At 40.0% G+C, this 144,179-nt stretch overlaps 1 long non-coding RNA gene across 2 annotated transcripts; it reads right to left on the minus strand.

The window, feature by feature from the left end:
* Positions 1-5,682: 5,682 nt before the first annotated feature.
* On the minus strand, positions 5,683-119,809 carry LOC119900579. 2 transcript variants are annotated; one of them, XR_005444079.1, is made up of 4 exons: positions 119,573-119,809; positions 74,554-74,655; positions 74,338-74,422; positions 5,683-5,997 (listed from the first exon to the last, which is right to left on the minus strand). It is a non-coding gene; the product is annotated as an uncharacterized LOC119900579 (long non-coding RNA). The 2 variants fall into 2 exon arrangements; XR_005444078.1 differs by lacking the exon at positions 5,683-5,997 and having other exon boundaries at positions 73,697-74,422.
* Positions 119,810-144,179: the final 24,370 nt, after the last annotated feature.

Genomic DNA, 144,179 nt, shown 5'->3' on the forward strand with positions numbered 1-144,179 from the left:
TATTTGAACTAATTTTTCCCACCATTTCAGGCAAAAGGGTGCTTTTTGTTTAATGTGCAGCTATTGATGCAATGTACTAGAACACTGGGATGTGCATTTTGGATGAAAACCACTGAAAACCTGGCGTACAGTGCAGTTGCTCAAGAAGGACTTTATCATACAGATCGTAGATCAAACTGACAAGACGTCTGAAGCAGCTGAGTGTTTTATGGGGTAAAAACAAATAATTTCAGCTGGGTTTTTCAGTGCTGAACCATACCAGATTCATTTGAACAATCTCAAGGTCTGACTTAGACCCCACTAACTCTCTCACAACTGTTGCCTTCTATCCCCCCAGCTCTGTTTATTGTCAATATGTTTGGTAATGTGATATACAGCACCACAGCAATAGCTGACAAGCTATCAGCAATGCCATAAATTTAAAAGAAAATCAACTAGTTGGACACAGGTTTGATTCTAGTGAAACTTCCTCCTGCTGATACTGAAAGACACATGATTTATTAATGGCTGTTCGGGTGGCATTCAATCATGTCTGAGAAAAAAATCAATAAGACCAAAAGTCTTAAGTGGGAATAAGAATGTGGATATGCTTGGCTGCTGTACAAGGCCAAGGCCAAAAGGCAACTTTGCATTAGACAAGTGGAAACACACAATAAAGTGCTAGTAAATAGCCAGAAATATGATGGAAAACACCACTCCAAAGGGTCTGATTAAGTGGAAGAAAAAAACATATTACAATAAAATAACTCCCAGATTTGCCCGTCCAATTCAACTAATGGGGGGAATGCATATTTTTGGGAAACAAAAAGGATTTACAAGAGCTGTGGGCTAGCGCAATTAATCTCCATATGTACAGTTGATATATTGAGACAAGATCTCACTGGAAAAAATAAAGGGACATGAAACACAAATTCAGACAATCTGTCCTCATTTCCTGAGCAACAGTAGAGAAGAGCTTTGGGTGTTCCATGGCCACATCTTCTTCAATTTAAGAAACCCCAGATCAGTTATTTTCCATGGGCCTGACTTCAACAAACCCTGTAGTATTTTGTACAACAACAGCTTTCACAGTAAATTAGTAGGCCTATAGAATGAGTAATTCTTGCATGTGAGAAAATATGCCAGAAGATTGATCTTCTGACATATATATAGAAAATAGCCAATTTTATACTAAAACAATACAGTGAAAAGGAAGCGCAGTGGTTGTGAAAGAACTCATACATAAAATAATACAAAAAACACTTCCTCCAACTTTGGCCACACAGGTTCAATTACTAAATCATAACTCAAGGTTTCGTTATGAAGAAAGTATTAATTTAATGCTATATGCCTTTTTTAGGCTTAGCCATTTAATGAGTTGTATAACCAATACTACATTTACCAAAATGTCATGCAAAACCCAGGTCCAGCATGTCCAATTTATACTATTGTCACATAATCATTTCTGTTAAAAGATTGTATTTAAGACTTAATTTATGTTGTATTTATATCTTTATTTAATGCTACGGCCTCAAGACTCATATAACTAAGCTACTGGTCATGAACCATCTTCATTCTGTTTGTCTCTGTCTTTGTTTAATATATTTTATTGTGTGTGTTTGTTATGTAATTGCTCTAGCAACTATTATATTTGTTTCTATTTTTATATCCCCGATTGTCGCAAATTCGCATCACACCGCTTCCAATCAGACTGCAGCCGAGATAGTGTATGTATTTCCCCAATGCCTGTTTGTGCATATTCGATCCGTACCAAGGAACCTTTTGCAAGCACTGGTTTATCGTTGATGCCTGTTGTCGCTAATTTACATCATAAATTCAGGTATGATGTAGGTATATCTTTTCTATGTTCTATAGACACATTAATAGACACAAGACTTAATTTAGCATCAGCTTGAAAGCAAATGAAAACAAAAATAATATATTTATATAGGGTGGCTGTGGCTCAGGAGGTAGAATGGGTTGTCTGTTAATTGGGAGATTGGCGGTTCAATCCCTAGCTTCTCCAGGCTGCATGTCTAAGTGTCTTTGGGCAAGATACTGAACCCTGATCTGGTGGCTGTTCCACCTTTGTATGAATCTTGGTTTTTGTTTGAGCACTTAGGCTCAGTGTGTGAATGGTGAATGCGATGCAGTGTAAAAGCGCTTTGAGTGGTTGCAAAGACTAGAAAGGCGCTATACAAATACAGTGCATTTATATTAATTTTCATATATAATTGTAAATAAATTCAAGCATCATGGGGATATAATAACTAGAGGACCATTGCTCCTAACATCTCTAAACACAAACAGCATACTAGCACAGCCTGCTGAACATTAAGCTGGGGGTCTGTAACACATACTGTACTTTAAACAACAGCAGAGCTCACAGACTGTTAGTTTCTGCTTTGGCGCTCCAGACACTAAACCAAGTAACAAGCTCTGCCCACTGATGGTGAGGAGATACCAGGAAGAGAATTAACCAGACGTGTGGAGAGCAAAGCTGATGACCTTTCTGCAGGAAGTTTCCTTCTCTATCAATCAATGACAGACCATGTGATGCTAATGTCACTGGTGTTACAGTGTCCTTCAAATTGGTGGGACACCTGCATTCTGTCTCGGATCATTTCCTGTGGCTAAACTTGTACACAGCAACAATTTTCCTGCAAGCCACATGGCCTCAAAGCTAAGCATGAGCCAAGTAACAGTAACTAGATATTGATATATGCCAACATTATTTGAGGAAAGACTACACCACGGTTGTAATTCACCTCCTGTTGAAATAAATCAGCCACGAAAGGCAACTCTTGCAGCACCGTCTACTCCTACTCGTATTCTTGCTAATGAGAGGGAAATGTTGATTTCTTGTGGGATCCAAAATTACTTCACTTTCCTCCCAAATTGACCAAAGAACAACAGTAACATTTACTGGGGATATTTTCTCAGTCAAACCACGACTGCAAGACCACAAACAAAACTAAGCACCGCAGACAAGCAATGCTCTGTCTCTCGCATCCTCAAAATCACACACTTGCAGTGCATATGTGTGCATGGTTGTCTGTGTGTACATTCGTGTGTGGGTGTGTGTCAACCTAGTATGTATACAGCCAGACAATAATTGGTCCCCAGAGCCATTATGAGTGGCTCACCCATATGAGGTAAGAGTCGGGACTGACCAACACTAGCAAACACTAAGTGCCCCTATTATTGATGATCTACTTGCAGAAAAAAAATCACTGGATTATTTTCAGCCCTTGACAACTTTTCCAACAGTTACAAAATGAAACACCCTACACCATAATATATGTAATTTTGCCTCCCTTCATGTCCGATGTAAAAATGCTGCACTGATGTCTTTCTCCAAATAAAAAATTATCAATATGTGCACAATATTTTGATAGAACTCAATTTGTTTGGTACAGTATGTATATTTATAACACTGCATATGTGCTTATATATGTATAATACATAGTATATTTTCAATGTCAGCCCATAACACACACAATTTATTTCTGGTGCATGCATTCAGCATATAAGGATGTCAATCGTCTCCACTCTTGTTCCATTAATCCTTCACATGAGTTTGGCTGATTACTTTGTCGATGCAGGCCTTGAAAGTAAGATACAACTTCCCTGGGTGAGCTACAGCACATGTGATTTACACTATCGATCCAACGTCCTGATTAGAATTTTTAATTAATGAAGGAGGCTAATTGCCTAGAGAGAGGAATCCGCCCGACCCTGAACGAGCCTGATGATTTGCGTTGCGGCACTGAGCCTAAGTTAATTGCTAGGCTGATTTGACTCGCCTTGCCAGAGATAATATGCTATGCCACGTTTGAAAAATTGACCTCACTCTCTTCCTATTTTAAGATCATATAAGCCTATGGCAAGAAGGGAGTGAAGAAAAAGGGCCCCCAGTGGTGTGAAGGAACATGCGAATTAGTGCCATAAACAAAGTGTAAAACATACACCAGATTTTAAGTATGTGTGCCAAACATAAGTGTTTTTCTTATTTAGGTAATGGAAGTAAGATTCAGAGGGTTGGGAAATGGACGGGGAGGGCTTGCTTTGCGACAGGCTCTGATACCTTGACAATAATCCCTGCTTTTCCCAGAGCAGGGATAAGGGCCACTAGGGGTATTTCCACAGCCTAAAGGCCTTCCATTAACTATTAATCTCCTCCTGGAGAGCAGTGGGGGAACCGTGGAGTCACAGCTGCCATCATACTGCTTAATTTTCTTTATTTCCCCCCTTGCCCCCTTTATTCTACTGTTTCCATTGGCAAACAATCCACGTCTATGACTTGGGCTAATTAATTTTAAATAAAATACATTGGTTATGCATAATTTATGCTTAAAGCCCAGAGCTACCGGTGTTAGACAAATACACAAACTCCATACTGAATTACCAGCCACTTGAGCCGAGAGGAAGAGTGCAGGTCCTTGGCAAGCTATCAAAGTCAACCCCTGCATTTTTTAGGTTACGGTTATCCAAACTAAACAAACACCACTGAATTTCAGTTGAAGAATAAGCATTAAAAGTGCCTGATGTTATCATAATGGGCTAGTTTGGATTAGATAGAAAAGTACATAATTCCTGTACTATATATCTGGTCTATATCAAAGGTTATCCATTGCCCTAGTACTCCGAGTAGAGGAGGTGGCTTAAACAAGTTGTACGGGCCTGCCCTCTTACATCTGTAGAACCAGCTGTACCTGGACAAGATATCCACAAAGTCAGTATCTTAAAGCATCCCCACCAGCCAGTTTTACCTACCGTTTTTGGTTAACGTTCTTTCTCAAACAGAGAATGGGGGTGTGGTTAATAGTCATACGTAATCAATTACTAAGACAACCGAAAATTGACTGGCTGGAGTGTTCACTACTGATATGCTGTGTTAACATCACTACACTGTAAAGTTTAGTACACTTTACTGTCTGGCAGGAGTATCTTTTACTTACCCATGATAGAAACTAATGTGCGTGTGTCAGCTGTTATCAATCACACAGTCGATGGCCCTGTCACGCACTGCACACGATAACTCCCACTACGTTTTATGGTGGTCTATTACTCTGTTGAACTGTGCTATTTTGTCTACAGTTACAATACAACCGTATACTTCTTCTGCATGTAAAGTTGAGTTGTTACGAACTTTACTAAGAGGATAAATAGTAAACTGGAGAGATTAAAACGGAATCTGAGTTATTTCTGTTTATGTAGGCTATAAGAAACACAACATTGTATGTACACACTGACATTACATAATGATATTTTCATCAGCTATAGCTGTAGATATTGCGTCCCTATATTACCAAGCATACCATACAGTTTACAGGCAGGTTGCTGGGCCGAAGGTAGGCACATTATGAAGTTCTTACCTTTAGGTGTGTCCTCAAGAATGGGGTATTTACACATTTTATACAGCCTCATTAGGTTGACAATAAAATTTATCACATTTTATGCAGTTGCAATCATATTGAACAGATGCATAGTGCATTAATGATTAAACATGTTTTTATATAAAACTATTAATGTATTCTAATATTTATAAATTGCAATTAACAAAAACACAAACACAAGATTGGAACATTTTTAAAATGTGTGGATGTACCAAATGGGTATGATCAAAATAAAACAACATTTTAAACTAGAAGACTCAAGAGCAAATCAAACCTGTACAATTCTCAAGATTTTATTAATAAAAACTATTTTACATAACATTTACTGGCTCCACATGAAAATACACACAGATAAATATCTTACAAATAGACAAATGTGATTGAGTATATCTTTGGCCAAGGATAATATTAATTGTTGGACTGATCTGGCTTTGCCTTCATTAATAAAGATCTTAACCTGAAAACCGCGAACCAAACCTTCTGTGCTGGTTTCACATTTATGTCCTGTGTTAAACCATTAACCGACAAAGGCTGACTGCCTCATCCATCCATGAGGATCTTTTGGCCGATCTGCTAAGCGGGGCAGGTGCAGTTGACTCCATGAGGGTTGATGCATATGCTGTGGAAAGGAAAAACATGTTTATAAAATATAACACACCATCACAGCAACCTCTCAGTTTCCATCGTGGTTGAAATGCAGAACTACCGAGAGAAACCTGTGGAAAAGGCAGATCATGCAGTTCACAAGTTGTATATGTGTAAAAAAACCCAGAAGAAAAGACAATTCTTCCTGAATTGTGAGCCAACGCTGCCACCTTGTAACTAAAAAGTGGCATTAGCTTTTGTTTGCGCAAGAATATCCATCGTCAGCCGCTTATCCTGCATACAGGGTTGCGGAGGGCTGGAGCCAATCCCAGCTTACATTGGGCGAAAGGCGGGGTACACCCTGGACAGGTCGCCAGTCCATTGCAGGCTCACACATAGACAGACAACCACTCACATTCTCACCTAAGGACAATTTTAGAGACACCAATTAACCTAGCCTGCATGTCTTTGGATGGTGGGAGGAAGCCAGAGCACCCGGAGAGGCTAGTACTGTGTTTTGTAATTTGTAAAATGTCTTGTTCATGTGTTTTTACTCTTAATCTCCAAAATGGCTGTTTCAAAACAGAATCTTTACTCTACAGAATTAGCTGTGATTTACTTCAGTACAAATGTTGGTGTGATGCATTTCCATTTATAAAATTATTCTAATTCTTTGCACAATCTGGGAAATTTACCTCCACAATATTTTATTTCTGGAGGCACTGAAATCAAATTAAACCAGGCACAAACCAGCACCACAGAAGACTTGACCACTAATCAAGGTATATATAAGGTATGTCCTAACTGGTTCCAGCGTGTTGTGTTCATGGATGTTCTGAACGTGGTTCACCATCACATCTCAGTTAGAGTGGAAGAAGCTGCAGTTGAGTACAGAAGTTTAATAATGGCTGGCCTCCACAGATTCAGGTCCTTCCTTTCTGTAAATAAGAAAATGTAATTATAACAAAAGCCAAACTAAACGTAACAACCATCAGCCCGGCCATAAGATCGACCTTTACGAAGCTTAAAATGTTCTGTCTCTGCTGATGTTCAGTCTGAGATGTGTTAAATAATATGTATGTATGATGTGTCTTCTTACGCTCAGGACCTCCAGATTAATGAGCTGGTAGTTGACAAAAAAAAAGCAGAGAAGTCACGCACTTGTGGTGCCAATGCTCATTATTGAAAATTTACCAAACGTTTGATACAGTATATAAGTTTTCATCATCAGAGTAGCTATGACCTATGATTGTGCAGCTGCTCTTGTCACTTCTTTGCCTCTTATCTTACCCATCTACAAAACTCATTTACAAATATAACATTATACACCGAAACACACATGAAGACAGGAAGAACATGCAAACTCCACACAGAGAAGCCCATGGCTGGATTCAAACCTGCCTCACAAATTGAAATGAATTAATTACTAGGATGTAATACTCACACACAGACAATACCTCATGTTAATTAATCAACATTTTTTATTCGTCAACTAATGTTAGTTCGTGAAAGTGCGATGAGTTTTCTGTCATCTGTCCTCCCAACACCGCACGCACAGATGCCATAATGAAAGTGAACAGCACACTAAACCAAGAGGAGGAAACTAAAAAATAAAAGGAAGACCCTCTGTTAGCTAACTTTCTGCAATAACCATGCTAGCTAACTACACCTGGCTAACAACTTAGTTAATTTGGCTAACTAAACTAGAAAGACAAACCAACCATCAGACACACAGACACAGAGAGAGACACCTACTGTAGGTAAATTACATGATAAATTGGTTAGCTAGCTCAAAACGATGTTTATCGGTTTGACATTCTGACTTAACGAGGCGTGACGGCATGACAGCGCAACCTTGGAGAATGACATATGAGTTACGGAATTTCTATAGTCATACGTCACCACCCCGTTTTAACAACTAAGCAAGCTTGCCTTTCAGTGAAATTCTGAATGGGTGAGTAGAGGCTACTGGCTTTTAACTGGAGAATGTCGGCTGTTTTCTACGACTGTTCCTCTCTTTTCCACTATTGTTGCAAAGCAATAAATCAAAATCAACAGTCAGAGAGCCACACAAGTCTCACCAATGTCTGCCTGAGATCGTATGTTGGCATTAAATATATTGGAAATAGCAGCCAGTGTGCAGCAGTGTGTTTATGCTAAATACTGGGTCCTAAGTTGTTGTTTTAAGTTTTCATCAGTCAGGAGGTTTGTACACAGAGCCGAAGTTGTACTCCTCCTCTCCAAAACAAGCAGAACAGCTGATTACAGCAGGTAATAAAGCTTGTTAAACATCCCGTTCCTCCAACACTCAGGCGACACAGATGTGAGTCCTGCAGCTCTTGTCACTGTAAATGTTTTAATAACCTTCCAAACTGTCGCGATTTTATTTTTGTGTTGCTTTCTCTGTGCTGGAGTTATTTTAAGAACTTTATGGCTTTGTCCAGTTTGTTTGGCTACTATTAAATGTGTAACAAACTTTATCGTGTGTCTCTTCATTATACTCCCCACAAAAAAGCTGCTTTAATGGTCAAGCAAGCCTATAGTTTTTCATTATATTCCAGTCAAATCTGATGTTCATTTATAAATGTTGCTCATGGATAGTGGTTACAAATAATGATGCCTGTGCATCGCTTTGTATGGCTACAGCCTACGTCAGCTGGTTAATCTGCCTAATCTTCGCAGGTCTTTAGACCACAGTGGAAACGCACACAACAGTGGGCTGAACGAACCTTTTAGTTCCTTGAAAAGAGATCTGGGGACTTGAAAGTCCCTGGTACCGTTGGTCGAAAAGTGGCTATTGATGCCAAACAGACTGACCTCAATCAGCCTAGAGCAGGGGTATTCAATTAGAATTGAAAGAGGTCCAGCTAGAGAAAATTTCCAGAAGCAAAGGTCCGGAACATCAAAACGACTAACTTGCGTTATCATTCATTACCATAACGAATAGTTGTATCAACATGTGTTTTTAGTCAACAACGGACTGTCAAATCAAATAATATTTCAAGAATAGTATCCCTCCAGTTTGATGTGAAATAATAAATAATAACTACTCTAATAATAAATTCTAAATTTAAGCAAACCAAAATAAAGTGCCTAATTTTTAGAAAATATGAAATAAAAAATTTAGCTTGAAGTGATGAAGTGTAGTCTTAACCAATTTTATAATAAATACTCAACACATGAACAGCTGTCATGCCTCCTCTTCTCTTTCATTCCCTCTTATAAACGTCTTTCCTACTTTCTCTTGTTCACTGAGAAACATGAGCTCTAGGTTGTCCTGCCAGCTAGGATTGGAGATCTATGAGATATTCTGGTGTTGAACTGTCCGTGGGAGGAATGTAGGCTACATGTAAAAATCTGTGCATTCTTGATTAAAAGCCTTGTGAAATCTCTTTTCCCTTTCGTCTCCTCAATTCGTGTGTGCTTCCAAAACGTCTCTTGTGAATCTCGCGGACTCAACTCGCAACCATTGGAATGCACAGATTTGATTTGCTGAGCAGCGTCACATGAGACAATTGGAGCACATGCAATTGGTCTGTTAGTTTCCTGGGACACTAAACCAGTACAGTAAATGCTAAAAAAAAGCTGCGTGGGGTAAAATAGAAAGGCTCCGTCACGAGGTAGTAATTCTCAATAGTAAATCGGCTGGGTCCGAATCCGGACCGCGGTCCGCCTATTAGTGACCTCTGGCCTAGAGGATAGGACCAAAAGCAACAATTTCCGGAAGAGAAGTAACCTACCAGGAATAATATTTCATCGCCTCAGGGACAAAGGTTGGGTTTGGTAAAAGCATACGCTGCTGCTGCTGCTGCTGCTGTCGTCTCCATAAATGAGCAAGCAGCTAGGGCAAAATGACACAGCACACAAATCATTTTCTTGTTTTGCTGAACTAAGTGACAGGGATCTGTCATCACAGACATCTGATCAATTTCTGACCATCCAAATCTGGCATAAATCTGGCTTATGATATCCAGAGGCAGATACAAGTCATCTGGTGGAGGTCAACCTTAGTACATGATATTGGCGCAGGTGTTTTGTATCAGAATCAGAATCCGCTTTATTGCCAGGTATGTGTACACATACGAGGAATTCGACTCGGATTCTACATTGCTCACGATGTGCTTACTTGTACAAAAATACCATAACACAATAATAAAATAATAATAAAATCAGACACAAACTACAGTATAGACAACACTAACATACACACTATGAACAAAACAATATAGACATATTGACAAATAGTGCAGTGATCAGAGTGCAAAGGATGCAAGAGTAAACTATTCTCATTATGTATGTGAAGGTGGATATGATATACAGGTACACATACATGTACACATGTACACAGTGTGATGGAACATGCTGGAAAAAATGAATAAGACCTATGACCTTATGACCTGAGGTAGGTGTATTGGTATACAGTATATACAATATGACATAGTATGAACACTGGCAACTATCAGGCAACATCAGCAACTGGCAACATCAGCGTTTGTGAGACTGTCTTAAGCCCAGATCCAAATGGATCCATGTTTTCAACTGTATGGAGGAGCAATACAGTCCACTAATTTTGTCTACTAACTTTTTTCCACTGATATACACTCGCCGGCCATTTTATTAGGTACACCTTGCTAGTACCGGATTGGACCCCTTTTGCCTTTACTTTGAACAAGATGCTGGAAATATTTCTCAGAGACTGAATTGTAGCCTCAGTTTCCTGTTCTTAGTCGACAGGTGTGGTCTTCTGCTGCCGTAGCCCATCTGCTTCAAGGTTTGACATGTTATGCGTTCAGAGATGGTATTCTGCATACCTTGGTTCTAACGAGTGGTTATTTGAGTTACTGTTGCCTTTCTGTCATCTCGAACCAGTCTGCCCATTCTCCTCTGACATCAACAAGGCGTGTTTGTCCACACAACTGCAGCTCACTGGATATTTTCTCTTTTCCGGACCATTTCTGTAAACCTTTGAGATGGTTCTGCGTTAAAATCCCAGTAGATCAGCAGTTTCTGAAATACTCAGAGCAGCCCCTATGGCACCAACAACCATGCTACGCTCAAAGTCACTTAAATCCCCTTTCTTGCCCATTCTGATGCTTGGTTTGAACTTCAGCAAGTTGTCTTGACCACGTCTACATGCCTAAATGCACTGGGCTGCTGCCATGTGATTGGCTGATTAGCTATTTGTGTTAAAGGAGACCTATTATACTGCATTTCCAGCCCTTTATTGTATTTAAGCCCCCCCCCCCAAAGCCCACTGTCTTCTGATGTGGCCATTGTCTGTGTTTATCAGGTCGCCACAGGGATAGGGCTGCATGTTCATTTGTGAATGACATCATACCGAGCCGTTAGTAGAAAAACAGTTTAAAACAGAGCGTTTAGAACAGGGGGATATCTGAGGTTTTGGCTCAGAGGGATTTCTTTTAAATACTTTGACCTCATTATATGAAGCTTTGGCCATGTTTAACATGAACATCTGACATTGTAACATTATAGAAATGCTCCTTCAAACTTCTGTTTTTTTCTTTTTTCGGCTTTATTGCTACGTGTTACCTCTGACATAAATACATTCATTGGAAGATGAAGATGGGGTTTTTGGATTAAAGAGCAGCAGACCACAATCCACCTGGCCCAAACAACCGAACCAGGCGCCATGGCGGTGTGGTGATAGCTCAGAGGAGAGGAAATAGAGCCTTTAGAGGAGCTATTGCTGGCCCAGCTTGGACTTAATTCTTAATTCTTCTAAAGATCCGGTCTGGAGAAAATGGCACTCATGTCGACCAAGTAATGGAATTCAGAGACTGTTGTGCCCATATCGTTACACAGACCTGCCCCATCAACAACCCAGATCAAGCACTCGGCAGGCGGTCCATGTTCCAAGCTGTCAGCGCAAGACTCCGGTCGGATAAGGGGAAGTGGACTCTCGGATGAGGCGAAGTGGACTGTCAGTCAGACTGTTTATTGTGAAGATGAAATTTTCATATTATCATCTGGTTGCTGCTGTTTACATTCATCCAAGATGCAAATTCAAAAAATGCACTGTGGAATGTTCGGGGTGTAACGTGTATGTATGTATGTATACAAATATAATGTTTATATTGTTTTATATGTTACCATATTTTAACATAGTCCTTCACTTAATTATATGTTGTGTGTGTAGCACGAAGGAACTACAAATTTCATTTCGTTATGCAGCCTTGTGCTGTATAATGACAACCTTATAATATGAAAAAGCATACTAGGCCCCCTTTAACAAGCAATTAAACAGGTGTACCTACTAAAGTGGCCACGTAGGAATTGTTTTGTTCCTATGTAGCAAAGTTTTGAAGGACATGCATAAGTGCATTCATTGCAGCAGTTTTATGTGGCTACATTCTGCTTGCAGGTGTCTTTACACCCCACCAGGTAACCATTTGTGAAAAATGTCAGGAGACCATCCTGAGTGGTGAAGTACAGCGCTTTTACTCTTTGCTGCCATTGTGTCTATACATGCTGAGATTATGTTATGTGTCTGGGCCCTGTTATACAGACAGAAATAAGGCCTTGGGATACACAGAAGTAGAAATATAAAACATTTTGACCATGAAGAAAATATAAAACTTTTTTTACTCAAATTAAAAGTCGTCCAAGTGCAGCTGAAAAATGTTTACCAGACAACGAGAAAACTAAGTGCAGTTTGGCTTTAGAATATGCTCTGTAAAGGCCACAGACTTATAAAGCTGTCACTGGTCGTTGTCAGTGCTTTTGTTGGTTTAAGCCTCTGGCGGCCAGTGGTTTTCCTCAGTTGTACCTGTTGACCTTCTTGAGAAAGCAGCTAAGGACTTTGCTGGGGCTTGTACCCTGGCTTAGTAAAAAAAACCTAACATAAGAAACTTCCGCCTCTTTCCCAGCCTTCTCTAGCTATTGGCATCCGAGGTTGAAGCACTCTACACAGGACCGGGATTTATAGACTACTGGAGCAAGGAGACGGGGAAAGCACTCATTTCAGCAAGGAATAAAAGTTTGTAAAAATTGTACGGTAACCAAGAAAAACACAAGACAACTTTTACAGAGCCACAGACCAGACTGCAGAAATAGCTGTACACATCTCCCAAGAAATATCTACAGTTCTGCCATGAGCTACTTCGGTTTAGCAAGTTGTTGTTGCAATTTCATTTTCACTTTGACGTTGTGCCTTTTCTAGCAGCATTTTCATCTTGCAGGCAGGACCATAGTGACCTAACTGATGTCCTGCTGTGGACAGGTTTTTATGGTGGCCCACCCATGCAAGGAAGCAAACATATCATGAGATTCTACATTGTTTTGATTTGAGTGACAAAAAAGAATGACAATCTTCCAGTTAACTGTGGACCGAGGAAAAAGCAAGACAGAAAGGAGCAGAGAGGGAGAAAAATGGAGGAGGATGAAAAAGAAAGGAACATTCCCAAGCTGGCCTGGTTAATTGCATGGGATTGGAAACAGATGCACAGCCGCAGTGACGTTATCTGAGTAGACCTTGAAAGTCCTTCTGGTTTGAGGGGAAGGGGGTTCGGAAGACTTTGGGAGGATGGCGATAGATAGGAGGGATGACAAAGACAGAAAATAGGGAAGACTGAATGGTGCTGTGGCATGAGATTAGGCAAAGGAGCAAAATAACAGATAATGATGGGTAGGACTGGTATTTGCGGCTTTGATGGAAAAAAATAGACAACTATTACAAAGTGCTGACATCAAGAAAACTGTGTCAAAGTGGCATTGCACAGAAGACAATGCGTTGATTTATGCGCATTTTTGATTTGTGCACATTTTCCCCCATTTCTGAGGTGATCCATCCAGATATGAACACTCAACCTGTCTGAACAAATTACGCCTTTCCTGCCACACTGTTCATCATTAGTTAATTGAAATATCTCCCTAATAAAGTCATGGCAAATTAAGTCATAACTGTGTTTCAAAGTCAGTTTTATTGTAGACATGCCCACTTTTGGGTCAATTACCAATGGAGATAGTAAAAAAAATGTTTATTAGGGGAGTTATTACAGAATGCAATACAATACAATAAGTTTGTTGCTTTCAGTTCAAACCAGTTTGAAAAATCCTGACCCATTTCACAACGTAATCAGTAATCAACGTAACATTAGCGGTTGTTATTTAAAATTAGTTTAATGAATGTCCTGCAGAGAGTTCCCTAAATGTATTGAGGTTGCTTAAGAAACACTGATAGCTTATACTTACATATGCTATTAAAGGTAGATATTTATTTTATAACAATAAAACAATCCAGAATGAGGCAACCAGAAAGTCGTTTAAGTTGAAAAATCTAAAAATGTATTCACAAGACATACTACACTACTATTACTATATCAGAGCTCTCTCTTACCCTTCCTCCCTCCTAAATAGACGCACACACACACACAAATATGTACACACACCAACAGTCACATCATACACACAAACACAACTCCCAAGTTACCTTTGAGTCTGACCTTTATCCTTTAAAAGGTTTTTGGTTCAGTTTCTGAGGGAAGCCACCTCCTGTGCTTGGGTTGTGTGATTTGTGATTAGTGGGTGGATCTTAGAGGGATGGGGCCCCAGGGTCCTCACTCTTATAATTACACTCCATCCCTGGGGAGGGACCCTAGAGTGACAGCAATGTAGCTCCCATTTTTACCAGGTCAGATTCAACGATTGAGCACATCCTGTGCTCTGCCAATGGCCCTTTCCTTTTAAAGAGCGATTCCCTGGGACCTTGGGATGCAGGGACTAGCTCCACATTACCAGCAGGCACCTGTTCTCCAACCTACTTTAAGGCTGTGAGGCCATCCCTATCAGGCTGCCATTCCCGCTTTTAAATAACCATCAAATGTGCGAGAATCTGGAGGCATTTTTTATGTTTTTTCCCTCCAATCCGTTGAGAATAAGACACTACCAATCCTTTCCTCATCGTTTGAAAATGCAGGCGATATGTTTTATGTTTTACAAGCCAAATGTTTGCTGTTGCTGATATGCCCAAACCTGAAACATTCTGTGAAAGCAGATTCTGAAAGAAAGAGAAAATGAGGAAGAAGAAAATGTAGAGCATAATAAATCTTAGCCAGAAATGTTAAACAGATGTGTTAAGAATCTTTTAGCACTTGAGGGTTTGGTAATCCATAGAAAAACACATCATTTTACTGTGGAGGATGTCTAAACACAGATTACAACTATAATATATAATATTATTAAATTTGATAGTAACATTATACTAAAGCAAGCAATAAAACAATAAAATGATCCTTCAGATCAGCATTACATATTTTGGATTAATGATTCCAGCCATTAAGTTACACTTATCTTTTTCAAGATCTTCGCCCAGTTTCTCTATATTTTCAATCCTTTAAAGCAGACACACATACATGCAATTTCATTAAGAGCATTGCTATTAAAAGAGGGGTTTACTGTAGCTCCCACAGTACAGAAAAACCACACATTACGTAAGCCTCCCTTGGCTTCTATTTACATTGGAAGGATCTATTTTAATTTCAGTTTGTTATATTACACAGCATGTCAGCTGGGCTTTCACTGAAAAATCATTACATTTGGCCCATCTAAGGGGGTGCGCGGTAATTGCTCCAAAACTGCTCTCAAGTGGAGGTCCTTGGGAGAGGGGCTCTCTTTGTAGGCTGTGTGTTTTTCATGTCACTTTAATTAATCATGCATACATCCTGTTCTCAATCCTTTCCACGTAACAACACAGGGAAAGATATATATGAGTCTGATTGGAAGGATTAAAAAAGTAGTTTAGCGAGGTAGGCTAATCAAGTCCGGAGTTTAAAAAATGTTTTTCAGAAAATGTGCTTTAGATTTAACTGGTCAAATAAATAATATAATCATAATAAATCAAATCTGAGAAGTTGTCAATATAACTAGGTAAAAATCTAATTCCCTGCAATAGGGTTCCTTTAACTTCTTAACCTTCAGTGTTCTCAATGTTTCTCTAAGATTTACTCTTAAGCAGTTTGCAGTTTTTTTTAAAAGTTTGATAAAACTTTTTCCCCCACATTGTATGAGAGTGTAACAGACAGTACATTCTTATGAGTTAAATATTCATGGAAAGTTGTATGACTTTACCATTACATCAGATGGGAAATTATAGATGTTTTATGCATAATTTAATTTCCTGTGATTCAGCACGAAATGTTTCTTTTATGTTTGGAAATTTAATGATGTGAACTAGATGTTAAAATGAAGTTCTGTGAGACTTGGCAATACTACTCAACAAGCCTTTGTAATAATGGCCCGAAACTGTTTTATTAGTACTTCAACTGTGCAATGACAATACACTAAATCTGAATCTCAGCGTGACAAATATGGCCATCAGGAGGTGTATTTTTAGACACACAAAGGAAAAATGTTTCATATATTCCACATTTGCTTGTGTAATATTATCGTAGCAACTGATAATATTTGTCATTGGATAAATCACTAGATTTCCTCAATGTCTGTTAAAAACCACCAACAGAATATTCAAAGGAAATCCTTTGAAAGACTAAAGCTGATGATACACAGTGCAACTTTTAGAGCAATCGTGCAGGGCAACGTTGCCGTCAATGGTGAGTAAAGATTACTACCGTAATCCCCTTCCCCCACCACTCCGCAACCCGCCCCGCACCGCCGCTATGCATTCAAAACGTAGTCAGACTTGCCACTAGCAAGATTGCCCAGCAACATTGCTCAAAAATTTGCCCCATGCATCATCAGCTTAAGACTTCTGTCCAACACTGACAACCACTGAGTACACAAGTTTGAATTGCTGGCACAAGTATCTCACAAGAAAGCTTGTGTGATCAAAAGAACATAAATTTAATTTTAAGTCTCTTTAGTTGCATGTTTGAAACAAGGGCAAGATCAAGGTGTCCTTAACCACTGCACCCACTGCTTCATTTCTCAGAATTAAAATACCATCCTTCTTGCCTTTTTTTCCCTTAACAAGATCAAATGTGAGCATAAAATGTATCACTCCTACAGATTTTATTTCATTTTACAAACAGACTGTGGTACAACTGATACACATTTTTTTCTTTAAACATCAAACACAAGCTTAAAGGCTTCGCTACATTCTGCCAGTTCCAGAAGAGCCTTTACAAAGTTTGACAGTGTCTGCAGGCTAGAAGACAATTGTGGGGCTTCTTTGACATCATTTATCTCCTGAATGCCCAAGTATGTTGACAACATAGACTTGACCTCAGGAGCTGGTGTCAAGCTGATTGCTGCTATTAATTTATGTCCAGGAGGAAACCTCTTTGTCACTGATAGCAGGAGCCACCAGTCTACTGTTGATACTCAAAGACAGGGGCTGCCGATTTAGTCAAAGCAGAACAGCAGCTCTGGACAACACTTCTTTTATGGTTTGTCCATGCTAAAGACTGTTAAATGATGGGGTAATAAATTCAACAAATAGAAATACTGATTTTCTCTCCAGTGTAAGTTACTGTCACAGACAACTACAGAAATTTTTAGGCAGTATTTTTCATGGTGTTTTAATATTGGTGCAGGCTGTTTTGCCAACTTTTATTAAACATGAAAATCTTTGCTGGGACGTCAACAGAACAGAAGGGTCCACAGATTCATTTTATGCAGTTAGTATGCTGAGATGTAAGATGCTTTAAATATTCAAAGGCAGATGCTTGCATTTTAGCCCTTAAGAGCAGATTGGATCACAAATCTCCCTACCTCTCCCTTGGCAGATGTTTAGAACGCTTGATGCTTCATGGCTCCACTGTGCAATTGACTACAGTACATAACCTTATTTTATCCCCACTATTCACAGGCCATTTGAAAGGTAACAAAGTAAAGCAGAAATTGTGTTGTGGTGCAAGTCATTGCACACGTAATTTGAAGATACACATTTTTACAGCTTAGAAAACACATTGCGTAAAGTACTAACTACCCATGATACTTCACATTATTATTATTATTATTATACATTTTATCCTGCAGCATGGAAAATATTTATCTTTCATCACTTCTAATTTTGGGTGCATTTGTATCTAATTATTTTACTGTGTTTTTGTCTTAAAAACAAATCTTCAATTCAATTTCCACCAATTGTACCAACTGCACTGTATAAAAAATGCTATACATGTTTGATTGGTTGACTGCTAGCGCTGAAAGAAATTGTGCTGGATTAAGTTTAATTTCAAACTCTATTTTCCCAATTGAACCGTGTGTGCTGTTTTGCTGATTTAGATACATCCAGTTGGAAGAAGGACCCAGCTTGACTCCAGTCTGCTACGAATAAGCACTTTCAGTAGAGCAGTTGGGGTATGTGTGACTTGCCCAACAGCACTCTGATCAACAATATTCTCAGAGTGTGAGGAGTCATTTGTGTTTCTCACCCAGATGTTCTCTGTTGACATTAGAAGAACCGGCAATCCTTTTGTCACAGGCCAAGTTCTCTAACCTTTGGACTACCGTGCCTGATGTCTCCTCCAGTGCAGGATTTACCTCCTGTGTCCAATAAGCAAACAGCACACTATGCCCAAAATAGTATTTTTCTCACCAGAGGATTCAAATCTCATTATTAAACTCTTACATTTATCCTTCACTAAGCTTCTATATACCTTGGTCTTTTATATGAGTTCCCATTGGGTACTGGCAACATCTGTTTCCTCTCTTTACCGCAGTGTCCCACCAGACACTCACTGAAGTAGAATGCCCACCACCTAGAACACATCTCAAACACACTTCTCTAAACAGTACACGCAGTGAGCCGTTAATCTTGGTGCCCATATACTTCTATCACAAACTTAAGTTCAGTTTGTAGCAACTGTAGTATGAGAGCCTGGAAGAAATCCAGCACCTCTGCCCCATCTATACTGTCTCTTATACACCAAATTAAGGACTACCGCTGTATATCGACAGCGAAAGGGAAAGAGAACCTGGGAGTGAAGGAGAGCAAAAACACACTGTAGTAGGTCAGAGGTCCTCTAGTAGTGATGAATGAGCAAATAAATATGTGTCCGGGATCTGGGCCTCATAGAGCAGCATTCCGTTCCACATTCCACTATTGGAGATCATACTCGCGACAGGGTTACTAGGAACATTGCACAAGACTTTGGCAAAGGTTTACCCTGAACTTGGAGCAGTTCCATAAAATGTAGGTGGAGAAAATACATGACATGCTCTGCTGTAATTCCATGCTGTCTGTTTCATACTGACTAAAAAGCAGTCACCTTGTTGCTCTGCACTGTGAGTGAGTTCACTCCTGTGCTATACAAACCAGAACTAGCTCTGAGACTCTTTATACTCATCTCATGTGTCTCACAGGATTCAGGTTTGACATCTTGAACGCAGTCTGAGTTTCAGTGTACACTTACAGTAGCTACTGGTTATTTGTGGCCTGTTTCAGCATGGACACAGTTGTACAGCAGCTCATCTGTCATGATATGTTTCTGCTCTGTACAACCTCTGAAATTCCACCTGTTGTCAGATCAAACCTGGGGTCAGGAAAGCTTTGGGTAATGGCGCCCTCTGTTGAAAAGACTCACTTTTCTATATACATGTATTGATAAAATTATTATTGGGTATTAAGCGCTTTCCATTCTATAGAGATAAAGTTTTGTCTATAAAAGCTAAATTCATTCTTTTGCAATATACAAAAGACACGAGAAGCCAAAATAGCCAGTGTGCTTATAAATGTTGTTAAACCTTGCTGTTGATTTGCACTAGGAGACCATCATTAAACAAAAGGCCCAGGTTGAAGCTGTCATGATGACAAACACCCACTGAGGCGGCATTAAGCATATTAGTGAATCCCTAAGCTTCAGGGAGGACATTCAGTAGTTAGCCTTGACCTCTGACCTGGAGTCATGCAGAAAGGTAACTTCTCACCTATATATCAATATGGTGCTGTAATTAACAGTAAGCCACAAGAGTCTATTTCCATATGATGTTGTATCACTTATGTCATTGGTTCAAATGTAGCATCTTTGCCAAGACAGAGAGCTGGCAACTCCTGCCAATTACCAGCATGGAGTCTCCGTACCATTAAACATGCCTGGATGGACTAAGCTCTTACTTGTGTGCCAGATACCACATACTGACTTTAAGACCTTAAACGGCTTCATCACCATCCAGCGTAAAAGATGGGGAGGGGGTATAAGAGCAAGCTCCTCAAGTGGCCCCAGCCAGATTGTTTGCTAATCTGTTGATGTTAAATTATTTAATGATTTATCACAAGCAAAAGGAAGATTTCCTCCTGCCTGGTCAGTGTCCACTCAATCCTAACCTGGCACTTGGTTGTTTAGTAAAAGCCTGCCAGAGTCCCCATGAGTGCTAATGAAGGTGAGGAAGTGCCTAAGGAGGACTGGGCATAAGAACCTGCCAAAAGATTATCAGTTCATCTTAAGCACTTTGCAGATTCATAGAGAGGTGAGAAAAGTGGGTAGCACCAATTCATATGAGAGAAATGTAGAATGTACAGCCTGTGTATACAGGCTGTGGTCTGGATACCTCTGAGTGAAAACTCAGACAAAGTCTTGTATAAGAATATCTATTCAATAGAGAGCATAATTTTTCAAGAATTTTGATGGAATATAGCCATCCTTTTCCTTTGTATTTTGGGCCAAAATTGCAAAAAAAATGGCATTGTCTACACCACATGTCAAGTTGCCTTGTTCTTGAAGCTACTAAAAAAGTGATCTCTAAATTTGAAAAAATTACAAACTAAGGTTCAAATAAACAAGAGAAAGCTCTGAGCAGTTAACTTACTGGAAGAGAAAGCGAGAAATTGAGGATATCCATAACATAGGTCCCTATGACAGAACAAATCTTAAAAGTTTTATGTCTTTTTACATATTCCGCCAAGGTTACCTACCTGCCCCCTAAGGAAAAATGTATATTTAAATTTACTTTAAAAGTGCAGCACATAATGATTTAATGTCTGATGAAAAGTTTGTTTAGTTCTATAAAATGCTACCTAAGACTTAATATCCATTCTCAAAAATCATTGCCGTCACCATTGAAACTGTTTTAGTATCAGGACAGTATTCTTAGCCAAGAGCTTTTGTTACCTACTGTTACCCTAATTTCTTTTCTTAATTTTGTGCATTTATAATGTTAGCTGTATGCATTTTAATACTTTATTTTGCATTAAACTTCAAGCTTTTTTAAAAACACAAATTCTGACATTCAAGGTCAGCATGATGACTTGATGACAACACATCCCTCAAATGTCTATTCTTAAGTGTTAATGTGCATGGTACTCTCATGGTACATTAGTGACTTGTAAGTTACTCAAACATTGTTAATGATAAATCAGAATCAATTTAACACCAGCAAAGCTGTCATTATAGATGTCACATTTTTCACTGATTGAATTTTACAGCACTTTGCAAACTTCTGCAATGTCAAATTCAGCTCAAATTGAACTTGAAGATGCTGTCTAAGATTAGTGATAGATATCATTATTTAAACATGGTGCAAAACAAAAGTGCAAAGTCAAACATTTTCACATCAGCAGATTGCTATGATAACGTCAGAGAGGCAGAAAGAAAGTTTTTCTATGTTGGGAGAGCGGAGCATCCTGAACGGGAAGGAAAGCAAACTGGAAGGACATGAAAGAATTTGCAAATCCTTTGACTTTTGAATAAATGAGATATATCAAATGTATAGTCCTGTTTTATTTAAGACAGTGCCAGCGCTATGTTAAATAGTTCCTCTTCTATCCAGTAAAGCCCTGGCCAGAAATATGATTTGCTCAAAACCGCTTTTTCTCTACCCATTCTCTTCAAAAAATATAATCCTGAATACTTAAATATGCTATCAATTTGTTGCGGGTTAGTTCCAGTGTGTGTTTCTGGCAAAGGTTTTGGTGGGTGGCAGACAGACAAGTTAGAGAAAAAAAGGGGAGGAAACAGAGTATTTTGGTCTTGGACAGTAGAGCAGTAGTTAGGAAGCAGCTACAAGAAGCCGACTCTCCCTCAAGTAATGAACTGGGCCTTTTTTTTTTCTTTTGCTGCAGAGCTTTTGTTGCCAATTTGGTGGTGCCCGTGGGAGGCAGTTTTTTCCCCTCTTCTATTTTTCTTCTCTCCATCTCAAAGTAAAATCACCTGGGATGTAATTAATTAATTAGAATCAGTGCGCCAAGCTGGGGGGTGGGAGTGCTGGGCACATGTGTTTTCGTGGTGCGCTGTGGTCGATGTGTTCCGGGTGATTGGGATTAATAACAGGGGGCCAATTTGAACTGGGAATCAGTGCTTAATAGACATTTGGGGGATGTATGGGGGAAGTGGTAGAGGAAGGAGGGGGGTTAAGAGGTGCTCAGACCCCCCAGCCGCTGAAACAAAGAGATCTTTGTAAGGGGGGCACATTACAGTATGCACTTTACTTTAGGACATTAGATCCCAATCGTGGCTGCAGTAATCATACAACTTAATCTATGGCAGTAGGTTTTGTTCGCATGAGTAAATACACTATTACTAGTGCTTGGATGGTCAACTGTATGGGGAGTCCACTATTTCCATTGTAAAAATATGAGATGTTTCCATGTATTTGACTGTAAAAAGCCATCTGACTACTGAACACTCCACTGTGTGTTAACTCACCCTGCAAAACCAAAGTGAGAAGAGGTGGAGACTGCTCTGGGCTAAAGCACGTTATCAAAATGCTAATACACTTTATCATAGCTCTGCTGCAACATGACCTACACGTTTAGATTGTCAAATCTTTTCTTAGGAGGAGGTTCCCTTCAGGAAGTAAGGGGACACACACCAAACATCTGGTTTAAGACCACTCAATCAATTGCTCTGAAATCCTGAAATTGCTACTCTTGGCTATACAATCAGGACTGTGGTCAGTGGGTTGATGGTACAACGATACAATAAGCTCTTGCTAAGATTGGGCTTTGACAAGGTCACTGGTGTGACTACAAAGAGAGAGAAACAAATGGTGTTTTCACACTTTGGCCAGAGTTTTTTCCATATCTAAGGGCATTTATCCATAGAGCTTGGTACAAGTTTATCAAAGCTGCTACCAAACTCCAGCATGGTCCAGAAACGAGCTTTGAACAAATATTTTTTAGTATAGGCCCAGCTTTATAAAAGCACAGTTTGACAAGAGAGGCACACTTTTGCAAACACTAAGAACATAGTAGAAAATGCACTGCAGTTGAAAGCCTGGTTTGGTAAGAACATTTTTTGCAAAGAAATGCAAATACATCTAAGGTTCTCTCTGTTTACAAAAACAACACGTTTCACAGATGTTGTAGATGATGATCAATGCATCCAGAGTTCCTCTGGGTACATTGATCAACAGAAATGATTCTCCTGTGCACAAACCAACCCATGGTAATGAATATTTCTCCCTAACGACAGAAGTAATGAACCTGGATCTTGAGTCATGTATTTGGGCCAGAGGGAAGAATGAAATTCCCTTTGTAATATTAAGGGTCATGAAAGCACAGCATACTTAAAGTGCTCTGTTCATTAAAATCTACATGTGCAAAATGTCAAAATTAATGTATAACTTTTTATCTGTCTTAATATGTGAAAATGGCTGTGCTGAATTTGCCACGGGTCAAGGGAGGAAATGGTGCATTTATTCTATGCCAGAAAAAGAAAACAATCCACTGGCAAAAAAGGAAAAGAATAACACAGTAACAGAAATGAAAGGGTTCACCACTTTATGATGGCATAGCCCAAATCAGTCACTCAGGCACAGTGACAACCTATATATAAACTTAATGGAAATGAAAACACTAAACCAAAGGAGACTTACTTGTAACTTCCTTCCACCTGGCATTCCATAATGAAGGCTCAGCCGGCACAGCCATCGTCCTGACCCAGAGCCACTTATACTATATACAATATAGAAGCTTTAATCTTTGCTGTGGTAAAACATAGTTAAAATGAATACAGGGAATCTACACTACAGTGACTCTGGATATCCTGATTCAGACAAAATGTAAGCATTACATTTCCATAAATTCAGCAAACACAAGATTCAGGCTCTTAGTGCTGATTAAATCATTCAAAGCAAGCTGTTCGAGTTTTTCACTGTAATACAAATTTAGTAGGACTGAACAACATAAATGGATAGCTCTAAGTAGACTAAAACCATAACCATGACATCATCAACTCAGAGATAATTTCACCCTGCAATGCCGTTGAAAAAAACATGTACATTTCAGTTTGTAAAAACTAGAAATCGGCCAGCCTTCATCATCCTTCAATTGTGTAGAAACTGATGTTTTTTTAATCCCTGTGTTCACTTCAGAAGTGGTCAACTGATGTAGAGAATGTGCTACCTATAGAAGAAGAAATCAAGCTTGTTGAAAGTTTCTCTACCTCTTTCAGAGAAGACTATTTATACCAGTGCATGTATGCTGGTTAGAAGCCACATGTCTTTACAGAGTCGTAACCTGTAACAGTCGTTGTAACATGAACATGTAAAACAGAAAAGTGTTTTACTGCTTCACCCTCCTGCTCACATTCAGCTCCCACACATCGACCTTGCTGCCTTAGTAGGAAAGTAAATTTGAAGGGCTCTTCATCTTTACTCTGTGTTGGTATATGCATATACAAGAGTCCCGCATGATTCACTGTGGATGGCACAGTGCTGCTGACATTACCAAGATTTTAATGTGGTGTGCGTGAGATTGCTTTAAGGTTGTAAAAGAGATCAAAGCCCAGAAGAGGATATGAACCTGGGCTGCTGTGCATTGTTACCGGTCGAGTGAGGGAAGCATAGAGACCAGGATAATAGATCCCATACAGATGCCCTGTGATGGATGCACCATTAAAAGTCCACATAACCTCCAACAGCTTTTCATACTATTAGCAATTCAGAGCAATTTCCTATTTGTGTTCCTTGACATAATCATTTCATCAGAGTGAAAATACTGTTTACTGTCTTGCTCAAGGACATTGTTGTTGCACCCTAACACAGTAACAAAAAGTTATGAAATGTGTGCAAACTCTAAAACATGGATTACATCTTCTTGGATAACACAAAAATTAATTAGGATCTCTTCCATTGCCACAAAATGGCTTATAAGACAATGGTAAGGTGACGCATGATTTCCATTTAAACTTTGACTTCAGCTGAAGTTGTTTAGTTAGGGTGAGAAAAATAAGTCATCATAGGTTATGGTTTGGTAATGATATTGCTATAGTCAATTGATTGCTTTGACCATGATGGCCTTTCTTTCAACATCAAACTCTAGCTTGTTTGTGTATTGCATGAAGTAATTTCTCCTTCATGGGTGATGACATTTCTTTGAATTTTCTGTATTTGTTTTGCACATGTGCTATTGGTACTTTAAGAAAACTTGTCCTTTGTGAAATCCAATGGCACTAAGCTAACACCCAGTAAGGTGGGGCACATGTCATGCACATCATACAATTACACACTACTGTAAAATCCATGGTCTAATTACTTGATTATAACATAAATATAATCATTGCTATAAATACACATTCAGTACAGCATCTCTGCAGTGGAAGTGCTATTGCTTTCTTGCAACAGAATCTCAAGCTGCACCACTTGACAGACACAACCGTGAAGAGAGGCAGATTAACCTTCCCAGACCCATTTCAACACACTATCAGTTTGTCTCTTCTTCTGCTCACTTTCCTTGTCGGTCTCATTCTTCCTTGTTTTGATTTCCACTGTTTAATTTCCTTCTCTCATTTTGGTTTTCATTTCCACTCCTGCTCTCATCCCAACGCGTCCTCTCATCGACTCCTTTGGTCTCACGCTGTCATACCTCACCACAAATGAGAAGTCTGGATGTGCACACAACCATCGAATCAGGAACCCACACGGGAACCCCTTCACACTGTACCACAACACAGTCCTAATTAGCCTAGAAACTATCAGCTTCAGTTGAGACTGCACAACTCGCCTATCCAATCCCCTGTCCAACACTGTTTGTCTGGATGAGTATAGGTTAATTACATCTAGTTCACCCATTGCTCTCTTAGCTCCCCTTGTTTTGTTTTTTCAAAAAAGTTTGTTTTTGTCTGCTTTCTCACAGTATATTGGTGTTCTTCTGCTGTAATATGTCTCTCCAGTGCATTTACATTCTGCTAGGCAGAAACCCTTCCCCATATAGGATATATATGAATGTCTCATATACTTCATAGTCTAACTGAAATTAAAAGTCATTCAGTTGGTGTTTGTTTTGACTTGTGCACCTGGTAGGTCCAAATAGTAATTACTAAAAAGAAGACATTTAAGATTAATTTATTTTGCTGCTCCCTACAGTTGCACTTTTTGAGGCATTTCATTTTTGGTTTTGACCGACAATGATGTATTTTACTCTGTGTCATGATTCAAAGAACTCGGTAACACACGGAGTGCTGTGGTAAGATGATGACATGTTGCTGTAAGATCTGACAGTCTGGTCACGACCCATGAAAGAGAGAAAGCCAATGCTTATATAATGTGTATATATATGTGTATACATATATATATATATGTGTGTGTGTATATATGTGTATATATATATACATATACATATACACATATACATATATACATACATACATACATACATACATATATATACACATACATATATCTTCAGACATGGAGTTCCAAAGCTGAGGCTCAATGACTGCAAAAAGTCCAGTCACCTTTAGTCTTGAGCTTGAAAGCCCTGTCTGAAGATCTGAACCTGTGCACTGGCTTGTAGAGAATCAGCAATTCAGCAACATAACAGGGAATTAAACCTTGAACTGCTTAAAACGTGATCAATGAAATCTTAAAATCAACTTTAAAACAGAGTGATCTGAACCTTGAATATAATGAATAGAGCCTTGAGGAACACACAGAAAAGGAAGCATCACTAACAACTACTGAAAAAGTTCTGTTTGACATGTTTGAGTTAAACCAGTCAAAGGCAGGATCCCTGAGGAACAACTCATTTCCAAGAAGGTATTTAAAGAGAAGGTTAAGTAAAATTAGCAGAAGACAATCACCTGCATCATCTTTTAGTTACCAAAATAATTACAGAATTTGTGCACTATAAATAAGTACATTTATTCATTTAGCTGATGCTTTTATCCAAAGCGACTTACAATTGCTATACATGTCAGAGGTCGCACGCCTCTGGAGCAACTAGGGGTTAATAAGTGTCTTGCTCAGGGACACATTGGTGGATGTGTCACAGTGGGGAATTTAACTCGGATCTCTCACACCAAAGGCATGTGTCTTATCCATTGCGCCATCACCACGCCCAAATTAGTAAAATTAGTGTCCCTTTAAGTGACTGGAACTGACGGAACAAGATTAAAACAGTTTATAATAAGCATAAAATCCTTAAAAGTAAAAGAGGAAGCAATTGGAGACAGCAAGTGTCGAAATAGCCTAACAAAAAAACATGCCTAATGGGAATTAGTGCTAACATCAGCAAGCTAGGCTAACTAGCTTCCACCTTCTAAATGGGATACAAACTTAAAAGCATAGTGTGTCACGGTTCATGTCTGTATGCTGCTCCCTGATTGTCTGAGTATAATTGACCAGTCATCCTGCCACCTGTGTATCATCATCTTCACCAGTGTATTTAGTATTTCTGTTCCTCTCTGTCTGTGTTCAGTTCATACCACTACTCAGTTTGTGTTTGAGTATTCATCCCCGTTTCTTGTGTTCCTGGGTGTCTTGAGGATTTTCTACCAGTGAACTGCATCTGCTCTGCCTGGTGTCTGCGGCATGGGTCCAAATCTCCTGTTTCCCTGTGTCAGCACTAAAGCAAATGTAACAACAATGGGTTGTTCAAAATAGTGAATGTTGTAAAGGGACAGATTGTCTTCAAATGTAGGCTTGTTGAAAAAGGAGGAAAATACATCTTGTATCAAAGGTTATAGGCTATATAGTGATTTAGCCTAGACTATAATGATGGACGTCGGGTCCCACTGTACAAAAATGAAGCCAAAATATCCTGGATACGTGCAGTGTTTCCTCTATATGCATTCAGCAGCGGCGCACCGCCACTACTAAAATTTCCCACGATCATTAAACTATGCACTACAAATGTTTTCACTCGCACACTCAATGCTTGGCTCGCTTCCTCTTCTCGTTCTATGCAGAACATACGTGACAGATGGTGTTATAAGAGCAGCGTAACTCTGAATCGGCAGGTGCGTAGCGAGTGTTTGATTGTCCGAGCGGCAGAAAGTGATGGTGAACGCGAGCGGAGGAAAATATTCTGGCAGTAAATGTACGGTGTCTGTTACAGTGTGTCAGCTTCTCAAGACCAAGAAAAGTCTGTTGTTTCCCACCTGCTGGAAAGGTGAAGCCGGTCAGCGCTAAGTTAGCCACCAACTCCCCTCCCTTTCAGATTACGCAGCTGAGCAGCTTCTACAGCAGCTACATAGCTGCTATGTAACTTAACATTAGCTCAATTTATAGAAAGTAACTGGAAGCTGTATTTTATTACTGCCTACTTGTCCAATGTTGAGACCATCAGGTACAAACTTGACTAAACTGATGTAGCCTGTAGCTCTGTCCTGTACAGACTGATTAAATTATTTTTCAGTCTGAAAAAGTGGTTTTGGAAAAAAAACGAAAGAGGTGACTGGAGGAGCTGAGGTTAGTAAAGCTAATTAGTGATGCAAACTATTTTTTTTAAGCTGATGAGGAGATGTTTCTTTTTGGATTTTAATGTGCAAATAAAATGCAGCTCAGAAGGGAGGAGGTTTCTCATGTTGCCTATTTTTTATATTAATGTCTATAGATAAATGTCAGAAGCTGTAAAATGAAGACACAAACGGCAAACATGAACAGTCGTATCTATAATGATTCTGAGGTCATATTAACAGGGTTTTCCTGCCGTTAAGGCTTAGGGGTGATGCCCAAAACATGCTGTGCTATCATTGTAAAATCACTGTGGAGCAACAGAACCAACCAAATTACTTTCACCAGATCTAAAGGTTGTAGTTCCTCCAGTAGATTGATCTTTGGGTATTGTTTATTTATTATCTGCTCAAGCTTTTCCAACTATTTGTTCAGAGATATGGTGAAAATAATGGCCCAATATGATGTGAAATTACATATTTTTCATTGTAAAACAAAATTTTCTAGGGGGAACACCCCCCTCACATTATACTGGGAAAACACTGCAGTTTTAAGCTATTCTAAGGTGCATCGCATGCTCAAGGACACAAGAGCAATGTTGCTGAGACATGTGTTGGGGTTTTATATTCAGACAAAAATTTGCTTCACCTCTGCCGCTACAACTCCAACCTAGGGGAAACACTGAAGTTTACCTTTTTTGTGAAGTGTGACTATTTTGTTTTTTTTTTTTGGGGGGGGGGGGGGGCTGTTTGTCCTCCCCCCGCTGCTGAAAAAAATCCTAGAGGAAACAGTGACGTGCGCTGCCATGTTGCGCTGGTGACGTCCTTTGGGGCCCAGTAGTGATCAGGGTTGGAGCCACAGCTAACGTGAACTGCAGTTGACTGCAGGGGCGGGGAACAAATACGGTGCAGTCAAGTTGGACACATTCTACCTGAATGAGCGTACTGTGAGCTGAGATCAATGACTGATCTCGTGGCATTTTTCTTTGCAAATGCCGCAAGATCAGGCAATAGTGTGGTTCCAACTTTGTGCAGCCAGGGAAAAGCATCTGCTGCTGCCAGACTGTGCGCCTGCAGCTGCCTTGCTCCCATGAGGTTTCAATGTCATGTGACATGGTGACGTTCTGCAGTGCTGGCGAAAGCTGGACACAATTTCTAACCAGCATGCCTTATTTTAAGTTCAACATGCATCATGTTAAGTCAGCACTGAGCAGCGCAGGAGAAAGCCAAACGCACCTATTGGCGGTTACATGCGCTAGTTGGTAGCGCACGATAGCAATGCCAACTCTCAGGTGTCAACTGCTCCCATGCCAACGCTAACCAGAAGCTTGAAGCCGAGATGCTGTCCAAAAATAAGTCCATAAACGTTTTTTTATATCCTTACCCAAAAAGAGGTCCACTTTAAACTCTTCTTACTTTGTATTGTCAAGCCTGTACAGTATTGTTTGCAAAAGAGGGAACGGAGACTATGAAGTCCAGCATCCAGAAGTCCTTCCTTCCAGAAGGTGTCTATTTGTGTATTTCTTTGTAGCACTTTCTTTTCTAATCATTTTTGACATGACAGGTGTCAATACACTGCAGCAGCACATCTGTCGAGGAGGAATATGACATTTAAGAGAAATACAGTATCTTTTTTCTCTCAAAGCCAAACCCTTTTGATAATGCTTTAAACTATTGCTCTGGTCTGTGCTTGTTGGATTTCGACACTATCTAGCAAAGTCAATATATAGCCTTATGAAAAATGTATGCATACAAAACAAATTCCATCACTACGGCGGATGTGAAACAGTCAGAGGAACACAAAGAGAGAAGAGGAAAATGTGACGGCACTGTGTAACAATGGTTAGCAAACACTGAATGGATGATAAAATGTTCATTCCCAATTCAAGCTAATATGGCAGTGTGTCTGTTAATTATCTATGTATGCAGTCAGGCCACATGGGAGAACCGCTATTGAGTTGAAAGCTTTTTAAATGAGGCATTTAGAATATGCCATAAAGAAGCTATTAACTGATTTGTTCAATATAATACAGTTTTACATCGTCCCCAGGAAACCTTACGGACTTACAACGTGGAAGGTAGAGCATATTAATAGCCTCAAAGGTTGGCCTCTCCCTAGTCAGAATGGAAGTGGCTTTGAAGGATAGAGTTTCTTGCCAACCTTTTCAAAACTTATTTCAAATGTCATCTGCAATTAAGGTAATCTTTAGTGCACACATTGGAGAACTATTTGACAAGTGGTTTCGTCAAGGATGTGAGAGATTGCAGCTTTGACAAAATGCGGGCACATGAACGGACACTAAAAAACATCTTTAACATTAAACACTAATACTACAATTATATGCCATATTAATGCAAACCTGCCAGAGAGAACAGAAACTAACATACTTACAGATGCCTTACTGTGTGCACAGAGTATGCATGGTAAAATATATTTTAACAACAAAACAACATGCAATGAATACACACACAAGCACTCATGCCTACAACTAGCTCTTTGTCTGTATTGGCTCTATAGTGATTCAATTGAAACTCTTCTTTTGGATCTGACAAGATTAAGTGAGAAAGACTGTAAGTGCTTCATGGAGGGGCATAGCCCAGTGAGAGAGAGGAATGTGTGTGGAAAACACAGAAAGTGCCTTTTGTTTCATTGAATCCCACTTTTAGATGAAACTTCTGCCACAACACATGTGGTGAGAATTATGTAAGGTCAGCAAACTCAAGGTCACTTTTCATTCACCAGTCTGTGGCTTTCAATGTGTTTGATTCAGACGGACCAGTGGAATTGTGAAATTCAATATTTCACAATGTTACAAGAGAAATTTACCAGAAATTGGTATTAAAATGAAATATGGGGAGTTATGGGTCCCCCACCAACACAGATAAACAAGGCACCGTTTTATTTTTTGAGTAGCCAGTCCCTCCATTAAGAAGTTATGAGTGTATGGAATTAAGGAGGCGGAGGGGGGGAGTGGGCTAACACTCTGGCAGTGTTGGCTATGAGAAAGGCCATGTATACATGTTTATGTAAAAATCTTTTGTTCGCGGGGAGCCTGCACATCACCTGCTGTGTGATGTGTGTGTGTGTGTGTGTGTGTGTGTGTGTGTGTGTGTGTGTGTGTATTTTAAAGCATATTAGTTATAGAAATCATTAAACTGTGAAAGGCTGGATCTACGGTTTTATGGAACAACAGGCCTTCAGCTGTCAACACTGTTGCCTGATCACTGACACAGCTGCTTAAACGTAGTGAACACTAAACAAACGACACACTGATGTCTCCTATGCTTTGTGTAGACAAAATATGTTTGTGTGTGCATGTGTTTTGCTATGTATATGAGTCAAATTAATAGTCTGAGTATTTATGTGCATACTTGTGTATGTGAGAAGTCCCGATATTTCGTTTTGGGTGGTAGTGGGAGCAGTGCTGGTGGTAGGGTTGACGAGGGTTAAACCTAGCTTGTTTGAAACAGGATTAACCCCCCGGCTCTCATGTGGACTCTGTGTGTGAGGGCGGCTCACATTTTACCCTTCCCATCACGTTCGCTCCACAGACCAGCTGAGGGCTGCCGGCGGACAACTGAAACCTGAGAGGGTCTCCTTGCTCCTCTAAATGTGCTTGGCCAGAACTGGTCTTTCCTTTTATTTGCTGTAACATCCATGCAAACATGAGCTGATTTGAGTTTTTAATGCGCCAAGCTTTTCAGCTGCTTGTCCATCGGAGAAGTGGGAATTTCAATAGAGGTGCGTTTAAGTCTGCAGAATCGTGTGCTGGAACCGGAAGGCTGCTGTCCTGCCTGGATTCAACCTGAGGCCTTAGTCGGTCTGTGAATGGTATCAAGCTAACAAGAAGCTTCACCAGGTTCTCAGACTTCTCCACGAGGACGTTTTGCTGCCAAGCAAGCTGATGGACGAGGCTTGTGTGCGTCTGCAAGGTTTGTTAGGGCAACATTATGGTATAGTTCTTATGGGTCACAGTGTGCATGTGGAATATTTCCATTCATTGCTGCAGTGTGTCTAGTCTAGCAGGTGTTGTTTGAGACGGCCAGGGAGTAATCCAGGCTATGACAGCCTCTGAATTATAGAGACTGGCAGCCGACTGTGCTGAGGGAAATAGGATACGGTGCTCTGGAATACAAAGATAGAGTATAGTAGCACATTGACTTGAGCACAGATTAGTCCATTAGGTTTCTAATAGTTCCTAAAATACCAGATCGGGTAAAGTGGGTGGAAGCATTTAAGTTCACAATTTATTTGCAAAGTTGGGGATAAAAAATTGCTGAAATAGTATTTTAAGTCCAAATAATTAATGGAATGGGTTATCACCAAGATAGTGTGAGGCATTAGTAGGATTTACCATATCAAGACATTTTAAATAGCATTAGTTTCAAAAATGTCAAATTCTATTGCCATTACCTTTTAGATATTTTGTAATTTTGTGTTTTTCAAACAATCTCATTTTCCAGCTATAGTATAGTTCAGTGGATTGAAATCTACAGTAAGCTATGATTTGCAATGCTGCAAGGTTGCAAAATAGCGGGCAGAAAGCCTGTACTGCATCCAGAAAATGCAGTTTTTCTTTGCATGACAGATAAACATGCTAATCTGTGTTTGTTCCCTTGTCTTTTCTCATTTCCTCTTGGGTTTGCCTGATACTATAATTTTCCATGTGGTGTTGACACAGAGAAATCCTGCTTTGCCCACATCCAAACAATAGAATATTATTTTCTGAAAAGGATTGTTAACAACTTTTCATGCTTTCTTCTGTTTTTGTTTATGTCTTTGTTCCCCCCCCCCATTCTGATCATAATTGTTGGTCGTTGTACTTTGTTTCCTCCCCCTCCCTCCCTCTCTCTCCCTCTCAATCTCTCTCCCTCTCCCTCTCCTGCCCTGCTTCTGCTTGATGTGGCTGGAAAAGGGAGTCAGGGAGTAGGTGTGTTCAGATGGAGTAGAAAACACATATATAAAGCAAGAGAAAGAGAAATAAATGAGGGCAAAGTGACCCCAAAAGGAAGTAGCGTTTTACTGTGTTTACATCTGTTCACAGGCCCTTGCATGTTTATGTGCCTACCTGCACTGTGTTTATCTGTCTAGAACAAAAAATGAAGAGAGAAATGTCCTCAAAAGCTTACAAATGTTTGACAGTGCTAATGTGAGAGAGATGCCAATGAGATGTTGACTTTGGATTTTTGACACTGCTGAAATAAACGTTCTCTTGAAGCCACCTGTCAAGTGAGCCTCGAAAAGGAACACAGCAAACGGACAGGCTTTATGGAGTGGTTCCACAGATTTGCATGCAAGGCATAACTGCCAAGGGCCACTGCTATACTCCAGTGTACAAGCTTCTAGCTTTCTGGGATAAAACTGAATCGACATTGAGTTTTATACAGCCATTTTGTGAGCTGATTTAGACATTGCCTTGTTGCGCGTTCTCTGTAGGAACTGTTTCCTGACGCACCGGTCAGGCCAGCATATTAAACATACAGCATCAAAGCTTTTACAATTAGTAATATCGATATGATAGAAAACACGGTTTTAAGATTCTCGTAAAATATCGATCCTACATTTTCTTCGCACATTCCATATTCGTCTAATAGAAGTGCCTGGTCATGACGCTGACCATGTATTTAACCAAAGCCAGTCAGCAAAGCAACATTCCCTCCATGGGCTGTAAAATCACTCAGCCCCTGAATCATCTCCATCATGTTGTTCTAGCTGGACTTGTCATCATATTGTAGCAACTCTGATTGATTTTCTTGTGGAAAAGCTGCCAGACAGCTCGGCAGCATTCTACAGAAGCTTACTGGTATAATGTGCATAATTCACCGTGCTCATTGTAAGCCATCCACTGCACTTTAGGAATGATTAGCCATGAAAATGTGGCACATACATTCTCCAGACTGTTGGATGTTCTGCATCCCACTGATTTTCATGTCGGTTTCCATCAATTTTCCAGGGCCCTTCTTAGGGCTTCAATACAGTTTGGGGGTCTTCCACTCAAGGGGAGACAAATCAACGCAGCTTTAATGTGAAAGATGCTCTATGTGAGAAGAGTAAAACGAGCCTGGAAACACTGTTGACATGATCCTGGGAATACATAATGTCATGGTACTGTAACGCAGTCAAGACATGCAGCGAGAATGAAAGAATGTGATGAAGCCTGGTGCGAGAAACACTGACCTGGAGCAGTCAGCGGTAAAATAATCAAAAGGTATAAGTATTGCATTTGTTACAATACATGTACTTGAATTGTTTACATGAAATACAGCAAGATAAATATCTTTTATCACATATCTTAAATATCACATCTGCTCCAAAAATGCTATCATACAGCTCTCATAAACACTAACTTAATATCATTACTGCCAATAGGAACACTGTAGCTGAGTGGAGAAGGAGCCAAAGGGATGAAGTACAAGGATTTGTACTATATTATCTGTTAACTCATGCCACATTATTGGCAGTGTTACACAGCAAGCATGCCAACACTGAGCTGTACTGCCAGTGAGCCTTTATTAGCTTCACTGAATTGACTTGAATCAATATTACAACCTCCAAAGGCCAAAAAATGGGCTGGGCTGATATTAAACAGACAATAGACAGTATCTCACCCAACAGTTCAAGGTAGCACTCACAGACCAAATCCCCTTTCTCAAGCATGCTCCATGTTTTATTGAAACCAGAGGGAGCTGCTTAGTGTGGTCAGTCACAGGTGTGGGGATATGACAGCATGGTGCTTGGCCGTGACAACTGTCAAAAGGTGAAATGAAGGCTCAGGCAGCATGGCAGCATGTCGAGTCAGGCAGGAAATGTACATTTTTTCCCTCTCCTTTTTCAGATGAAGGATGGGCAGGAGTGCAGCTCACTGGTGATGGCTACAGGGGAAGCCCCTAGTCAACCCCACATCTCCAGCCAGTCACACTTAGTCGACCGTGGCTCACTCACCCAATCCCTCAAGTTCCCAGAGGAGCCATTTGACAGCTCCTCCACCAGCCATTGCTTCTATTGCACGTCAGCAACAGGTGCCACAGGCTTTCTTCGAGTGTGCTTGTTATTCATCACCCTTGGAACTTCAGCCTGGTGTGTTTCTCTATCCTCTTGAAGAAACATGACTGTTTTGAAGGAGCTGGAAAGAGGAGATTGGTTGCTGACAAGGTTGTGTTAAAGTCTTCGGGATGCCACAGAGTACATAAACTGTCACGTGATGACCTGAGACAACAAATAAGCTACATGTTCATATGGACATAAGGACAGACATTTTACAAGAAACGGTCCTTTTAGTAGAAGTTTTATTTAACCTGGTTCAGGGCTGAACATAAAAACAACCAACATCGCTTTGTGGCAATTCAATAAACCATAAATGCCTGCTTTGATGTCGGAGTGGTCCCCTTGTTATCATTCCTGCATATGGATGAGTGTCCTGTCTGATCTGGCTGATCCTCCATGAGTAACACCACACATAAAGTTGAAAAAGCCACAGTTACTACCACCACATGTTTCTTGACAACCCTTACCCCCCTTCTGAAGATCTTTTCTGTCTCAGATAACCCCTCAAATATGTGATGGATCTGGACCGACTAAGTGCAAGTGGCTATATACAGTCACTTCTCCATTATAGAAAGTCTGACTTGAATTTCAGATAAAGAAGAGTTTCTGATTTTCAAAAATACATTTTAAAACATAAGCCATTTAATGTCCACATATGGTATGACATAATCAATTAATGATTCTTTATTATAGCTTTTTATATATATAAATTATGCCTTTAATTAATAAATTATGCTAATGTTGGTATCTTCTCAACCTGATGCAGGGCTATCAATTCAAAATATTGTATGGTGGAATTAAAAGAAAAGAACCACCCATTTCAGACTTTCAGTGCTAATAAAGTTGCTTGACAGATTAAAGTTAAACACATGAATGCCAGGGATTTTGTACCGTAAGAAAAACTGGATTCAACACCAATACAGGTAAATTCTATTAAACTCCAAGTCCACACTCTGCTCAGACCTGCCTCTGAAAGAGGGAACCGTCTACGCTGCTACATCATTATTGGAGAAATAGTACAACAGTAAGGGTTGGCAAGTCAGATTTGGATAAAATGGGTAAATCAGAAAAATAAATATATAACTAAAAAATTTAATAATAAATCCTGAAAATATACTCATTGATAATATTTAGCATTGTTATTGTATCTTAGGGTGGAAAGGGCACTGCAAGTGAATATAGATTATACAGTAGAGAAGCTTACTCTCACCAACTGGAAGTCAAATGATGAATACGACAAATGCAGACATGCCAGTCTCGCTTGCTTGGAAACTTGACGTGGTTTTTAAAAAACCCAACAGCTCCTTGATTGAGCAACCAGTCATGTAGCTAACAACATGTGCTGTGCAGTTACTGTGGGAAGGTGCCTTGGTGGCTGCAGACTCTGGCTATTGTTGATATGTGTGTGTGTGTGTGTGTGTGTGTGTGTGTGTGTGTGTGTGTGTGTGTGTGTGTGTGTGTGTGTGTGTGTGTGTGTACACCAGCACTCCGGTGTATAGCTAAACTGTGGCCATGGCCCACACACGCTGCCGACTTTGTAAACGCCTGTGTCAGGATCAAAAGCCTGGCTATTCGCAGACATACTTGATTAGTGAAGGGCAGCTCACAATAGCAGCCACATCGATGACTACCGGACAGATGGACTTCTTTTTCTGTTTGAATGCTGTAAATACTGTGGGGGTTCAATGTGTTTTACTTGGCCGTGTGTCAGCAGTCATAGAAAACGAGCTAAGGGACTGGTTTAGGCCATGAGCAGGGTTTTCTTTTTCAAGACACTGATTTCTTTTATCAGCAGTATCAGTATTATGTCAAGTCTTTGATTATTAGCGTTTTCATTATCAAGTATCTTTCCAATGTGGCAATTTTCTTTTAATCTTGTCTTTTTTAATCACTTCTTCTCCACCCCTGCACTCAGAGTGACTGGACACACTTTCTTTTAATATTGTACGTCCTTGGTTTTGTTTCTTAATGCTTCATTTGAAAACCAATTAGCTTCTCTCTTGGATTCAATTACCAAAGTGAAAGGCTAGTGCTATCTTGCCTCTGCAATAATAACACAATAATTGTATTCACACACAAACCCACCCCCAGCCTATGGTGCACTGCTCTTTCAACCGATGTCTGATCCCCTCTTTTGGCCTGGACTGCATGCTATGTGAGTTGATTCAAAGTTGGAGTGATCATATCGCTCATTGATAAACACAACTGTTGGCTTGGCTCGTCTTTCAAAATCAATGAGGTCGGGAACTTTGTAATGGATTTCTCCTTGAGGACACGGTGAGCGCCTTGAAAATGTGTTCCATATTTCCACAGCCGTTGGCACAGTTTGACATGGGTGTCTGGGTGTGTGCCTGTGTGGGCTGGAGAATGTGTGTAAAAATTAGTGTACATGTGCAATAGAAAAAGGGTCTGACTTTGTGGTTGTGTGATTATGTGTGTGTGCGTGCACGCGTCAGCAGTCAGTCATAATCTGGAAAGCATCACTGCTCACCACCACCGTTGACGACGTGTGTGTACAACACCGACAAATGGTCTCAGACAGCAGAGAGTATGCTTGCACTGAGGTTGAAACCGAAGAAAAATAATATGTTCAGACATGTAACTGTGTGTGCCTTGATTGCTTCAACACTCTAACTCCAATACATCTTCAACTTCACCAACATTTGCTGCAGTATTCGTTTTCTAGGAAAGGTGAGAGCTTATTTTTTAAGCAGTAAAAGTATTAATGACAGTTATAATTATTAAAACACATTAAAACATTTGATTGCTTCTCTCTCTGTACAATTTAAGAAATAGAAAATCCCATTTTTGTGAAATGGCCCAGAGGCAATCGAAAAAATTTGTGTAATCCTTTGTGAGCGTCTGCATATGTGTGTTAAAACATCCTTTTTTTTTTTTTAAATAACCCACATGTATTCCTTGTAGGTGATGAAAATGCACAATATTTCATTTGTTTACTTACAAGGCAGCGGACCATGGACCACCAGCTTAGCTCTTTAAAGTGCTCACACCATCGTTAACTGCCGCTGTTGTGGGTGTTGTGATTACATTTAATTGGCCAGCCCTTAGAAACACACACACATCACACCAGCCACTCACATGGATTTCATAAGGTAAGTCTAGTAGGAGCCTTGTAGCTTTCTGACCTCAAAACAGTATTCACTTCCTGTATGGGTTGAAGTCGTCTTGACCAGTGTAAATCACCCTTCCCCACGCTTCGATTACACACTCTGCTTCTGTCACCAGTCCCCCCAAACAATTTAAAAGCTAATTACTTCCGACATAAACCTGCAGTTACCGTATTGATATGTGGTTTGGGGAGTTAAATTATGCACAAGCAGCACTTAAAGCTGCACTTGAACCTGAGATGAGGAGGTTTAACGGGTGGGAGTGGGGAAGGGGAAATACCTGAAATGCTTTTCAATGTGTGCAAGAACACAGAGCATTAGCCCACATCTGCTTCAGCATAATTATTATGTTATCTGTGATCCGTAAGAATTAGGTCAACACTGCGGTGGAAATTTAGGAGCGCTGGTTATATGAATATGCAGATTTTCATGTCACATTTGCATAACTGAACAACATTCAGAAAAGTTCACACTAGCAACATCTGTTTACCATTGTGCAAAACACACCTTGAGTTTATTTGGAATTTGAAATGTCAACTTTAACATTAGAAAATTGGTTTCTACATTCAGTATTTAGAGATACTGATTACATTTTAGATTCAAAATGAATGAGAATTGCAAATGTATTCCTCTGTGAATAATGCATTTATTGCCTTAAGTATTATCCCTGCAGACTACTATGATGTTGACAAGGACTGAAAATACAGAAGCCACAGGGGTGGGATTACAACTACGAACGAATGGAACCTCTTTCTACTGTGCCCAGTTCTTAACCTGGAAATAATAGTCCACCTCAGTCCTAGCAGCACAAACGTTACATGCCACATCAGCCAGAGTGATGATTAAGTTATGTAAACAGTTTGGAGTGGGTCAGTGATTCCACTTTGCTGTGCTGCAAGTGTTCATCTCAACGATGTGCTGAAATATACACTGTATGTATTCCCAGGGGACAGCGAAAATCAACAAGGAAAATCATCATCGTTGAAAGATACAAAAGCAAGCATCCATCTTTATTAAAGTCCCTGGTTTATGTAAGAGGACCTCAATCCTCCATGGACTGTAAACTGGTCCTGAAAATAAACAGCTGTTGGAAAGGACTAAAAAGAAAGTCTGAAATTAATCACTAGAACTTCCATATCTCTCTCACACACAGTGCATGCATTAAAATGCTCACAATAATCCATAGTCACACAAACACATACTGTATGTTGAGAGAATCAACAGGTCAGAGGCTAAATATTATGATGTGTACTTCACTGAATGAAGCGCTGAATATCATTTCTGTGTTTTGCTTTATGGTGATGAAAGTCACGGTGTGCCCACCAATTTATTTGGAACTATACCACGAGGCGTACACCTGGTGCACTTAAACTCAGAAAGTGACCATAACGCAAACACAACCACACGTGTGCAGGCACTCTTTAAGTGTTTGATCCTTTGATAAAGAGAGTGAAAGAGATCCTGAAGCCCGCCGTCATTAAATCTGTGCTGGTTTATTTGTGTAAGACACTGGGACTCAGGAGGAGAGCTGAGGCGTATAGGGGTGGTCCACAGTCTATTTGATCACTGTTTGCTAGCGGTTGAGCTCTGGAATTCACTTTCTACACAGGTATGGAAATGTTGTAGAAAGTGAGTCTTTGGGCCAGTGAGGAAACTTACTTTGTGAGGAAAGTCTTAAGTTTGCACTGTGTTTGTGTGCCGAAAAGGTGTGTTGGAATCTATCGATGCCATGCAATGAGAGAAATCAGAGTCTCTAAACTATATAAACTACAGAGGCAACTAGTTTCTGCATTTGGGGCACTGGGGGAGTCGGGGGAAGTAATAAAGCAGAAGGGCTTGTCAGGGGTACACTGGGTATCGTCTCTAGGGGTTACTATGGGGGAACATTTAGAAGCAGCTGTTTTTTTGCTCCACTAAATGGAGACGTTGTCCTGTGCCGCTCTGCGCTATGGATGCTTATCCCCCCTACCCCTCCCCCAGCCCTTACCAGTACTTCCCCAAATCCGCTTAGCTTTCCCTCCCTATGCACGGCACAGAGGAGGGGTAGCGGCGAGGGGGGGGGGCATCTAAACTGAAGCCATCATCAGCCACTCTCCCTCACCCCCACATACCAACCTCTCCGCTCTCCTTTCCTGCCTGATGTGGCCCTAGACAGGATCTCATCTCACACAACTGGCCCGGGCTCCCTCTAACGTGTCAATGCGGGTCTTAATTTAAAAGCCCCTGGGCCCATTGCAAGCTATTCAGCTATGCTTACCACATGAAGCCCCCTCTGAAAACATTTAAGAGCACTTTGTGGTGGGTCAACCACGGTTTCAGTTTCCCATTGCCCTTGTCCTTTAAGACCAAATTCATCCATACCAAACACATATGAGAAAACACAAAGATCTGAGATCATGTTATAGCGAATAGTCTTTGTGACAGACTTAGCAATGCTCCTTCTTCCTGGGATGCTAAAGTGATGTCAATGCTCTTTGACTTTATGTTTCTCACAGTATTTGACAGGCCCTCTGGTAGCCATTAGTTTGGTTAAGGATTGCCTTTTCTGTTAGTGGTCAAGTCAGAAACAAATAATGTGCTTGCCCTCCAGTGTTTGCCGAAAAAGCCCTGCGAGACCTTGAGGCTTGGAAACGTTTACGAACACTCAGAACCACAGGAAACATCCAGAGGAAAACGTTCCCTCTCTCTCCAACCCAACCCGCCCACACCCCCCTCCTCAGCTCCTTACCGGCAATGGATTTGGGACCAGAGAGCTTGAGAAAGGTCAAAGGTGAGTGAGAGAAAAGCACAGATGACTCTCAGATGGATTAGCACTAAGGGATCCAGACTCTCCCACACAATCACAACACCTAGGAGGTCATTTTCCCGAGACATCTAAGATAAGTCTGTTTCAGCGATTTCCACCACCAACTAGAAAGATGGCACACAGGACTTTACATGTATCTTACTCTTAACTAATACACTGTTTGAGAAAGAAAGCTTCCTGTGCCATTTCTGAAAAAAATATGTTTTACTGCCTGCCAAGTTATATCAGATTTCTCTTGTTTTATTTCGGAAAGCACATTATAAATACATTACTATTATTGGAAGAAGCACGGTTAGCACTGCAAGTTGTACTATGATTATTAGACTGCATACAGTTGATTATTGAAACTGCCCAGGAAAACTTTATGGAGTAAACTCTTTGACAAAGTATGAATCCTCACACAGAGGTGGGCGAGCCATCATTAATCTTGAGTACATGTGAGAATGGAGTCAGTCGGCTAAACACTCTTGAACTTAAATTAACTGTGATCCATCATCTCCAGTATATCTCACTCTTCCCGGAATAAAGGGCATGATAAGAGAGAGTCTGCTTATCAAAAACCAAACACTGTACTCATTTGTATCTTTCAAAAATTACCAAGCAAAAAGCTAAACTTCCAGATGCAGAGTGGGATTTCTCTCAAGGTGGAGGAAACTCCCTCACTGTGGCCCGCTGTAATGGATGACTCTGATATCTGCTATCTATTAGCATGAGAAATTATTACTGTGGATACTTTGTGATATTAGGAGATTGTATGTGTGAGCCTTAAAAAGCCAAACTCTTTTGATTAGGAGTGGAGCCTTTTGAAACACGCTCATTTTACTGTTCCTAGCATCTACATAATTCCCAGCCATGTCACCGTCTCTGTTCACACAATGCAGATCTTAAAATCATTTCCGAATTGTTGATAATGTGTGACTTTTTCTTTGACTGTGAATATCTATTTTGAGCTGTAACACATACCAGTATGAAGTGATGATTTTGTACATGCATGCAGAGTAACAGTAAGTAATAGATGTCACATATGTTTGTCTTCTGCTTGTTTCCAATACATTTTGATTATAGAATGTGCCTCCATGTTTTTTAATGAACTGTGTCACTCAAATACAAGAAATGTGTAAATTGTATGCCTTATGGCTATTTTTTTTTTACCACAACCCATGCTGTTTAGGCTGAATAATGCTATGTATTGTTGACTATGAATGGTGCTTATCTCTCACTATTTTTTCTTTTTACAGTTACATGGAACTTTGAAGAAAAACAAGTTATCGCCAGTCTTGAAGATATGCCGGTCTATGGTGAAGAAAGGCTAATTGAAACCACTCATCTCAACGACACTGCACAACCTTTTCTCAGTGAACATAACCCTTCAGTCACTGCTCTCTCGCCATGCTCAGTCTCAATGGCTACAGACTTTCAAAGCACCCAAAACGGATTTTTGCTTCATTCTTTCACTATCTGTGCATTCAAAAGATAATTTACACAGCTCAATCTCCTTGTACAGAATTATAATTGTATACTAATTAATTGTATTCAATTCATCTTTTTTATATATCACCAATTCATAACAACTTTTCATATAGAGCAGGTCCAGACCGTAGTCTTTGTAATATAGTTTACAGAGACCCAACGATTCCCACCATGAGCAAGCGTATCTAAGATTTGTGTCTATAAAAAGTGCATTCTTCTCCCGGAGGTAATTATAATTGAAATCTGCTCTGAACTGCACACTGGATGCATTCTTTGAATTCTGTGACCAACAAATTCAAGCAAAATATGTCACTTGGTTTCAACTGATGACTATTACTGACACAGTATTCCTACATGGTGATAATAATTTCTCTGGCAAGAGCTGCAACTAACAATTATTTTTGCATTGCCTATTAATCTGCTGATTCATTTTTTCAAGTAATTGTTTATTCTATTTACATATGGTTTTTAATTTATGATAATTATGACAAAGAACAATAAATACAGTGAATTGTTTAGCGTAGAACTTATATGTATTTTGAGTTGAATGTATCAAATCATGATTTACATTTGGTGATCACTTTCCTCTGCCAGGCTTTCCCATAGCTATATAAAGTGGACTACCTGCAGCTCATTCTCTATTGGTGCCTGAGGAAAAGTGCTGACTTGAGACACACTGCACTGTGTGCAGTAATACAGAAGTTTTACACTGCTTTCTAATATTATTTTTGCATTGTTAAGCACGAATAAATGTCTTTGTGCATTAGGGGTGGTTTCTATCTCTCTCACAACTAAAGAGAAAACACCAGATCTGTCTCAGACGTGACAGAAGGGGGATCAGAACTAGGACACTTTGAGCTGCAGTGTGAATATTGCCTCAGTCATAGTCCTCCAGCTCCCCCTCTCTCCTGTCAGGCACTTTCCCTCTCTCTCCCTTATTTTGACTCTCATTCCTGTCAGACCTCCCTCTTACACGCCAATTTTCTTCTCGCCCGCCATACTTACTTCTTCCTCTTCTCCCAGATCTTTCCCCCTTTTGCTTTCCACCCACTTCTCTAATGAGACACACTCATACACCAGTATCTCTCTAAAACCAATCTCTATGTCTCTTTATCAGGCACTCTTTCCTTTCCTCATTGTTCTCTATCCTGTTTTCCTCTCAGTCTATCCTCCCTTTACTTCTTTCAAAGCTCTCACATGTGGATTTGATAATTGAAGCTAACGCAGCACATACAGCTAAAGGCTGGAGGGTGGGGTGTGGGGGAGTGTTGGATGTAAATCCTTTGCGCCAACTCATTTTCTCAGCATGATTTGTTGAACAAGACCAACTCTGCTACCCTCTGTTTTCCTCTTACAATACTTGTATGTATTTTGTGTCTTCATTCACAATGTAATATTATAAATTAGATGAAATAATTTGTTAAGGAGTGGTCTTGACCAAGTTCATCAGTGTGTGCTCTTATTTTTATCTTTGCTGTCCAATAGAGAAATGAATGTCTACCAAGAAAGTGTGACAAAAACATTCATTTAATGAGTTGTTTTTGAACGTCAGTGCATAAATAAATTACATTTTGTGACGTTTATGTGGTCAGGTAGCTCTTTGCTAGAAAACTAAGAATTAGCAGTGGAAATGTGTTCCAGGTATAAATAAAAGTATAGTATAAAGTATAAGCACTCCATATGAAGATTGCGTAACTATCTGTCTGAAAGCTTTAGTACTTTTGAGATTACTATTTTTCATAACCCCCTGTGAAAATGATACCTCTCCAGATTTGGTAACTGTGAATGTTTTTGATAAACTGAAGGATGAAGTATTCCTTTATGAATTGAGAAAATTCTCCAACTTCTCAAGATAAAAAACTGTTTTTTTTTTGTTTTTTTTTACCCCCCCTTGGATATGAAGTAAATCACATCGTCACAAAGCTGAAGCATTGCAAAACATTAACATTACTATTATACTATAAATAAATAAATAAAATTGAATTGAAAATATTAATCAAAAAGATCATATGTTACAGAAAACAGGGACCATTTTTCTTCATAACGAGTGCTTTTGTTTCTGATACTTTAAGTGAATTTTGCTCATAATGCATACTTTTACTTTCACAGTGTGGTACTGCTGCTTTAACATTACTAAAGGATATGAATACTCCTTCCATGTCGATCAAGGTGTTCCTGATTTTAAGTACTTTACGTGATGATAATATTATTTCATATAATATTATAAATTAATCTTAATGTTCCTAAGTAATTGTTATCTAGATATTAAGTCATTTTTCTTTTCTCACAATAGTGAGAGGAAAAATCCACCAGCTTATAGATTTTTTTGTCTGTGCGTGTTTCTGACATGAATCAGCTGGTTTCAAAAACTTTTAAATTAGTGTGATAAGAAGGCAGAATATTGGATTGCTTCTCTAGAATCAAGACAAATGTCACATTTCTCTATTAAATATTTGAAGAAACCAGGTAGAAACTATTTAGAGAAACCAAAAACCATTTAAACAGGCTTAAATTATCTCACCATAACAGTTGTTGTGTTTTGTGTTTGGTATTTTTGCAGTGTGTGCAGTGTTTTAAGTGTTGAGCTACAAAGGTAGTGTAGTGGTTAAATAAATATCGTGCAGTAAAGAGAACAGCAGTTGTCTCTTGTAGTTTTCTGCAGTTGTCTTCTCTGGAGGGCGGAGAATCTGTGAGCGTAGATGTCTGGTGTTATTAACGACCTACTTAACTTTTATGTAGACTTTATCGTTGTACGACAGAAAAATTTTAACTTGATTTATTTTTTCATTCACCATATTGAATATGCACAGTGAGCAAGAGCTTCAACAATGTAATATCCATCCATCTATCCATTGTATCCAGGAATATCAAATTATGAATGCATGGAGAAAAGGAAAGCTTGTTATTTTACTTTTTACAAGTTTATTGTTATATCAAACAAAGTTCATCTTATATGCAACCACAGAAGTGATTATACAACATACTGCGATGAGGCTACAAAACTGTACTGGTCAATGAGTGAATCACTTTGGGAAAACTTAAAAATATATAATAATGAAAATTATTGAGAGAATTATCAACTAACCGAAACAGAGGGATCCCAATGGTATCTCTGAAGGGAGGTGGTTTGATATAAAAGTTTGAAGTGATTTAATGTGCACTTAACTGAAAATTACACTTAAGTTATGTATTAATAAAGCATGATTTCAGCATCTTAACAGGCAGAGAAATTTGGAAATATCTTCCACAGACAGATCACCATGTTACATACATTATCTTAACAGAGTTAAATAAAAGAGATGAAATAAAAGTGTGGAATGAAAGTTCAGAGTTGATCAGAGGTGAAGCATTTGCTGCAGCAGATGAATGAGAAGCAGCAAATTCACCGGGACAATAGGAGCGGCTCTCCTTTCTGATTTGCTTATTACACTTCCTTTCTTTGCTGTTGTTCTTCAGAGGATTTTTTTTCCTGAGAGGAGAGAAACTAATCATTTAGTTTGGGTCATGAGCAGAATTGTTTGCAGGGAGTTTTCCCACAACACAAAATACTGCAAGATGTTTTACACTGTCACCACCTTAGGATGGCACTCTGAAACCCCAATGACTGAGTTTCTCTTCCATGTGATATTAATTAGCACTGGTACTTGCACTAATCTCACTTCAAGTAACTGGAGTGATTTAAGCCAAAAATGTTGCCCTCTTTGACCAAATTCCCCAGAAGTCATGCCAGGAAAGATTGGCTCACAGATTGCCCAACCACCACCACCCCTTCCCAGCTGAGTTTACTCACTCGCATTCAAGGTGCTTCTCTTTTCTTCTCTCTCTATTTCTGCAGACTTAGCAAAGAAAGTTATTTTCATAACGTAAACACTTCAGATTGCTTTTCTTCACTGAAAGGCCCGTTTAGGACACAAGACTGACAGGGAACCTTAAGGTGCTCTTAGCAGGATGTGGTTTGCTGTTAGCTGGCTCAGGTAAGCCATTTATTCCCGTTAGTGCTGATGGTGGAATAGTGCTTTATTCTTCTTTTACCTGTCATGGCTGCCAGATGTAGGTATGTAGCACGCTGCAACTCCAAATCTGACAACAGAGCCAAAGGCATTGCCCTGAGTCTGGAAAACTGCCGCTAATTGGCTGAGCTCACTAGCATGTTTATCGGGGTGCATTTCTCATGTCTTTAGGAAGGCAGAAGCGACTTATCTATTGAAAAACATGACTTTGTCAGCCTTTGTGTATTTCAAATGCTGACAGGGTGAATGTTCTGGACAAGAACAACAATCCCTGGAGCTTTTTGCTTATGTAGTGCAGATCCCCAAATCACTTTTTATTTAGACCAGTGAACATACACTGGCTTCAATTTGTGAACATGAATCGTGAAAACAACATAAATATAAATACAAATACATATCAATTATGTAAGATTCAAAACCTACAGTAACAAGGCCGGTAAGCCACATAGAGATTTATGGGGGGATGAGCAAAACATCAACAACAATTCCAAACTGCCAAGTTTTTGTTTCTCTCGCTGGAAACTTGCAAAGTGACAGTTTTAAGACCAGACACTTAAGCTTCCCTCTTCGATTTTAATTAATTTGTGTTTATCTGGGTGTTTACGCCAGTGCTGAGTCATTGCAGCCATGTTAAATCTTGTGGACGTATTCATGTAGGTGGCTGGAACGTGTTTTCCAATCTTGTCTGGCTCGCAAATTCTCTCAACATGTGCCTCACACATTTTACTTCCAAATGCTATTGTGTCCTGCACACTTTAACTGCACCAATAGCAACTAGCTCATCTCCATGGCGGAAATAACAGAACTGGCAGGACTTTAGAGAACCCTGGCGATATGCGAAGCCCTTAAATATATCACGTCCCATTTAGGGAAGGAAAAAGGAGGAAATAATCACGTAAAGATGTGTGACGAACCAGAAAAAAACCTTAAAAGCTGTCTTCTATTACTGCATTGAGGAAAAAAGAAACTGAGATGAAAAGAAGGAATATAATGGTGCTGCTCTATAATTGCACAGTCCTTTAGTTTAGCGTGTGTTTGGACATCACTGGGGCTGGACGTTCAGAGATAGCAGATGCACCCATCAAGTGTGGGACGACGAGGGGATGAATGGGATTGATTACACCATAACATCAGATATAACAAACCACTAATCTGATGGTCTATCTGCAGTCGTACATCTTCATCTATCACCCACCCTCCTGTCCGTCACCACGTAGCTCAGGGGCAGCCCAGGAGCCAGACAGGGTAAAGTCCTTTCGGCACGAGCATGACTCAGCGCCTGCACATCCATCAACCTGTCTCTGTTCACTGCCCGACAAACGTGACTCTCTGCTTTCTGAATGAATCCTGCAGTTGCAAGTTCTGCCGATGAAGCCTTGGGTCTATGGCATGATACGTTTTATTTAACCTTGAAAATAAGTGATAAGGCAGAAAAGAAGGACTCTGGTTCCTCAGCTGGATCGAATTCAGCTCCCTGCGAACATATGTTTCCTTCTTTGTGGACATTTTTTGGAGTTTTGCTACTCGGCCACCATATGCTTTGTATCATAATGTATGTGATCCAATTCATAGGCCTGTATTTTGTCCCATTATCTGGTTTGCTAATTACCTCAATCTTGTCCCATAAATGTAATTATGGACATCACGTTATGTTTTCGATGGAAATACATTTGGTACAGAAGGCTGGGAGGGATCCTTCAACTTGGCAAAGCTTCCATCGACGAAAAACAAAAACATGCTCTAAAAAATGGATGGCAGAGTTTCTCATGTTTTTGATCACAACAAGAAGGAAGAAAAGCTTTTGACATCTGTATTAAGCAGAAATCCATATATAACAGGCCACATACAGTAACTATGCACCATAAGTGCTGCTAAAAGGTGCATGATGGAAAGCTTGAAGTTATCCCTCAAGTGGGAATTAAAACCAGAGTTTTGAGGGGCTGAGTAAGAGAGACTTTATTTCCTTAGCAGATGGTTACTTTCTTTACCACCAACATTAGGGTTTTGTGGTGGTCAGGGAGGAGAGGGCCTTCTAGCTATTATCACAAGCTGCAGTGAGACATCATCTGCTTCAGAGACACTGGTCCATCAAACTCTGAAGCAATTACACAAAGGTCAGAGAGTAGGCAAGGCAGGAATGAGCCTGCCGGATCAGCTTATCGGATGGCCAGAAACCCAGGAACAGCTGAGGAAACTAGTGGCACTTTTCACAGAAGTCATGAGAGTTCAGTGCAGAGAGGGGAGAGCAAAGGTCACGAATTGAAGTTTTATTCCACAGATCTCTTTATCAGGGATCTTTTAAAATTTTCAAGCCAAGCCAGAGAAGTCTGGTGGGTGTGAGCGAATTCGAATAATTTTTAAGCTGTTAGGGTAAAATGTGTTGTACCTGCTGCATTAAGATGAATCAGCAGAGGTTGACACATTTTGTAATATGTAAGTTTTTTTTGTTTTTTTTGATGGACAGTTTGATAGATAATCTAGTTCTTCGGAAAGGTGAGAGAAACACAAAAGAGGATATTGGATGACACGACACTTCTGTTGAAATGTGGGTAAGCAAACAGTGAGACAGGAATATCAAGTTTCAGCTTGCTGACAAATGTCTTCACTCCGTACAATTATATATGAGTAATGGCTTATAGCAAGAGCAACCCCTCTAAAAAGGCAGTACTATAAAGTAAATATTTTATAAATGTCAAAGCTCAACTCTGCTTTTCCAGTTATTCACATGTATACAGACCTCATATGCTGAATAACGCATATTAAAAATAACTCTGATGTCTGAAAGCTTACAACATACACTCCTGGTCACTGGACGCTTTGATCCATCTCTCCCCGGGTTTATCATCGCTGCCACATGGCCTGTGCTTGAAACGTCACTCTATCTGCAAATATGCATGCGTTCATTGTCGACTGCAAATTTTTGCTGGAACAGGTATGAGCCTACAAGAAAGGTTCAGGAGTTTAACGAGAGCGGTCGACAGAATGCTCTGGCTAATAAACCACCAGGTGTTCACCTTTCAATGGCTGATACAGACAGAGTCCAAATGGCCTAACAGGGTCCTGGGTTTCATTGGGACAGCATACAGCACAGTAGAAATGCAGCCAGTGAAACGCTCAGGACCGCCACACCACCTGAGCACCAAGACCCATGAAATGTTTCTCTACGGCATGGTTCATATCTCCTTCATTCATCTCGCGTCTTCATTTTTTATGTCCATTTTTACAGTGCTCAATTCTTTTGCTCTTTTTTACGTGGAAGATGATTTGAAACACGCCATTCTCATAAAAGTGCTCTGCATCAAACCAAACTGCATTTCTGTCCCTTTGAAGATATGATCCTCTCCATCTGTAACCACGTAATTCTGAAAGTCTGTCTTCACCCGTTCACTTTGTCTGCAGTGCCAGAAGAGAGGCTGAGACTCAGAGTCTAAACAAGCTTTGTACATATTTTGCCAATGCGTGATGCATGACATGATCTCCATCTACCAAATGTGCACATTTATCCTGCTAAAACGGCCCAAAGTGGAGTGGTCTGTACTCATTAACAGCAATGTGTGCAAATGCTAACGGGAAGTAGACTGTTTATTTTGACTCAAGCAAAACAATCTTCATCTTCATTCCGTTCTCCCGCCAGATTAATTGGTGTAATTAACATGAGTTTGCAACACAAGGTAGAGGGCAAACTTCCTGACACCGCCAGCCTGGCAGCCAGGAGCAGTTGGAGCGCCACATAGCAGTTGCTGTGACGAGACAACGAGGCGAGCACTCTGGGTAATTTAACACAGTTTTAAAAGTCCACACATCTGATCAAATCAGTCGTAGCAGGGTAAGATTTTTGCCTGTTGCACATAACTTAGGAGTTGAGGAATTTGGCATAAAGAAACATATTTGTTAATACTTGCCTTCGTTGTGTGGACGCTGTCATTGAGAAGATATGTCAGCAATGTGGCATGGTCTCTGTCAATGACTCAGCACTTCCTCTAACACTTTTTTCCCTGCTAGAGAGGAGATCTATCAGCAAAGTGTTTTTTTACTTTCTTTACAGGACCCCTGATGACATATATGGTACACCCAAGAGATCCTCTAGCCATTTCTGACTTATGATATCATCCCTCTGAGTCCTGTCATTGGCTCACATAAGCCCTGACCCCAGCTGCCCGGGCATACTGGCATACACAACGAGGAAGTGGAAATTACCTCTTAATACTGTCAATGCTTCAACACTTTCACAAAGCACAGTGATGAAAACAACCTCACCTCCATTACTCTGCGTATTAAGAAGACAAAGACGTTACGGAGGTTGGAAGGTTTTACCTCACCCAATGGGGCACTTTAGAGCCAAATTATGCAATGTATTAAAATATTAGCACATTTAGCTGCAGAACAATGGTGTTAACTCACATTATTATTCAAAGCACATTATTGCTCTGACTTTAAAAGACTACCAGCTTGCATGTGCCATATTCTGTTATTTCATTCAATAAATCACTTTGCTCATATGAAGTACCTGATGGCACTCTTTACAGCTCTTATACTCCCACTTTAGAATATGTTGTAAAGGAATACAGCCTTTGTGCTATTAAGGACATCACAGCTTCAGTAAAATTAAGAGAAAATGCTTAGCGGTAATCAAGTTCCCTCACTATTTTTCCCTCAGCCATCTGTAGCTATTGAACGCTGTTTTGGATACTTTGAAAAAGAGCCCATAGCTTACTCATTATATAACACAACAGTCACATTCCCTCGCTCTCTCTCCCTCTTTCTGACTGTCTGTTATTCTCTCTATCCCTCTTTCTCTCTCTTGCTTTCTGCCTGTCTCTCTCTCTCGCCAGACCAATCAGTTAAGGAGACACATGACTTAACGATATAATTGGTCTAATGTCTCTGGGGTACAATGAAAAATGCCACAGCATGCTATTGTGGTTAAGTTTCAACCCAAAGTCACATTATGCTACAAGGCATTGTTGGATGTTATGAATTTTAGATTTGTCATATACTGTGCTTTAAGCTTCGTAACTTTTGGTTCTTTTCTCTGACATAAAAAACAACAAAAAACAGAGAAATGTCTGGCAAAGGTGAGTTTGTGGCACTATGCGTCGAGGGCGGCATTTGCCAGTGGGACATTTAACTGGCCAATTTCCATGTTTATGGCAACACTGATAGAACAAAAATGTGCTGCCGTCGAAACAAAATGCTCGTTCCACTGTGGGGGATCCTTATTTCTGGTATGCGACCTTGTGGTTGACATGGAACCGCAAAAGTAGTGATCCCTTTCCATCCCTCTACAGTTTTCCATCCAGCTCCATTTGTTTTTCATTTGGAGAAACAAAACTGTTCACCCTTTTCCTTCTGTAAAAACATGGCATCCCAGAAGGCTTTGCGGGAAGTATCAATCACTGGAGAGGTTGTATTGTGATTACCCAACACACCGTATCAGACCTGCTCTCGTAAAAAGAAAACACCGGACACCAGAATTATGGCACCAGAGATAACAGACGATGTTGCAAAGCTCAAACTAAAACCCTTATCTGTGACAGGATGGAGAGCATACATATTTGTGCAGCTACAGTATATCCGACATAGCAAGTACACGGTTGTGGATATATTGAGTGAGGGTAACGCAAAGGACCATGTCGGCAGATACAGTACCTCTGAATGAAACATGAGCCTGAGGAAACACACAGTGGAAACACTGTCAGTGTATGAATCAGCTAGTGTGAGTGTGGGAGAATGAAATCATTGGTTCGGAAAAAAGGAATCGTATTGTTCTAGTAGAGACAGTGTTTCTACACTTAATGACCTTTCTTTTTTTCTCATTAGCAAGGATAAAAAAAAGCCCTCAGTTAGGAGAGATTGCAAAAACGATTATGAAAAATAAGGCAAATACTTAGGATAATGATATATTACCTAAAGCTATTTTAATGTTGTAAGATGTAAGAATTTGGATTGACAAAAAAGGCCATTTCATGTTATAATTTCAGTCTGCTTAAGTGCTCAACAAGAACGTTTTGATGACAGATGTTAAATAATTGAATTTCTCCCTGATTATGGTGACTCTGGTAACTCCATCGGACTGCTTCCATTAAACTGATGACAGAAAAGAAACTCTCCCTACTCTCACAGACTGGTCTGCCAATGGCATGTATGTACAATGAATTAAAATAAATTGCAGAAAAGTATGTAATCATTCCAGCCATCATGGGATGCTGTGAACTCTCCTTTACCAGTTTAAGTTGATAGCACATTACTTTCTTTGGTTTCAGTCATTTTAGCAGTAGATTTATGGAAGACCAGACTGAAAGCTCCTTTTCATGTGAGCCTGAGTAGATTTCAGGGGGCCTTTGAAACTAACGTGAAAAAAAAAAAAAAAAACAAAGTTGCTCTTGTGTCCACAAATCGGACCTCTGACCCTCAGACCAGTCACAAAGTTGATGACAATCAGATAAAGTTATTCATGTTTGTATATCTTTGTAGATCATGCCTATATAGACGTGAGAAAATTATATTTATTATTTATTCCTGAAATTTGTTTGGGACAAATAAATTAACAATGTAAAACCATGAAATAAAATAAATTGATCTTCATTGTATAAACTAAATACTGGAATTCATGAAAAAATATACACCATAGTAAATGTGAAGAAAATATAGGCTTAGAAAATTATACATCCCATAGAACAAATGCAGTAAGTCACCAGCCAGGGCACCGGGGGGAAAATAGTTACATATGAGATTAACTGTTCATCAAGAATTATTTTCCTACTATATGTTCCCATGATGTAGATTCCCTCAGGAGCCAGTTTAAAATCATTTGTTTTTCAAAGTTATAATTGAAGGTGTCTCAATACATTGTTCATTTTCATTTTAAATGACTAGCTGACACAGTGTGTTTGATAATGCTGGAATTCCCTCAGAGAACAGCAGCAGTTTCATGTACAAAGACAATAATACAACTGCCAACTACAAAGCTATTATGTAGTTTAAATATTAGCTCTCTATCTGTCTGAACCTGTCATGGAGCTAACCACAAAAACAAAGTCAGATAGATGTACAAAATGCTTTTTCCTGTCCTACCTACAGTGTAATGGATCTTTCCATTCAAGCCCTGCCCTCAGACATTGGTCAACTGGTATTTCAATGTTTCTTTTAATCTGTTTGGAGTACCAGCTGGATGACTGCAGTCCCGTTTTCTATAGCAGGATTTTAATTTCATTTTACTTATATGATCACATTAATATGATGTGATGTTTTTTTATTTATTTGTGAGAATACAATGCAGTACTACAAAGTGCATAAGATTATTTTGCAAATCAACAAATGTAATAACTGAAGAAGAATTGAATAGTTTAGTAACTATTCAGTCTATTGAATTAATAAACCCAAGCATGGAGATATGCTTTTATTTTGCACCAATAGAAAATTATTACTGATGTGTTACCACAATATCAATGTATATAAATGTAAATAATGATAAGTACTGGTTTTCACCAGGTCACTGACAGTCTTTTGGAGTAAGAACCCAGCCTCCTATTGTATTCTTGTCTCTCCTGCAACATTGTCATGTATCCCTCCAAACCTTTTAACACTTTGCTATCACCAACTTCCTTACTCTGTCAGAGGCTGTCGAGGGAGGGGAGAAGATGGACTGCAATGGTGAATTTCCTGTTGATGTCTCCAATATTTCCCCTTCCCTTTTATGACATGTCTCATCCATTACCATAATAGTAGCGGACTAAAATGACCTGTATCAGTGTCTTCTTTGGTGGTACAGGGACAAAAAGGTTAGGTTTATTTAAACTTGATGAAAATCTTGTTGCTTTACTTGCAGAGGGCAGTTCATTTTCATGTCACATTTTACAAGTTAACTGCTGACCGGGTACATTTCCCCTCCTAAGTGGAGATCATTGTTATGGTCTTACAAGTCTCTTCCATTTACACAGCGGTGGATTTACAAGAATCGGACAGGCTACATTAACTCTGTAATAGCTTAATGTTGCACCTAGGAATTTAATCACAATCCCCTGGTCCTCTGTAAATGTCCAACAGCTAACTAGTGAAAGTTTGAATTTTAATGTGCACTTCAAACTTTATCAGAAAAACCAAAGCTAAAAGTGCCTTAAATCTGCCTTCTTTCTAATGGCCACCCCAGTGGTTGCAAAAAGAAGTCAGATTATATCACGTCTATGACAAAATGATCCCCCTTCTAACATGATTTAATACATCAGGAAACAATTTCGTAATGAGTTTATGCTCTCAACTGTTACTTTCAATACTTCTACAATACAGCATGATGTTCATGATGGTCCAATTTAGAGTAACATAGACGATAAGGTAGATTCTGCTTTGGGGTGTAGCTACCTTGTAATTAATTTGTAGTTGCCACCATGGCAACCTGTCAGGCATAGGAATGTGTATCACTCCCCAGCTCCACCTTCTCATCCAAATATGGTCACATCTGGTTCCAAAAAAAAGAGTAACTATAACATTGGTCATACTAAAATAACAGCACAAGTTAGCTAATTAACAAAAGAAGAAGAATCCATCTAGTTCTCTTCTAAAATAAATGACAACAACATTATTCTACACTTAGATTCAAGTTGAATGTTTACCCCATTATCTACATTTCAAGGTGGAAGTGTCTGTACAACCTCAAATGAGATTATGGACTTAAAAACACTACGATACAGTTAAATTTCTCTTGATGTTATTGAAAAATTATTATTTATTTAAAGACAATATTATATCCCATAGTTTTCCAGTGTAGTGGATTATCTATTTTGTACCTATCCAACTTTACATAATTTCATTAGTTTCAGTGCAGTTTTGTGGCTTGAATGGTATTACAGACTTCTAACTAACCCACAATAAAGGAGTATCACTGAATTGCTATTTTATGGTATGAAAGTCTTTAGACTTACAGATTTTCAACAGACATCAGTCTAAAAGTGTCAAATATCAGCCAAGTTTATGTTAACCAAACACGCCTTATTTTCCCTTTATCATGTCATGATATTTTGTCAGTTCATTTCTACACTAGTGACACAACCTGACACCAATTAATCGTGGCATTTGTGAATTCTAGTTTCAGTTTTCAACTAGCAACATTGTGTATGTTCTTGTTTTTGACTCTTGCCACGTTTCTGTCTCTGTGTCTCTGTTTATCGGCCACCGTCTCCCTCACATGCTTCCAGAGTGACACCGACTAAGGTGACGCCTGCAGTAGCTAAGATACGGCAGAGCTAATGGATTTGTCCCAGGCATCTGAGAGACAACAGAGCCCAGCCTCAGAGGGGATGAAACACAAAGACAAAGAGTTTAAACGCCTCTCTCTTTCATCTTCATTTGGCCTCAAAACTGACAAAAAAGAAAAGTGAGTGAACAACTTCTCACATCTCACCTCATCTACACCACAGCTTCCATCCATCATCCATGGCATTCTAAATCCCTATCCTTTCATTCCCCTGAAGGAGGGGAGTTTGTAATGAGGAGGGGTTTCAAAAAAGTTATTTTTATTTCGTCTCCAAGGGAAAAGCTTTAACAGAGACTTGCTACATTCCATTTGAATTACATAATTTATCTGATTTTCTATGAAACCTCAAACAGCATTTGTGACACACAACCATGTGTTCCATTTCACTCATATGCACCAGACTGCTGGTTTAAGCATAGGCCGAGCTCCAGTGTTGGGATTTATAGAAACACAGGGGACAACACACAAACTCAAACCTCGGATTCAAGTCAGGTTTCAGAACCAGGGTCACTCACAAGGAGGTGGAGAATAAATGCAGTGAGGCAAGGGGAGCTTGCAAAATAGGCTCTTTTTTTAACTTCTTGCTATTATTACTGAAAACAAACATAACGGGCTCAAGTCAATAAACACAACACAAATTGAACTCTTGAGCACACTCAGCTTCAATCACAGTTTCATGATTAAGACATGAGATTTCGCCACTTTCACATTTTAGCTCATGAAAACAGGAAAGCATGACGGTTTAGAACATACCCATGACCAGACCAACTCTGTATATGAACACCACACTGAAACTGCTGTGCTGAGTTCAATGAAGTTCAAGTGTGTGTTGTAAAGTTGCCGAAACTACAACAAAGATGACTAATGAATCCAGTGGTGCCAAGGGATACAATATGCTGTAAATTTCTCTTGCTAGGAACAGTAACACTTGTTTCGTGGTACCAGGACTCTATGCTTATAAGATTATGAGATTGCCACACTGGAAATCCTTGAAATGTAATTGTGGTACAATATTGACCATAGATGACCTTTTATTTCAAAATCAAAGTGGGTCAAGATGGTTAACTATGTCCTAACACATAAATATAGGAGATTAGGGTGCCATTATTTCTTATTGAAAAATGAGTTGCACAAGTGTAATGCATTCCTGAGCAGACATTATTGATTTGGTGTTAGTCTGAAATCCATCCATAATTCATATTTAAGCTGCAGGCTCTTCCTCGATAGCTGAGAAAATCCCTTTAAGGCACGAGCAGGGAGGCGTCAGGAGACTCGTGAGGCTGTAAGTGAAAACTGAAGGGACAGGAAATGAAAAGGGGAGCGAAGTAGCCAATCACCGAACATTCCTACCAGACGTGTACCAGGGGGTTGCGAGGTCAAAGGTGAGGGGGGTTTCTGGATGACGAGCACAGCTGTGTGCCATGAGGAGTGTACAATGCCGCCTCATCGTGACCCCCAAAGTCACCACTTCCACCGGCAGTTACCCATAACACATCTGGGGCTGATTCTCCCTAGCAGGCAGGTATCAAGACAGAACAGAGGGCTTCCTTCTCTCTTGTTTGTTTGTCATTTATTAACCTCATCCCAACCTCGCCGTGCCCTTCTCATTAGAACTGTGATTGACAACTCAAAATGGCAAACTCGCCCCAAGATCCTGCATCAAATAACTATGCTGGTAAAGCCTCGTATTTAAAATAAAGAAGGAGGATTTAAAGAAGCATTACAGACACTGGATGTAAAATATAATAAATCTGATTGGGAGCCTGGGTATTGTTTGTTGGGCTGTTAAAGTCAAATGCACTTACCCTACACTATTACCAGTAAAAACAGCCTACAAAGAAAAGTCATCTGTCTGTGTTTGCTTCTGTATTGTCCCTTCCAGTGTATTATATATCAGATCTTGCTGGTAGTGTACCACAATATTGGGCTATATTTCCCATTATGTTTAAACAAATCTGCATCAATGCCACCAAGACAGTTTCACTATTGTATTTCTGATTGATTTGTGATTTTCGTTCTTAATGTTAAACCGTTGCAAAGTGCAATTTGATAAACCAATGAAAATCCGTTTGGCTTTGCGAGATACGACACAAAAGACTGATAATGTCTGACAAGGGATCAAACGCATGATGAATTGCAAAGCTCTCATTTTTCAGATGAGATGCCCCCAAGTCTAATGACTTTTGACCCTAGGTCACCTTTCGGATTGTGTGTGTGTTTGCACGTGTGTGCATTTTAGAGAAACATGGAAGTGTTTTGCTGTGCTGCATGGGCTTGTTTGTTTTCTTGCATGTGTCCAAATGTGCATATCTGTATGTGTCTGCATGCCTGCATGTGTAACGGATTTGAAGAAGATGGTTTAATCTACCCCCCACCATCACTCCTCTCCTTCCTCATTAAATGCACATTCTTCATTTGGCTTGATGGTAGAGTGCCTGTCCAACTTTGTCCATTACAAGGCTTAGGTTTTGAGAAAGGTAATGGGATACATCCAGAGAAGATGCTACAGTCCATCTGCCAGCACCAGTCAAACCAGTACTGGTGGTTTTCCTGCCAGTCCATCAACATTTAAATTCATTTGCATTAATTTTCACAAATAACCATGTTTGAATATGTATTCAGACATGTATGCAAATGTACTCACTGTAGGAGCATAAACATATGCACACATTTACATGGGGGTATGTTTCACAGTATTTACATTTGTAGTGCGCGTGCCAGTGTGTGTGTGTGTGTGTGTGTGTGTGTGTGTGTGTGTGTGTGTGCGCGCGCATGTACATATCTCCAACGCCCACCTCCTCAAACCCGATCCTCTCTCTCTGGCTGTGAATGCAGAGCAAGCCAATTTAGCAATAGTCACATCTCTCTCTCCTCAGTTGCATTACCATAATATATTTTATTTATCAAACGACCTGCCATGCATGTTCTCTCCCACCACCTGTTAGCGATGTACTCTCCATGCCACTGAATGCAAACGAGACCTTGGCCCCGCACGTAATTGAGCAACGCGATGCATCTTCAAAGTACGCGCAGCAGATGTCTCTCATCTCCCGAGACCTTATCTGAGAGGAATGGATAAATAAGACATAGGCATAGAAATGGAAATGGTGGTGGTGAGGAGAGGAGAGGAGAAGGAGCAGAAGAAGGGGGTGAGGAAGCAAGGAATGATACTGAACCTTCTCCTGCCAGGCTGGGATAAGAATGGGCAAGAGGAAAAGATGTGACTGCAGGGCAGTGTGTGTGAATGTGTGAGTGTGTTTTTTGTGTGTACGAGAGAGAGACAGAACGAGAAACGGAAAAATCATGATTGAGTAATATATCCAACACCATCCAAATTAACCAGGACTAAGCTATCTTTAATAGAAATAAGTTTTAACCTAAACCAAATTTTGTAGAATATGCATAATTCTATTGAGGTTAAATCATGATTTGGAATGGATATAGGTTTAAAAAATTAGTTGTCTGTAGCTGTTAGCAGATTTTGAGTGCTTGATAACATGTTTAGACCAATCTGTGGTATGTTTGGACAAAACTTCAGACTGCAGGCAAGAGATTGGTTTCTCAAAGTAGAGAAACCAAACTCAAACTTTAAGACACTGTCCACACTGTTATTTGCAACTAATCAGATTTGGATATTTTTTTCAGATTTGTGTGTCCAGACATCACCAACGTATCTGCACTGGTGTTGTGGTAACAATGTAGTCGTCAGTAAGTACAGTATGTATGCAGGTGACATAGCTTTCCAACATGGAAGCATGAGAAACGGAGATTGTTTGGAGATTGAGTGTCGTGCCGTGAGTGAAGCAAAAGACATTTTGGAATCACATTTTCAACCACCTCCAAAAGTGGCTTGGATCCGATTTGCAACGATCACATTTCATGTGGGGTTTTTTTGTTTGTTTTTTTGCTTTCCAAGCTTTATAAAAGCAATCAGGATACTAGAAAAAGAAATAGTTCTGTAACAAATGAGTAAGAGTGCTTGTGAAAGAAGTTAAAACTGTGTTTACTTATCCCATCTGCACAGCTGGCCAATCACGACATGAAGTGGTTGTAAATATGGGCTTGTTGCAGAAAGTTCTAGAAATAGTCGGACACAGCCCCCTAATTGCAATGTCGGAAATCTTCATTAGATGATACTTCACTTCCAGTTTGAATCCAGTGGAGTTTGCACTGCTCTCAGCGGGAGTTTGTGTGTGAGGGATACAAAGACATTGTACAGCTTTGAAGGAAATCTACAGACACAATTCCTCTAGTGGTATCAAAACATTAATCACACTCACAATTTTGCCGTTCATCGCTTTCAAAGCTTGATCTGATCTTGTCAATCTTACTCTGCTCAGATCTGGACTCATTACAACTCAGATTATTTTGTGCTCAATCAGGTCTTTAATGAACTCCAATAAAATTCTAAATACTGACTTTAATACAGTCACTGTGAAATTTATAATTATTTACACTTATCAATAGCTTACAAACCCTTTGATTTAAAAGAAAATTTTCTTGGTTAGGTTTTGCCCGGTTTGCTCTGTTATGTCAAATGTGATACAGTAAAGGAGTATTTGATAAAGACAAAATAAACAATCTGTACTTTTCTGCTTTGGGAAGCTATGTCTACAATATTTACTTTGTTTGATCTAACTTGTGGATCTTAATTTTTTTCATAAAGTAAATGCCATCCTCTTCCCTTAGGCTTCTCTTTTTTGCTTTGAAGAGATATTAAGGGCATGGTTATTCCTAGTGGCTAGTGGTGCATCTCGACAGCATCTTGGTAGCTTGCTGGGTGTGTGGAAGGGTAAATTAGCAATTATAAGGCTGGTTCACAACTTCTGAGCACAGACAGAGTAAGCAAAATCCTGCCGCCTTCTGCCATCTCATTAACGTCCAGCCAGGGAGATGGAAACAAACACAGAGTCTGGGGGTTACCCTGGGTGATAATCTATCAATGACATGTACTCTCTCTGGATGGTGACGAGGTATTAATGAGCTTCCAATGCCAATGAGAGCTAATTATCAGCCTTCTGGAAGGAGAGAACGGGGGGAAAATGAAGTAGACATTGAAGAAGCAGACAGGGAGAAGGATGTTCCTGCAGAGATATGCAAAGATCAAAAAATGTCATTGCTGCCAGATCGATATTTTCACAAGCAGTCAAGTGGACAGACTCAAACCGTCATCAATTAGCTGTCAGCAAATGTGTAGACTATCATTAAAGTAAAGTCATGAACAAATTCAAGAGAGCCTCATAAATACACAAGTTTCCATTTTAAACATATTTAGAGAGATGTTGACAATCTTTTCCTGTGAACAGCCCACCTATTCTCAGTGCATTAATCAACAGTGTAGCTTCTACCAAAATAGTAGGACATGTACCCAACGGCCAACAGCTCAAATGAACACTTTTGGTACCTTTAAATTGGCTTTATTCTAACTTTGAATGCAATTGATCAGTAGAAATCTAGACTATTAACAACTTTAAAATGTAATTCATGGGGAAGTTCACACTCACCGTGATGACAAGCTTTCTTACAACATTTCTTTAATTAGGTACAGATGGTTTTCAGTTTTGATGCTTCTCTCATCATTTTAAACATTAATATGCTCCTGTCCAATAACTCTGCTGTAACTATTAGCTTCTCGTGTCAAACTGCCAGCTGTCATTAGGATTCTCTGGTTGATTGACCCATATATGATGAATGCTGCACATAAATAAACTGAGAAATTTGCGATAGGGTACATAGTATCTGTAATCCTGGTTTTATTTGGGGTGTGCTTATTCTGATTATGACCACTTATCACCACAAACACATAAAACCATTTTCATGACAACTAAAATGGTCATTGGGATAAGCTAAATGTTTCTCAGTTTCAATGGTGCTGTATAGATTACAGAAGAAGGAAGTGAGGAAATATGTTTTTAATGTTTCTAAGAGCAATTAAAAGGTAGCTAAACTTCCTAACCCACAAGCCATTCCCTTTGGTCAGGAGAACAGAGCACAGCAGCGCACAGATTAATCTTCAATGGCAGACAACTGGGCCGGTGGAAAATTGCTTTCAGTAGTGTCATGAAATTGAACGGACTCGCTCGGCTTTGAACGCTGAGTTTGGGTTGAAAAACATTTGAATATAAACACGAAGCAAAGTTTGGAACTGCTCTATGAGAGGATTAAAGCAATCATTAGCCCACAGTTTTTTTCCTAAGCTCTCAGTTAGGTTGGCTATCACACTCCACTCATAAATCAGCCAATTACACAGTGGTAAGAAGGGTGTGGGGATTACTGTTCATTAGGAAGCACTGCAAGCGTTTACTGATGCTGAGACAATAGGCAAGCTAAGCCCCACCCTAAAGCATGTCACTCTAAACAAAGGCACATGATAATGACTTAATCGACTGATAGTAGGCCAAGCTGAGGCCTTCATGGCTTCTGACAGCCTCTCTTCTCTTCACTTCATATAAAACCACAAGCGTCATTTAGAGCACGAGAGAATGCACTTGAGGCTAGTACAATGGTAATAATGCCTGGCCACATGAAAGCATATACCCGTGGCTGTGACTGTAACACCCGCACTTCTAGACACACAATAATGCTCTAGATGTGCCTAAAAATGTCCCACGTACCACAGCGATAATACCAAGGGCACCATTAGTCTCTGTCCTTTCATTCTTTAGCGCTTGAGTCTTCAAACATTATCTAATTTAGAGCCACAGAACTGGTTCCATCTGTATGCTTGCAGAGTAGGAAGTTTGGGGAAATCCTGTGATATACAGCAGGAAGCTCAGCAGCTACACTATTTGTTTGGCAATTCTGACTTAAAGCCAGTTATTTATGGAATGCATTGTCAGTGCTTACGCTCAGACTGAGACTCTGAGTCATGAAACAATGTCAGAAGCTGGTTACATCAGAGACGGTTTGTGCAGGAGGAGGAATTTTTCAAATACATCACAGATAATAAGAGGATTCCTCAAGACAAGCATGGGGATGATGTTTGAGAAAGTGACAGAAAGAAACCAACGAGCAGATGAATTGAAGTGTTGACATGAACTCTGCATGACCTCTATGTTCCTCTTTCCTCTCATTACAGAGGCTTTGTCTGTGTATTTTGCTTTTTGAATAGTATATATATTCTTTAACTGTATATCCAGGACAAGTTCACTACTACTACTAAGTGTGCGCTGTTTTCTGCAATGTACTGCTTCAAATATACCTAAGTTAATATGGCTGGACCAACAAAGCTACAGAAAGGATACATCAGATACATTTTCAAAACAAGGAGATAATTATGTATTCATTAGATGATTGGTGAAAAAAACTCATCCAAAGTTATTTACAAAACATTTTGTCATCTCACAACAGAATTCCCCTTCCTCTAGCATCCCACAAGTTCAAAAGAAAAGTGCCTGTGCAGTATTTACACAATTTACAAGTCAAATCACTTAGAGAGAAACACTTAATTAGACTTGTAGATGCAGTAGCATGATAGCACCTCGTTTTACTTTGTAGAACAAACATAAGCCATGCCTTTATCCAATGGGCCTTTACAAGGAACATGAGTGCATACATTCTCCTGAAACCTTGCTGTTTCACTTGCTCACCTTAAACTACATCCCCCTTGTTTTATGGGTGCACTTACCTGCACATAAACAGGCGGAGAGGCATTTACTGTCCCTTTTACAAAGCCTTATACTAAGGAAAGGGTCTTTTCAGAAGGGAAGAAAGCTGAATGGTTGCCGTGTCTCTATTTTCTCCAATGGAGCCAACCTATTGCACTCTCAGGTGGGGTCATGTTCTTAGCAGACAGTACAAGATGTTACTTAATACTGCAAGGCCACACAACATCACTGGCTCTCAGAAAAGAGTGGATAAAGTCAGGACAGTGCAGAACACATTAGCCAAGGCCAAAACAGGAAGACGTTAATTATTGTTAGAGGTAGAGTTTCAAGCATTGCTTTTCATGATACTCTTCATGAGCCCGATCCAAACTCCATTACTCTTTAAAGACATAACTGTGCTGAAGCAGGGGATTCTTATATTTAAATCACATTATCTACTATTTTGCACACATGAACTAAAGATTATAAGCCTCTCTAATCGTTATAGAACCATACCATATTTGCCCTCTTTGTCTTTGCTATACACACACACACACACACACACACACACACACAGGCGTAGCCTTGCACATACACATACACTCGTACCCACACGCAAACATGAAAGCACACATAAATCTTGGTTTTAGACATTTGCAGAAAGCATTTGGACTAAGTAAAGCAGCCGTGTCAGAGGTGATGACTATGTTATGGTTCCCAGTGGACTATAGGCCCCACGTGTCACAGCAGAGAAATAGTCCAAAAGGCCAGGCCACTTTCCTTTCTGCTCGACATTTGCCATAATATGGTATGTAACTTTGATATTGTTGCTTTTAGAACTTGGTTTATAGCTTTCTGCAAGCAACTCATCACAGTTTATGCTTTGATTTTATTTCATTTAGCCAAGATGTCAGCCTGACATTGGTTATGAGCAGAACACAAGGATCCAAAATATTGAGCTCCGTACACTTGACACGTCAGCTCTCTGGCAAGGCACAACGATGAGTTTGGCTGATCATTTAGAATATGTTTACTCAAATATTTTATAGCATAAAGTAAAAATAAACATTTTATGTTTTGTGTCCATCACTATCAAAGTTTAAGAATTAAGACTGAAATGTTCACCTTTAACACTGCAGACAGTGTTATCAGAATTCAGTCAATGGTAAGACTGAAGCAAAATGGGCAGCGGCAAAGCTTCCAGGCATTGCTGTCTCCAACAATAGACTGTAGAAAATTCAATCATCTTTTCAATCTAGGCACAGGGATGTTGCCTGCTTGAATATTGCTGCATGCAATGTAATATTTCATAGGCTGCTGCAGCCATTTATCTTCTCACTCTGCTTATGGCTCATTCACTTGTCAATGAAAGCAAGGTGCACTTTACCTGTGAACTCTCACCAGATGGTTAAAACTATTTAAAAAATGGATGGTGATTCTGTTGTTCTCTGATAATTAGTCATTTTACATACACAATAATCCACTCAGATGTGTCAAAAAAACCTACAGACTCACCACTCAACACTTTGTTGTGTGTTATCGATTATACTTATGGTTTTTGAGGCAATATGAAATTTTTTGTCTTGCTGGAAATACAAAGACAAAAGGTCAATAAAAACAGGGCTGATGGCAGGACAAAATTGATCAAAATAGGATCACTGTGGTTTGGGAAATTACATTTGCCAATGTTTTGTTGTTGTTTTTTTTTTACAAAAACTCTTACTACTGACCATAAATGGCTTGACTAGAAAGTCTACATGGCTGACAGTAGACAATGCAAATGTATCCAGCAGTGCCAGATGTGAACACATAGAAAGCATGTGTATTCAAATGAAATAGGGTGATTCTGGGAAGGAGCATGCAATCCCAGTAAAGAAATTAAATTAATTTAAACAATGGTTTTACAGCCTATACCACATGGTAATTATGCTGTTATTTTGATTGTCACACAAATTGAGAAACCAAAAAACAAACAGCGCTGTATAGGCTTCCCTCGTATCAAGATAGACCACTTGGCAAAATACATTAATGCTGCTATTCTTATAGAAAAAAAAAAAAGTAAAAAGCCCACACCGTCTATGCTCAGAAAATCATTCTAAACCTCTCCTGTATGGGTATCAAAATGGCACCCATTGCATCTTACATGGCCTCATTCTGCTCATGCATTGGACTGGTAGCTTTTCCTCTGGAGTGTAATTAAGATTCACAAGTACTCTAGTAAAGGAAAAGTTGTGTTAAGTTGTATTTAGTGAAAAGTTGCTTGATAACACTTAGGCAAATACATCGAAATTATATATTTTTTTAGCTATTTTGGTCTAATGGGTAATAACGTCATATATTAAAGGAGACCAATTATACTGCTTTTCCAGTCCTATATTGTAGTTCTGTGACTCCTGTATGGCAGCTTTGCGTGATTCATATTTATTTTTCTTATACTGATTCTTCATGTAATTAATTTCAGCCTCTGTCTGAACAAGCTATAGATGCTCCTGCCTCTTTAAGGCTCCCCTCTCAAAGCCCACTGTCTTCTGATTGGCCAAGACCTGAAGCATGTTACCAGGCTGTTGTTGTTGCTGTGCCGAACAGGCAGCATGAGCGTTGCCGTGCCGTTAGTGGGGGAGCACATGACCATATATGGAACACCGGCTCCATCTGGCTCGGTATTACGCAGAACGGAGCTATTGGTAGAAAAAGCAGTTCAAAACAGAGCGTTCAGAAAAGGAGGAAATCTGAGGTTTTTGCTCACAATGATTTCTTATAAATGCTTTAAACTTATTTTTTAAACTTTGGCCATGTTTAACATGAACATACAACATTATAACATTGTAGATAAGTCATAAAATGTGGGAAAGCATAATAGGTCTCCTGTAATATAAGGGTGTATTATTGGATCATATTACAAACAGCTAAACTAAAACTGTGTTTCTGACATAGCACATGAAAGCACATAAGCAGTACCAACATTCACTGCAAGTATTCTGCGTTACACATAGAAATATATCTGGAGACATTTTTAGATGCAGTACTTCCTGGTAAAATTATACTTTCAGTATGTAAAAATACTTTTTCATTTGGCAGACCCGCTCAGTATTAGTGTATGATACAGTATTATCTCTCCTGTCATGTTTCTTCTCAGTGGACCCACCATTCTTTTACTGTGAAGTAGTACTTTAGCCAAAAAGGTAAGCCTATCTTAACTCATAAATGCAAACCAGACAACATACATTTGAATGTGAAAATCTATAAATCCCTTTGGAATGGTCCCATTATGTGGCCTTGTGCTCTGGCCTGCAGGCCAGGGTCCATTCTCCCAGCTGGAGAAAGCTTTTTCTCAGCCCTAATGTTAGTGTCCCCTCATTCCCTGCTTTGGCCCCACTGAACCTACACCCACAGCGAATTATAAAGCCAGCTCTGCATTAGGGTCCTCCAGTTTTCCTCTTAAAAAGCCCAAAATATCTCCAACGACACAGTTCAAAGACTTGAAATATGATCATTTGGAAACAAGTGCGTTCATAAACTGAGGGTGGGTAGAGGGGTTCTATTAAAACATCCATATTTCCTGCTTGTATCCACATCTGCAGTCTACTAATGATATTAACATTTGTTTTTTTACATTGTATACACACTTTGTTTATCAGTTTTCACATTGGATAATACAGCTAACTGAGACAGTGTGTAGTTTCTGTCTAAAAGTGCTCATTTATAAACAGTAATTGCTCAATTGTACAAATGCCCAATGCTCTCCCATGCATGCTGTTCTCCCCGTTATCTGCATTGTTTCTTCCTTCAAAAAAGCTATTTTCTAAATGATGTAATGATTTTGTTGACCCTGTCTTAAGTGGCCATTCACACAGATCTCCTCCGCCCCCTAATGCCTTGCTACAATCCAAGAGAATTCCAATGAGTGGGTTCATTAAGAGTATTTACACTGAGACCCACATAAGCAACCCATTTATTTTATGCTTTTCTGCCACTTCCTCCTTTTTTGTCTGATAGCCAGTGGATTACCTGTCAGCAACTGCTCCTGTTTAGGCAACCGGTTTCCCTGAGAAGGAAGCCAGTTATTGGCTTGACATTTGTATGTACCTTTCTATGGGGTCAAAGGTCAGGGTCAGCAACTCTCACTGCATTTTTGTTTTACCACCTCAGTCACATAAATGCACGGGATGGGGAAAGCTGATAGTGGCATTCGACATGACAGAGTAACGAATAAAAGTCTGAATGTGACCTCTGGAACATGGAGTCATAAACACTTTATGCTTTCTGTACATGTAAGAGAGCCGGGAAAAGGACTGGTGATAATAATGAAGCGTATGCCTTCCACATGAAAGATTTTTTTGTGCTCTTGGGAATAAGCTTGGTCAAGGCCACCTCACACTAACTTGAGTCGTTGTGATGAAATGTGTGCTTCTTGAGTGCTTGACTGCCAGGCAGAATCAGCAGTCTTTGATAAGTTACCCATTTGTAGCCTTCAACAAAGTATGGTCTTAAACCTACTCTCTGTGTGACCCAGTGCAACGCTCAGACTTGAAGTAAAGCATTTATTTTTTCACTGGCAGTGCTGGCTCATAGCATCTCACAAGTGAATAGGTAAAGTTGATAAATATCCTGTGCAGTTGGGTCTCCTTAAAACACAGAGCTTGGATTTTTTTAGAAGTATGGTTAAGAAATGAAACGAACCCATAGGTATTGAGAAAGTGCATTACTCAGACATATAGGTATGAGACACAGCCTGCCATGTAACCCTCTGCAGCCCTGTACTGTAATATCTGCCCATGTATAACTGTATAACCGTGACATAGATTACACTGAGCTCAACACTGGGAAAGCAAGATACAGTAAGAGCAGCTATAGCCACACAACTGAAAAAAAACGTGATTAACAAAGTTTTTGAAGTCAAAAAGTACAGCAGAAACTAGCCAGAATGCTGCTCTGAAACTCCACAAAATGCTGTGTTGCCAACCAAAATGGAATCTGAGGTAATTCATTATATAAAATCAAAAATGTAAACGATACTTAAAATTACTCTGGTGCAAAGGCTGAACAATGACCAGAGGATTTGTTGAAGCCAGTCTCTTTCAGCAATTTGCAAAGGAATCCCAAAAATTAATCCACCAACAAAAAATTTTCCCAGAACAGGAGTAAATAATGAAAGTATACTACATCTCCAGCTATGAACAAACCAGCAGCTAAAGATGCTCTCCCGTGCATTAAATTACTAACCTCAAACTCAAAAGAAAGTTGCGTAGTAGTAGCAATAAAGCAATTGAAAATTTTAAAAAGAAGATAACGTCTTATAACTATGTCTATATTTCTAAGATGTTAAAGAGCAAATTCCTGAATGCTACATACTATTAGAACATTATTCCAATAAAGTTCATCCACTAATAACCATATCTAAAGCAGCGTGGAATACATGATGAATATATCAGGTCCATCCCATTTATATTTCTAACTTAAAGCTGAACAGACACTAGGTCTGTTCATGAATCATTTATATTAAATCTTACTGGTGAGGTACACTGCCTGCTGCAAGTTGCCCCCAGAGAAGCAACTGCTGCTGGGTAATGACCGAGCTGACTTCCTAGGTAGACATGGAGCTGGAGGACAGTAAGAGCTCTCCTTATGTTCCTACAAGCATATGATCAAGGCATGACTTGTATCTGCCAGATGACAGAGAGGTATTAGTTAGCCGAGGCGCGCGCGCGTGTGTGTGTGTGTTCTGAAACAGTGCAAAGTTTTGATGCTGCTTAAGATGAAGCAGCCTCGCTCATGCCCTCTCTCATTTTCTTCTCTTTAGCTTTCTTTCTCCCTTTCTCACTTACTCTGTGCTCTTCTCTCTCTCCCCGTGTTTCTGTTTTGACAGTAAGTCTTGTAATTACTTGGGCAGCAGTCTGTTGGCTGGAGCTTTGCCTGGAGCGCTGCACTAGCCACGGATAACGACAGAGCTTTAGTATTGGGAGCAAACAAAAACATACCAGTGCGCTGGCTAGTCCATCTCAATATAACTAATGTACAAGTCTTTAGTTAAGTTTCTGGGGAGAGAGAAAGATGTGGCAGACCAATATTCAATAATTTAATGTAAATCACTTGCCCCCTTTAATTAACTATCAAGTGTCTGTAACATTTTCTTTAACAAATAGTGGGCCAGTTTTTAGCACAAAACTGCCCTGTTGTAAAGGCATTTCAGAAAGATAAAGAAACAGCAGACAACAGAAAAAAAGAAAAGGAGACAAGCAAAGACAACAGGACTGGATAAAGTATGGTCTTAATGATATTTGAGAAAACTGAAATCAAAAAATGGAATTTGGAAAAAACAAGTTTACGTTAGTAGGAACTTAAAAATATGAACTAACCTTCTTAACTCCAACTAAATCAATTTTTCATGAAGCACAGAATGGGCTCCGGGACAATGTCAGAGCCTCAGAGCTTGGAGAGTCCTTATCCTATTACCTGCCAATCATGTCCCCGCACAACTCGATTACGTACTTTACCTGTGACTTCAACTACCTGCATTGGGAAGTCAAGGTGTCAAAATATTGATTCCATTAATGTCGCACTCAAAATAATGACACCGGCTGAAGAGTTATGGCCCTCCAGATAAAGGACTAATAAGGAAGCAGTAATCAAAGAGTGGCAGTGATGAAGTAGGTGACATTTAAGACTTGTAAAGAAGAAGGCTGCAGATTGGAGTCTACAAGTTCCAAAGGATCCAAACAAAGGAAAGCCCTTAGTGTCTGGATCAGCAGCATTATCCATCTCACTGTATTGATTTACTTCGGTTACAGCTGGCCTTTTAACTGGAAGATGTCACTTGTCATTTCCCGGTTCTAGGATAGTTTCATACAGACAGAAGGAAAAGCAAGGCTAAAAATGAACAAAACCTTAACCGTCTATGATAATAAATGAAAAGATGTCCTGGTCCTTCAAAACAGGACAAAACAACTTAAAAGGAGGAAATATGTCCCCCAAAAAAGAAATCAGCATTAGTAAGTTTGATTCTATTATAGCCTTTATTTCTTGTAATTTTACTTATGTGGCATTTCCATTTTTCTCTTGATAATAGCGTTTCATGCCACAAAATTTAGACTATTTAGTAATTTCAACAGAGATCAAACAAAAAACTGGTGGGTTTATTTGACTGTGGATACTGTGTGCTACAGTTTGCGTATCCAGCTATGTACCCTCTTCATCAATATCACTATCGGCGATGGCGTTAGAACAGCTGAATACCCAATGTCAAGTGGTCAGAAAGTGAATTAAGTTACTAGGATTAAACTATGCCCTCTGCAAAGCCCAAGATAGCACACAACTAATCATTAGATCCAATGCTTTGTGGAGGGTAAAAGTGGATTTCTCAGAAACGATCAGCGAAAGCTTTGTTTAATTGTATTGCAACAATGTGGTACAATATCCAAAATTGGCTAAGGCCACTCAACATTTATTTTTATTATTTATAATTATTAATCATCTACTACTACTACTACTACTACTACTACTACTACTACTACTACTACTACTACTACTACTACTACTACTACTTTAAACTTTTTAAATACATTGCAGAGCCAATTTCTTTTGGAAACAAATATAACCATATTGCTGTGTCTTGTATGTATTATTTGCCTCCATTGAAAAAAAGTAGCATTGAAGTGTGCTCTATTGGAATGGTGTTTGTATCTGCAATACAAAGCTCCATACTTTTACTACCAACTGGTCTAACCGCAACGCTGGAACAAAGTTTTCTATAAATCCTAAGTAAAAGGTGTGCTCTTATCTTGAAGGCATCTGCATGCTAGCCATGTGCGGTGACACTGCCCTTCAAACAAAACTGCAACATATTTAAACATTTACTGGCAGTGGAGGAAAAGGGGGGTTGGAAGCTAAATGCTGCAATAGCTGTTTCATGCCAGAATAGTTTCAGGGCGCCAGCGGCTAAATTGGTTTACAAGTTGATGCATTAGAAAAACACTGATGAAAACATAATCAAAAACACAGGGCTAACTCGGCATGCCAGTGAGGCGACATATAAATCAGAAAAGAGCAGATAAGAGCAGAAAGGAGGTTAGGAGGGTGGATTGCAGACAAATAATAGTCACATTTTTGAGAGACAGTGAATAATGCAGGTCAAACTGCCTGCATGCATATTTTTTATATATATTTATTTATTTATTTATTTTTATTTTTTACTTGTTGTAAAAGACACAGGGCTTACAGGTCAGGAGTGCTCTATTATGATGTCTCAATCTAAGCCTCCAGGCAGGTATTTTATGTAGTTAGTTGTGCATGTAAGTCCAACAGTGTGCATGTACCTCAGAGAGTTAGTGCAGACTTTTGTGCGAGTGAGCAAATGGAAGATAATTTATTCATTGTTCATTTATTAAACATTTTGTATTTCCCACACATTCTTTGCTGAGTTTTTAGCAGCGACATGCTGTGCAACTCAAACCAGTGTTTACTCTGGCAGAATAGACATCTCAGCCACATTTCAGACAATAAAGGAGAGAGTTATTAGTCTTCTGGTATCAAGCAGAGAAGTAGGGCAGACGGCAACATCTTTCAAGATATGACAAGAAAACGTGGAGCTTGTGTAACCCAGAATTACAGAACAAACTTCTACTCAAGTAGTCTTTCCATTAACGGAGTGTGTATTCCACTGTTTGACCCCCCGCTCAAAATAACCTTCTGCGTCCAAAAATTATTTACTCTTTTTAAATATAGCCGGAGACCTCAATTAAGTCTGCTCGCCACCTTTCTGTTGGGGCTAAATGGATTTACTATTTCCAACAAATTGCTTCTCCCGCAGTGCACTGGAGGACCGTCACTGTGAATAGTTGTAAGCTTACCCCCTTTTCTAATGTTTCTGGGAAACTAACAAGCAATCCAGATGCCTCTTTTGGAGATTGAATAGGTTTTTTAAATACTTATCTCAAGCCTAGCTGTTTCTTGGATGTGATAGCCACTTGTGAATGCCCCGTGAGAAAAAGCTAAACCTTTTCCTTTATTTTTAAAACTATTTGTCTGACTCATCGCACCTTATTACAGGCAAATAATTATTTAACTGTTCATCAATGCATATCCAGATTTGAACTAGTTACTCCCTATAACTAACAACATATGTCATTTGTGAGGGCATGGATACATATAATTGAGTTCACATTTCAAATTGTCTCTGTGCCAAGCCCTCAGCCACTGCTACACTGCAGCGTTAGCGGCCGTTACAAGCAAATCCAAGACTACACCAAAAGCATTCTTTTCTCGAACAAAGTCAACTATTCTATTTGCAGCACAGCTTTAGATAAATTATTTGTGGCACTTTATAGAGAAAACATACACATATTACACAGTATGTGGCTTATTTCAAAGAGTACAGGGTCTGAAAATGAAATAGGGTAGTTTACAAGCTAAGGGAATCACGACCACATATTACACATGCTGCAAAAACTCCAGACAGTATAGAGAAAGGAATATGTGTATATTCCTTCCTATTCCATTGTATAGAGGCTATAGTTTCCAATCAAAGGCTACTTTTCAGTCTCTCTTTTATCATCCAAGCACTACACGATGTTTTAGAAGAGCAGATGCACAAAATTTGACTTTGAACACAATCCTATGGATCTTAAAAATTAAGTGAAGAAAAAGGATTGATGTGATGCAGTGCCAACCGAGATTCAAATCATAACTGGTATCTGAAACCCTACTTTTGGAGAATTACGATCAGTACCAGTGAATTCTGAGCAAAATCTGGCTAATTATGCCATAAAGCTACTTTCGTCGCTGCTCTCTGGGCTGCAAGACTTTCACATGATGTTCTAATCGACCAATGATACTTCATCCGCTTTGAAAGCCTCTAAAGCACATCTTTTTCAACATAGTGATGCTAATGGGAAAGTATTTTTCCAGTCATTTTGGGATGTCATCTGACATTGTTTATTTGAACCTCTTACACCAAGGCAACCACATGTATGAGGCATACTTATGTTGGCATAAAATTAAGTACTTCTTGTAAAAACAGTTTACTCATTAAAATAGCCAAAAATGTTTTCTTTAAGTGTACAGCAAATCCCAAATACTGTAAATATGGGCATTTCTGTTGACCAAATTCTTCGGACAAACCACTGACATTTATTCAACACAAAGGTTGAATAAATGGACTATGGAATATCCCTAATAGGATCTAGGTCAAAATAACCAGAGTTCTGCTTTAAATTAATACATAAAAAAAATGTTCATGCCAAGTGGTGAATTAAAGTTATTCAACTGTGATTTTTAGAATCAGCGCTCAAATCACATTTAAATGACAAATGTAACTGTAGCCTAACATTATCTTTGGACCAGATAAATACAGACCATCTCTCTGTGACTTTATAATGTAGACCCTCAATCTACATCGATTGGCTTATTTTTCTTTTTCCTCTCCTTCCCCATCTGCAATTCTGATTCTACCTCTGTGCAGCCAAGTGTGTCTATTCCAATACTTGACAGACCCACTGGACGTGCACAGGTAGCCCCTTCGTGCTGCAGAGAGTGACGGATGGCCAACATACCACAGTGGTCGGGTTGCTCATGTTTAATTCTGACTGCAACCTTTTTCACAGCCAGTCATCCTGCTGCTCAGCTCAGGTCCCAGCTCTGCAGGACCCAGGGGAGCAAGAGAGAGTTGTGGTTCTGAGTAGGGGCCCTCTCTGTCCATCACCTTCAACATTTGCCTCAGCGGAACATTCAATTTATTTTATAGCACCACTCCACTTGATAGCACTGACCTCCCAGATCCCTTGGAGAGTAATGAGATGGCTACGCTGATGTCAGTCTCAGTGTTGACTGTGAGGACCAACCACCCAGTGGGGATCTTCAGGAGAGGGGACCTGTAATAAAAAAATTTTTTTAAAAACACAGAGCAGGTAGGAAAGGGGATTAATTTCGGTTGAGGCGTGCTCTGATTTCAAAGGAAGCTCTTCTCAAACCCCACTGTGGCCGATTGTAGCACTGTCCCTTCACTGATGGGCATGTGTGATTGGTTTGTCACGGATGGGATTCATCATGAAATCTAAATACAAGAAAGGGCTTGCAATGAGGCGGTGAGGGTCTCACATGATGCTCCAGAACTGACTCAAAATGTCATAGCAGGGAGCATGACTGTCAGGAAAGAGGTCGCATTTCAATTTGAAGAGTGCCATGCTGTGGCCTGAACAAGGAAATACATCTTGAATTTGACCAGAAAGCAGCCTTTGTCTGTGGAGGTTTAACAGTGATCATCATGCATTATCATCCAGTGACCCCACAGGCTAGAGTTCCTGTGCTAAAACTGTTAAAACCACATTAAAACCTCTCAACATTTGGAACGTGGATGCTCCATTCATATCCAAATCATGCTGGCAGCCACATCTGCAATAAAGCATCTTTTCTGTCTCCAATGCTCATATCATGGTCTTCATTATGACTGTCCGATGAGGAATTACGGAACATTTGAAGAGCTAAAACTAAACTCTCACAATTTAAAGCAGAACATTCGCTCACTAAGATTTAACAGCAAATTATAGCAACTTTTAAAAATAAAATTTGGTTGTCAGAGACATTGGTGGACAGTTTGCCATCTGCTTTTGTTAAGAGAAATTGAATGATGAAATTTAGGAAATAATATTTTTTTCCCAAAGGATACACAACAATTCAAAGGCCTGGTTTCTCTTTAACTCCACCTACAAGGCCCAGACTACAAATACACTACTACTACATTTGGCAGAAGGCCTCATATGGCCCATCAACACAGGAAACTTCGGTTAAAAGGATGTCTTAACTTCACTGGGTCGGTATCAAACTCCATCCGTCTGAATCCACAAAATGGGCAATGCATGGTACACCCCAGACGGAGCACCGGTCTATCACAGAACTCAACATCAAACAGAATAACCATAAATAAACGTAGATGTGCAAAGTTACAAAATTCTGTACTATGATTTCCTACATAAAATAACTAAAACAAAGAATCTGGCAACAGTTCTGCTGTTTCCATTAGGTATGAATTAAAAGTGAAAACATATTTCTTTAATGCTGTCAGGTATTTTTTTATTATTTGTTGTTGACAGCACTTGGAAAGCTAACTCAGCTCTCCCCTCCAAGGACAGTGAGTGGGGATCAGGCCAGTTTAATGACATCACCCGAAACTGTCACTGACATCATATATTGAAAATAAATAAAACAAAGCTCTCCAGAATCATTCACAAAGACTTGTATTAGTAAAAAAAAATGATTTTTGGTGAAATCTTTTTCATTACATGTCCTACATACAAACACACTCATATCACTGCAGAAAGATATAAACTCAGTCATTTAATATGTTGAGAGACACATATTACAAGTCTCTCTTTCCACTCCTCTTTCTCCCACACACCCACAGCCTAAGTCCTTCCTGTCCCACTGATTAACTCAAACATTAATCAGACCTTCAGGTGATTGCTATAAACAGTACTAGTCCATGTGGCCTTGGTGTCAACACATTTCCCTGTGTTTATGTGAAAGGATGCCCGTGCGTCTCTCTGCACCACCTGCTAATTAGCATCTCACCAGCACACCACAGCACAACCTAATTCCACCAGGAGGAAGGCGAGGAGGGAAATTTTGGAGGCAGAGAGAGACTAGGTGCTTAGTGTGAGAGAAACTTGGGCCCAGAAAGAGGGGAAGTGAAAAGGAAACTGGAGAGAGGAAATTAAGGCAGTGACAGAGAAAGTAACAGAGTTTTGCAAGAGGAAGTGGCTGAGAGGGTGGAAGACGGAGGGGGAAGAGAAATTTGGCAGAGCCAGGACTCCTTGAAGATGAGAAACTGAGAGCATGACAGCCAGGGAGGGTGAGGACAGCTGCATCTTTTTGATGGCAGAGGCTAACGTTTGGGTCCTGTCTATCTTGAATGAATACCGTGCATTTTCCTCCTGTGAATTTCTAAATAACACTTTCCCTCTTTGACAGCCTCTGGAGAGAAAGGTAGCCTTCCCCAGGGTTAGTATAAGAGAGTGACAGTTGAGTGTTTTTTTGTTGGGTTTTTTTTGGAAGAAAGAAAAAAAATTAAATGACAAACTCAGTTGGACTGTTGAATCTCAATGATTCTCCTTGGCTCTCTCAAACGTAACGTCTTGACAGCACTGAGCCCTCAGCACAGTCCCAGGCAGTCCTTCAGGCTTACTGCACAGGAATGCAGAGCAGAAGGGCTGATGCCGTTATAAATAACTCATCCTCTCCTACACTTGTTGCAATTAAACACCATTTGAAGTCTACGCTCAAGAGCCGGCAGAATTACCTTCTTTTATCAACGTGATATAGTTTGGGTTCAAAGCCCCCTGCTCACAGCTTCCACAGATGTAGCCTGTGATGCAGCATTTCTCCTGATTGTGTGCAGCACGGGCCAGAGCCCGCATGATAAGGATCATGCTCATTGAGACAATTTAATGCTATTTCTTGGGAATTTCTCTCCTCAGATTGATCCCTTTGAACTGGTTAAATTAGCACGGAAACACTATTTTCCACTCCATTCCCCAAAATAAATGAATAAATACATACAACTTGCTCTGTCTGACGATGGATAAAAGCACCATATGGAGGTCTGGAAAAGTATCTCCAGGGAAGAGTGGGAGAAAACCTCCAAATAAGGACTTGGTATAATGAATCAAAGGGGAGAACAGTGTTTTCATTATTCATGATTTGATGACTGAGAAACACTGATCACCATAATCTGCACTAGTGTTGTTTTCCTTTTAACAGATACCATCATTGTATCATTTTAACAAGAAGCAGCAACATTGTAGGGGGGTGCGGGCAATCTGTGCTCTTTGTTATCACGCCCAGTATATAACAGAGGTGGTCTGGGTGCGTTAACAAAATGTCTGCTGGACTGCTGCGAGGGCTCTGATTTATGGAGACATGCTAATATTATTCCTCACCTTCCAGCGCTTCTCCTGTGCTGCCCACCCTTATTATTAGATTAGTTCCTTTCTTTTCCCTAAAAACACATTGGAGACGGCATCTGGAAGCCATAGCTGTGGCTACCAGGAGCTTTAAAAACCAGGGCAGGGACTGTAGCAGGGGTATTGTAACTTAAGGGAATTTATGTGGCTGGTAGGACAGGAAGTTGCCACTGTGGGCAAACCTGAGAACTCAGCTTTTTTTTTTGGACGGGGGGCGGGGGGGTTGGGCAGATTTTTTTCACCAGAAAGATTTTACACATTCTTGATAAATTTTCTACCTATCACACAAAGAAAGTAACAGTAACAGAAAAAAATATTAGATTGGAAACGTCATCAGACAGTTTTTGTGTGACCCTTCAATTTGCAATACAGTTGGTGATTACTTCTGATTAGATTGAAAAGCAGCCAGTGTATGAGCAGCAACAGATAAATAGAATAAAACCTAAATTGTAAGCCTAGTCCCAATTAGACACCTGTCCCTTTTACTGGCCCGGTGTGGCTACACATTTTGACAAATAAACGCAGGTCTCAATTAGAAGCCTGGTCTGGTTTTCATAGAATTTCTCTGGATGTATAAAGGCCTTTTCACACTGGCGTGTTCCTGTGAAACTGTCGCGGCCGTGCTCATCTCACGCACACGCCCGCCCCTGCCAAAGTTGAATTGACTTGAACTTTTTGTACGTGACGAGCAGCACAAAAAGAAGATGAAATGTATAACTGAACAGTTTTCGGGACATTAAAGGAGGGCGTTTGAATGACTAGATTTATCAGCTATATGAATAATATATATAATAATATCAACTTAACGTTACTTATAGTTTTACTTTAAGCTAGGCTATGAAGGAATACAGTAGCGCACAGAAGCCGTTGCCGTGGTTACTATCTAGCCTTCCGTTTACTCACGGAGCACTTATCTTCGTGTCTGTTCACATGGGAAGCGCAGAGCAACCCCGCAGGGTCAGGCGACTACGTAGGCGGTGTGTCACTTCCCGTGTGAAAAGACCTTAAAACCTCTTGAAGCCCTCTTGAACTACTAACGTGCATACCAATATAAATGTCAATATGGACATGTTACACATCATTACATCGGTTAGATTCTCCACAATACAATCTTTTAGTTCATTTTAAGGAATCACTTAGCACCAAAGAATTATTCATACAGATTTACCTGCATGGTAAAGGAATTTAAGGCCTTTCCCATATAGATGCCTGTCCCAAATACAGGCAGGGTGAGTACAATGATTTAAGCAAATAAAAGCCTGAGCTATTAGTTGAAGTTCTACGGTGCTTGTCTTACACATACTTTCCCTAACAAAGCTCTTAAAGCCACAGTGTAAACACACCGGGAACTCCATCCCCTGAGTTATGCTAATTACAGATAAGGCAGGAGTGGTTCATAGGTAATACCAGATGGATAAGATGGTTGTAGATAAAAGAAATACATTTTCTTGGTCCTTACACAACTTGAATAGCAGTTAAGTAGGTTTAAATTGGTTGGCTGAAATTCGAAGGGGGAATAGTGGAAAAGAACATGTTCCCATATAGCCATGGAGTTTATAAATGGGCCTACTGGATGATGTAATAATATTTAAGCTGTTTACTTGCTCGGCTTTGCTTCAATAAACTTAACTGTCATTAGTTCTTGAACAGAGGCAACTGCAGAAACACAGCTGTAATGAGGCTAAGAGGAGGAAAGCCAACAAGTGAAGTTTTCAGCCCTTTAAAATTTGAAAAGAACTTGAGTCCAGACTGTAAGAAAAGTGCTCCACCTCGATCAAAGTGGTGAGATAAGCAGGGCAGATTAATACTTAAGGGAGCAGGGCTTAATATACTACAACCATGAACAAGTCGATCTCCCACGCACAACAATCTCTGAAGTATTTTGCTCACTAATGGAGTGTTTTGAATGAGCGCAGGGGAAAAAAAAAAAATGAGTTGGGCTTAGCGTGTCAAATTACCCACACCCTTCTTTTGTTTCACCTCAAAACCGACAGCATCAAAGATGTCTGAGACTAAGTGCCAGAAAAACGCCTCTGGATTGTGCAGTGAAGGCAAGATCTGTTCAGAATTTGCAACTAGACCAAAGATGATCCGTAAGATAGTGAAAGTTAGCATACTGAGACTGTCCAACAGTCACTCAAATGTAAATTACTTTTGATCAGCTGTAAGCGGACATGCGGTACAGCTGTATGTACATGCTTAAACAAAATCCCTTGAATTCTGTTATTTAGAGATTAGAGGAAGGCAGCAAATTTTTAAACACAAGTGAGAATCTGCAGTTTTCAGACCAAATCTCTACACAGTATGCTCTATATCAGAATCAGAGAAGTGTGTGTGTCTATCAACAGTGTGTGTCACTATTTTGGTTTCTTCTGTAGCTGTTACTTTTACTTCTTCCAGGCCTGAATCATTATACGCACTACATGGCTGATTCCTTCATTCCTTTTGACCTATACTGTTGTATTTTTCAGTATATTTTGTTATCCAGCTTCCAGTAGAGGAAGCAAACAAAAAGTTTTCCAGAGATTCTTTTTCAGGAAGTTTGTCATGACAGAACATGGATGGTGGGTCAGCCACAAAAACAATCTCTCAGCCTCCCCTGAGACAGGAACCTTTCTTTCGCCTCCTCCTTCCTCCGTTCTCCTCTGTTGTTCCATTAATTCAGACTGCCAGGATGGCAAATGAATGCGTAAAATGAGAAAATAACCATTTATTGATGTGCTGCTCCTGTTGGATTCTCTCCAGACAATAACTGAACACTGAAGACGTTCACGACTGGGCGATTTGGTTCTGAAGGTGCGTCATTAAATGGCTTGTTTTTTGATATGTGTACATTCTTCTTGGTTTTTACCAGTTTGCAGAACAACAGACATGCTCAGAGAAGTCTTAATAATGAAAATAATTTGCATAAAAATGTGATAATGTTGCAGCTACATAAAAACAAACACTTCAAAAAGGCCATTCTTTTTTACAAGATTATGTATACTGCTTTTGCCATGTATGAGAACAATGAAAGCTGAGCATGACATGAAATAGAAACAAAAGCATGCAAATATTACTAAACATTAATGAAAATTTCTATCTACCCATAGTTGTTCTGGCATTTTCAACAATAGTAACAAAGCAGTTGTCCAGTTTTTCCTTAGTTGATTGCAGTGTTTGAAGTCAACACTGAAAACAGGCGAAATTTAATTACACAAGTTTTCATTTAAACTAAATAAAACTTTGATACACTTGCTAGGTGAAACAATTTCCAGCATGTTTGTGGAATTAGAAATAGCATGACAGCTAATCATTGGCTTTGCTTTGTAATTCCCTCTTGAATGGTAATTGCGTTATAAAAAAAGACGATACTGGGTTTCCTCCAATTGCATGGTTAGCATCACCGGTGTGTGCTGAGCCAAATGGACTGTGGGATTGATGGTCAGGAAATGAACACACATGCTGAAATCAACCGGCAGTCACCGCTCTCCCACGATTAAAGCTATTCAGTTTCTCTTTTGGAGCGGCGCCGGAGAAGTGCCGGGGACTGTCTGCCTGTGTATGTTGAGCTACTGCAGACTGTACTCATGTTTGTGTGTAAGATGTGTGTATAACTACATATGTGCACTGTGCAACTGTACAAGATAACATGAGCAGGCTTGTTAGTCCTGTACATGGTCATACCTGCTCTGTGCAGGTATAAACCCATGATTCTTCTTAACCCTAACCAAGTAGTACTTGTGCCTACACCTAACCAAACCTTAACTGTACTGTAGATCAGTCAGTTTTGGAGGGCCTAAACAAACAACTGTTTTCCTCCTGATAGTGACAGCAGATCAGACAACACAACAATTTTAAGGCAATTACATTCAATATTTTCTTGTTTGGTTTGAGGGACTTGTTGACAGTAGCTGATGAATTATACTAGTACAAACAAACAAATCAAAAACTGCTTTTCTGGCTTATAATCATAAAGTGAAGATGGATGACAAAGACGAGATACAAGCAAGGAGCTAATTATTTTTGAAGCCCAGCACTCCACTGATTTACAAATGCTGTTTAATCCCGGGTCATCATCCAGATCTAGTTCACTGAGCTAACCAACCAGTTTCAAACAAGCATATATTTACGGATCTTCCAAAACCACAAATGCCATGGTCATGAGTTATAATTTTATAATTTGTCAAGTTTAATATTTGACGTTTATAATGGATAGTCATCTCTGCTCACTGAGGCTTAATTTAGGTCTGCCTCCAACAAAATCATTCAAGTTCCATAATATGGCTAAGCAGAACATGGTTTTTTAGAGGGTTTGCTCCTCCTCAGGAATGTCCATCTTTAATTCAAGCAGGAACTGCCCAGTACAACTGTAGTTAGCCCCCAGACCTGATCATGTGCCTTGCTAAAGAGTTGCTGAGGGAAAGTGAAGTTACACTGATTTATCCCCCCAAGTTTATTTGAAAATACAGCCACAAACCTGCTTTTCTAATTTTGAAAAATCCACTATAAAAAATAAATTAGTCTGTAGGACTGAAATCTCTTACTCCCACAAAGTGTTATCTCATTCAACACTAGCACATCTATGTTCTCCTTTAACAAGTAGTCTGGAGCAGATCTGAGAAGTGAATGTTACATGTACCGGAAAACCGTGACAGAGCTCCGAAGTCTTGAGTTACTTGTGGTCCAGCTGTAATTTCTCTGCAGGCCTGGGAGGCATTGTTGTTTTATTTTAGTTGGAAATGTGGCTATGGAGCTGGAGCTTTAATAAAATTAACCACAGTTGGAGTAGCGCATCATTACAGGGGTAAGAGACTGAGAGAGAGGGGAGTGAAGAAAGAGAGAAAAAAAAAGGAAAGAGAAAAGGATGGGATACAGGAGGTTTATATTTTATGGGTATCTTTAATTTGCTATATCATGCCTCAAACCTGCCTCAGGAAACACACTCTGGCCTGAACAACACACTCCAACTGTACTTTGACTTCATCTCATCCCCTCCCTTCACATCTCTTTCTTTTCCTTACTTTCACCGCATCTTCCCTCCTTCCTTTCAGTTTCCTCTTTCACTCACCCATGAGACCTAGTGGTGATTTTTAGAGGGAGCGGCGGACTTCAGGTCTGTTTACAGGCAAGATCTCAGGAAGTCAACATCAGATAAGCAGATTCCTTGGATACAAAAGACGAGCAGATACATTTCCAGTAAGACGCCTCCACAAAGGATACGGGGCTAAATAATATTACCCAGGGAAGGATACAAGTTGAGAGTTTAAGGGTGAATGTACATGAATGTGTGTGTGTCTGTCTGAAATTCAGCACTGTTTCCAAGATGACAACATCTTTGGAAATTGTCTTCATCACCCTTCTAGCGAGAAACCCAAAGACAAGCTGCCATTAACAAAAACTTAACCTTCTTGCCTCCCTGCATTTGATTTTTTCTATCTATTCCAAATTACCTAATTGTCCCTTTACGCTCTTGATCATGACACCAGCTTTTGGCCAGATTCTCATCTGGCCATAGACACCAGCTCTCCTCTCTCCACCTCCTCCTTTGTGCTGCATTGCACAAACACAATAGAATGTAGTCTAAATGGATACCAGGTGTTTCCTCACAGTGCAGCTCTCATCCTTTTCAGCTTTACTGTAAAGACAGGGAGGGAAGAGCCTGGCACAAACGTGTGTACAGTGTCTTGTGACAGCCTACGTTTACCTACCAAGCTGCCTCCTTAATTTAAAAGGAATAGTTGGACATTTCAGGTAAAATATACTCATTCAGTTCCTAGTTGAGAGTTAGATGAGAAGTTTGATACCACTCTCATGTCTGTATGGCAAATATGAATTTATAGCCAGCAGCTGATTAGCTTAGCTTAGCACAAAGACTTCAAATAAGGGGAACCAGCCACAAGAACTATAAAAGAACTAAAGTATAAGAATGAACATTTGCAGTTTTACAGGGTTACGTACAGGACTATTTCTTGGCTCTGAGCAGTTGCCAGGCAACCAGCAGAAATTGCAGGAAGTTACTGATTCCAGCCAAGAAATAGTCTGGCACATAACCACCTGTAAAACGCCACATTAAAAACTTTACTTTTTGTAAAATGAAACCAACAAGATAAAGTGTGTTAATTAATGATCTTTAGAGGGGCTGGTAGGAGGATTTTCTTACGGTTGGACAGAGCCAGGCTAGCTGTGCTAGCTGAAGCTTCATATTTAATATGATAGTGGTAATGATCTTCTTCAACACATAGTGAAACACTGTTTTTCCTAAAATGTCAAACTGATAATTTAATCAAGAACATAATGCTTTTTGAGGTATATTTCTGCATATAGGTTTTGCAGCAAGATTAAATAGTGCATGGTATTCTGAGTACTAAATATCCATTTTTTGCCTGTCCATACACTGACTTTGGCTCTCTGGTTTTCTGCGAATCAGCTAGCTGGCCCTACTGACTTAAACAAGCTGTCACTTACATTGAAGAGTGTGGTCTGTAAAATCCTAGCCAACACAAAAGACATGGAGGGGCCAAGCTTCTGTCCCAAATGAAAGCTTGGATGGGTAGAGATTCACAGCCATAGCAAATGGTGTGGAACTCAAAATTTTTTTTTGAAGTTTATTAAAAACACAAAAGAAACGTGTTCAGATGCCTGTTTATATTCTGACACCATTACTACCTGCCTATTTAAGACAAAGTGGGCTCAACCGAGGGAAAATCACTGGCTCAGTGCAAGTCAATAAAACAAAGCTGATTGCATTGTTTAGACTCAGCCACAGGGTCACATCTCACCAGCACTGGGCAATGGAGAGAGAGAGAGAGAGAGAGAGAGAGAGAGAGAGAGCGCAAGACAGAACCTGCACATCGGTGATGATTTCCAATTTGGTAGCAAGTGGCGGAGAGCTGCTATAATGAGGTGTCTTATACCTGCCATTTCATGTCCTCCTTTTATCCCTTCTTCCCTGTTTCTCCGTGTCTGCCTTTCAAAGTAAAACAGCATGCTTCATTTCATGAGCACTGCTTTCTTTTCCATCTCATTTGGTGGTTTTATTTGATTTATCTTATTTGATGACTTTAAAGTCAAAATCAGAATCATTCAAACCAGCAAGCTGACACATAACAATCCTGATGATGACAGTAAGGGTGACCTTCACAGAAATGACCATGACACATCTGTAGATTGTTATTGATTTCATTTTGTAATAGTTTTCATTAATTTAGTGTCATCCTGCTCTATTGGAAATTTATATATATATATATATATATATATATATATATATATATATATATATATATATATATATATATATATATATATATATATATATATATATATGTATGTGTATATATAATGTGTGTGTGTGTGTGTGTGTGTGTATATGTATATATATATATATATTATATACACAGACAGACAGACAGACAGACAGACACACACACACACACACATATATATATATATATATACATACATACACACTATGTCAGTGGTGCAGTCCTGCATAGTGCATTGCTTGATTAAAATCAAAGTGATTTGCATGGTGGTCTCAAGGAATTCAAACAGCTTGGGAGATACATCTGTCAACTCTTGAAGAAACTCAACTCAACTCCAAGATGAATCACATTCAAGTATGCGTTTGGCCCACCAAAAACAACACACTGAACTCTCTCTCCTGTCAGTTAAAACCTGCAACTAAAAGACTTTCAACGTGGGGCAATTTGGTGCATTTTGCATTGTTTCCTTTTTCTGTAACACCACACCACACTTATAAATGTATTGATGGTTCAACATTATTACATTATTATTCCTCCTATTCCTATTTTCCAACCCTGCACTTTGTCCCAGCCCAGCGTTCTGTTTCAACCTGAAATGCGAAGAAATGTTTTTCCCTTGTGACCATATTTTCTCAGTCTCTGCACAGTGAAGGACTGATGAGCCGCAGAGTAATCCTTCTCCAGAGGGTCGCAGTCTCATTCAGACTTATCATCACTTTGTTAGCCACTGCGTGGGGGAGATTTGTGTGGTGAGACAACCAGCCGTTTCCTGCTGTGTTGTCCCTTATCTCCATCTTCATCTTCTCGCATAACTGTCCTCTCTAATACATACTGCCTTTCTATATTCTTGTACTCCCTGATTTTTTATCTTGCACCTTATCAAAGTTTGCATGACTACATGTAATATGGGTCTTTTTCCGATTCAGCTGAACATTTTCCTCCTCACAGTTTAACAAAATACCTACTTTGTAATAGAGAGGGTTATCTAGCGTAGTGTACCTTACTTCCCTCACGTTTTTTTTCCCCTCTTGTGGAATTATAAAGGCTTCCAGCTAAATAAATACAAGCTAATTAATGTGCACCTTTCCCTTCACAGGAGGGAAAACTGGTCCGCCACACTTGATTTGTGAGCTGTTCCATTTTAGGTAATGAAGAGGAAAGCTTCACAGTTAGCGTGGCTGATTAAACTTAAAAAATAGTTATGAATGCTCCTTTAACCTTTTAAGTCATATTCCATTATCAGACGGCTGGCAGATCCAGACCTACACCCACTTTTGTGCACGCACACACACACCCTGGCATGCTTTGCAACGTAGACTTATATTATACCACTATACAGACAGATATGAATCAAAAGCCTACAGAAACTCAACAGGGAACATGAATATAATGTTTAATATGCATGTCTTATTAGTTTCCTTATTAGACTTTTTTGGTGAGAAGCTTTGTTCAAAACATTGACATTGAAGGGCAACAGCACACAGAAAATGGCTGAACCATAGACAGTGTTTATCGGCAGACAGCAGGCCCACAGTCTGCTGTCTGTCTATCTTTGCAAGCTCTTGCTATGTGTATACCTTTGCAAAGATGTCTGTGTGTGTTTCTTATACACTGAGGTTTTTGAGGCGAGATCGTGGCCCAGATAAATGGCTTCTATAAATCCAAAGGCCCAGCAGGACTGGCTAAGAGATGCCTGTTAGCCATTTCCTGAATAACAAGTTTTATTTCAAAATATTATGCCAAATGTGGGACTTTAGATTGATTAGTATCAGGAAAACAGACATTTTCTCATGTCCCAGTAGGGTTTTTTTTTTTCTGACGTCCGAAGTTAATGCTTGAGTTGAGTTTATTTCTCTCACATACGCAGCTCCTTTGCTCTTATAGCTTTAGGTTGCAGTGTTATTAACTGCATATCAGACTTCCCAGTAATATCCCAATAAATCAAAACAAATTAGGTTGAAAATAAAGATTCTAACAATCTTGATGGACCACAAAATAATTTCCTATGTACTGATTACACAATATGATCAATTTAATTAGTTTTTTTCAAATTGAGGAACACTTTTGCCTTTGGATTCTGACAGAGTTTTCTGACTATTACAATGCATCATTTAGTCATAATATACAATGTTCAAAAAAGCTAACCCAGGTTTGGCTGACCTTTCTATTCCACAACACTTAACATGTGTGCTTGAGACTCTCCCACCACTTGAAACCTTCCACAGCTCAGTAAAAACTCAAAATGTGGTCCGGAGGCAGTTATCAGAGTTCCCAGAGCAGATATTCCGTTCTTGCGGAGAAACCCAAGTTAAGTTCCCCTCTCTGGGGTGCAGTGTCTCAAAACGTGTATACAGACACTGTTCCCCTGATGGCTAATGTGTTAACTTTTACCCCAAGCAACAGGGTCCTGGTCTCAATCAAAACTGAGCCAGTCCAGAGACAGGTTTGGATCAAGCTCTGTCTTTTTCAGAATTTGAGGGCAGCCAAGGATAAAGGGGCCTAAGGTGGTATGGTGTGGAAATATATGGATGTGTGTATCCCGAGCCCCTGCAGAGGGAACAAGCTAAACAATTCCTTTCGTGTCTTGGTATGATATGCTATGGAAAAGGTGGGTGGATAAAGTCTCTCTTCCACTAATGTGTGCTAAAGTCAAGACCACAGACAGACTGTACAGTATGTCCTGTTTGTGGGGTAGGGGTTGTTGGTGGTTGGCGACTGAAGCGAATGAGTGTGTTGGAGGGAATGCTTCCCAGGGATTAGATCAATCCCTAAGTCTCGTTAGGAAGCTGAACAAAGCCCAAACCAAATAAAGACTTCAACATTAGTTATATTAGAGCTTCTGGTTTTCCTGCTTTGAAATCCACTGTGATTGTAAAGCCAAGAGTAGAGAAGCATCTTCCTCAAGGACACTGAGAGGTCAAATGTCTGCTGCTAAATGAGCATGAATACCATTAAAGTAATATCAACATAATATTGTCAAGCGGTTACTTGATTCTATATGTGAATATGTGCAGGAATTGACAAACATGGGCCAAACTTTTATCTGCTTTCTAATATGTTGGTAATTAGTCCTGGTTTTGCAGGCATGTTTAGATACCTTTTCTGTACTCCTACCTCAGACTGACTCTATTCTCACATCCAATTCTTGTCTTTCTTCCTTTGTGGTCATCAAAGAGGTTAGCTAATCTCTAGTCCGTTTCAAGTATGCACAGTATTCTTATATTCACCTTCCCATCGAACCTGCAAATTCTCTCCAAGAAACTCAGAAAGACATCAGTCCACCAGGGAGAAAGCCTTTGAAATGCATGCTTTGGTTGTGTCTTCTGTGAGACAGCTTGCATAAATAACCACACACAGGTCCTCATGAATGTATGAGACACCAGATACCTCGGCTGAGCCACTAATGGGCCTCGTAGTGTATTCTGGCCCTCCGCATTTTAACTGGTTTCTGTCCTGTGATATGCTAACAGTCACTGTGAAATATGTACTCTTGCTCCAAAGGATGACACCTAGCCTTTCGTTATTTTTACAGCCCTCATTTAGATTTTTTGCTCTGGTAAGTAACACTGCTGTCATATTTAAACCCTCCCTGCGTTTGTCAAGCCTTTGCGGGGGCAAGATCCTGGAAGGCTTGCATTTAGATTTATTTATGAGTAAAGCTAAGGCTCATATTGAACCTGAGTTCAAGTTCCTTTCTTTGACCTACTTTAAAGAAACCTAACCTTGGATTTTTAGTAGAAAACCATGAGGATAAGTGAATGCTTTATTGTTTGTTCCTGTGGAATACCTTAATAGATATTTCATCTGGCTTTTGACCTTTGAGGATGACACTTGGAGGAAATCATTTGTTAGTGTTTTAACGGTATACATTATATGTATGTGATAACCTGTAAATTGATGCTTGCTTTTTTTAAATCTCTGTACAGCACTTTGTGCAACTTCGTGATTGCTGCTAAAGTGCTCTATAAATACATTTTGATTGATTGATTGATATTCCTGATGCCCTTTTCCCTATGCTATGCACCATAGCAACACATAAATTGGATGCGAAGAAAATGGTTATAGTTTGTTTTATTTTGTTGTCGTGAGATATTGCATGATTTAGCCTTGAGCTATTCTGTAAGCTGTGTTTACCATCTAAGGTATTTGTGAACCATACTGGATGTGATGGTGATTGAGGCCTTTGCCTATAGTTTTGCCTCATTTCTGAAGTGGATCTGTTTCTCTGTGTTTCCACTTTACCTAAAAAAAATAATAATAAAAAAAGTAATCTGGGTTAACCACTGGGTGTTAACTTGGGTTGTTATGCTCATGCCCCTACAATGCAATGGTGGTTTTTAGTGAGTGGCTGTGATGCATACAATGTGTGTCATGCACGGTTGCTACCAAACAAACAAACCACGAAATGTCTTTAGGGTAGTTAAGTGTTTTCTCTCTTATTTACTGATTACTGACTCTAATTCTTTGTCCTGTGAGCACAAAGAAAATACAGGATGGCATTATTCTCTCCAATATTTGCTTAACAATTCTCTATCATGCACATCCCACAGGAAACTATGATTTTACCGATATGGTCTATTTCTTTTCTCTCCCCCATTTGTGAAATAGCAATTCACATTGTTGCAGTTATTAACCTATTTCTATTTACCTCTGAAAAACTCCAAGGAAATGGAAACAGAGTAGTTAGCACTGCGGGGAGTCACTTCAGTTTTCATCTGTGATCATTTCCTTCAGTGAAAATAGCAGTGATGTGTGACGTGTTAATTGGCCACTAGTCCAGGGTCTCTCCACAGGCATCTGAATGGTTGCACACTGTAGGACCTCTATATGGGAAAACAAATGAAAGGATAGAAGGGCTCCGCACAGCCTGATGAACTAGAATAAATCAAGGGAGATGAAGTCATCCTTGCCCGATGTCCAAATAAAACAGAACAGCTGAGAGAGCAATGATCCATTAGGTCTCACTTAACCACCCACCAGTGTGTCTGATGCACATGAGGACGCGCATATGCCCATGCAGGCCACTATGTGCTGTGATGGTCGGCTAACTTCCTAAGGAGTGATGAAAGGGTCTAAGATTGAAGGTCTTGATAAGTGACGGACAAGTTACCAGTGATCAGAGAAGAATTTTCATCACTCTACAGTTTTACAAATGGCTGGTCTCATCTCAAAGACCCCAAAACCCCACTTTCAACTCATAGGGTTTTACAGTATGCTTCTAAATACTACTTTTAAGGAAAGTTTAACTAAAGCATACAAAAGCCAGGCAATATAGCTTACAAACCACTGACTCCAACCCAGCCCAATATCACAGACACCATATAAAAAAGCCTGCTGATGATGAAATTGTTCTTTTTGGGGAGAAAAAGGAAGGATCAAAATACACAGAGACCAAGCTCTGTGTTTTGTCAAAGTTCTCAGTTTGTAATAACACCTGGCAAGCACTGAACAAATCCCAAGGATACCACAAAGATGAGCTGTCCCTTGAAGGTAAGGCTCCGTTCCATGTAAAACATGTCTAAATAAAAGGAGCGCTGCCCCACACCTGACCATCAGAGGGAAACTACATATGTTTCCATTACAGAAATGCTCCCCAAGACTGTCATTTGTGAAGCTGCACGTGTACCTTACTCCAAAACAAACCTCTAGCATATGGGAGCAGTTAAGTTCCATCCCCAAGCATTGATTACTATTTTCAGGGTATCAGTAGACAAAAGCTGACGCCATGCCTGTGACACCCACTTGTTAAGTTGTGTACTTTAGATTTAGCATTCTATAAGAACCCTTAAACTTAGGTTTGAAAGGTTAAATAGTGTTCAATTTAAGGAAGTGTAGGCCTACATAGAGGAGCGAAAAACCTGTTTTGTTTCTTCTCTATCAGCATTTTATGCCTACAATCATAATAAGCCAGACCAGCCAGAGAGTTTCAGAGTTTTGTTTTTTTATGAGACTACCTGCTGTTACTGGCTGAAGAGAAGAGGACAAGGGGGACACTCTTCAAGAACGGTGATTACTGGCCACTAAATTGAAACCAGCCAAGGAGAAACCAGATCTGAGCCTGCGAGAAGTATTATGGAAGTTATATCGAATAAAAGCCTCGGTTCACCCCATCACTCCTGTTTTCTCCGTGCCTCCCCCCACCAACACGCATTAAAGAGGAGATGAATCAGGAGTCTGTAAAACACAGACATAACCCTTTGAACCTTTAGCAGTGGACAGATTAGGAGGAAGGAATAGAGAGAGAGAAGCAGCGCTCAGGTAGGAGGGGAGTGTTTTGAAAAATGAAACACTGTTTCACAGAGAGTCACAGGGCTGTATTAGGCTACAAGGGGCTGCTAAAGAGAAAACAGTACCCAAGGACTCCCCTCTGTGACTTCCTTCCACCTGACCAATCACAGTTCAGGTGCCTCACCCCTTTGGCTCGCATTATTAAATTAAAGGCCAAGATTTATACCCCAGTGCCAAAGCAATGGCTTTAGTCAGATTTGGAATCATTTATCCCATCAGAGGTTCAGCAAGTCTGAGGTTTGATTGATAGAGCCAGAGTAGCAGGGGGAGTATACAGTTACACATTGCTGTCTTGCAGTCCAGAGCCCCTGCATCTTCAATTCAGCGCTGAATAGCCTTATAGAGTCCAGACATAGCAGCACTCTGGTGCAGGTAAACAATTCCTCTGACAACAATGAATGGAGATAACAGTGTCTTTATGTATGTCAGTTAAAGACCAGATTGCAGACTATATTATTATATGCTATATTTGGAGTTTTGTAGTACTACTACTTTTTAGTAGTTTTGTATTACTAATTATACTATTAATGATGTAATAGATGTATGTTTAGCAGAATTGGAATTATATGGTTCTATGTAGCTATATTTAAATCAAAAACAGCAAACTGAAACAGGATCTTAGCACGTTGGAGGCAGGAAAATTGGACAGGATGCTGCCTGTATTGGCTGTTTCTATTTTCTATAGGGAAGCATCAATGGCTATGGAAAATCATCAAAGGACCACAGCAACACGTGCATATGAAGGTGGAGGTTTAAGTTCGCCCCCAGGCCCCATTGCTCTATTTCAAAATTTCGAACACTTGTCGGCCCATTATTTTCATAAATAGAGGAACCAAAATCCTCAATGAAAGGTGCAGGCCCAATTAGATGACTGAAATGGGAGCTGTCTGAATTCGAAACATATGATCTCAAGGAATTTTAACTTAATGCTGTTAAGAAACAGAATCATATTGAGCCATGATGACTAGCTGTAAAGTGTGCGTTGAATTACAGCGGGCCTCTCTGATGCACTCCGTGGCCTCTGCACCTGGTTTCAGTGTTGTGACATCACCAGTGGAAACGAAACTGTTTGGATTCTCACAACTGCATCAGAGGAGTCAATCAATCTTCATCCTCCACGGATATCCACTATCACAACAGCACCTAATCAAGAGATTAAAAGAGACTCCTAATCTGTCCAAATTTGTGGTGAAAGAAGGAACACGCGTGGCAGAACTTTAAGAGAAGAAAATTGCAGATATTATGAATGTGGGGAAATTCCAACTAAAATATGAAAAAAATATTCTGAGGTTTGCCGCAGCGTCCAGATGGATGTAATAGTTTTACATGACACAAATTTTCAAAGTGCTGGTGGCAATAAGATCAAACTCTTACCACATTTTGATTGGATTTGAGAGAAGGGTTCTTTATTGTGGGGGGTTAAACAGAAATAATATAAAACTAATATGCCTACCCCTCATGAAGTCAAGCACATCCTTTTGGATAATCTAAAAAAAAAATATATATATATATATATACACACACACACACACACACACACACACACACAGATTTTCTGAAAGAAATGTGTAGGAAGCAGAAATATAACTACTTCAATGGGATGATGAGTCACAGAATATGCACATAAATTCTTGTTAGTTATAGCCTTTGACCGACTTATGTGTGATATTATAAAATGTTTAGAAATTACAGGTTACATCAACCTAAATCATTTTTACGTTTGCAGTATGTACATTGAGCAGTATACATGCTATCTATTTATGAGAGTTGCTACACTATAATGATTGATAGGTCAATATCTGGCCGCCAGCCGATCAGGTCTCCACCTGCTCTGTATCAGCCGTAAGAGGAAGCAGCTGTGGTGACGGCATGGGGTTGAGCTGACACCAGATCCGCAGCATTTCAAGTCATCTTCATAACACAGGGGTTGATAAAAATGACCAGGTTAGAGGTCAAATAGCGTGTTGTTTAGTCAGACACTAAGCATGTTTTGCCAAATACAACTGATGGACCTCGTACGGAAAGCACAAAAACTCGAGATGTTTGAAGAGGAAAATACATCTTTGTCAACCTTCACAGTTTACACATCTCTTGCATGGTAATGAATTGGTAGGGCTTTATCAAATTACTAATGTAAGTTTTAAATAAAATAGTACAAAATATTAATTGTATTTACAGCCTGTTAATATTATTTATTTTACTCTGTGATAATTTTATTATATTTGTGTAAATTCTGTACTGGTCTTCTTTTACCTCACCCATGTTCTCAGGTTAGTTTCAGCGAGTTTTCTTAGTTTCATCTTGCATTTTATAAGATATTGTGACTTTTAACAATTGTTTTCATTCACTTTCATTCCATTTTTTTGGATACGATGGGTGGATTATTGCAAAGGATTATTCTTTACTCAAGTTTTTCATGTGCCGTTGTTTGATAGCTTCCAGAAAATCGGTAAATGTATCAAAGGATCAGGAAAACATCTGGCGGACACTTGGTGTTCCAACAGTGACCACTTAACCAGAGCAAAGGGCTGAAGGAGGATCGCCCCCCCCCCCCTCAGATATGCTGTTCTAATATTTTTTTGGTTCCGACACCATCTTGTGCTTTCAGGGTGGTTGTAAAAGCAGCAGGTCTATGTCGGGCGATATGTTGAGCTGTTGGTGCTGACACAGTGACAAAAGAAGCTGGTCAGAACCCCTGTTGGTTCCCTGAAATTATTTCTTTTTGGCTTTGCCTGTTGAAAGAACTGCAGGTTCCAAATGTCGGGGCTTCCAACACAGCTGGCTGGTGGGCTGAGTAAATTCTGATGCGTGTTTTTATTGCTGCTTCATCGATGTGTCATTTATGTATGCAACTTCAAGTTTTGCTCTGTGTGTGTGGAGCCACATTGTTATGTTTCATAGTCAAATGCTACGTTTGATTTTAGACCTCTGGACTAAACTGAGACAAAAGATACAAACTGAATTTTATATACACACACACCACATGTCATTTCTGTCCACAAGCAGAAAGCTTTCAGCAACCATTTCTCCATTTCATCCCAGTAAACAATATTTTGGTGAAAAAAATATCCCAGTTCTCATGTCAGTCATGGCTCAGGCATTTCTCAGTCACATGATGCTCTGAAGGCAGCTTTGGTTCTTTTGAATGAATTTCATCTCTGAAGGTAGTTTGTTCCAGAGCATATGTTTGGATCTGAGGGCTGTTTGAAGGCAGATGTAGTTCCTGGCTGCATCTTTTCAACAAGCTGCCTCCTGGTAATTGGCCATTACTTTAAAACGGAGAGGCGTGCTGTCCAGAGGGCAACTACACTTGCCTGGAAACAATCATAGAGTTAGCAGGCTGGCATACAGCCTCGTCACTGAAACATGCCTCTCCTGCTGAGTGTGTCTTCTCCTGGGAGGACAAAAGAAACAGGCAAACATCCAAAATATAATTATACAGGCTTCATCACAAGCAAAGCATGAATGCATACCTACAAAAGAAACATTGTGGTAAACTGTCACTAATGTCTTTTATGGATGATGTTTGTTAAATTAAGTTTTTTGTTTTCCCTTTTTGTGCCTAAGTGTCATATAATAGGACTACTTTTATAATAAATGAAAAAAGACTGGTTTGATAACAGGATACAGACATTTTAATGTATATGCACTATATCACTTACAAAATGTAAATTGTATTTGGGAAAAATAATATTCTAAATGCAGAATTAATTTTCTTTGTACTTCAGTGTTTTGGGTCTGTGGTGTTTATAGCTGATTTTTTTTTTATATTTACCCAGCCTAGCAATGTGTTGCCCTGTGAAGCCATATTAGATGACATTCAACAAGTGACTCCATAATTGCAAGAGAGCACGCAAGGTATGGCATGTGACCTTCCTTCATCTACAACCAGACCTAAACATCAGAGGGAAAATAATAACAACTGACACGTCTACCTCTGGTGGAGACTGGCAACTCGATCCAGATGGAGGGAACATATCATTACTGTTTTATTGGGAGATATCAAAACAGAGAACTACATTCCAGGAACCCTTCACTCTCCTGCAGATTGCATGCTTTTTAAACGAAACGTTGACATTGTTTGTCTGCCGTTTCTCTTTGTTCTCAGCAATCGCTGGAGATGGAGTGCATTGCGGGTAATACACCGAGGTGTTGAGAGAAGCAGAAAAGTGCAAAGACCAAGGTGGGCCAGGCTGAGGCAGGGGCTTTAGGATGAGAGGAAAAACTCAAACTCACTCAAAGAAACACTCCCTCAACGCGCTGCACCTAACTATGGCCTGCAGGAATAAACGGCCAGAGCAAGACCTAAAGCATGCTCAACCAGCTTTTTTAATTAAAACACATGACTAGAGGCATTCTTCAGCCCCCCACCCTTGAATTCTGCTGCAAATATCATGCTGACTCATTTCTTAGACTGGAGGCATTGCGTGAATAACTGAAAACTCAGTTGACTTTCAGCACTGCCACCCTTTCATCCTTGAAAGGCAAGCCTCCTTCTTTTCAGGTCAAGCCCGGCTGTGTGCAACCAAGGAGGCTTTCAGAAACCCCTCCAGCCCTCCTCCCCCTCCTTTCCTTTCACCCCCTCTGACATCCTGGAACAACTCTTTGATGGTCCCTGCCTGTATTTGAATCTTGCTTATTTGTCTATGTACCTGAGGATGTTTAGTTATGTATATTTCTACCAGTCCGTCCCTCGTTGATGCCTCCGCACACACGCACACACAAATATGCACTTAGACACATGCACTTTTGTTCTCCCTCAAAGAAATCACTGCAGGGTGCAGACATCCCATGTCCTCTCTCAGAGTGTGTCACAGCCCGTGTTGAGTAGCAGTTTTCATCAGGGAACTGCACAATGTACGTGTTGCTGCTGAAACCCACAGTTGCACCACAGCGTCAGCATTACCCGATTAGATCACTGCCGGGGGGAGGAGGGTGGCGGTGTGGCTCCAAAAACAAGCGTATCCCAGGCTCTGGAAGAAAAGAAAAGGTTTGGCGTATCCCATTTGATCCGATGTCAGGAAGTATTGAGAGGCAGCTCGTGAAGGAAGCTTGAAGACAAGGCAAGAGCGATGAGAGGAAAGGTGACCTGACCGCCATCAGGCCCCAGGGGTCCACAGAGGAGCCTCGGTGCCCGTTGATTTTCTCACATAAATAATGTGACTGGGCAAGTATGACTGGTAAAGTTGGGGGGTTCCAAATCCATAAGGGAAGTTAAGATTTCAATGATTTCCCTTAGTATGAGAAGAAGTTGGCAGTTGGGTAAAGAAAAAGGATTGCAGCAGAGAGGGAAGTTTTTCCTGATACAAATCTAGGAATGCAGCAGTTCTTAAAGTTTCAGACTAAATCTAAGTTAAAAAGAAACGTATGTCCTTGGGTATAAGGTTATGATGGTGTGTGGCAGAAGCCACATTGGACTCTACATGCCTCTTTGTCTTCTGTGGCATTTATGTAAATCGAGCACTCAGAATCTGCATAGTAACGTTTTCAAGAATAGATATCAATGGTTTGATGATTTGTTTGACATGTTTGGCTTTCATTATTAGTAATCAGTATGAACATAAAATAAAAATAAACCCCAAATACACAGATGAAAACGTCAATTTGGCAATAATGACTAAGGCATACCAGCAGTCTGACAGATTGCAAACTCCTTAAACACATTGTGAGAATATAATTAGATAATAAGGATTGTTACTGGCATTAAGGAGTGAATTCTTCTCAAAATGGCATGTGATTGCTCTCGTCTGTACAGCAATCATTAGGATATATTCATTTGCACTTGTTTTAGTTTTTTGTCTCAGCCTAATCCAGCCGCAGTTGTCATTTGCAGTTGACAGTGCTTCATATTATCACTTTTTAGCTCCATGTTATGATGGATCTGAAGTCATGCTGCAGGCATTTTGATGGTGTTTTGATTCTGTGATTTGAAATTTATATTTTTTTTTTATGAAAAGAGGATGTTGGGGTAGGGCATAAATGCCTGATCAATGCATTACAATAATTACTTTCTTTTAACCCAAAATGCTCCATTAAGTAACTTTGTGTGTCTGCCTTTGGTGCTGGCAGGTAGTGTGCATTGGGTTTAACTGACCTTTTTTGCTTAAAACAGCTGTCTGTTACATCTGCAAATGATACTTTGAGACCAGTTAAGTGTGAACCAAAACAGTAAAGTTGCAGGCAGTAAAAACAAAACAACAAACTGAAACATGCTAAAAACATTCATAGAGACTGCAGAGTTGGTTGATAATTATTTGTGGGTTTGTCACTACTAGCAACTCCTTTCAGAATAAACATTTAATTTCATTTTTCCCAGTGTTAATATAAGAATATCAAATAAACATGTTCAAGCGATTATACGTCCATCATAGGGCTGGGCGATAAAATGATGACATTAATTACTGACAGATAATTTTCCTCAATAGAAACATAACAAATGTTCAATTTAATCTATGTGAATCACAAACAATAATCTCTGGCTCTGAATTCTAATCAAATAGTCGTGAGGTGCCAAGAGATTCTCAACCCTACTGCCCAACCAGTATTCCCATTCAATCACTTTAAAATGTTCTTTAAAAGGTTTTGTGGAGCGGTTGCCACGATGTCTCCAATCCACTGCATCTGTAAGGGCCTGTCCATAGGCTCGCCTTTCATCCGTGACATCTGAGCCTCTTCTTATATGATGATATAAGGTCTGCAACAGGTCTTCTCTTGAGCGATCTTTCACCACCCTGAGAATGGGTGTCCTTGATGTAATTAAGATGCGTTTTGTGCTAAACTGCAAAATGTTCAAAATTAATTCAAGTGAAGAAACAAATAAAAGTTGTTGGGAAAATGTGTGTCACTTTACTTAAAGCAAACAATGATGTATTAGAAGTTCTTGTGATTAGTTCATTTGGTATTATGTCCATCTGTAATATATTATACAGGGATAGATATTTTAACACTTTACTTAAAGCAAACAAAGACATACTATATAACTTTAAACATTACTATAAGCTGTTATTCCATTTTATATCACTAATTCAACATGGTGACTAAAGTGTATTTTTCTTGAGGCAGAGTCGATGGTTATTACGTACTATGGAACTTGGAGATTCTTAAACTGGTATTACTATTAGTTATAAAACATTAAATCAAAAAGGTCATAATACGTTATGAACTTTGCTATAGTGCCTAATGCATGTTTGTAAGTGATTATAACAATTGTTATAATGTCTTATGGACGCATTATATCGTTTTACAAATATATGCATAAGTCATTATAGCAATGACCTTCATAGAAAGAGTTACCAAAGATTTTAGCATTATAATAGGCCAACAGGTATAACGATTTTCTAAAAATGTCCACTGTTTGCCAAGTGTTTGTCCTGTTCTGACCAAATAGAATTACATTAAACCTAAACATTTAACCATCTGGTTTCTTTAACTTTCATTCAGGAGCAAAAATCACCCTTTAAACTTGAAAGAAACAATGATTTGACATTTATCGTGATAATCAGTATTGACTGATATGAGATTTTTTTATTGTGATAACATTTGGCCATATTTCACAACCCTAGTCCATCATGACATCATCTTAGATCCTTCAAACTTCAACAGTAGCAGTACATATGTTAAGGTTTGAGATACACAAAGTTTCTGCCGGAACTTATATATGAGAACCTGAAGCTCACTGTCGATGCCCTACTACCACTTCACTGATGGCAGTTCTCTCCATGCGGTGTCCACAGTGTGTTCATCTATTTGGCCAAAGGAAACTGCGCACTTCAGACCTTAGGGCTTGCTAAAGAAAGAGACAAGGGTGTCCTGAGAAGCCGACAGCATTCTGGCACTGAGCCCATGTCAACATTTACACGGTGAGCCCTGGTCCCAGAATGCAGTGATATCACTGGACTAGAGACTTTTACAGCCCCGCAGACCCAAACACTATTAATCATGTCTTCAGGCACATGTAACATTTATGACCAAGTCCGAAAAAGACCAAGTAAAAAACTACAAATGAGTTGCTATTTCTCGACAGCATTACAAGCCATGTTAGCATTTATGAAACTTTGAAATGATCTAGTTGTTATGTTATTTGATGATCCTGCAGCCAACGGCCATCTGCTGCATATGTGGCCTTGATTTAATAGCCTTTGAAATAGTTCTTTTTTTCCATCCACTTTTTGTGTTTTTGTTGAAACCTGCAAGCTCCATGTCAGGATAAAAACCTCTGCGGAACTGCAGTGTGTGTGCACAAGTGAATATGGTTGACCACAATGGTTCATGTAAGCACTCAAAAGTGACAGTGCACAGACAAAGCTGAACATTGGAAATCGAGAAATTGTGTGGTGGAAAGAATCCAACAGCTATAAACAGGTTAGACCACACCACACAGTGCGGGGGCTACAAGTACATCTCCATCCCTGCATTCCTGTTCCTCTTTGGCCTGTGGAATGTGGGGCAAAATCCGTATGTTGATATTTTTACCTGTTTTAATAAGACCTGCTCAGATGAGTTTTACTCCCCGCTGAAACAGTCAAACGCTTCTCGTCTGTTTACAAAACCCACTTCTAACTGGGGGGGGGGTGACAGTGAGTTTCATGTCCAAGAAAAATACTGGAGTTTCAGTCCAAGTGAAGAGTAGTGTGCTTCCAGAGAGCCGTTGCCTTGGGCCTATTAATTTTAAAGTAACACACCAAGTGAGAGAAGTAAAACCTGTGAAATAGTACAGGGTGGTATAACGTGTGGAGGAATTCATGCCGTTATGAGTCCCCACTTAGGATGTGGCTTTGATTGACAACAAGGACAAAATACAGGCGATTAAGATTTATAGCTGCATGGGATTCTGTGCTGTAGCAGACATCTGTTTTGACCAGTGTTTATGTGACTTTGCGGAACAGTGAAGGGAGAAAGAGTTATGTTATAGGTTTATCATGTCTGTGGTGGCTATTAACAGCAGTAAAACCTTTGTTGATGTTAGATACTAGAAAACTGGACTTAGTCATTAAAGTTCCCCTCCACTCAAAAGTGTGTTTTGCTTATTGTTACTTCACTTGTTGTGTGTTTGACCTTCACAGTGCAGTATAAAGAAGGAAGTTTTCTTTGTGCTCACCTTAAATCAGAGTTGAGCTTGTGTACCTACGGGGAAGATATGTGATGTCACAACTGGTTTGGAGGCCAATATGTAAGTGTGCAATGGAAACTTGGATCCTTCATTGCACAAACACTGAATGGACTTTTCAGTGAAGAAGGAGACCTCTTGTGTCCAGCAGTTAAGACATGTCTGGAGGGGATATTTAGAAGGATTAGTCAGACATTGTGGAAAATACTTATTTGATTCCTGGTGAAGAGTTTGATGAGAAGATCGATACCACTCTCACAAAAGATACAATTAGCAGCCAGTTATCATGGCTTAGCATGGCAAGACTGGAGACAGGGGGAAACAGCTAGTCTTTGTTCAACTGTTACAAAATCCACCTATCAGCACTAATTAACATGTCATATCTTGTTTGTTTAATCCGTAAGTGTTTCCAGTGATAAGCTAAACTCACCGGCTGCTGGATGTGGTTTTATATTTAAAAGGGTTGATACGAGAGTGGTATCAATCTTCTCACCTAACTCTCCACCAGAAAGGGAATAAGCATGTTTCCCAAAATGTCAAACTATAAGTAATTATTGTCAAAAAAAACAAAAAACTGGCCTTTAAAAAAGTAACTGAATTCTTTTCATGGACAGCAAAGCCACAATGGTTTCTTTCAATAAGGTTTTGTCTCTCCTGTTCCTCTGATCTGACTCATGCTGTCAGATTGTTGCTAACCTTCGTAGAAACAGTGAGTCGCAAAAGAAAAAAAAAAGAAAAAGGGGAAGGTAGAGAAATCAAAAAAGATTCACATTTAATGGAAATTGGAAGCATTTCAACTGTGAGTTGAAGGCTGATGACAAGTCTGATTACTGTTGTACATCTGAAGTTATTAATGTATACTGTGTGTTCCTGCTTTACAACATGTAGAGTTTTTAACTCTGTGTTTGATCGTATAATAATTACGTAAACACTATCCAGATGACCACATAATACCAAACCCTGAATAAGAGAAAAAATGAATATTCTCTAACCACTTTTCCTGCCTACTGAGGTCATCTTTAATACACAGTCTTGGCCGTTCTTTTTAATGCTTCGCCTGGCCCCAGACAGTGTGTGCACACACAAGGGCACACACACAGAAGGTTCGGGAGACAGTCCAGTGATTAGCTGGTTTGCTGAGTTGTGATCAGCAGCTAAAGGACACGTTTAACGCCCCCATGCGTGTTTCCAGGCAACAGTTAGGGCCACGCGTTTGTCTTCATTTTACCTTTGGCTGTTAAATATTCTTTGGGGATGGCCCCTTGACCCTAGGAACACTTATGCAGTCACAGAAAATACAAGTTATTGAGGGTGAGTAAGTGATTGGTTACCAAAAGTGGAGAGGGAGGAGCAATCTATAATTTTATTAGAAAATACTTCTCTCTCTCTCTGTGTGTGTGTGTGTGTGTGTGTGTGTGTGTGTGTGTGTGTGTGTGTGTGTGTGTGTGTGTGTGTGTGTGTGTGTGTGTGTCTCGTCCATTAGGACACTCTAAAGTAGCCTGTTGATGCAGTTAAACAAGCTGTGTGTGTTTTGCTAAATGGGGAAGGAGATGTGTTAGTCACATATGGTGTGATATCTGAGGCGGCTTCAGGGAGAAGCCATATGACAGTCCAATTTCAAGTCTGTACTGAAACCAGTCACATGACAGACTTCCAACCACCCAACACACACACACACACACACACACACACACACAGGCTCACACGTCTATACACATACAAACATCATGCGTTCGCATCCCTACATGTTTACACTGACTCACATCTCCCAACTTAGCAGAGCGACCCAGCAGTAACACCCCTTCAGGGGATCCACAGTAACCCCGTCTCACCCCAGTGTCGCCTCAAAGCCGCCCCCCCCCCTCGGCCCCCGCTGGTCTGGCCATGTGCAATCTGTCAGGAGGCCCAGAGATGTCTCACTTATCAAAAGGCGAGGCTTATTGTTTCAGGGGGCTTCCTCTTTCCTGTACAGGCCAGTCCTCCTGTGGGGGACACCATGGGGCTGTCACACCGCCTGGGGCCACTTGGACAATGAAAGGTATATATGGTGGAATGAAAGAGCTGGACTTTCCTGTCATTTGACATGGCAACTGCCTCACCACAAATCTGTTTTTCTACTTCACTGCTAGAATTGCTGCGCTGGCTTCATCAGATTTTTCTATATTTGTTTACTTTTTTAAATACAAAGCTGTGTATGGTTACAGTTGGTGTTTCCTTTTTATACAGTGAAAATAGAAGGTGAATGTGCAGCCAGGTTGTGTTCTTAACTTAGTCATTCAGCTGCTCTATTTAAACTGTCAATTTCAATCATGCTTGACAATCTAAAAGATGTCAAGTTTGAGTTTTTTAGTAAGTCATCAAGACTCATTTATGCTAAAAGTAATTAGACATGAAGGGAAAGTGAGCAACTTTCATGTGGATAATACCTCCTTAGTCCTGCCAAATTCACTCATAAGGCAATAATATTTGTACATGTTTTTGAGAAATAAAAATCCATAGTGTCGGGAAGGCTCTCAGAGTTGTGCCAAAGTTATAAAAATGGATTATTGTGGAGGAGGTAAACCAACTCAAAAATGCCCAGTTCATTCTTTTTTAATCTGTGTAGCTGAACATAGGAAGGGATATTTTTCTGTTGGCACAGACTTGGATTGAGACGACCACTGGGCAAGCAAGGAGTGTTTGCTCAAGTGGAGCCAATTACTCAAAATAAATTGGGTCTTCCTCTCGATTCCCTCCTTTGCTCTTTCTCCTTCTCTACGCGCCCCCCCCCCCCCATCCCCTCATCTCTCTAGTATGGGTTGTCATTTGAAAACCGGGTCAGATCCACAATGAGCCCCTCCTTCCAAATAAACAGGCTAGTAATGGCTGTTTACCCAGAGTACAAGAGCCATTATGCGCAAAGAAGTTAAACATCTCTGACAGGCAAAATGGCCGCAGACAAATCACTGTTGCCCTTCCTGGAGCGATTGATTGGAGCAACGCTGGTGTTTCCCTAACTGTTACCAGCAGCTGTACACGCCTCTGACGGCATTTCAAAAGGCATACCAACTGGATGGTGTAAGGATTTAAATCAAAAAACCTTTTTGTTTGTCTGCAATTACACTTCAGAATGAGCAGATGACCTCGCCTGAGATGGATTTCATCACACTGGTTGCCTTGGAGCTGCAGGCCTCACAAACGGAAAGTACCCCCGTACTTCAGGAGAACATCACAGCCCACCTCACAAGATCTGGACAGTGTAGTGTGGAAATGTGGAGGACGTGGAAAATGAAGTACATTCATAATGTACAGTGAGGAAAATTTTAATGAGCTTAACGTCATTCTGTGGAGTCATTACAAGATCAAAAATGAAGTCAGAAAATGATTTGAAGTGAAAGGCACTGTTCTGTGACTTGGTGTTTAATTGGAAATGAAATGGTAGGGTAAATAGAACAATGCATTTGTGGTCATACATGTGTGGAGAATGGACTGCATTAAATCACAGCCTGCTAACTAGGCCATAATTGAACTTCGCTTAATGGGTGCCAACTGAGTAATTTACCGTCAAGCTTTTGAATTTTCTTTGTGAAGGTCGGTAGCAAATTAAGTGACTTTGAGTCCAGAGTTTTACACATAAAATATACACTTTATATACTGCACCATGCACTTTAACATGAGATTTGGCGTGACAAAGTATTTCCTGTAAGTTTGAAGTTACATATTTGTTCCCTGCAATATTCAGCATACATAAGTAGAGTTGAAACAATGACGCCTAGTCAATAAATTGAGTCGGACAGAAAATTGTCAACTATATTGGTAATAAACTTCATTTTTATAGAAAAATAGGGGTGTGCGATATGTATTTTCTACAATAATATCTTAATTGTTGCAGACATTATCAAGTGGGCTACATAACTCACTTTGCAAAAAACACTATCAACCTATCAATTACTCCACCACGGGCTAAACTGCTGTCTGAGAAGGTGTCTAACGGGACAGCGAGGCATCGAGTGCTGTTCGAAACGGCTCAAATGATCTTTTCCTGTAGCATAAGATGCCTTCAAACTGCCCTTGTAACGGCCGGTTTTGAAGGCAGCATAGATGCTGACTTAATGCTGCCTATTACCCATAAACCAGCATGGCTGCGGCCACTCTAGCTTTCGAAAACTGGTCAAGATGGCGGACAAACAAGCCAAATTCGTACACAAATATACGTTTTTAAACATTTTTAAGTAGTTTTCTCGCTTCTATTTTTGAAAAGCTAGCGAGAATTTAACACTGAACTATCATATTAGCCTGTGACTGTAACCAACCAAGTTTGCGCAGTATGATTTCTGAGGCGTCTGTTAGCCATTTGGCTTTTTAATAGCTAGTTAGCTGATGCTAAGGCTAGCATCTCTTCCGACAGCCAGAAGAGGCGCCAGACGTCGTGCAGACGTCACGTGTTGCTGGAAGTGCTAGATGGTGCGAGATGATTACCAAAGTAAAAAGATAAGAAATAAACAAGATACTGCTATACAAAAATAGGTTTATTTTCTTGCTTATTGTTGTATTGTGAAATACTGTATAGTACCTTTTTGAACTGTTCCATGAACCCTGGAAAAAGGAGACATAAGACGACTAGGTGAAACAGAAGCCTGAAATGTAAATTTTTTTAAAAGTGGTATAAAAATTGTGGAATAAAATGTAAGGTTTGGTATATGGTGCATAAAATGGAGTCAAACTAAGAACTGTAGCCTACAGTTCCATAATCTCATAAAAATATGAAATAGTGGACTTTCTAAACTGGCTACAACTATGGGGTATGAAGCTGGTTGCAGTTATACAGTCATATTTTTTACAGATGGGGCCAGAGGCTTAGCTAGATCTGGGCCCAAGGGTTTTTCCTCATAGATTTAAGCTTCGAGAGAACGTACAGTGGACCGAGGCACATCGTAATTGGCTCACAACAGAACAGTCTGCTGCTCCTTAGATGTAAGGTTAACTTCAAATGGGTGTTGCCTGAGCTTTGATTCAGCCCATCATCATGGCTCAAATCACAGACACAGGAGCACAGTTGTACAGTGTCGAGCCATAAACCCTGGCACCACACACACACAACAGGAATTTCTGTCTCATGCGTTTCCAAATGAATGGTTGGCAGGATAATGCAGCATGCATCCGGTGGAAACAATATGGCACAACACTGCCTGTTTGTGTGCGCTGGAATCTTGCATGTGTATAGGCTATGCATGTGCATGTATCCGTACAATCTCTCTGTGTGCATCAAAGTGTATTCTCTCTCTTTTCCTTCAGCTGTCAGAATGCCAGGCAGCATTCAACACCTGGATCAGCAGGTCTCCCCCTCATGCACATCTACTCTTACACACTCCACTGATCTTCATTCCCCTGCAGAGGGAGAGGCTACACAGCTGCTAACTTTCCCAAGACTTCGCATGCAGTCTCATACAGTGTCAAGCTACTGTAACAGAGAGCCGGCAGTGTTTCACCACGTCCAACAATCCACCAATTCTGTGCTTGAGTCTAGAGTTGCTTTATATCCGCCTTGTATTGTTTTACTTTGCTTTTCATGTTGTATAATGCACAGTGACAGAGTAGCCTTTATTCTTGAGGATCAGATTTCTCCACATAGGTTGTTGAAAGATGCTTGGTGTCCTGATGTTGCTGGGTCATTACTAACGCGACCCCCTGAGGGCTAGCTTTGTTAATTGTGCCAGTAATCTGTTCAAAATACAGTGCATGGAAGATGGGGGAATTATCATTGAGGCATTTGTATTCCTCTCCACATGCCTTTGTTCAATAATTTATTCCTGGTGTTGGCGTTACAATAAACTCTGCTACACTGCGTACTTTATTCCAAGTGTGGCCACAGGATCTGGCAAGGTGTGGGTTTTCAGTTTAGCCTCAGGGTCCCTTAGAGAGCCAGGTATAAATAATCATAACATTGCATTATTTTCACTCGTTTCATAGCAAGTTTGGTCTAGTTCAGCCTGAGACCAAAGACATGATGGACAATCACCAGGACCCCTACATGCCCCTCCAACAACTTCCCATGTGGCCTATTGCAATTCTGTATTCATGCAATCTTGTTGGCAGCCAATCAAAAGTCAGTTTTCCAGCCACATCCCTCAGCGCATAGCCTCCGGGTTAATTTTATCCTACCACAATATGGCTGTCATGAAAAGAGACAGATTCAAAACAATCGGTCCCTTGGTGGAAACTGGCAAATCAACTGGGCAGTTGTGGAAGGATGGGCATTGCCCGGGTCATACGTCATTCTGCCCTGCCATGGTCTGCTGAAGACCAAGTGGATGACATCAAATATTTCCTGGCAGAGCCCCATGAGAGGGCACAGACCACTGGTATACTACCTGTACTTTCATGTTGACTCCCACGCCCAGAGAGACAGAAAATGTTTCTCAAGAATCATGAACACTAATAAATTGTTAAAATGTTTAGGCTAATGACTATCATTCTGCAGTTAAACCTCCCTTAAAAACCTGGAGTGCTCTGATCTGGAAGACACCAGCAGTCGTGTGGTACTGAGGGCAAAGAGAGGCTGGTGAAGTCTTGCAGCTGGCAGACAAATGTCTTCATTTAAAGCAATACAGCAGATATGTATTGATGGGATTCTCTGAACTGAAACATACATCAGCTACTCTCTCTAAACAAGGCATTCTCTATAATTTCTTTCAAAGAATGCAGTGCTGGCCTTTAAAGTGATGATGTTATGTGGCAGTTCACATATGTAATGCCTTATATAACATTTACAAAAGTTGTTATGCTTCTCTTACTTATGAAAGTTTTGAGTCTCTAAAAAAGCAGGCTGCAATAAACTTATACTGAAACTCACTGCAAATCAGACTTGCTCTGAGAACAAATTCCACCAAGTAACAAATTTCTCTTCTAAGCCTGAACTCGTATGTTCATTAGAGAGCATAAGGTCTGCACTAGCATATCAAGCGTGCCCCTAAAAATAGCCTTTTTGCCATCCTCCAGCCCTTTGAGGATCAGAGTCAAGCGAGGCAGCTGAACGGTGCCGGAGTAAAGCCTCGGCCCGTGGACAGATGTTTCTGAGAACAGGTGGCTGGGGTTGTCCCTGGATTTGCATGGCTATGACAGACACCGCAGACCTCACAGACTTCAAAGGCCGAGAGCATGACTGCTAATGATCTGTGGAGAGAGGAAAGAGGAGTGACTAGCTAGTGGGCTAGCTTCGGAGGCGCCATACAGACAAGCACTTCCAGCACAAAGTCCATGGAAAAGTTTTTTTTTCTGCTATGGAATGTTTGCCATAATGAGGTCATGATTTTTACTACTGTTGGAGGGTCATTTGATCCTTGAAGCAAAGTGTTGCTGCCTTAAATGCAAAACATTTGTAAATGTTAAAATACAATAGGCTAATAATTACAGTTGTATTAGGTAGGATTATTACAGGCCCGCAGCACAAATTGTCCAAAATATGCAGTATCTTGGTTGGCTTGATAGGATTGATCATTACAAGGGACTCAATTCCTACAGTAAATTACCCCAAATATCATTCTTTGTATGTTATCATGGTAAATGTTTTATCATATACGATAATCTCATGATAATACATCATTTATCAAAGTTTGTTTTTTTTTAAATAAAGAAACATAAGACAATTTTAAAGCAATGGCCCATTGGAATGAAGAATCCTGGATAAAACAACATTACTCATAGCTAAATGTATTTGGAAAGACACTTTTCTTTTAAGACCTTTAAAAATCCTCTCCCAGAGCTTGAAACCAAGCATGAACTCTTCAAAATCTGACTTGATGAGATTTCTTCTTGCAACGCAGCAATTAAGTCAAACAAGTCCAATCTCTGCGTCTACCCCCCTCCATCTGTCATATTTTCAGCTTTGATCTCCTCTAACCCCCTTCATTAAGCAAATACAACACACTGCCACTTAAAGTTCGCAATGGAGCCCTTAACATCTAATAAATAATGCATTCACCTCGGGATCAAAAGATGAGATGAGCACCAAGCAAAGGGGTGAACGCACGGTTGTCTCAGACAGAGCTAAATGTATGCTGAATGAAATAGGAAACATGGTAGTACACAAATGAAGCACAAAGACTCAGTCAAGCATTGGATTAATAGGTGATTATGGATGCAGTTGTTTCCACCTATCAATCTGAGGCACAGGGGTGAAATGTAATACCAGATAGCAATATTAACAATGCATTTAAAGTAGTGTGATGTCCTGAGTGAGAAGAATGATTAAATGGGAGAAGAATGCACTTCATTGGAACTGGTTAGAATGAGGCTCAGCACAGCACTATATAACATGGCACCAATAGCCACTTTTCCACCAAAAGTACCCGGGACTTTTAAGTCCCCAGATTTCTTTTCAAGGAACTAAAAGGCTCCTTCAGCCCACTGTTGTGTGCGTTTCCACCGTGGTCTAAAGACCTGCGAAGATTAGGCAAATTAACCAGCTGACGTAGGCTGTAGCCACACAAAGCGATGCACAGGCATCATTATTTGTAACCACTATCCATGAGCAACATTTATAAATGAACATCAGATTTGACTGGAATATAATGAAAAACTATAGGCTTTGCTTGACCATTAAAGCAGCTTTTTTGTGTGGGAGTATAATGAAGAGACACACGTGCGTTGGAAGAACGTGATGTTTAACGAGCTTTAATTACCTGCTGTAATCAGCTGTTCTGCTTGTTTCGGAGAGGAGAACGACTTCGGCTCCATGTAGAGACTTCCTGGCTGATGAAAACTTAAAACAACAACTTCCGACCCAGTATTTAGTGTAACTCCGTCAGCTGTTCATTGTAAACACACCGCTGCAGCTGGCTGCTATTTCCCAGTTTTGAATTTAATGCCGACATACAATCTCAGGCGGACATCGGCGAGATGTGTGGATAACAAATTGGATAAAACCATCAAGTTTTTAAAATAATTATATATAAATAATAAAACACAAAAATAAAATCGCGACAGTTTGGAAGGTTATTAAAACATTTACAGTGACAAGAGCTGCAGGACTCACATCTGTGTCGCCTGAGTGTTGGAGGAACGGGATGTTTAACGAGCTTTATTACCTGTTGTAATCAGCTGTTCCGCTTGTTTTGGAGGAGGAGACCAACTTCGGCTCTGTGTAAAAACCTCCTGACTGATGAAAACTTAAAACAACAACTTACGACCCAGTATTTAGCGTAAACACACCGCTGCAAGCTGGCTACTATTTCCAATATATTTAATGCCAACATACGATCTCAGGTCGACATCGGCGAGACTTGTGTGGCTATTGTTGATTGTGATTTATTGGTTTGCAAACAAAGGTGGAAAAGAGACAAGCGGTCGTAGAAAAACAGCCTACATTCTCCAGTTAAAGCCAGTAGCCTCTACTCGCCCACTGCAAGGCAAGCCCCACCCCCCCAAAGTACCGGTACTTTCGGAAAGTACTACCCCCACCCGAGCAGGGACTTTTTAGGGGGTAAATTGAAAACCCCAGAAGTACATTTAGACCCTGGTCCCTCCGGTGGAAAAACAGTGAGTTCCTCCAAAGGTTCCGGGGTATAGTTCCTTTGGTCGAAACGCAGCTTTAGTCACATCATCAATCATAGTACTACTAGGTACTAGGAGAGATTGTTTCTATAAAAAGAAAAAACCTCAAAAACTAAATAAATGATCTCGTATTTTAGATGAGCGCCCCTGTGAGGCTGACATGCTAACAATGCAAACTTGCTGATGTTTAGCAGGTATGTTTACCATTTTAATCATATTATGTTGGCGTGTTAGCATGCTAAAATTTGCTAATTAACCAATAAAGAGAAGTACAGGGACAGGGTAGGCTGATGGGAATGTAATACGTTTTGCAGTTATTTTTCAGACATTTTGACCAGATGTAGGCACTAGATGAAAAGTCACCAAAATTACTACAATTCATCCCGAGGGGGGCATGAATGTCAAATATGCCACAAATATGGATCTTATGGCAGCTATAGGAAAAGTCAGGGGAACCATGAATAACAGTAAAAGAATTGTAAGAACTCATTTTGCGATGTTGAAATATTTCACAGGATAAGTTGAAAATGTTGTCCTGATGACAGTGCTAGAGGAAACGTCATGGGCTTAGAGAAGTCATTAGGATTCATCGGGGGGACCAAAGGTTGTTGAGATATTTCAGTCTGGACCAAAGTGGTCGACCCGCTGCCAACAGCCTCACTGCTAGCTTGGCTATAGAATTCCATGATTGGTTTATGTTTTTTTGCTATCAATCTTTGTGCTAGAGTAGCATTCCAAAATCAATCCCTAGTATACAACTGACCTCTCTGCGACTTGCTATTAATACAATAATGTACCCCATCAATTAAAACTACACACTACACAAACCCCATGTGATAATATATTGTGGCAGGCCGGCTTTTTCCAGTGTGTGTGTGAATAGACAAATAGTGTCCTCCTATTTCAGTTCACTGGGCCTTACTTGAGGTAAAGTGACTTGAGTCAGCAGGGGGGCTTTGACTACATCTTGACTTTATTACCCCCCACCCTTAATCCCACCGTGACCTCTTTCTCTTCAGTGCCATGTTCAAATAAACATCCAGAAAAAAATTTATTCCTCTCTCTGTCCACTAATGTTCTCTAGGTTCCCTCCTCATCTTTCTCTTTTTGTTTGTTTTCTCTCCCTTCATCCTCTGACTGGAGACGCTCCATGGCCTGATGCGAGTCATCCCGCGACCTTTGCCAATCAAAGCCAACCCTACCACACACACACACACACACACACACCACCCTGGTTCAGTTTGGCAGTGGGATTAACGTCTGTGTTGACTTTACGTCCACTAGGATGTTACTGTGCTGCTGTATATTCATGATCTCCTTCAATACAGACAGTCATCCAAAAGCCTTTGAATGGAGTTTAAAGAGGGGATCCTGGAGTTATTCCTTGTTCACATAGAATAAAGAATACCTTTCGGAAAAGCAGGAAATGGCTCTATCAAATAGCCATACACACTGAGATCTATAGTAACACCTCAGCAGGCTTTCAATCTCAAGAGGACAGCATGCTGTGTCTAAATCGCCGACACAAAATGTGCCTCTCTACAGGCCCTTGGAAAACCCTGGAAGTGTTGTGTTGTCTGTACCAGCCCTACCACTCACGCATGGCCTTTATTGAAATTACATTTAGTCGCAAGGTGGCCTTAATAATGTGGGCCCTTTGTAAATGGTCCTATTTTTGTCCCAGCTCCCTTTCCTCCTGTGTGTTTTCCGTAATAGGAATATCATCTCTAGGCTTTCAGTTAAAAAAGGGCCCTCAGAGGTAATCGCCACCATCTTGGCAAAATGCAAACATAGCTAAGTCTCTCCAGAGAAGCTCAGATACGTTTCCCCTTTAATAACATATTTTATTAAAGCAGGGTGAAAACAATTAGGGGTGGTGTGTGTGTTCTGTGTCTTTAATAGAGGCTTTATTGAATAAGCGTCATCCCATCCGCTGAGGGAGAGCCTCTGAATTTGACACAAGTAGAATTGCCTAATGTTTAAATGTGGGGATGGGGACGCCTACGCCTAAGCCTACGCCTACAGGGATTGGAGGACTAATTAAATTACGAGTTATATGCACCAAACTTTAGGGCAAAAATTGCCGTCCAATTCCCTTTCCCTGACAGGAAGAATAGCAAATGCTCATTTAGTCCATCCTGACACTGTGTTAAAGAAAAATGGATCCAAGCTGATAAAAAGTTTTAAAGATTAGTGAAGGGATTATCTTGTGGAAGATTGGCTGATATAATATATGAAAATTCTGCTTCTTCTTTATGCGTCGCATGTGCATTTCTTGTCAGGTGCCAATAAAAGGCCTTAAGGAAGTCCCACAGACTGGGAGGAGAGAAAGAAGAAGAAATGTTTGTGGAAAGAGACGGGCGTTTCAGTCAGAAATTGCCACAAGTTAGTAAGTCCTAATCGCACACTAAGCACTCAGCAATTCTGCTTTGTGTGTTTTTCCTCAGTGAGGGGAAGTTCACTGTTTAATTACAATACTTTGAAGTCTTGCTTCATTCAGACTGAATGAAACGATCAACCGTGCTTATTGCAGTCCTGCGACAGCCACAGATAGTCAGAGCGTGATTAATTGATTGCTGTCGGAATGTAAAGACATTTTCCAAAAATATAACGAAAGATGCTTCTGAAAAAAAGTGCTTACCCTGGCTTTAAGTTGAGGAAGGGTTTTCTGACTCTTATCGTAGATATTAGTAATTTTAAATTACCACTGGATAAAGCTCAATTAACTGGTAGTAAGTAGCAAAATACATTTCCAGCCACCAAAATTGAGTCGCTTTATATTCATTGCAATCTGAGGTCTTTTATTTCAAAAACAATTACACTTTGTTTATTGTTTTCCCCTCACCTCCTTCCTTTGCGTAGCACTGATGTGTTCCCTCTCAGTGGGAGCTGACTCCCTGTAGCTTCACCACCTCACCACAGGGTGCAGCTGCGTCGAGACATCAAAAAGCATCTCAATCTGTTTATGAAAATCCCAATACCACAGACTCACAGCCAAAGAGAAGTTCATCCCCTCTTACTCAAAGCAGTTTTACCACAGGGATGCACTACAGTAGCAACTTCATCCTGTGTGAGTCTGCTGCTGCTGCCACACTGGCTTTTATAGAGAACTTTGTGAGAATGATCAGATATTCTGTTTGTTTTGCTGCAAGGGATTTAAAGGAGAGCTTGGGAATTATTTTAAGACAGATGCCATTAAACTGAATCACATGCATGTTAGAATGCCTTCTAAAAAGCATGTTGTAGGTATGCAGATAAAAATCATAATTTGTTTCAACAAACAATTTATTTACCATTCAGTTCTCTCCATAAGCCGTCAAAACCAAGGAGAAAACGAATACAATTTTGGCTCAGGCAAAGATTTTTCTATCAACTGATTCATTTGCATTCTGCAAGCTCATACATTTCACAAACTCAATTCCATCTTCATTTTACACCAGACTTGGAATGTGTTTCCAGGCACTGTGCGATTTGAAAAACTATTGACGCAGTAAAATTATCTAGTTTTTGCACTGAAGCCAAATGTGGGGGTTTTAAATGCATAAAGAATAAGTCGGAACAATGGGAAAGAGAGGGAGACGTATGTGCATGCAAAAAAAAAAATCTCCATGGACAATACTATCCTCAGGGTTATAGTTACTGACTGGGAAGTACTTGTATTTTACACTATATCTATTGTCTGATGTTAAGAATTAAAGTTGAAAGGTGGTTTTTGCATTTCAACTTCAACTAAATGTCCTATTTTAAATGAAATTTCATTCACAACAAAAACATTTTCATTTGTTCTCATAAGCACAGCAAAATAGTTGGATAGAATCAGACACAATATGTTCACATGAAAATGTTATAATAAAGACCATCCCTGTTTCACATGCAGGTTTTGACACTGCTGCAATGCTCAACATCAAGGTAAGGTAAATGACTGCATCTCTTTAAAGCGACCTGGCAGCTATGGGTGTGATCAGACAATGGACGACAAAATGAAACGACCGTGAGGACGAAAGTGATACTTTTGAAGCGCAAGGCCTGTCACAACACATCAAAGCAAAGCGACGTTATCAAATTTGTCAAACTTTGAGGTGATTAGGGCTCGTCTGATGCGAGTGGACAGACAGATGGTCCGGCCTGTGAAATCCAAGCCTCATTTAAAGGCAGGCTGGTTTTGAGCATGTGGGGATAAATATGTAAACCCAACCTGCTCTGTAAAGCAAACGTGCCTCCTCTCATTCCCAGTCCTGCACCGTCCTACATGTCATGCATTCATGCATTCCGGGGCCATTGGTTATAACGAAGTGTAAAATAACCTTCAGTACACCTTTTTGGAAAGATATGGGAGGTACCAGACTGAAAAATGGAAGGCGCAGAAATTCCTGCTGGTACAGATCATTTCAGGATGGAGGTTTCAGAAAAGGGAACATAACAGAGAGAGAGAAAGAGACCCTCCTTTGTCTCTGGTTTGAATCAAAGGCTTACGGAAATATGTCTTGATGGAAGTAAACTGTTCTCAATGGGAAACATGTGACCTCCGAAGTGGCAAGGTAGTTTGAGGAGCCGAGAGCCACTCTCTCTACCCGTGAGAGGTGCGTTGTGAAGCGCCACAAAATCTACAGGGTGCCTCCTTTTGTTTGTATTACAAATGGCCCTGCATAGGGTGAGAGGTCAAAGCGATAATCACATACGTAAACACACCTCTCCTCCTGAGCAGTGCTTTGGAGAGCCTCCTGCTTGACCCCGCTGTTTCTGGCAGGTAAATGTTTGCAATGCATCAACATACAGGAGTAGAGCGCCGCACAGTGCAGTCAGTGTTTATTGGATCTAGTCTTTCAAACAAAGAAAAGCTGACGCAAAAATAATGGTACATTCTCACAGACCCACATGTGCAAGCAGGCACACACACACACACACACACACACACAACAGCTCTCTAATTAATAGCTCCTTTGCCTCATGAGTCTGTGAGGCAAGTCCACCCTAATCCCTTGGCACTTAGTTCAGAGTAATCAGCGCACAGCAAAGTCTGCCTTTGGAACACTAATTAGCATCATTGATTTTCTCCTCAGACTCTGACATGCAAATAGCCCCAAAACAAGTCACTTTTTTAAGAGGCCCTACCAGTCAAAAAAAAAGTAAAAAAGGACCATAGTTCATTGTTTTAGCTGCACTAGTTCAGACACAGAGAGGCTTGAAATGTGGGTTAAAAACAGAAGGAGAATGTTTCATTGAGTGTGACAGGATATAATTAGAGCGTGTGTTTACTGACAAATTAGCATGTGGTGTTGATTGATAATGATAAAATCCAAGTACTTCCACAAATGAAGAAAAAGGCAATAATATGCAGTGTTTAGGGCGGGTGGATATTGGCTAATGCAGGGAAAGAATCTCAAAGCGTAACTGGCTATGTTTACACTGATACACTAATTAAGGTATCTCTCTGGTGATTACTTAGCCAGTCAGTTTAACAACTTCTCTTTCTGGTAAACTGCAAAGCCTGCAGCCTGAAACGCGCAAGCGTGTGAGGTAACTTCAATAAGAATTGCCAGTGTCCACATGCCGGGGGGAGAAGTAAATTGCAAGTAATGGACTCTGAGAACGCCGAGATGTTTATCAGACTAAATGAACAGAATCACTAGAGGGATGTGGGGCACTGCATGTGTGACAACATGCCAGAAAGAGTCCCGATTAGGAGTGATGGCTGCCATGAATATATGTATTAAAAGTAGGAGTGAAACTATGGCTGATCATTCAGGGCAATCAATTCCATTACACTCCAAATGTGTAATGTCAGTCAAGCATGCCTCTCTCATTCTTCCCTACTGCTCTCAGAGCCTCATAAACACAATATATATGGCACACACTACCAAGTTATTGTATCCTATAATTCAGAACAAGGATGGGATTGTGCTATTTCTGTGCTAATTAGCTACTGGCCATGTCCAAAAAGTGGAATCAAAGTGACCACAATCATCCCTCGCCTTCTTAACAAGAGCGGGTGAGGAAACCATCACAGCCTGACTTAACCAAAACCCTCCACTGGCAAATCCATAAAGGGAAGGAAGAACAAGGAATTAGGGAGATTTTCTGTCTTCCAAGTACACAAGCCAGATGCCAATTTATCGCTCTTCTCTTATTCTCTCTCTATGTTTCTGTTTCCCTCTCTTTTTCCTCCTAATCGGGCTCTTATAATTTTTCTCTCTCACTCTGCGTGATTGCATCCATATGCTCTCCAGGGATAGATGGGGTCAACCCCCTACTTACTCACGCCACAGTGAGGCACTGACACTTGTGAGAAAGCCCTTGTGCAGACTCGTGCACATGCGCACACACACACACACACACACACACACACACACACACAGTGTGATTGTCTCCATGCAGCAGGCCCAGACTGTGTAGCCTCAGTGCTTAGCGGAGAGGATGGGTTTTGGGATTTTCATGCCAACACTTAATTCAGCATCATGAACATATATAGTAAGTTACACTGCGGTGATCCACCTCCTCCTCCTCCTTATACATTTAGTATTGGCCCCTGAGAAGATCTGGCATCAATTAAGTGGCGCTCAGAGGAACTAGGCTTGATGGGGCCCAATGGATCCTTCTACCTTCAATCCCCTCTTTTGTTCAGCAAAGCCAGCAGAGGTCGTACATTTGAACACGAAGACAGCACGCAAATTGCAGTCACACTTGTGAAATAAGGGCAAGGCCAGGAGAGGGAGAAGGAATTAGGCTGCCTTCCACCAGTGGTCCAAATCCTTTCCTCTTTCCATCTAAGGAGAATACAGCAGAGACACACATACACACACTAGAACCAGTTGTTAACCACTCAGCTGTGGCGGTCTCCCCTCTACGCAGGGCAAAAAAGCAGATGAACACACCTACAACCAAACACGCAAAGGCACACAGACAAGCACGCATATTTTGAGCCACCAAGGAAACATCACAACAGTTGCTGTAAACACAAGTAGTTCAGACAGTTTACTATGCACATATTGTGGTATTTCTCTGTCTTTAGACCAATGCCCCTGCGCGCACTCACTGTCCCTCTCACTTACACACACACACACACACACACACACACACACACACACACACACACGATTGAAGGACATCGATAAAATCTGCTATAATGAACCCCTCCCCTAGACCTTGCCTGTGACCTTTGGGAATCCGATTTACTCTGCCACATCTCTGATCATATCTCTGCTGTCACTCATAAATAATGGCAAAATGACAATGGATGATGCATCTACCCAGACCTCCATTGACACTGTGTATATTCAGCACCCCAATCCACATCCAACAGTCTGTATGTGGGAGAAAGATGAGAACTCTTGTATGAATACAGCACGGCATTTTCACACTGCTAGGAGCAAGAGTCTCTTTACCTTTAAAGCTACATGGGCTAACTAAACAGTAACTACATTAGCTTACAGAAAACCCACTGCTCTGATAGCCTTTCACACACACACACAAGGTAAATAAGATAATTTTTGACCATTTATACGCAACTACAGCCTTTCCTCAAAACAGACATTTTATCCCCATTCATAATGGCTGCATTCCACTCACAGTTGATGCAGGCACTGATCATTGTCAAGCTTGCTCACTGGCACCTCTAAATGGAGAAGAGCCATCACTGAGAGGTGCACAGGCAAACAGACTGAATGCTTGCTAACTAGTAGAGGCCAGGGGCGACCTTTTGCTAGGTTATGCATATTCTTAGGTGGGACACCTCCAAGGAACCGCTACACTTGTGGCTACTGTAGTACAGTATTTTCAAGGTTAGAGTCTTTGGGGGGTGTTTCTAAGAGTTTCATAGAAACATATAAGATATTAAAATTAATAGCAAACACTCTGAATCAAAGTTGTGTTTAGACAAGAGTTTTACTTCCAAGAAGTTATCTTGCTTCATTGTATCATAACGTATTCAGTGAATATGTCTAAATTATAGCGTTGATACAGTGTTCCGCTACTTCTGAAGAGCAAGGTGGTCTACTGAGTACACACCTGAGCAACACTTTTCATCTGGGTAAGTAGTGGTTTGCACAGGGGTCAAGGGGTTAAACCTATTTTAACCGGGAGCGATTCAGTGACCCGCTACCTCAGCCCCAAAACTGTGGTCACAAGATCACAGAGGGAGCTCTCAGATTAGCACGCCATCCGTTTTGAAAAATAAGGAGCGTGTTCTGCTGTCTTAATCCTATGAGAGAAAAACCTCAATCGAGACCTTGACCTTGCAAAACCACAGACTTAACAGAGAGCTTTGATTTGTCAGCGGTGACCACAACAAAGCTGGCCACACTGGCTGTCAGGGCCGAGGCTGCTGCTGTCTTACACATGTCATGTGGGTCATGTGACACTGAGGTCACAGGGGATTTCAGATATTTTCATGTGTTATAGCAATAACAGTAACCCGCTACTAGCTAAAGCCCAAGTTTAATAATAACAATAATCATAATATTGCCCAAGGAAACATGCTGCATTTCAAATTTAAATCAGTCTAAGGCAATTACGTCAGGGAATTGTCCATTTATAGCAAATGCTTATAATGTTAGATTTGGTGGGAAAGGCTCTGCTGTTTGAGGGAAAGAAGAATCCAAGCAGCAAGAAGCATTCTGCTGAGAGAGCCAATTCCCTTAATAATTTAATCTTTATTAAATCAACAATACAAAATACCACATGGTTGGTGGATGAAGCTACAGGAGCAAACGGCTCTGGCATGAGTATAACTATCAGAGTAACAGTGATAAATGTCAGGTTATAATCTCTGCGCTGTACACCTGCATGATTAAGACTGGAAGTTACTAGCCAATCAGCTGAATCTTTACAACAAGCATGCTGCAGTTCCACGAATGCTAGCAAAACCTTTCTCATCTGAGATGTAACTCAATGATATTGATTACTAAGATACTAATAGTTTCTTGATTCAAGGGAAGTATTCTACAACTAAACTGTACCAAGACTACTTAAAGAAATAGGGCCCATGTTGCTTTTATTTAAGGCCTCCTCTCTTTTCTTAAAGCTAACCAAATCTGCAACATCAGCTATCGATTCTATTACGATGAACAGCCATAGGCCAAGTCTGAGTTGTGTAGTAATAAGCTCAATAGCATAGCTGAGCTAACAGAAAACCCCCAAAACAACTTCAGACAGGCAAGGGGGAAAAAAAAAAATATATATATATATATATATATATATATATATATATATATATATATATATATATATATATACACATACATACATACTTACTGTATACAGTAAGTTAGTGATTAAATTATAATTGTGGGTGTTATCAACAAGACAAGCACATGTCAGACAACACCACCAGAAATTAGCTGCTGCGTTCAATAAAACGTTTTTTATTACTACCAATGCAAATTATTAAACAGAGATTCAGAAGCATAATAGCCAACTGAGCAGCTAGCAGGTCAACATCACCTGAAACCAGGCAGAAGTAATAAATGCCAATAACTGATACTCATCACAAACTGAAAAGTAACAGCAACGCCACAGCAGCGAAGCTAAGCCAAGAAATGAAGCCATAACTAGCTTACTGTCACTGCAAAGCCAACAAGGCCCGTACAAGCCAAAATAGGCTACGCCATATCACTAGCAATGACTGAAAGCACTATCAACACAGCAGTAGATACTTAGCTCTGACCCCGGGATAACGATGACGAGTCAAAATCCGGTGTAAAGGGCCCTGCCATAGTGGTTGTGGTCCGACAGCAAACACAGGAAAACTTGGTCTCTGTCCTGGCATCTGAAGTGTTGGCTGTTTGACAGCCAGACGATTATTTACTCCTTCATTAAGTCTCCCAAAATGAGAAGCAAGCACTGTGTCAGGTCACCTTGACATGAGAATAATCAGAAGAGTAACGGTGATAAGTGACAGGTCATAATTTCCGCAGTGTGCACCTGCATAAATATGATTGGACATCTGTGAATAAGCCAATCATTGTGAAGCATACTGAAAACAGCTTAAACAGCCAATCAGCCTGCACAATACAACTTCATTGCTCAGCCTGAACTAGCTATGCTTAATTTCTATGAATTTAATACATTTATGATTATTATTATTTCATACCATTTACATGATCACTTGTTTTGATCACTTTTGCTTTTTTTGTATTTCAAGACCAAATACAGGAGTGAAAACTATCTTTACTCACTGCTCAGTCACAGCCATACTGTTGCGCTAAAGTGAACTTGAGTGTTATGTTAGTGACCTGAAAATATACAAAACAGCACATTTTACACATAATTACCCAGTCATTACTACATGCTTAAATCTCTCTGTCCGTTTTTATCAATAATGTTTAGGATGTTCTGCATCATAAACTATTAGTCAGTGCTAAGCTGAGTTGTTGCTATTAAGCTCCAGGAAGTCATTGCAACTACAGAAACAGCAGAACGAAAGCACAGTGAAACTGAAAAACCTGGAGATAATTGGCATTTTATTGTTGATTTCCTGCACTTAGCTACTGTCTGCTCCTTCGGTTCCTGTGGTGGCTAAGGAGATGTTTGTTACCCTCAGCCTCAGGCTAGATGCTGTTTCAAGGTAGTTGGTTCATCAACGTAAGTGGCAGGTGTTGGTTTGGGAACTTGACCAACTGGAGTAGAACAGTAAGTACACATTGCCAAGTCAAGAAAATATAATCACTGGAGAGCTTGCTTTTAAAAATGTTAAATAGAGATGAAAAATTAAACTTTTGATATCTTTATATTAGGACATCCAGGGTTGGCCAGAAAGGGGAACTAGAAGCACCCTTTCTGGTCCTCCTGCTCTTTTAAAACTCCACGGTAAACAAAGTATATATACGAATATGTAGTGATTTTCCCACATGTATGAGGCCCATCACACCTTTCGTCCTGCAGCATGTTGAAAGCACAGGTCAAAGAGCAGTTTTGTTTGTTGTTTCATCACCTTCTCGTGTTTTATTGGTGGTGACTTAAAACCTCCAACATCCACTGTATGACATTCATGGTGAGAGGCTTAGATCAGGGGTGAAGGACATTCCTTTTTTTAATGTACCGTCAACAGTATGAAACATTAGGCGGCAGAGTGTACAGTATGCTTTGCAAATACTTGCATTTAACAAAATTCAGAGAAATTATTACTATAAATGCAATGTAAAAAAAGAGGTCAGATATAACTGTAGTGGTATTTAAAACAAATGATTTCATATGTTGACGTGAAATATCACAGATATAAACTATAACAGTGTTTAAATCAGGCGGTTGAGTTGCAGCATTTGTCAAGCACTTCCTCTGTCTCACACTATTACAGCAAAACAACTGAATCATCATGGTTAAGAATAACTGGCAACTCTTGGCCAGTGTGAACTTCCACTCTGAATAGGACACGCTCACCCACACCCACACAAATGCACACACGCACACCTTCCCAGTTATGCACAAGACTGATGGAAACCATAACATGGAGCTGAGATCCTCTGGGGGATTGATGAACGCCACACACTAACATGGCTCCAGTTACCCTGTAACCCAAGACACAAAACTGGAGAGAGTGAGAGAGACTGTGTCCGGAGGTAGTGACACCACACACGAGCATGCAGAGTTGGATCAAATATTTTATTTGCAAATAACTGTCAACATTTACTAAAGCCGCCTTATGGCACCAGATGGACGGGATTGAGAACATCATGATTAGTCCCACAGTATCATATGAATACAGTGAAGTCTATGAAATGCATTTGTAAGTAATTTATAGCCATTATTGACATCTACAGGCCTAAGTGGGAATTAAAGTCAAAACAGTCTTTCCCACTCTATTAACAAAAGCGTGCAACACACATGTGTCGCTTTATCCAAACAACAGAAGTAGAGAACGTACAGTAGATGTGCCAATCAGGGGAGTGACTGTGTGATATTGCAGCTGTTTTTAAGAGTTGGCTCACATCAGCTCTATAAAATTGGACAGTAACGTATCCCGAGGTGCAGCATGCCATCCTAGGTCGTTACACTTCAAGACACCACTGGTGCATGGGCTTACACAGAAAGTAATGCGTGCAGGTGTATTACCAGCATATGTTGCCTTTTACAGCAGCATATGATTAGTAGGCAACATGTAATTACAGCAGAGTTTGAAACTGTAGTTTCAAAGTGGTTTTGAGTTGTAGTTGAGCAGGAATAAGTGTTTTGAAAGCAAGAAAAATCTCAGAGCCTGGATAACTTATCTTTGAGTAAATGGCATTGATTTTTTTAACCTATTACAAGGTGTCCAACAATAAATATTATGCCCACTTGTGTTGTTAAGCAGTTGAAAACGTAAATCTTTAAACTAGTGATCAGAAGTAAGACAACAAAAAAAGCCTGTTTTTAAGCAGTAGCCCAGTGACAAGTGGCAAGTACGTCTTACTTATTTCCCCCTCAAAGCCCATAAAATTTATTTTCCATTTATTTATCAGCCACATTGGCAGTGCCTTACGCTGGCTAATCCAAAAATGGGAAAAGAGATGGAGTGTGGGTGGAGCTAGCAGACAGCTAGAGGCTAGCCACCTATGGATGGCACCCACCTGTCACAGTGGTCACGTCCCTAATTATGCATAACTTTAAGCCTTAATATAATTTAAACAGGTGAGATATATGTAGCCCTGTACAGTTGTCATGTACCCGGCTGTAAACATGGGTGACGTCAAGGAGACTACATCTATGTTTTATTCACCCTTGATTGTGAGTCATGTTATTAAGTTAGTTATTAATTTAATATAGAAAGAATTAAGATTTGACACCAATTTTAGCAATTCTTACTAATACAACAATACTTAATGGCCTTCAACTTTCTGACACTGTATTGGCTTGCATGAAAGAAAATGTGTTGCTTCTGGTAGCTTACAATAGATCAGACAATTATTTGTAAATAACCTGAAGTATGCGTGTCAGGGAAAGGAAAATGTGAATTGCACTGAGACAGAGTGGAACTTTAATGGGAAAAATGAGCATCTCAGAGATCGGGTTTATTTAAGAAACACGCATCATCAGGGGAGCTATTTTGAGAGAGAAGAAAAGGCAGGGCTGAAAATAAAGATTGGAGGCACATCTTCATTAGGTGAGGTAAGACTCTGGGAATGTGTGAGAGGAAGATGGAGAGGGAGCAGAGGAGTCAAGGAGGGAGAGAAGTTAATAACAAAGTAGATAAAATCTGCTTCACTCATTAATCAGCATGCAAGCCAAGAGGAAGAGAAAGCATCTTCCTGATTCACTCCAAGTACTGAATAAATCCCCCTTATTATAGCAACGTGTATTTAGTTACATTATCTCACTGTTTGTTAATAGGTGGTCAAGAAAGAGGACAAACACCAGAGCGAGCAGCAAAGACCAAATAAGACTGACACTGGGTAATGGTGATTGACTAAGCCTGTGGAGCACAAACAGAACAGCAAAATGGAGTACTCAGCCCATGAACTCTGTATTTTATCTTTCTAATGAAGTGACCCCTTTTAACCTCCTCATTCGAACATTCAAAAAGGTTGGGTAAAAGTTAGCTAATGAGAAGCAAGTAATACATATAGCCAAGGACAAAAAAGTCCATGCTTTCAAAAAATCACGTGTCTCTGCTCTAACAATACAATAGTATATGACACTGTTCCTTTCCACTGGGGCCAAGCAAATAGTATCCTTGAGCAAAACACCAAGGCCCTAATTCACTGTGGATTATTATGCAGCAACAAAGTACCTTAAATGTGAATGCTGGTATGATAGATGGCCTCCATAGCTCCATGTTCTTTCTTGCAGCATCATAAACACTTCAAACGCACAGAGCAAAACTAGTCCCAGACTCCCCACCTCCGACCTTTCCCTTTTTGCACCAGGGACCGCTGCTCCCCAGCCACAACGTATGCTCCTGCTTCCGCTTGCCTCTGAGTTAGCTTCATCGATGTGACATGCTTGTGATGGTGTCCAACATCGTCAACGAAGCTGAGGAAATGCAGAACCGATGAATCCCAGGTTTCCTGTAGGGACCTAGCTGGGCCCCCGGATTTGGTGTCCTCCAAAATGTTTGCATACATGGCTAAAATGCTAATCCCCACAGGCATTCACAGACCAGGGAGGTGAGGGTGAAAGGGAAGTTTATATGATGCATTGCAAATCTCAGAAATGCACAATTTAGAAACATAATTTCACTCATTCCAATTAAGCTGGTTCCAGGAATTTATATATACAATACAATTTATTCAAAAATACACTCATCAATCACTTGTTAATAAATGTATTTTGCCACATGTATACTGCCATATCTTAAGCACATATGCACATTTATGTTTTATATTTCAATCAATCCACAGTAATTGTTCATTGAACACATCGCTTCATCTTTATGTGTAGCCTTTGCAGTAATGCCAGAGGCAGACTACTTTGGCAGCGGCAGTATGTTTCAGGATTCTGTCTATATGAACAGAAGAATCAATTTAAACCATCTGCCTGGCGCCTTCACCTATTTTCCAACAATGCAAATTGTGCAGGCGGAAAGTAAAAGCACATTCCCAACTAATGTGCCAGTGTGAGCCACTTCGACTATGAGGTTTTTATTGTTGCTATGGGTTGCTAAGAGATAGCTGCTCTCTCATTTTAGGGGTCACAAATGTAATGCTCCTAATTTGGGTGGGAGAACGCATGCATGTAATTACAATAATCTTGTGCTTTCCACTGTTGAATGGAGATGTTGCGTCATGAACTCATCATGCAGAAAAGCAGAAGGGAGGGGAAATGTATTAATAGTGAAGAGAGGGGAGTAGGGTAATACATATTCAAGAATATAAAATCAAGTTGGTAGCAAAAGTAATCATGTTACACATGTGAATTGCTGCTGTGTTTGCAATTGATTTCAGGTACAGGACTAACTATTAGAAGCTGCGCGAAATTGCATATGTGCATCCACATGTGCATCATTTATCATTTAACTTTCAGCACCAGGTATTTACAGTAAGGGAACAACCATTCACAAGCATAACTGCAGGCCTCATCAAGCAGATTGCCAGACAATACATTCCACAGACCTACAGAGACCCATCCCATCTTCCTCAAACATGTTCTACTCATCTCCACATCCCTGATGTATTTTCACACCTCCAAACCAAATACAAAAACATAGCTGAGCTGCACTCTAGCCTGGGCCATTGGGAATATAATTTGCATTTTAAGCATCAGCTGATGCTCTTATCCACAGCAGCTATCAATAAGAGGGCAAGCAGTGGTTCACAGGATGCTTCAACATGCAGTATGGTCTACCAGAATTTTGTCATCAGCCCAGTCTTATAATGCAAAAATTATGCTTTGTGAACAAAAGTGAAAGATCTACAATACATGTTTATCCACAACGAGGAGGCAACATGGAAAAGACTACAGCCATACAGTTTTCTGATACTGAGCCATCAAGTGTTGTCATGTGTGTATTATTTGACCCTGATCTCCACCCAAACTTAAATCCAATTCCGGTCATGGCCAAGACATTTTCTCTTAAGATAAAACATTTTATTAAAATCCTGTTGTTCTTCGGAGTGGAACATGTAGGTAACCTTAACATTACAGTAAACTTCCCAGGCCATTCTGGGTCTTTGAAGCATGCCTTCATTATACTATGATATTCAAGATTCTAAAAGAAATGACAATTACTCTGAAAGTCAACTACATTTTTTACTTTATTTCATATTTTCTGCTTGGAGATGGGGCCTTACAGTGCCCACGTTAATTGAAAATGACTGACTGTGATGTTTGTGAACGTTTCGTTCAGGACAAATCTTTTGGTTGACTCACTGAATGAGTGATTCAGTTAATCATTCACAGGAGGAATGAGGTGTGTCCAAAACAGCAAATATACAGCTATTTCAGGTTGCTAACTTTTAGTTGCAATGACTCAGCTGCAATTGGTCTTGCGCTGCCGTCCAGATATATAATACTTAATCTATATTGATATTATATGCAGGCTATATGCAGTGTTTGTTTCTAGAGTTTTTGGACTGGTTGCATTGTAGTGTTGCTTTCCTGAGACCAAGTTGTGACACAATATGAGAGATGGGATAGTTGAGTGCATAAACAAAATTGTTATCTACATACCCATTAGATTTCGAATAAAGTTAAGATGGCCTTTGATAGTTATAGCAATATTAAAAACAGATGACTTAGCCTGAGACTGTCTCAGATCCTTTAACTGTGAGGGAACGGTGCATGTTCAGTGATTTGTTCACTGTGCATAGGCAGAGAATGTGAGCCCTGAGAGACAGTCGCTAAGTCGCTCAAGCCCTCCCCTCTCGCTCCCTCTAATGTCTTAATGTCTTGAAGTAGGAAGTATTAACAAATATTTTATTTAATAATTAAGGTTAAACTTTCAGCTTTCAGTTTGCAAACGGTATCTTTATCCAACTGGCTTATCCTACATTAACAACAGTTCTCAGTTCACTAGTTAGCAAGCTGAACTGAACATCTGGCTGTGTTTTCTGTTCAGTGAGTGGGACTACACAGTCAGCGCTCCAGTCATGCACTGAACAATTCATTGAGCGAATCTTTTAAACAAACTGATTCTAACAATGCCGTATACTTAAAAGAACTGCTTTGCCTATCACTAAAAACGACACCCACCCAGATCTATGAGGACAATGAAAATCTCCAAAAAAGGCCTCAGTTTAACGGCAAAAAGGAAGAAACATTTGAAGGGGCAGCTCAAAGACGGATCTCCCTCCAGGAAAATCTGCCAGTGGGTGCCAGACAAACACAGGACTTGCACCCAGGAGACCAGGGATCATGCCAGCTGTGAAACCAAAAGTCAGTGATGACTTATTTAAAGTTTTAAGCTACGTTACGGCATGTGATTGTTAGTTACATGAGGTGATTTCCAGCTACCTAACCAAGTAGTTTTGTTGCTTAAACCTAAACAAACATTTAAGTAATTTTATGTCATGTGATTACTTACATCACTTACGTCATGTGAATTCCTACAACTAACTAGCCTAAATAAGTTTCTGAAGGCGTTTCATACAGGTGCTAAACTACTGGTGCCGACTTCCCAATCAACTGTATTTTCAGCACCAGTGTTTTCATCTAAATTGTCATCAGTATCGCTATCGGTATTAACGCAGAGTCAGTTTCAGAGTCTGTGCCAAATTATAACAGAGGTCAAATAACTGAAATGTTGCTGAAGGAGATTGCCTGTACTTAATTCAAATGATTTCCTTTTAGGAATATTGTCTGTTTATTGAGACTAGACTCTAAAGAATAAAGGCATGAGTAGATCTGACTGTAATTATGTTTGTTTATTCCATTAAAGTAAGGTGCTTTGATGTATTCTTAATCTTAAGTCTATTTTAACCTTATTCTTTCAGCTTAGGCAGCTGTAGGTTGGCTTTGTGTTGTTCCAACTTACTTTCAAGAACTTCTTGTTACTTCAAAAATCTGATTAATTTGTTTAACACACCCAAAAATGTTCCAGACATTGTTTTAAATTAACTTCATAAACCACTAACTTAACTTGAATACCAAAAACATATGCTCGTAATATTCCTGCTTCATAGTACAGGCCCCTTGTTTGCCAGCCATCCTCCATAACCACTGTCTTCTGGATAACATGTATCTAAAAAATGTCAGTTTTTCATGAGCTAAGAAAAATGTTCAGCTGTTTGCATGTTTCAGATAATCCAAGGGCTTTTTAAACAGCCTATTTATAGAAACAGTATATACTCTAAGTAGAAGAATATTCACAACCAATGACGAAACACTTCAGTTAATCACCAAATTTGGAGATGTATGGTCTTCAATGGACGCCAATGATTTGTTTCTCTTTACTCTCTACTCTGAATTAGTCAATTTTTTATTTAAAATCTATTACCAAAAGACAATTATTATGAAGTGAGTCTGGGAAACATCCAATTAGACATTTAGCATCTCGATACAGCAGGAAAATACAATATAGGGCACAAAATTTCTCAATGTCGGATCTAAACATATCAAATTATGCCTTTAATTAGTTTACTTTAATAATTAAAAGCGTGTATGTAGCTTAATAGCATGCATAATGAAGAATATTTAATAAAACTATGATTTACAGATGTATACATAAATTCATATACCTGCTGTATCTAATTTGATACACACATTTTCAACTCTATTATACTATAAAATAAGTTGTGAAATATTAAGTAACTACACATTGCTTCAATCCAGTAAATATTCATTTTGAAGTATCCGAAACTATCTGAATATTTTTCTCACCTTAACTCCTTCAAAATTGGCAAAAGAATTGGCAAAAGTTTCCTTGCAAAACCACCTATAGGTCACCGATTGACAACCTCCATTTTGGCTGTCTCAATTTAAGGACCTATGTATACCTGTGGATTATCTGTGCATTGCATGTATCTGATTGTACGCATACATTTTTTGGGGAAAAAATGATCACACTGATGATTTTATTTTTGAAAGGTCAAACAGAAAGATCAGGTCAACCATTTAATTCTATAAACTGCATGGTAAAAACATTCCTACACAGATAACAATATATACAATACAATAATCCGAGTTATTTTTTGCTAATTTTGGTGTAAAAAGAATCTCCAATAACCAAGGGCGTCAGGTTGCTATAGTGCTTCTAAGAGGTGGGGAATCAGAATGTAGTAATATCAGTTAGTTGAAAACCTATCTGTTAAGTATGAGATTTTGTTTAAATATATGCTAATTACAAAAATAGACCTTACAGATGCGTGCATAGCAGAGCTGAACACTATAAGGAGTCAATGCAGATAGCAGACATGCTAAAATAATTGCATTTCCACACAGCTGAGTACAGTCAGTGAATATGATTTGTGTTAAACAGGTTATTCTGAAGAGCTGATTAAGCATCTCGTTCGTCACTTTTAATGGGCCCACTTCCAAAAACAGGGCAATTTAGGAAAGGAGGTGTCACAATCAAATAACTGAGAAATCTGTCCACCATCTTCTACTGCTCACTAACAGTAGACAATAGCAACTAAAAGTTCAGTGTTAGGTTCAAACATTATTTCTATAATTTATAGTTTTAGGAATCAGATACTCTCTGTGTTTGTGTGGTTTGTAAAAACATTGTGTACAGTATCTCCAGTAGTAGCAAGCTACCATTACCAGCAATGTTAGCCACTTAGAGCAACCCCAGAGAATGCTCTTTTATTACAGTGCTAGCCATAGAGTCAAATGCTCTCTTGCTCCTGTTGGCAAGTCTATTTCTGAATTATCTTTGAGCCTATAGTCAGAGGCACCTCTAGTCTGAGTGGTAAATCCTGACCTGGGCAGTAGCTGTTTTTGGAACAATATTTTCTAGCAACTGAGAATCAACAGCAGTATCCATCAATACCAACTCACTTGTACAGTAAACACAAAGGACACAAAGGACCTTTAGTATGTGTCAGACTATGTGTGGGAGTCATGGCTTATGAGTTAATGAAAACCCTTTTCACTGAGGGGAAAGATTAAAAAGGTCTAGCGACAAAATTGAAATTACTAGTGTACAGGCTAAATGTGGCTAGTGCAACTTTTGTTGTTGTTTGATAGTTAGAGAACTATGTTTTTGTTTCAAATGTCCCTTCCCAACTTTGTACTAAAGGAATAGCTTGACATTTAGGGGAATACACTTGTTCACTTTCTTGCCATGAGAAGACTGATGCCACTTTCATGTCTGTGCCTTAAGTATGGAGCTAGATCCAGGAGGAAATTAGCTTAGCATAAAGACTGACGGGACCTGGGGAAACAGCTAGCCTGGATCTGTCCAAAATATGCATACCAACACTTCTTATCTAATTTGTTCACTCCATGCACAAATATAAATATATAAAAAAATACAATTTGTGGTTTTAGGTGGTGTTAGGTGCTGTAACTATTTCTTGCAACAGAATGACATCAATTTACTCATCCAGGACTCATCTAGAATGTTTATAAAATATTGTCTTAACATGCAACATCCAGGTAAAACGTTAGTTCCTAATTCAATCGTCACTTAACACCAACAGTCTTCTCCCATAGTTAGTGAATAATTCACGCATTTTATGAGACTCCTGATGGACTTAAACAGGGGGTAAAAGTGTTTTTTTTTAATGGGATGGTCTCTGTATTATTAGGACAGTGATAAATGTTCCAATCTGCAAGTATTTCTGCCTGCCGTTGAAGTCTCTGTACGTTGATGACCACTGACTCACAGCAGGTTGCCACAGGACCCGAAAGATCTGGCCAGAGCTTTGCCTGTGAGTAATTACTCTCCTCTATCTAGGGAACCTCAGAGAAGACGTGCATCACTCATTTACTGAAGAAGAAAAAAAAATCTCAATGGCTCACAATGGCACCCTGGAGCAGTGTGCAATTAATTGATAAACGCCAGAACGTGATGTCCCGTCAGATAGTATGGAAGTGCTGAAAAAGAGTGCACTGGGGCGTGAATCAAAGACTAAAAAATGCATTAAGAGAAAGTTAGTGAAATGCCATTAACCTACCAAAGCCCTCAGCTGATAGTGGAGGGCAATAGCGTCAGTTTTAAATTGCACCAAGCCCTCGAGATTATGGCAAAATCTGTAAGTCTTCCATGAAAGGCTGCAAACCCATTCTGATTGCTTCTGACACAGGCTCATGAAGTTTCATGTGCAAGACTTTGAATCTGAAAACCATCATTAGGGATGCGGTAAATGTGTTTTGACCAAGTGATTATTGTATATACACATGTGCTGATTTATAATCAGATTGAAATTTTAGGGAAAAATATCATACTTTGCTTTGGTTGGTTGTATTGTAAATACTGCGCGCATGCCAGCATGACTACATGTTTTCCATAATAACGTTAGTATTAGTCTCTTCCCAAAGGGCACCATCAAGAAAGCTATGGGTTGAATTCCTTTAAACGACAAATCAACAGACTTGGCAAAGACTAGAAGCTCTCCCTTTATACAGGAATTTGGTAGTCATGCACACACAAAAACATAAAAGTACTCATCCTCCCACAAATAAACACACACTGTAGAGATTCCCCTGGCTTTGATTAATCTCTGCCGTCAGGGGGAAGTTCCTGTGTTTGGGTCTCGACAGGCAGGTTGCCCACTCCACATCTGGAAGCTCTAGCCCTGCCATCTCCAGACACACACACACACACACACACACACACACACACACACACAAATCACCCGAAAGCTCTCTCCCACCACCATACACCTTCCCCATTTGCTACCTTTGTTTTCTCCTCTGTAACCAATTATTTCTGGGATTCAAACTGTCTTCAGATGTTGATTTAAGTCTCTCTTTTTCTATAACTCTTTCCCCATTATTTTCTATGGATTTCGTAAGAAGCAGTGTGCATCTATTATATTGCTGTGTCTTGTATTTAAAGATGCTATTGACAAAAGAGCAGGTTGCAGGGAAAATGTTTGTTTGAAAATCTTTTGAATAACACTAATAGGTAAGACAGTCAGTCCTTGGTCATGTAGCTTAGACTGCTTTTGCTGTTTGGTGTATTTTTGTAGACAGTGATATTACAGTGAGGTATTTCCAGCTGCTAGTTTAGAGCGTCATGGCAGAAATCTGTCATCTATATGGAACATCAACACAAAATGCCAGGTTTTGGTGTCAGAGTCTTACAGGAACAGAGATTCTTTGTGGAGATGCCACTCACAACAGCAGTCATACAGGGATGATCCATTGTAGCTAAAGAAAAAGATAACAAATTGACAGACAAAGAATTGTTGACATGTCAGTGATCACTAACCAAATACCCACCTTTGACTGCACCTTTGCACCAGCTTTCCAGGAGCAGTGAAAGTCATTCTGGGAAATAAGGCTGCATAATTAATAATTCCATTCTGAAAGCATGAGGTGCATTGATTGTGCATTATTCATGTTTGTGTGACCAATCCAATAAAACTGGGGCCAAGTTACTTGCTGTGATCGCACTAATACTGCTGCATTTGTATTCAATTCAGTTAAATTTTATGTATATAGCGCCAATTCACAACAACAGTTATCTCGTTGTGCTTTTCATATGGAGCAGGTCTTGACCGTACTCTTTGGGATTTTAGTTACAGAGACCCAACAATTCCCACCAGGAGCAAGCACTTGGTAACAGAGTCAAGGAAAATCTTCCTTTTAAGAGAAAGAAACCTCGAGCAGAACGATGACTCAGGGTGGGCAGCCATCTGCCTCGACCGGTTGGGGGGTGAGAGAGAGTGCGCAAGGATTTTGCTGTCACTATCATCCATACCTACAATAACAATGCAAAGGAGAAAATACATCCTCCCCCATTTATCTCTGCATTACTGTTGTACTACTAGCCTAGCACAGGCTCTAAACACATGCAAAATTCATATTTAGCTGCCAAACCCTGTGAGTCCTTGTATGCAAAGCTTAGACAATAACTTTCACTGAAAGCAATGTCCTCAATGCAATAAATCACTGTGTAAACACAACCAGTAGTCTCGTAGCAGAGCTTCAACACCACAGTATTTACGGATTGGACCTTTAGAGTTAACAGGATTCTGTCTAAAATGAATGTATACAGTATGTGGTGTGTTAGTGTGCCAGGAACAGACTTACGCCTCCATTCTTCATAAATGAAAGCCAAGTGAACTCAGATATACTGGAGGGGATGAGTGTGTGCTGAATGAAATCAGAGCATGCAGTGAAATAAAGCAAGAGTGGGCATTCTTATGTTGGAAAACTAGCTTTTAAAACACTTTTCAAAATTCCACTATAGCCATTGTTTACTTTCAGACGGAGACACTCTTTCACCGTGTGAAATGAAATCAATTGTAATAACTTTAAATGTAAGAACTGGAAACTTTCATTGATATTGTGGAGTTGGCAGGGGGGTAGCTCACATGTTCGGTATTCGTCTGAAAGATTCAACATTTAGTGAATGTTCTTAAAACACATTCAAACCATTGTTTGGATATGATGGGCTAGGTGAGGATATAAAATCTACAATCATACATTTTTAAAGTGCATAAATCCATTTTTAAATGAAAATTACCACAATTCAAGGATTTATTGTTACAGAATGGGTGCGGTACATTCATAAAAGTTGTAAGGGTGCAGATAAAAGAAGGCATATTGTAATGTGCTCAGGAGTTTAACATGTATGTTTATTATATGCTTGCTGTTTTAAACAAGTAAATGTCTTTTGTTCAAATAGTCTGCCTCTTTAAATGTTCAAATGACATCTCAGAGTAAGAGAGTGAATGTGTGACACATTGGTTCACAGACTGGCCTGTTCTGGCTGCTCCACTTTGACCTTTTTTGTGAGCGAGTGAGACAGGCCACCTTTCATTCCCAGACACTTCGTTAAGTCAACTTCCTCTCTCCCCTCAGACCAGAGTGTTATTGTAAAGTGTCACTTGGTGCTGTCAGAGACAGAAGATATTGTGCTGTTACTGCATGTGTGTCTGTGCATGGTTGTTTTGTGTGCATGCGTGTGCGTGTGTCACATTCTGTCCATATATCTTTCAGACAGTTATGTAAAAAGTTGTGTGTGGAGGTGTGTATGAGTGCATTTGTGTGGCCACAGAGGGCGCCTGTCTGGATGTTAGCTGTGACATGACACTGCCACTCAGTGGACTGATGCCAGAATGCAACATGAAAAGATGGAAGAATGAAGTGTTTTCCACTGAGACTTCATTACATTTGTAGAAACAGCTGTTATATATATGTATATATTTAAATTGCTTTAAATAATCCTTATGAAAAGTAACAGCAATAACACTGAAAGGTAACTGGCACAACTAAAATGTGGCCTGCAATTGGCTGATACATTTTTTTTTAAATGCTCTATTGATGCTCATTAGAAACATTTTTGATACACAATGAAGGGTAAACCTCCAAATAAAAAACAATTTCTAACTTATGTTTGAGTAATTAAACCTTTCACAGGAGACACACAAAGAATGGGCCCAGTATTCATTGCCCGACTTAATCTTAGCTTATGTAGGTAGTTACGCCTATGTCTGGAAAATATGAAGCTACAGCCAACAGCCAGCTAGCTTAACTTAGCACAAACACTGGAAACAGGGGGAAACACCTAACCTGGCTCTGTCCAAAGGTAATCATCCAAGATGAAATCATTAACATGTTATATCTCGTTTGTTTAAACCACACAAAAAACGGAAGGGTAAAGGTTTTAAGGGAATCAGTTGTGTGTGGGGGAAAATGTCTTGGCTGGGACACAGTGACTTGGAGTCATGTCATCACCCTGAAGTAGCCAGGCAAACAGCGCAGACTCCAGCTTCAGGTAAGAACATTTTGTTACCTTTGAAGAGCCCAGGCTAGCTGTTTCCCTGTTTCCAGCTTTTATGCTGAGCTAAGCTATTCAGCTGCCTGGGGTAGTTTTGTATTTACTGTGCAGACCTAAGTGTGCTATTGATATTCTCATCTAACTTTCAGCAAGACAGCGAATAAGCATGTGTATATATTAAACCATATACCACTAAAATACCGCTTTTTGCTGCATGCATTAACAGGACACTTTTAATACACAGGATATCTGGTTTCGTTACCACAGTGGAATTTTGATAACTCCCCAATTATCGCAAAGTGCAGCAGCAATTATCAGAGCGTGACACCGCTGAGGCTAGATAATAGTTGTCTTAATTTAAATTGCCACTGCCGAGCATACTTTGCTTTGAACTTTGAACATGCTTTTCACCATGAAGTCACCCCAGATTGGTCCCCTGGGTACTATGGGCGTAGAAGGTTATGAGAGCGGACGGATTCGTGGACAAATGAAGGTGATGACACAGACAGACCAAGCGAGCACGAAAGACGGAGGGAGAGAGAGGAAACAATGTAGTAAAAGAGATGACAATGTTGATAAAGTGAAACTGGAGATCAAGCCAGCAGATGGAGGAGCAAAGAATGTGACCTGCCAAGTTGCTTGTGGCACTCCATAGACGGATAAATACAGTTGGGAGATAAAAAAATGAGGGAGAGTGGGAATGACAGATGCGCAGCGGGGAAGAGCCAGGGAGGGGGAAGGAAGAGACAGCGAGATGAGAGGGAGGAAGTGAGTCTAGCTCAAAGGGGAAACGAGCAGGAGATGAGTGGGCAAGCAAAAGGGGGAGGTCTGTGAAATAAAAATATTAAAGTACATGGAGAAACAGGGAGATAGTGAAAACGAGCAAGGAATAAAGAGAGGGAGTTCAAAAGAACCGGGGGGTAAAGTGAAAGAGGGAAGCAAGAGAGCAAGGGAGAGGCCACAGCTTGCCTTCCTCCGATTCAGATGTGGAACAATAGCTGCCTATCAGTCTGTCAGCACCCAAAGGCGCAGAGGGAGTGAGAAGGTAGGAGTGACACGGCCCTAGCATCAATGAGCTATTGTCTGTGCATGAGTCTCCACTGCACCAAATCTCATTTGGTTTCCTATTAAAAACTTCTAACACTGTGAGTAATGACTGGGAATGGGGGACGCAGTTCTCTCTTAAGCTCGTAAACAGAGAGATTGTGCAGATGCATGTAAACTGTGGATGCATACATGTGTGTCAACGTGACCGAGGCCCACACATGCATAACAGTCTAATACTTGTCTAAGAGTCATTGCAGATACACACACAGACACACTTACGTATGCATGCACAAAATAACCGACACACATAAATATTGAACAATGATGTCCCCTAATTATTTCCATTACCTTCATCTGAGCACAGGCTCTCTTTTGATTTAAACTTGTATTGTTTCTTGACAACATGCATTAAAACAAAAGAGAGTTGAGAAGGATCCGAATAAGCATTCAGAGATTCAAAATAAAAGCTGTGTGTGTGTGTGTGTGTGTGTGTGTGTGTGTGTGTGTGTGTGTGTGTGTGTGTGTGCTGTCCATAGAGAGGACAACATTTATCAAGCTATTAATGCACTGTTAACATACACAATTGGACATGCATGTTCCACCTGTGGCCAACCGCTACTTGAACCAGTCCCAGGTACAAATCAAAATTCAAAAACTACATTCCATGCATAAACATGCAGACTGCACAGTTATCTGCACAGAAACCAGTGGATTTTAGTAGTAACCAGTTACATGCCCACTTTTGAACGTCTATGAGGAAGGAAATGCCAGCTGACACACTAGACTACACAACAATATCCAAATCCCAAAGGGAGCATCTTATGGTCACAGTCACTGCCCATCTAATAAAGGATCCCTTCCTATTCACTTCTTTTGATTTGTAAAAGATAAGATTGTGAGGTTTTTGTAAAGCATTCCAAAGTCTCCACTGGGCTAAATCTCATTTGGTTTCCTATTAAAAACTTCTAACACTGTGAGTAATGACTGGGAATGGGGGACGCAGTTCTCTCTTAAAGCTCGTAAACAGAGAGATTGTGCAGATGCATGTAAACTGTGGATGCATACATGTGTGTCAACGTGACCGAGGCCCACACATGCAAACAGTCTAATACTTGTCTAAGAGTCATTGCAGATACACACACAGACACACTTACGTATGCATGCACAAAACAACCGACACACATAAATATTGAACAATGATTTCCCCTAATTATTTCCATTACCTTCATCTGAGCACAGGCTCTCTTTTGATTTAAACTTGTATTGTTTCTTGACAACATGCATTAAAACAAAAGAGAGTTGAGAAGGATCCGAATAAGCATTCAGAGATTCAAAATAAAAGCTGCGTGTGTCTGTGGTGTGTGTGTGTGTGTGTGGTTGCTGTCCATAGAGAGGACAACATTTATCAAGCTATTAATGCACTGTTAACATACACAGTTGGACATGCATGTTCTGCCTGTGGCCAACCGCTCCTTGAACCAGTCGCAGGTACAAATCAAAATTCAAAAACTGCATGCATAAACATGCAGACTGCACAGTTATCCGCACAGAAACCAATGGATTTTACTGGTAACCAGTTACGTGCCCACTTTTGAACCTCTGTGAGGAAGGAAACGTCAGCTGACACACTAGACTACACAACAATATCCAAATCCAAAAGGGAACATCTTATGGTCACAGTCACTACCCATCTAATAAAGGATCCCTGTTCAATTATTTTTAACTTTAAACGATAAGATTGTGAGTTTTTTTTAAAGCATTCAAAATTGAATAAAGTGTTGTTTGTAATTTGTTCTCTCTTTTGGACCATCCATCCATCATCAGCTTTGTGGGGGGCTGGAGCCAATCCCAGCTGACATCGGGCAAAAGGCAGGGACATCCTGGACAGGTGCCAGTCTGTTGCAGGGCCACACATAGACAAACAACCACTCACACCTAAGGACAATTTTAGAGACACCAATCAACCTATAGCCTGCATGTCTTTGGATGGTGGGAGGAAGCCGGAGAGAACCCACGCAGACATGCAAACTCCGCACAGAAAGGCCAGGGCAACCGGGGTTTGAACCCATGACATTCTTGCTGTGAGGCTAACCACTGCACCACCGTGCCACCCCCTCTTTTGGACCAAACAAACAAACAAAGCTTATAGTTAGGGCTGGCTCAGGTTAGTCCTGAACCATCCCTTAGTTATGCTGCTATAGGCCTAGACTGCCGGGGGATTTCCCATGATGCACTGAGCTCCTCTCTCCTCTACTTTCTCTCCCTCTGTATGCAACCTCATCCCATTATTGCATGTTACTAACACAACTTCTCCCCTTTCTGGTAGTCTTGTGCTTTCTCGTCCCTTTCCTCTCTCCTCCTATCACTTCCTGCAGGTTTTCTGGCTCTGGAACTGTGGAGTCTGGATCTGTGGCTGCGGGTCACCTGCTGCCCCCGTGTTCCTGCTTGGCACCCTCTGCTACTATTTTTACTAGTCCTATTGTTATTATTGTTATTATAAATCATTAACATTTCGACTGTTACCATTAACACTACTATAAATATCTGTACCATTTTTCATTTAGTCTATAGCAACATCACCTTTACTGTCTGTACCTCTGTGTGTATATTGTCTAGGCTGCCTCCTCTCTCTCTCTCTCTCTCTCTCTCTCTCTCTCTCTCTCTCTCTCTCTCTCTCTCACCCCAACCGGTCGAGGCAGATGGCCGCCCACCCTGAGCCATGGTTCTGCTCGAGGTTTCTGCCTCTTAAAAGGAAGTTTTTCCTTGCCTCTGTCGCCTAGTGCTTGCTCTTGGTGGGAACTGTTGGGCTTCTGTAAATAGCATCATAGAGTATGGTCCTGCTCTTTTATGAAAAGCGCTGTGAGATAACTGTTGTTGTGATTTGGCGCTATATAAATAAAATTGAATTGAATTGAATTGAAATAGCTAACAGAGTATGTCATCTTTTCTTCTTGTGTTATTAGGTCAGTAATGACCTTGCATAATGTAAAAATAATATGATGGAGAAGTAAAGAAATAAAATACTTGAATCAGTAATTTCTTTATTTTAAACTTCCTCACAGCTAATATGGCTATAAATTATAGCTAATTCAGCAACAACAATTTTTGTTATTGATTTTGTAGATCAGTGTACTGTAGAGGAGCTAATGTAAGTGTTTACAGCTAAAAAGTCTCATCATCTGGTGAGTTAATGCTTAAATCAGTGACCCAATAAAACCGCACAGGTTTCTGGTCTGTCAAATTAACCAGAAACTTCCAAGTACTTGAAGTAAACTTACAACATGTTGAAAACGAGGGTGCAAACCTCAACGCAGCCCTTCTTATAGCTTCATCAGTGGCTGAATGAATATACATCCCAAGTCATTTTGACAAGGTAATCATTCAGAACACCAGGCAAAGCTTATGGCAAACCATCAGTTTATTTGACTTCAGCCCACTACATGTAAAAACATGGCTTTTCTGTGACCTGAAAATATGGTACAGTTATTAGTCTGGCTTTAGCCCAGCTCTGTATGTACCCACTCAGTTAATTTCTACATGTAGATCACTTCTCGGTGTGCAGTGTTCAAAGAAAGGGTCAATGTGGTTCTGGTTAGGAAGGGAAACAGGGAGACAAAGACTCAAGAGAAAAGAGAGCGGCCTATGTAAATGTTCTCTTAAATCAACATGTTGGAGCACACTTTCCTCTGTAATTTTGACATACAGAACTATAAACAGTGTAGAATAAATATCTGCAAACGATAAAGGAGCACTTTGGGGTTTATCAGTCCCGTGTGTGAGCGTGAAGAGAGTGGTTGCTGAGTATGTTTATGTGTATGTTAACATTATATATGTGTCGTATGGGAATTTAAAGAATATAGGCATATGTTTGTCTGCCGCGCAAACATGCGTCTGCTATTGGGCGTGGTTGTGAGGGTAGGGAGGTAAGTGACGGCGGTTTTCTTGGGCGTCGTTTTAGGACTTGTATGTATAAATATCCATGAAAAACCACATTTAGAGAGCCAGTCAACCAGCTAACCAACCAGTCACATGCAGTGCCAGGCATTCCACAACCCTCATTTCCCCCATATTTCCTCTATTTTATCTCTTACCAGGCAGTAACAGCAACTTGCTTTGATTCCATATCCACTTGTTATCTGCCCAGCTTTACAAGCAAATAGGAAACACTAGATGTTAGGAAACATCTAGTTGCCGGCTCTCTGTTATGAATGCTCTTTGAAGTGAATGTTTCCAATAAAAAATGTTTTTTTAAATCCATCTCATTAAATCATCTAAGAGTCATAAACTCCATTTACTTGAACAAATGAATTCCTGTGCAGATTAACACATTTCAAATAGAAAGTGAAAAACATAATCCGAATGTTATAAAGGTTGGGCCACTTTATGTCAACAAAGTCAATGAACAGGTAAACATGCAGTGAAAAGAAGTGATATCTTTTCTCCAGGATAGAGGTCTTCATTTTTTTTGCTTAGTTTATTATGCTTGAGTGGTTTTGATTAATTAATAAATATAGCGAAATTGATTTTTATTTCACTGAAATTCAATATAATAGTTATGTGGAAAATGTCGCCCAAGGACAAAATTCATTGCTAGCATGACACTAGAGCTTGCCACTATTACAGTATGATACTGGTTACTGTTAGTATTGGGAAAGCTAGATTCAAACTATAGCTAGTAAATCTACAATTTTGTTAAAGCCCCCTTCCACTCACAAATGTGTTTTGCTTATTGTTACTTAACATATTTGACCTTTACTGTGCAGAACAATGTTATGTACACTCAAAGGCTATTTTCACATTCATCTGCTGAAGTTTCTCTGTGTTCACCTTAAATCTCAGTTTAAGATGTGTACACACCAGCAGGATTTTGTGCCATCACAACAATTCTGGAAGCTAATCATGGTCCAGCATGCAACTCACACAGGTGTGATGTGGAAACTTAAAGTAAGCCCTCTACAGGCCTCTACAAGCTTCAATATAGGTCCCCCTACATTCCATGGCTACTGTGCTGTAGATCCACTGTGTGTATGATCTGGACATTTCTGGCTTTGGTGACCCAAAGTCTATAGTTATAGTGTCAAAAAAGACACAGTTGCAGACAGCAATGCTCTCTCCCCCGTATTAAGCTAAATATTCAAGGGCAGTGACAATTAAAGGCTGAAAGCAATGCATATACTGACCAGTGCTGACAGGGACTATCTCGTTGTTTGAAAAATAAAAATTATTACATCAGAATATTCTTGAAAAGTGATGTGAAAAAACAAGTCAACACATAGTGGCTTTAAGCATCACAAAGATTATATCGCATTTAAATAAATTATTATGGATTTATCAAGTTATGGGGATTGTGTTATTCTCTAAATGGATCCTCATAAAGTAAATACAACATACTGTGTGAGGAACAGACCATAGCATAGAAGGACACAACAGGAGCAGAAACATTTGCATGCATGTTTCTGTAGGTCACTGGTGTAAAATCATCTCTCAACCCACATTTCCATATTTTGAGTTAGAGCAGACCAAGCACACAAGTCAGTCAACCGTTCTTCTCTGCCTTGCGGACTTTCCATCCCACATTCTCACTGACTGACATGTGGAGCAGGAAGGGTGGGATGTGCGTTCAACAGCAACGATGGTTTTCACGGTCACAGACCACTGCACGGGACCCTATAAATGTCATTCTGCCTGGTAGGGAGTAGGGGACAAAGATGGGGAGTGAAAAGCAGGATCACCCCAGTGATAATGTGTTCCACAGCCGCTGCACTATAACCACCTGCAGGTTTAAATCAAATCCCACCCTCCCTTACCCCAACAGTGGTGTCAGAGACAGAGATTGAACTGCGAAAGTCTGGCGCTCAAACCCTCACACTCACTGGAGCGTTCCTGTAATTGTGTGGAAGTAGGGAGAGAAAAGACTGGTGGTGGGGTTACTTCCCAGGCAAGGCTTCTCAGGAGGAGTACAGTTCCAAACCATGTCGGTGTCACACAACCATCTTGTGGACAGCCTGATCCTGGTTAGTGTTGGTCATAATCACAGCTAGCAGCAATCACACGGAGCAGGGAACCTCAGCCTATTGGAGGAATTGGGGTTTTCCTTTTGGAAACGTCGAGGGTAGATTGTATTTCTGTTTGTGGAGATGTCTCGTTAGGGAGCAACACAGTGGGTATGGGGAACTCAAAACTCATATTTCTATATGATTTATGGCCACTTTGAATCTGTTTGGCATGGTCAAGCAATTGGGGGTTTGCATGCATTACAATAGTGGAAGTAGTTGAGAATATCCAGAGTATTTAGTATATAGGAAATATAGGAAATATGCTTTGGGATCAAAAGAACTATTAGACTTTGTGTTGAATTTTCCAGGCTTTTCACTGGTGTGCTGTGTGACACTGTGCAGTGACATAGTGGTAGTGCTAACCAAAAAAAATTAAACATACAATATCAACCTGGCTAGTTGCCAAGTTTTATACGAAGGCTTCACTCACTGCATAAAATGCATCTACTGCTATCAGTGAGTGTCTTTATGTTTATTTATCTACATCTCATCCTGCTGCTGAGCATTAAACCACAGCGATAATAATCAGAGGTGCTAATGGTTATTGATAGTACAGAGTTCTTTTTGCATCCTGGTCACACACACACAAAAACAAACACACAGAATCACACATTCAAACACACACACACACACACACACACACACCAAGTCAAGTCTGACAGGGCTAATCCAAACAGCAGGGCTTCTCACTAGGCTTCCTTAGGTGATGCTTGTGTCGGTGGCCCACTGCCCCGAGGGTACCAGGTCTACTCTGTCTGCAGGGCCTGACTGGACCTCAGAGCCCTGAGGGCGGATGCTCCTCTCCTCCATACCCAGCCATCGGCTTCTCTCTGCTGCATTATTGATAAGCTCTCTGCCATGCAGAGCTCTCTAACAACCTCTGCACTACAGATGGATTCTGCTGTAACAGATTCTGCAGCTAGAAGAAGTTGGATTGCAGTTATAGCATTAAAGGCATGTATGTGCAGAGTGTATGGATGTGTGTATGTACGGACAAATAAGCGAGCCAAAATAAGAATGCATGAGTGCTTTTTGGCTGCCACACTCTGCCTAGTAGGCGTGTTTAGTAAAACAGTGTGTGGTGTCAAATCACACTGTGGGTCACGGATGGAAAATGCTGATATGCAACCTGCCTCCTTTTCTAACACCACTCATAAGGACTCGGGAGGACCTGAAGAAAACCTCAGCTCCATATCACCATATCAAGAGGGAAGAGGGAAGGTCTCCAAAGGGATTACAAAGGAAACAGAACTTTGTATGCATCCTGTGCTGGATGGAAAACGAAAGAAAACTGTAGTCTGGAGTGCACAGGTACTTTAAGTTGGCCTGAGAAAGTGAACTTGTGAATGCACTGTACTGTGTGGAAAGATGACGAGTAATGGTCTTGTCTGAGAGAAAGTAAGCTTCCAGCCAAAAAAACTGCAACCCTGGGAGCCTTTAACTGGCAGGGATACCATAAACCCTCCTTTTAAAAAGCCATAAATCAACAAGAGTAGACTGTACTTTTCAAATAAATACCGGACTCAGGAGAAGGGGGAGCAGGATGGGGGGATAAAGAGTCGGATTTTGGGCACTCAAGCATTGGCAGAGGATTGGGGCTGTGGTGACATCATGGTATGGAGTTTAAATGTTTGTTAGCCCAATCCTTCAGAAACACTTAACGCTCACATTAACTACCTCTAGTTGCATGTCTACATACTCTAGTCTACAGTATGTACTAGAATAAAAGTATATATGGTATAAATGGTAACCTGAGAAAAACTCCACAGGATACCATTTATTTTAGGGTTTGCACATTTTGTTCCTACTGTTCTGAGTTTTAGGGTAATTTGATCCTTGTCAGGGGGCAGCTTTATATAATGCTTACTAGCTAATAAAAATGTGTTGAGCCAATACTGTTTGTATAGTTTTCCCATCTGTCTTCTGTCGTCCAATACTTCCAATTATTGACAGTTGAATCTTTTAATAATAGAAAGTATCAATATTGGTAACCCATAGTCTGGACCTGTAATTACTTGTCTTCAGATCAGAGCCAAATTTCAGGTTATAGCCCATTCTCCTTCTCAGCCAGAATCCAATAAATCACCCACAATAGAGAACCACAGTGTATGTAAACATTTGACAGTGCAATAAAGAGAGATAAGCAAAGACAGGAACTCTCTTAAACTAATTACTTTACCAAATTAATAGTTTGTTATGCAATCACAACTTGTCTTGTTGATGTCTAGTTAAAGTTTATGAGTCTAAATGTTACCTTCCTGCTCTATTTTAACTCCTAACTGTCTGACAGAGGAAATGAGTAAACTCTGTCTTCACTTTAGAGCCCACTATGTTTTCCGACTCTCATAACAAGCTATTTTATAGAGTGGTCTCCTTTTTTTTAATGGGTGATGGCTTATCAGTGGAGGATCGGTTAAGATCAAAGGTAAATGGGCGGCAAGCAGGGGGTATGACTCCATGCAAACAGAAGACACTTGAAAAAACACAAGCTCAAGGTCTAATCTGATAGAGGGAGGAAAAAGGAGAAGGACAGGGGAGGGTGGAAGGGAGAGACTGTGTATATAAGTTGGGTAATTAGGTGTAAGAAAGGAGAAACAAGTGAGAAAGAACTTGAGAGAGGATAAAGTAACAGCAGAAGAAGAAATAAAAGTAAGAAGACAAGATAGAAGCATACTGAAATATGTTTATCCATTGTTTTGCTTCTTAAAGTCCGTGAGATTATGGTCAAATGACAACAGCAGCCGAGCTTGTGCACTGCAAAACATGAATATCTATAACACGATTTGCTGGGAGGATTGCTTTTGGGCAGCAGGCACAAGTTTGCACACTGCAGTTAGCTTCAGCCAAGCTGGGCTAATGCTGCCTGTCTTTCTGATTCCCGGTGCTGTTTGTGGGCAGAGAGCCTGGAGACTGGAGCTGTCAGG

The sequence above is a fragment of the Micropterus salmoides genome, unplaced genomic scaffold (genome assembly GCF_014851395.1).
Source record: "Micropterus salmoides isolate LMB-PRFRI ecotype aquatic unplaced genomic scaffold, ASM1485139v1 Ms_hic_scaffold_13, whole genome shotgun sequence".
In the NCBI taxonomy this organism is placed as follows: Eukaryota; Metazoa; Chordata; class Actinopteri; order Centrarchiformes; family Centrarchidae; genus Micropterus; species Micropterus salmoides.